The 130,706-nt window shown below is 69.1% G+C and overlaps 4 protein-coding genes across 10 annotated transcripts; 2 read left to right on the top strand and 2 right to left on the bottom strand.

The window, feature by feature from the left end:
* Positions 1-11,047: 11,047 nt before the first annotated feature.
* On the bottom strand, positions 11,048-16,419 carry CANT1 (calcium activated nucleotidase 1). 2 transcript variants are annotated; one of them, XM_075904146.1, is made up of 4 exons: positions 16,276-16,419; positions 13,167-13,809; positions 12,758-12,961; positions 11,048-11,900 (listed from the first exon to the last, which is right to left on the bottom strand). In XM_075904146.1, exons 2-4 carry the CDS (start codon positions 13,798-13,800, stop codon positions 11,530-11,532), a joined length of 1,209 nt encoding a protein of 402 aa, XP_075760261.1. In that variant the 5' UTR covers positions 13,801-13,809; positions 16,276-16,419; the 3' UTR covers positions 11,048-11,529. The 2 variants fall into 2 exon arrangements, with proteins under 2 accessions (XP_075760261.1, XP_075760262.1); XM_075904147.1 differs by lacking the exon at positions 16,276-16,419 and adding an exon at positions 15,112-15,332.
* Positions 16,420-18,229: 1,810 nt separating this feature from the next.
* C1QTNF1 (C1q and TNF related 1) lies at positions 18,230-30,462 on the top strand. Of its 4 annotated transcripts, none has more exons than XM_075904143.1 (5): positions 18,230-18,582; positions 19,282-19,368; positions 22,815-22,928; positions 24,596-24,741; positions 25,191-30,462. In XM_075904143.1, the coding sequence occupies exons 3-5, from the start codon at positions 22,819-22,821 to the stop codon at positions 25,739-25,741; spliced, it is 807 nt and encodes a 268-aa protein (XP_075760258.1). In that variant the 5' UTR covers positions 18,230-18,582; positions 19,282-19,368; positions 22,815-22,818; the 3' UTR covers positions 25,742-30,462. The 4 variants fall into 4 exon arrangements, with proteins under 4 accessions (XP_075760258.1, XP_075760259.1, XP_075760257.1 ...); XM_075904142.1 differs by having other exon boundaries at positions 18,231-18,582; positions 22,818-22,928; positions 25,191-30,461; XM_075904144.1 differs by lacking the exon at positions 19,282-19,368.
* A 185-nt stretch (positions 30,463-30,647) lies between these two features.
* Positions 30,648-39,948, top strand: ENGASE (endo-beta-N-acetylglucosaminidase). Of its 3 annotated transcripts, none has more exons than XM_075904139.1 (14): positions 30,648-30,800; positions 32,667-32,743; positions 32,841-33,042; positions 33,685-33,833; positions 34,626-34,783; positions 34,974-35,122; positions 35,502-35,667; positions 35,832-35,935; positions 36,893-37,001; positions 37,106-37,285; positions 38,876-39,011; positions 39,094-39,163; positions 39,250-39,355; positions 39,528-39,948. In XM_075904139.1, exons 1-14 carry the CDS (start codon positions 30,745-30,747, stop codon positions 39,909-39,911), a joined length of 2,046 nt encoding a protein of 681 aa, XP_075760254.1. In that variant the 5' UTR covers positions 30,648-30,744; the 3' UTR covers positions 39,912-39,948. The 3 variants fall into 3 exon arrangements, with proteins under 3 accessions (XP_075760254.1, XP_075760253.1, XP_075760252.1); XM_075904138.1 differs by having other exon boundaries at positions 30,649-30,800; positions 35,832-35,930; positions 36,888-37,001; positions 37,106-37,296; positions 38,860-39,011; XM_075904137.1 differs by having other exon boundaries at positions 30,649-30,800; positions 37,106-37,296; positions 38,860-39,011.
* Positions 39,949-41,068: 1,120 nt separating this feature from the next.
* On the bottom strand, positions 41,069-89,044 carry RBFOX3 (RNA binding fox-1 homolog 3). Its single transcript, XM_075904140.1, is given in 13 exon segments — positions 41,069-43,294; positions 46,470-46,548; positions 47,036-47,091; positions 47,836-47,875; positions 50,306-50,337; positions 50,339-50,439; positions 50,934-50,987; positions 51,288-51,348; positions 58,214-58,306; positions 62,306-62,359; positions 63,073-63,210; positions 64,813-65,064; positions 88,451-89,044. Coding segments are annotated over 13 exon segments (1,107 nt in total). The 5' UTR covers positions 88,553-89,044; the 3' UTR covers positions 41,069-43,249.
* Between the last annotated feature and the right edge of the window lie 41,662 nt (positions 89,045-130,706).

The raw sequence follows: 130,706 nt of genomic DNA, 5'->3' as shown, positions 1-130,706 counted from the left end.
TGCAGGGTCCCAGCCGCTGGCCCCAGCGCTAGGGGTGGGGCACAGAAGGGGTAGGGGGAGTACATGTCATAGAGTCCTAGCACTGGAAGGGACCTCGGGACGTCAAGTCCAGTCCCTGCCCTCATGGCAGGACCCAGCACCGGCTACAGCATCCCTGGCAGGCGTCTGTCCAACCTGCTCTGAGCTATCCCCACAGATGGAGACTCCACACCCCCCAGGCAACTTATTCCAGTGTTTGACCCCCCTGACAGGCAGGAACTTTTCCCTAATGTCCAACCTAAACCTCCCTCGCTGCAGTTTAAGCCCATTGCTGCTTGTTCTGTCCGCAGAGGCCAAGATGAACAAGTTTTCTCCCTCCTCCTCCTCCTTTTAGGTGCTTGAAAACTGCTCTCACATCCCCTCTCAGTCTCCTCTTTCCAAACTAAACAAGTCCAGTTCTTTCAATCTGCCTTCATAGCTCATGTTCTCTAGACCTTCTCCAGTTTCTCCACATCTTTTTCGAAATGTGCCCAGAACTGGACACAACACTCCAACCTAGGCCTAACAGGCGCAGAGTAGAGCGGCAGAACGGCTCCTCGTGCCTTGCTCACAGGACTCCTCTGAATGCGGCAGCCCAGAATCATGTTGGCTTGTTTTGCAACAGCATCACACTGTTGACTCATTTAGCTTGTGGTCCACGACGCCCCCTGGACCCCTTTCTGCGGGCTCCTTCCCAGACGGTCGCTGCCCATTGTGTGTGTGACACGGATTGTTCCTCCCTAAGTGGAGCACTTTGCATGTGTCCTTATTCAACTTCACCCTGTTCCCCTCAGCCCATTTCTCCAGTTTGTCCAGATCATTTTGAACTCTGACCCCGCCCTCCCAAGCCCTTGCAGCCCCTCCTAGCGGGGGATCAGCTGCAGACTTTAGAACCATGCTCTGGGGTCGTTATCTCCAAACACGGTTCTGAGCAGGCTGGTGCTGTGGCCGAGCAAGGGGTCAGCCACAGGGCGGTCACAGGGGCACGGGCCAGGGCTAGGACCCTGGGCAGCAGGTGCGTGGTGCTGGGGTGCCCAATAGCTGGGGGTGCTGCAGCACCCCTGCCCCGTACGTCCCTCGCTGTGTCTCCCACCGCAGAACAAACCTCTGGGTTTGCACCAGCCCTGTGAGTGCCCAGCCGTGGCCATGCTGAGCTGGGGCTGTGGGCCGGGGGGCACAGCCAAGAGCATTTTCCCTGCCATGGGGAGGCAGGGCCATCGAGAGAGCCCCCCCACCGCTGGCAGGAGCAACCTCACCCTGGCAGGGACAGGTGCCTCCCAGTGCCCCCGAGCACAGTCCCTCTCTGGGAGCCGAGGGCCGGGGCGCGCCGGCCTGGCGAGTGTTTTAGGCAGAGGATCCCACTGAGGGTTATTTTCCTCCCCGAAAGCTGAGCCCTGGGGCGGGAGCAAGGGGCTCACAGCTGCAACCTCAGCCACAGCCCCCAGCCTCGCGCAGAGCTGGCACCTGGCCTGTGCTGAGCAAAGCAGCACGATTAGGTCTGTGCCCAAGCATTTCCTGCTTTCTCCTGCTGGTCTCTTCCCATCTCTTTCCCCCTCCCTCCGGTTTCTCTTCCCATGGGCACCGCAGGCAGCTGCTCTCAGGGCTGGACCGAGCGCCGCTCGCACCCCGTCCCCTGCTGAGCATGCAGCCGTCCTGCCCAGACACTCAGCCGAGGCCTGGCTGCCCGTCGGCCTCCACTTCGGCCCTGGAGGAGACAGGCTTTGGGCGCAACTTGCCCCACCCTCCAGCTCTCCTGCAGTTCCTGGCTCTGCGTGGGGGGGGGGGGAGCTCATGTGGCTATGCCCTGCAGGGCTGTGGGGGCTCACAACCCGCTGGCCATAGGGACAGGCTGCTCCGAACATGAGCTCAGCAGCCTCGCCCCCGTGCCTCACCCAGTCCCCATCTCAACGTGCCCAGAAGAAAAGGTCACGTCCTCCTGGATGGCAGGAAACAACAGAGATGCGGCCCACGTATCAGCATGGGGCGAGTGCCTGCCTGGGGTGATCCTGTGGAATTGCCTCATTCAGCGCAGAGGAGTGTTAACTCTGAACCCTAACAACAGCACTTTCAACCCCAGCACCTTTTGTGATGGCGCGTCGGGGACCCCCACCCTGCAGCAGCAAGAACAGACTCCACCAGCCAGTGGAACAGAGGGTTTATTGTGCCTCTCCCAGATGCAGCCCAGCACAGACGTGACGTGTCTCCAGGAGTCTGGGCCAGGATGCCTTGGCCCCCTTGAGATGTCCCTGGGCCCCTGGATTCCAGCCCCTCCTTAGACTGGTTCCTTCCAGCCCCAGACTGCTCCTTCCCCCAACACCCACTTCCTAGTTCCCTCGCTGCCCTCACCCGGTTGGGTCTTAGGCAGCCCACCTGCTGGGCAGCGCTCTGGACACCGGCCGGTAGGGGTCACCCACAGCCCAAGCATAGCGACCAGCAAGGTGCTGACACTGCCACACACCTCTGATAGGCATGTGTTCTCTGGAGCCCCAGCAAGGTCAAACACCCTGGGTCTGTCTACACTCCCCCGCTAGTTCGCACTAGGAGGGCAATGTATGCATACCGCATTGCAAATGAAGCCCGGGATTTGAATTTCCCGGGCTTCATTTGCATAAGCGGGGCGCCGCCATTTTTAAATCCCCGCTGCTTCGAACCCCGTGCAGCGCGGCTACACGGGGCTCGAACTAGGTAGTTCGGACTAGGCTTCCTATTCCAAACGACCGGTGCCCCTCGTTTCCACCGGTACACCTCTGGCCAGGCCCAGAGAGCAGGCTGGGCTGGGGAGAGGTGCCCAGGCAAAGCTGGGGTTGGCCTGGTTGAGCCGGCGGGCCGCTCTGGGGCGCGGGGGCTGGGTTGGGGCTCCCCTGCGCTCAGGCTCTCGGGGCAGCAGGCCCTGCTGGGAATGTTCTGCCCAGGCGCTGGGTAAGTGAGTCACTGCCGCTGGGGATAAATGGAAACACATGTCAGCCCCAGCCTGGCTCACTGCGCTCCCGAGGCTCCGGGCCACTCGGTAAACACAGGCAGGGGGAGGGGCCGCCTGGTTCTGCCCTGGGGAGAGAGCCCCGGCCCGGCCCCCCAGCATCTCCCCTCACCCCAGCCCCCAGCCATGGCCCTCTCAGACAGAGCCTCCCCCGCCCCAGCTGGTGGCCCGGCTGGAGCAAGGGCAAGGCTGCTGGCAGGGCAGGGCAGGGGCCCTGGCTCCCGCAGCGCCAGTGGAGCAGGAGAGGGGCCGCCCCAGAGCAGACCGAGGGGTGTCCGGGTTCACCACGCCCGGCCCTGGCTCTCCCTAGGGCGGAGCTCCAGTGCCAGCCCCAGGACTGTCCCTCTCGAGGGGGGGTGCTCTGACCCCCCCGGGACTTCCCCCTGCAGGGCCAGAGCGGTGCCCAGCCACCCGGCTGCGACCAGCCCATCGCCTCCTGCCTGAGCTGCCCGCCCCTGGCGCTCGGCTGGTGCCCTGGCCTGCCAGCAGCTCAGCCTCGGCTGGAAATACCCCAGCTCAGGCTGCCGGCTGGAGAATGGAGCCCGCGGCTACAGGCCCGGCAAAGCGCCCCACCGGTGGCTGCTCCTAGCCCTGCCATCTGCCACCCTGCGCTCCCTGCAGCCAGGCCCCGTCCCTGGCAGGCTGCCGAGAGGGACAAGCGGGGCCTGGCCCAGGGACCACAGTGAAACCGGCCAGGGGTGCCTCTTGCCTGCTGGGATGCTCAGGGCAGCGGCAGAGGCAGGAGGACCTCGTGGGGGGCTCCGGGCTGCCCCGGACAGGAGAGCAGCGCGGCCCCCGCTCAGGCAGGGTGCAGCGGGAAGCGGGACCCGGGGGAGAGCTCACAGAGGGCTGGGCAGAACAGCCGGGGGCTCAGCGTGCTGGAGGGGCCTCTCCCCCTCGGAAAGGGGCCCCTGCTGCTCTGCCGAGTCCGAGAGCCTGACAGCGCTGGGCGAGCAGGGCCTGGGGGCAGCAGGGCGGACGCCGAGTCGCTGAGCTGAACCCCGACGGGCACGAGGAACTGGCCCGAGATGTGGGGCAGGCGGCGTTTGGGAGATGCCACGTTGCCCTCCCCACAGGAACCCCCCAACCCTGGGGGGGGAGCCCCAGGATCCCTCCGAACACGCAGGATCCTTGTTTGAGCATCTGCAGTGAGCAAAGCTCCAGGCAGCGGAGGCCGCGAGGGACAGGAGGCTGGGTGGGGCGGGGGCGGTCTTGGGGAGCCACCCAGACTGGTCTGTCAGAGCCGGGAGCACAGCAGAACAGGCCCCCGGCTGAGCCAGCCCACAAGTGCCCTCTCCATGCCCTGAGACAGGGGGTCGGGCACTAGCCTGGCCTGGCCCTTTAGCAAAGGGCTCTCCGGTGCCAGCGAAGGCTCAGGACCAGCAGGCAGGGCAGTCCCGGCACAAGCAGCCAGGGGCGAGAGCCCAGCACAGACAGACTGCGGGACGAGGGCAGAGCAGGGTGCCGGCCAGCAGCCGAGCCCTCAGCCAGCAGCGCTGGTCCCCTGGCTGCCCACAGCCTCCCCTGCCCAGCAGCCTGGAAGCTCCGGGGCCGGGGGAAAGGAAGCTGGAGAAGCAGCCTGATGGGGGTCCCGGGTGGAGGACAGAGAGAGGAGTGCAAGGCCGTGGGCCACAGCTCTCTGCTCCACATCCCAGCCCCCGACGGGCAGGACTGGTCCCAGCAAGGGGAGGGAGCATCTCCTGAGAGCTGGGCTCCATCGTGTCCCAGTAGCCCCACGGGGGTGCCCAGGGAGGGACCCGAATGCCCTTTGGGGCACAGGCCCATATTTCCGGGCAGCCCGGGAAGGGGGCCAGGCCTGCAGGAGACGGAGCCTTCTCCCAGCAAGCGGCAGCACACGCCCAGCAGCGCCCTAGCGCCTCGAGTCCAGCCTTCCCCGGAGTGGTGCCCTGAATTCCTGCGCGCAGGCACCCACCGCTGCCACGCAGCCAGCGCCCCGGAGCCCCGGCCCATCTTGCCGCCACGCGCCCCGAGGCAGAGGAGGAGACTCTGGGGGGCACGTTTGGGGAATACCTGGGGGAGGTGCTGCCCCGTGCTCAGCGGGAGGGAGCCCTGTCTGCCCCCAGGCGCCCTGCTCCGGGCTCTTTCCCTCTGCAGGCCACAAGCCACCCTCTACCCCGAGCGTGTCTGTTCTAGAAACCTGAGGGGCTCTGCAGCTGGCGCGCTCGGGGCAGAGACGGAGCAGCAGTGCAGGCCACGCTCGCTCGCCCATGGGGAGGTGGAGCCTGCCCCGAGCAATGGCCGTGGGACCCAGCGTGACTGCCACGCCTCTGCCCTGTGGGAACAGGACGTGCTGTCCAGCAGGGCCAGGCCGGCACGGAGCCTCCCGACCGGAGCGAGGGAGTGGAACGGACAGGGCGAGCGGCAGCCTGCGCTCGGGGGAACGGGGGGGCCTTCGCATCAAAGCACAGCCCGACCCCCGCTGAGCCCCGGCCTTGGAGACAGGTCGCGCGTCCCAGGCGGATGGGGAGTCCAGCGGGCAGCGCCCCACAGCTCTGGGGGGAAGGGCCCTGTGTCTAGGGAACGGCCAGGCCAGCGCCCCACAGCACAGCCAGCACAAAGCCCAGAGCACCCCCGTTCCCGCATCTGCCTCCCAGGACCGACCGCACGGCCAGTCACACCAGCTTGCGGGGCCCGGAGCGGTTGCCCCGATTGCCGAGAGCCCTTTGACCCCAGCCACGGAGCCCAGCCCTGGGTCCACCCGGGCAGCCCATGGCGGCAGCGGATGGCACCGGGGACAGCTGGTTCTGCTCCTGCCCCAGGCCTGCCTCTCTGGGGGGGGCCTCGGCCCAGCAGGCGGAAATGAGCCGGGCTGGGGGTAAGCAGCAATAACCCAACCCCAGGGCTTCCCCCCTCAGCCCCCCATGGCAAAAACCCACTCAGGCAGGGATGCAGGGGGCCAGGCCCCAAGCTGGGCCCGGCTACGCTCCCTCTGCCTGCCCCCAGCTCCCTGGACTGATCCCTTTGCACCCAGAGTCTGACTCCGCAGCGGCCCCCTCCCGGCCAGGCTCTGGGACACGGGGGACCCCAGCCCCCCCCCGCGGTCCGGGGGGCTGGTTTCACAGGCCGGCTGCTCCCGCCCCGCTGTCACTCGATTGCCGCTCTGCAGGCCCCAGTGGGGCTGGGGGCTGGCGCGGGCCCAGGCGAGCTGGGCTCTGTCCCCTGCCAGATGTTAGTCATTACCCAGCGCTCGTGTTTATGAGCATCGCTTTGTTTTCTCCTCCGCGAGCTGGGCTCTTAAAGGGGCCCAGCCCACGGGCCCGGAGCCGCCAGGGCCAGCGGCCCGGGCACGATGTGTCTGAGCCCCCGGCAGCGGGGACGGGACCCAGGAGCCCTGGTCAGGCCGGCTCAGTGCTGCCCTGGGCTGCTGGCCCCCCCGGAACGGGCGAGGGGTCGCTGAGCCGGAAGATCCAGCCCAGAGCGGCACCCACGGCAGGATGCAGTGGGGCCTGGGGGCGGGGGGCTGCAGCCGAGCTCTTAGCCCAGGCCACCTATTCCCCCACCAGCAGGACTTGGCATGGGAAGGCGGCTGTACCTAACCAGGCCTGGGCCCCCCGCTGGGTTGCCATGCCAGCCACGTGCCAGGCCTGCCTGGGCTGGTCACATGCGCCCCTGGAAGGTGGGAGCAGCGGCAGAGCCAGGCCTGGCAGGAGGGGACGTGCCAGGCTGCATCCGGGCGTTCGCTCTACACGTGCAAGCTGGTGCCGGCTGCAGAGAGACAGGGCTGGGGGGGCTCTGTGCCCTCCCCGCCAGGCGTCTGAGGCCTTTGCTGCCCTGGACCAGCAAGCCCAGGAGAAAGGCCTGGGAGCAAGTGGGCCATAGGCCAGAGCCCAAACCCAGCCAGGTCTCTGCTGCACTAACTCCCCAGCCCCTCCCTCCCATGTACACAGGGCAGGGGGAGGGGGTAAAGCTCACAGCTGACCTAGCACTCGCAGTCCCTGCGCCTCCACCCGGCCCTGTTCCCACTCTGGCACCTGGGGGCCGGGTGCACGGGCCAGGGCTCCAGTCCAGGGCCAGGAGGGCTGCTCCAGTCTGGGGGGGGGGGTAGGGGGCTGTCCCTAGTAAGTCCTTTCCTGCCAGGGCTCCTGCACCCCATCCCAGGCCGTCACTGCCTGCCCGTCCTGAGCAGCGCAGCCCAGGAGAGTGGCAAAGCCACCCCCGGGTGCACCTGATCGGCCCCACGCCACAGCCCTGGCCCGAGAGCAGGCTGTGCTGGTAGGGCAGGCGAGCCCCAGGCGCTGCCGGGCGGCCTGTGCTGGAGCCAAGCTTCTGCAGCCAGCGCGGCTCCCGCCTGCTGGGCCCTCCTCGAGATGCAACCTCTGATTTCCCAACGGCCCTGGCAGGCCCAGGGAACCGCAGCCAGAAGGCGCACGCAGCGGGATGCCGAGCAGACTCACCCCCAACTCGGCCAGTCCCAGGCTCCCCTCCTGGCACTGGTGGCTGTGTCCGCCCCCACACAACAGGCATGGGGGGCAGAGAAGACCCCCCAGGAACAGCCCCTGCGGGGGCCCTGTAGCCAGAAGGGTGGCGTGCTGGCTGTGCGCAGAGGAGTGCTGCCGCGACCAGGGCTGCGGGTGACCCCAGCACCAGCCCCCTCGCTGGGGCAAAGGGGGAGGGCCACATGCAGCGTGTGGCTCTGAGGGCCTGCTCAGAGCACCTGGGGCCAGAAGGCCCCACACTGAGAACCAGTGATCCCCTGTAACCTGGGGAACTCCCAGCCACTGGACAGCTAGCACCTTCCTCTGGAGCCACTGCTCTGAGATAGGCCTGCCGGGGCCCTAAGCAAGCTCTTCAGCCAGCGGGGCCCAGCCCACGCAGGGAGCTCCCACCACACGGGCGTGCTCTCTTGCCAAGCGTGCTCTGCCCGTGGGCTGCCGCTGTGCGCTGCGGGAGGCAGATTCCCACCGGGGCGCCAGGAGGAGAGAGGGGTCAGACCCGCAGCGCAGGCCGGGCAGGGGTCGGCTGTGGGAGAGGGGTGGGCGCTGGCTGCAGGGAGTCACGTGCCTTGCCCCGAGGGGCGTGCAGTGGGCACAGCGGTGAGGTGAACTGAACCACCGTGGCCAGGCTCACGTGGACGCGGATCCCCTTCGCCAGCACTCGCAGGGCCTCCCACCGAGCCTGTCCGCAAGTCCGCAGTGGGGTGGGGGACTGGACCCTGCGGGGTATTTGCTGGGGAAGGGGAGGGACGGGGCTGCTGGCTGGGGACGGAGGCGAGGGAACAGCCGCTGCTGTGCTCCCCGCCCTTGCATGCCAAGGCTGAGGCCGTTTCGCTCGCCTGGGGCACACGCCGTGGGTCTCAGCCCGCTCTCCCCGCCAGCGGGCCGGGATCAAACCGGGCCCTGCGCTGAACTGACGAGATCTGCCACTTTGCCTCCCCCACCGGGCACCTTCGGCAGCGGGGGCGGTGCTCAGAGACCGTGGGCCGGCTGCCAGGTCTCTCACCCAGCCCCTCTGCCAGCAGGGCTCCAGCTAGAGCAGGCCACGCCGCTCCTGGCCACGCCTGGCACCGGAGGCAGGGACCGGGGCTTTCTGCTCCCAAGAGCTGCCAACCAGCCAGGAATTCCACCCCAGCCTGCAGGGGCCGGTGATGCCCTGGGCTGCCTCACCCAGCAGCAGAGCCATTGGCCGCTCCACGGAGGCTGCTGCCCCGAGCTGGGGGACGCTAACTGGCCTGCGCATGGTGGGAGCCTCCAGCGGATCAGCTCCGGAGCGCGCCCAGCCCCTGCCGGCAGGGGCCAAGGGAACCGCAACGCGGCGGCTGCGGGCCCCAAGCCTCCAGAGCCTCGTCTGGGGCCCTGCCGCGTGGCCTGTTCTGGTGGCTGCTGAGCTCTCGGGATACTGTTGCTTGGACAGCACAGAGCCACCGCCACAGTACAGGCCCCACAGGCGCCGTCCTCCCGCAGGGACCTCCCTGCCAGGGAGTTTAGGCCTCGCAGGAAGCCACGGAGCCCGGAGGGTCACAGTTCTCCCCCGCCCCAGAGAACCCGCCGAGAGAAGGCCCGTAGCCCTCGCACTGGCTGCAGGGGATGGCCCAGGGGTCATGGACTGTCCCACAGCGTGCTCAGCTCAGTCTGGCCCACAAGCTTTACAGCCCGCGATGGGCCGCTCCTAGCAGGTCCCCCACGCCAGGTGCTCAGCGTTCGCCCTCCTTACCCAGCCCCAGCGCTGCTCCCCACCCCGTGCTGCAGCCAGGCAGAGCCACCGAGCTCCAGCAAGCCCCTGCCCGACATCGCTGGCAGCAGGAATGGGCTCAGTTCTGGGGAGGGCAGATCCAGGTCCAAGAAGAGCTGGTTCTCAGGGCAGCCTGGCCCCCCCAGAGCCCGTGCCCCTCCTGGCTGTTTGCTGCAGTCTGCAGAGGCTGGCGGTGCTGTGCTCCGGAGGGCGGACAGAGGCGGGCTGCCCGGTGGTGGCAGTGGGCCGGGCCCAGGCATTCGGGAGTACTTGGGGGCCTGGAATCCAGGGAGTCAGAGTAGGGATGGAAGTGACTGTCAACTATCCGATGAGCAAGCGACCTCCTCTATCAGAGAGAGGCAGCGGGGGGGGGGGGGGGGGGGGGAGCAGGAGCTGGTGGGAGGGGAGCCGGCGTAAGAGCCAGTCCCCCCCCCCCGTACGGTCTCTGGGGGGAGGGGCGCAGCAGGGAGCTGGTGGGTTTCCGCCCTAGAAATGTAGCAAGCAGGGCTCTTGCCGCATCTCAAAAGCAGAAGTGCAGGAGCAGGGGGCGAGCGGGGGCCCAGCAGCCCCCCCGGGCTCCCCACACAAATGGAGCAAGAACCGGCAGGGCTGTTGCTCCATTTCCCAGGCGACTGGCGGCTGCAGATTGCACTGACCGTTCCACCCGCTGGTCAGTCTGCGCTGGCCGCCCTTGGCAGACAAGGGGCTGGGAAGAGGGGGGCTGGGAACGCTCTTGGCCGGGAGACCAGAGCTCGCCAGCTGACCACAGCCCCCTCCCCGTGTGAAAACCAGCCCAGGCAGGCTCAGGCCCCGCCCCACCAGCAAGTGGACGCTGCCCCCTAGTGACACAAGTTGGTTTTGCAGCCCAAGCCCCAGGGCCAAGCCAGCGCCAGGCCGGACTCACGGGGCTGCCCCAGGCCTCAGCAGAGGAGAGGAGAGCGGGGCCCGGGGGAAAGGCAGGTCCCCCCACCCAGCAGCAGAGATCGGCTAACTGCCCCAGCCTCGCTGACTACCCCAGGGACCAGGCAGGCCAGCCCAGCCGGCCCCAGGAAAGGGAGCTGGTCCCCCACCCCGTGGGACCAGCCCAGGGGAACGCCCCCCACTGAGCCAGGGCCCTGGCGGGGGATAACAGGCAAGGGGCCAGTGGAGTGCTCCTGAACCGGACACCTAAGGGCTGAGACGCAAAGCCAGCAGGGACGTGTTCGGGAGCCAGGCCCTGCCGGCCAATACCGCCATGCCCGGGCCCTGCACAGCCAGGGCCGATCCCTGTGCCAGATGCGTCAGGCTGGCACACACCCCTGGCACGGCAGCCTCTCTGCGCTTCACTGTGCCCCTCCGCCGTTGGGACGGGCTGCTGGCGCTGCCCAGGCGCAACCAGAGGGCAAAGCGTCCCGCCCCCAGCACGGCCTGCTTTATTGGATGGATGCAGCCGGCAAGCAGCCCAGGTGGGGAGGGCTGGACAGTCACTAGCCGGGTGCACACACTGCACCTGTCAGGTGGCAGGGCAGGGGCCGCGCGGGGCCAGGGCAGAGGGAGGCCAGGCCTGCAGGCAGACCCAGGGACAGCGCTCTGCCCTTCGGCTGCCCTGCAAGGCTGGAGAGCAGGGCCTTCCCAGGGACACAGCGTGCTGGGCGCTCCCATCCCACGGGGAAGCCCGAGTCGGAGCCCTACACGGCCGAGCACAGCAACTGCTCCAGCCAGGCAAGCTGGGAGCAAGGCCCAGGCGGGGCAGGTGGGTTCAGAGGGACCTCTGGCCACTGGCTCTACACGAGGGACTTGGACTCCCCAGCAGGGAGCCCGGCTGCCGACTGGCCCCACCTGTCCTGCAGGAGGCGCCGTGGCACAGAGCAGAGACCCTCACCCTGCCTTTGGGTCATTTAATCTGTAGCGGCCTGGCCCCGACCCAGCCAGGCCCCGAGCGCTGCCTGCAGCCACGAGGCAGGAGTGCATTGGTGTGAGCGGCTCCAAGCTGCTGTGGGCCGCAGGAGATGCCGGGGTAATAGAGCCGCAGGGCCGGGCGCCACAGGGCCGGGCGCCACAGGGCCAGTCTCGGAGCAGCTCCTGGACATGGCCAAGTCCCCGAGAGCTCCCCGCTGGCACCCCGGGCGGTGCAGGGCTGGCAGCCATGCAAGGGACCACGGGGAAGCCTGCAGCGACGGCCTTTCACCACCAGGTGCCGGGGCGTGCCATTCAAGCTGCCCCCCTTTCACACGAGATGCCAAGACAGAACCCCGAGACTGTCCCGGGGATCCAGGCCGGCCGAGGCACTCCCCCTGCGGCGCCAAGCTCTGCGTGCCCCACAGGCCCGACCCCGGGACGTCCCCGCTCCGGTCTCTGCAGCTCCCTTAAATAAATTCAATCCCTTCGTATTTCGTGGCCCCGATGCGGGTCTCTGGCAGCAGGACACGCCCGTCCAGCGTGAAGGCCATGATGTAAGTGGCCACCTTGCCATCGTCCTCCTCGGACTTCAAGGCCACAATGACCTGGTCGTCTGTGTCCGGGACGAATTTGAAGGAGGAGAAGCCGTGGGTGGGGACGGCAGCCCCCACGTGGCTGACTGCGATGTTGCTGAAGTCCGGCGTGGCCCGCAGCAGCAGGTTGGTGCCCCGGTGCTCGTCGGCCTTCTCGTCGTAGCGCTCGTGGCTGGCCCGGCGTGGCAGGAAGAACCAGCGCTGCAGCCTCTCGCTCCAGGCGGCCGATTCGTGGATCAGGTACCCTGGGTGGGTGGGGCTGGGGTGAGAGTGACCCTGAGGAGCTGTGGCCTGGCCAGCAGTCAGTGCTGTCGGGACGTGCCCCTGGCCAGTCTCCTCTCCGTGCTCACCTGGGTACTGACCAGCCTTCCTTCCCACTACTTTATGTCCATGTGTGGAACGAATTTTGCTTTGTGCACCACCATGGAGCCATGCAACAAGTCACCTCCACACTGAGGTGCACAAACTTCATTCTGCACATGGCCGATTACGCGGGGGTGGAGCCGAGGGGCTGGGCGTGAGGTGTTGGGGGCAGGAGGGGTTCCAGGATGGGCTGGGATGTGGGCTCTCCCAGGGAGCGAGGGTGGCAGAGCGGGCTCAGGGAGGTGAAAGGAACGGCAGTGTGCAGAGCTGCCTCCCCCCAGGAATGGCCCAGAACATAGGGGCTTTCCAGACGGGGGTCCCAGGCTGCAGCCTCTAGAGCTCCTCCCTCAATCTGGCCTGCTGCCCTGGCTGGCGGAGAGAGGTGCCCTCTGGCCCCAGCAGGGAGCTGCCGTGGCTGGGGGAGGAGGCTGTGGCAGCTCCAAGCCCGGCGGCTTATAGGGACCCTGGGGTGGGGCTGAGGCTCCCTTTCCCAGGGCAGGTGAGCCGGGCCAGCACAGCCCCCGCCAGGATTCCAGCTACGCTGCGTGGACGGTACAGAGCCGGCAGCCAGCCAATCTGGACCAGGCGGGAGGCCAGCCAGGCCGGCGTCCCTGCCTGCAACTCCCCCCCCTCCCCCCGTGGGGGCAGGAGAGGTCCAACCCCCCAGCAGCTTTAGCACTTTCATTGCCCCCCCCCCAGCCTCGGGAGAACCAGGAATCCTTCCAGCCCCGCCTCGTACCTGGAGGCCTGATGCCAGCCGCTGTCCTCAGCGCGTTGTAGTTGGACACCCAGTTCTCATGGGCCACGTCCCCCTTGGACCCGACCACCTTCACCCACTCGGGGTTCTCGTTCATCACCTCCCCGGTGGTGGTGGTCCACTCCTTCCCCAGGCCGCCCACGAACAGCCGCTCGTCCTTCACCGCCAGCCACTCCGCTTTGAAGCCTGGCCAGCAAGACGCCGCGTTAGCTTGCCCTGGGCCCCATGCGGTCAGGGGAAGGGGCGGACGTTGACGCAGGGGGCCCCAAGCAGCAGCAGACCGGGGGGTCCCCTCAGCAGGCAGGGCTCTGGGAGGGGGAATCCTGTGGGTCTGACCCACGGGAGGGGCTGGGCTACTGACCAGGAACGACGAGGGAGAGGCAGAGCTCACCTTTGCCCACGGTACCATCCCCGTCCGACAGGATGACCCAGGGCACCACCTTGGTGCCCTCGATCAGGTACACCACCCCGGTCCGGTCGTCCACGGCGTACAGCCTCCCGTTGAACACGACCAGCTCCGAGAGCTCCATGCCCCGGCCCTTCTCGGCCAGGTGGGACTCCAGCACGCTGTCGGCCCGGTCCCACTCCACCGTCACGCGGTCCCCGCTGGCCGACAGGCTCAGGTAGCCCTTCCGCAGGTAGCTGAACCAGGTGTGCTCCTGCGGGCCCTTGGAGCCCGTGTCCAGGTCGGCGATGACGGCGATCCTGTAGCGCACCCCTTCGGCGCTGCGCTGGGGCGGGGACAGGGGGTAGGTGTCATTGTACCGGGCCCCCGGCGGCGGGCCAAGGCGCCAGGTGTGGGCATTGCCGGGGGCCGGCCTGCCGGTGGCCGAGCGATGAAAGCAGAGCAGGAGCAGCACCAAGGCCACGCTGAGCGAGGACACCAGGATGGCTTTCCAGCGCAGGCGGAAGCGGGGGTCGGTGGCCTTCGTCATGGACGCGAGGACGGGCAGGCCACCGACGCTGATCCGGAGGGGGGGCATAGACTCACTCCATTGCGGGCGCGGGCTGGGCGGGGCGGGCATCAGGGGCACCTGGCAGCAAGCGAGAGGCGACCGGGTGAGAGCTGGACTCTGGCAGCCGCCCTGCACTGGATCGCAGGGACAGGGCTGCGCTCCCATCCCACGAGAGCCAGACAGCCCCCGCCATCCCCCGCCCTCCACCCGCCCGCCAGATCCCCAGCTCCGCCAGACCCTGCTGCCGACGGTACATTCCAGGGAAGGAGGGGCGGGAAGGGGCCTCGGGAACCCACGGCTGTCTGCGCCAGGCAAGGGAAGCTTAAGGAGGCCTCACCGCCCCCCTCTGTACCCCCCGCACAGCCCAGGCACCAGTAGGCTGAGGAGCTCTCGGCCCCAGGCAATTCAGTGAAGCCCAGCAGGGAGGCAGAGGGGGCCGGGGCTCTGCCTTGGGCCCCAAAGGACCCGCTCCACTCCCAGCCCCTCTGTGGGCTCCTGGTGCCCAGGTGGAGGGGCCCAGGCCTCAGAGCGCGCCAGCCGCACACAGGAGTCCCTCCCTGCTGCCCCCAGGCACAGCTTGGCTGGGAAGGGCCCCACAGCCCCAAGTCACGGGCACGGGGGCAGAGTGGGAGACGCAGCTGCAGCACTGGCCAGCCCCAAGGGAGGCCCCACAGGAGGGAGCATGAGTGGGCGGCGGGACCCAGGTGCCCAGGCAGCAGCCCCTTCCAAAGCCAGCAGGACCAAGGCGCCCAGGCCCCTGCCCTGAGCCGGCAGGTTGCACAGGCCGCCGAGGAGGGAGGTCCTCCGGCAGCCCAGGGGCCCTGTCCCACAGCCAGCAGGAAGGGCCTTCGGGCACTTGCCTTGGTGGAGCTGGGGGGCTGGGCCACGCCTGAGGGTCCCTCCCGCAGGGCAAGCAGCCGGCGGGGCCCAGGCGGGGCCCAGGCAGGCCCGGCTCCCTGTCTGCCACGGGGCAACAGGTGGCAGAACAAGTTGCAGCTGCCTGTGCTCAGCCCCTCCCCGAGCAGGATCCAGGAAGCAGCAGCCAGCTCAGGGTCAAGCCCTACCAACCCCTTAAAGCCCCCGCGGCCCTTCGCTGCCCTCCCCGGCCTGGCCCCGCCCCGCCCCGCGGGCTCACAGGTGCCTGCACCACCCCTCGGCCATCCAGGACCCCCCTCCCGCCCCTTCCCCCGGGGCCCACAAGCTGCAGACCCGTGCAACCCGGGGAAGTCACTGCCTGCCAGCCTGGGGGGTGGGGACTCCCTAGTCAGCGACAGGGGCCGAGCCCCTCATGGCCAGGCCAGCCCCGGCTAGACAAGCCAGACCCGAACGGGCTCTGGGGCGCGGCGCCTTCGCCCCCTGGCCCGTTCCGACCTGCTTCACCTTTCCTGGCGGGGCCGCGGCTGTCCCAGGACTGCTGTGGGGCAGCCCTCTGCCTTCCCGCGCCAGCTCTGCCCCGCTGCTGCCCGCCGTGTCCTGCCAAGGTGGCCACGCCTGCAGCCGGGTCCAGAAACGCCGGTGGAACCAGCTCGGGTCACCCCGCGCCCACGCACAGGGAGACGCCTTCCTACCCACGCAGCAGACAGCCCCCCGCGAAGTCCCCACCGCCACGGCCAGCGCCCGGCTGAGACCCTGGCCAGCAATACCCCCGAAAGCTCCCTGGGGGGGGGCGGACGAGGGGGGGCTACCCCAGCTCCCCGGGGGGGGGGACGGGGGGGCTACCCCAGCTCCCCGGGGGGGGGCGGACGGGGGGGCTATCCCAGCTCCCCGGGGGGGGGGGGCGGACGGGGGGGCTATCCCAGCTCCCCGGGGGGGGGGGCGGACGGGGGGGGCTACCCCAGCTCCCCGGGGGGGGGGCGGACGGGGGGGGGCTACCCCAGCTCCCCGGGGGGGGGGGCGGACGGGGGGGGGCTACCCCAGCTCCCCGGGGGGGGGCGGACGGGGGGGGGGGCTACCCCAGCTCCCCGGGGGGGGGGCGGGCGGGGAGGGGGGCTACCCCAGCTCCCCCGGGGGGGGGGGCGGACGGGGAGGGGGGCTACCCCAGCTCCCCCGGGGGGGGGGGGCGGACGGGGAGGGGGGCTACCCCAGCTCCCCGGGGGGGGGGCGGACGGGGAGGGGGGCTACCCCAGCTCCCCGGGGGGGGGGCGGACGGGGAGGGGGGCTACCCCAGCTCCCCGGGGGGGGGGGCGGACGGGGGGGCTACCCCAGCTCCCCGGGGGGGGGGGCGGACGGGGAGGGGGGCTACCCCAGCTCCCCGGGGGGGGGCGGACGGGGAGGGGGGCTACCCCAGCTCCCCGGGCTGACAGCCCCTGGCCGAGCTGCGCTGAGCGGTCGGAGCCGGCGGGGGGGGGGGGGGGACCCGGCCCCCAAGGCGAGGGGAGAACCGGGGCAGCGGGACGGGGCTGGCGGGGGGGCTCGCGGGGGCCGGCAGTTGGGGGCGCCCCCGGCCAGGCAGCCCCCCAGCACCGGCCTCAATGGGGGCGGGGAGGGGGAGGGGTCAGACTCCTGCGGGGGGCGGGGCCAAGGGCCCCCCGGGCCCCCACTCACCCGGGCTCCTCTCGCGACGCTCCGGCCGGTGGGAAGGGGGGGGGGCAGAGCACGGCGCAGCCGCGGGCTCGGGGCCTGCAGCTCCCGGCAGGCCCCGCGCGGGGCACTACAGCTCCCGGCAGGCCCCGCGCCACTGGCGCCCCGGAGCCCGCTGGGGGATGTAGTCCGGACAGACCACGCCCACTGCCAGGCCCCGCCCCCAGGCCGGTGGGGGGGGCTCAGAGGGCTACTTTAGGGAGCGAGCGGGGGCGCTTGCAATGGTGACTGGTGCGGGCCCCCGGGGGGGCTCTTATGCCATGAGCTGGGGGGTAAAAGAAGGAGGGGGCAAGCTCCCTGGGGGGGGCTAGTTCCCTGGGCTGGGGGGGGGCCCAGGTCCCTAGGAGGGGCTAGTTCCCCGGGCTGGGGGCGGGGCCCAGGTCCCTAGGGGGGGCTAGTTCCCCGGTCTGGGGGCGGGGCCCAGGTCCCTAGGGGCGGGGCCTAGTTCCCCGGTCTGGGGGCGGGGCCCAGGTCCCTAGGGGCGGGGCCTAGTTCCCCGGGCTGGGGGCGGGGCCCAGGTCCCTAGGGGGGGCTAGTTCCCCGGTCTGGGGGCGGGGCCCAGGTCCCTAGGGGCGGGCCTAGTTCCCCGGGCTGGGGGCGGGGCCCAGGTCCCTAGGGGCGGGGCCTAGTTCCCCGGGCTGGGGGCGGGGCCCAGGTCCCTAGGGGCGGGGCCTAGTTCCCCGGGCTGGGGGCGGGGCCCAGGTCCCTAGGGGCGGGGCCTAGTTCCCCGGGCTGGGGGCGGGGCCCAGGTCCCTAGGGGGGGGCTAGTTCCCCGGGCTGGGGGAGGGCCCAGGTCCCTAGGGGCGGGGCCTAGTTCCCCGGGCTGGGGGCGGGGCCCAGGTCCCTAGGGGGGGGCTAGTTCCCCGAGCTGGGGGAGGGCCCAGGTCCCTAGGGGCGGGGCCTAGTTCCCCGGGTTGGGGGCCAAGCTGCTGCAGCTTGTGTTAAAGCCGCCCAGGCAATAGCTGCCAGGGATGGGCCTGCCCTAGGCTGCAAAGGGCTGAGGGTCGGGGCAGGAGCCTCCCTCCTCTTGGGGAGCCTGGGCCCCAGCAGGCGTGAACGGGGGCCTCCTGCCCAGGGAGCTGGACGCTGGCGGCTGCTCCCCAAAGTGCCAGACAGACAGGAGGGGGAGTCCTGCTGCCAAGCCCTGCTCTGTGCTCCCCGCCCCCACACGCCGCCGTCCATAGGCAAACCGGGACGGCCTCCTCACGCCCTGCTCTTTTGGGGGCCCAGGGATCGTGAGGCCTGGTGCGGCGGCAGCTCCCCTCCACTCACCACGTGGGCGGCAGGAGCTGGAGCGGCCCAGCCTCCCGCTGCTCCGCCATCCTCCCAGCCCCTTGCGCTCGACTTCTCAGCGGCGACGGGAAACTGAGTGCCCTGCCCCGAGGCGCCCCCTGCCTGCCCCCCGGAGAAGCGAGGCTCAGTGGGGTGGGAGGGCGGCACAGTGGAGAGGGGCGGGGGGACGTGAGCTCTGCTGCCATCGCCCCAGGCCTCAAATCCCCTGACGCATTAGGGGAAGGGGGCAGTGGGTGGAGCAGCATGTGGCCTGCGGTGGGGGGGGTGTCCTGGGCCCCATGCTTGGAGCCCTGGGGGGGTTGCCCCAGGCCCTGAGTGCAGCCATCCCAGCCTGCAGCCTCAGCATCCTCCCACAGCCCTAGCCAGGCCGCAGGCAGCAGCCAGCCCAGCACAGGCTCCGGTGCAGCACCTGTGAAAACAGCCTGCCCAGCTCCTGGCTGGCCAGCGCCGTTCCAGTCTCGGCTGTGCCCAGGGGGCTGGCTGGGAGCCTCGTGGCATTGCAGGCGTTGGGGCTGGTCTTTCCGCCTCGCTGAGCCACTGGGAGGCTGACAGCCCCCCTCCTTGGCTCCCGCCTCCCACATCTGGAGTTGAGTGCTGGCTCGGGCACCCTGCAATCATAGTCCCGGACGGCAGCGCTGGGCCTGGCAGGCCCCGGGCGCACAATGGTTAACACAGGCCCAGCTCACATCTGGCAGGGGAGGGCCGCTCTGCCGGGCTTGTCCCATTTCTTCCCTCTCCTCCCGTACGCTGGAGAGAGCGCGTTTCCGCCCGGGATGCAGGAGCAGCACAGGCGGCGATAGAGGGGCAGGGAGCGCAGCTGCCTCGGGCCAGGCCCCCCACTGCACCCCAGGGAGGGGCGGAAGTGGCAGCTTGATGGGGCGGCTCTAGGGAGACGAGGCCCCGAGACAGGAGAGAGAAACGGTTCCGGCCCAGCCAGCACCTTGGGCTCCAGCCGCCGAGGCACCAAACCTGCCACAAGTACGTGCAAGGGCGGGCGGGCCGCGGGGCACCGGGGCTGGGTTAGCAGCTTGCCAGCGGCCAGGGCTGCCCCTGTTCAAATAGCCAAAGAAGGGCAGCACCTGGGCTCACGGCACAGGGCTCCCCACAGCCTCCGCTCGCCAGCTGCATGGAGCACCTGCAGCCCTGGGCATGGGCGCTGCCTGCGGAGTCTGGCCGTGCTTCCCACCGCGCTGGCCCCTGCTGCCCGAGGCAGGGGTGCCAGCTAGCAGCACGCACCTCCACGCCCCCAACACTGCTCAGGGCAGCCCCTGGCAGTGTCTGGCCTGCACCCTTCCCCAGGGCAGGGCTGGCATCGCCAGCGAAGGTGCCCTGGCCCTGTCCAGCTCGTCCCCAGGGCAAAGCTCCAGCGGTGTGCCAGTGACCCGGCGGAGCCTGGCATGCCTGGAAGGGGTAGCGACTGGCTTCCTTGGGCCCGTGCCCAGCACTGTGTCACCCCAGCATTTGCTGGGTAAGAGATCTCATGGCCTGGGAGGGCCAGTGTCTGCCCTGTCCTCTGCCCCCCTCCCCCATCCTCTCCCCTCCCCACCCCACCACAGGGGGAGCACACAGACCCGCCTGCCCTGCTCCAGCTGCCTTCCCTCCCCCCCAAGGCCCCTCCTCCTCTGGCTCCATGGACTGCCGGTCCTGGAACTGATTGCAGGCTGTTTTGACTTGCAGGCTGGAGGCTTTCTCAGGCCGTGAATTTACATAACCCAGGCCCCTCCTGGCGCACGTCCAGCCTGGACAGGAAAAAACAAAGTTCCGGTAGCAAGCGGGCGCGCGTGTTGGGGGTGCCCGCGCCTTGCCTAGGCGGGCTTCTCCCTGGCCGTGGGGCCGAGCAAGAGGGCGCGGGGGAGCGCTGCCAGCGCGTGAGCCAGGAACGCCAGGCGCTTGCGTCCTAGTCCTGCCCCAGCATGGCCTGGGAACCAGACCCTTCCTCGCCTGGCTCAGGGGGCTCAGCTCAGTTGGCCAGAGCGCCGGGGAGACGGGTTTGCCCCCGACGGGGCCTGCTCTGGGCTCCTGCAGGAAACGCCCCACTTCACTGGCAGCCTCTTTGCCCAGAGAAAGAGAGGCTGCCGCAGGCTCGGGTCGTGCGCTTTGCACACGCATGGGCACCTTGCACACTCACCCATGTGCACGCACACTTCCACCAAACTGCTCAGGCCTGCGTGTGCACACGCTCACTCGGCACGCAGCCCACGGGCGGCAGAGGGGGGACGCCAGGCATTTGCTGCAGGCTCCCCTCTGGAATTCTGCGGCTGATCCGCTTTGTCTCTATTCCCCAGAGAGGGAAGGGGAGGAGGGGGGCGGGAGCATGGAAGGGAGCAGGGAGGAGCGCCGCCTCCCATGCCAGGGGACATCCTTGGGCGCCTGACGGGGAAGGGATGGGTGGGCACAGCCTCCCCGGCAGTCTCAGCCGCTGCGAGTGCTGGAGAGGGCACCGTGCCCTGCCGTGCCGCAGCCTCCCCATGCCGGCCTTCAGCAGGGCCCCGGGGAAATGTGGAGGGGACGGACCCGACCCTTTGCCAAGCAGGGACCTGGGCGGGGGTTTCCCTTCGGGGGCTCTTGGATTGCTCCCAGCCCATCCCTTCCCTGGGGTGCTCTGGCTGGGATTAGCGTGAGTCTGCCCTGGAGCTCCGGCCACAAACCAGAGCAGAGGCATTGGCAGATGCCCCGATGGGCATCCTATGCCCCCAGCCGCCCTATTGCCAGGGCTCTGGGGCCCTGTCCTGGGCACAAGCCCTGCCCCGACCCCCCCGCCTGCAGACTGCCCGCGGTCCGTCCCCAGCCTCCCCCAGGCCCCAGGAAGCCTGGAGCAAAGCCCCGGGGGGCTTGTTTCTGCCTGTCTGACCGGCTGGCCGGAGGATCAGACCCAAAGATGCTTAGTGAGTAACTGGGATTATGCCCCAAACGCCCTGGCCCCCCAGGCAAACTTCCCCCTCTAGACCAGTAGAGCTGCATTAAGGCAACCCAGTCCCCTCGGCACCCCCAGCCATCCCTCCTGTGGCCAGAAGGGCAGGGAGGGGCGTTGCCACGTGCCTGCCAGCGCCCGGGGCTGGAGGCGGCTGGCGGGGCCCTGGGAGCAGCAGAGCCCTTGGGGTGCCCAGCCCAATGCAGGCAGGCCTCGCTGCTGCCGTGCTTCCCCCTGCACGTGCCCAAGGCCCCCCCGCAGGCTGGGCCGGCCTTTCAATTCTGCCATAGCCAGCTGGCTCCGGGCCCGTCGTGCTCCTGCATCAACCTGGCTTCCAGAGGCACCAGGGCAAGAGGAGCTGTGGACTCACAGCCCCCATCTGGATCGGGCCCTGAGGGGAAAGGCTGCAGCCCCCTGGACGGGGCACCGCCTGGGTCGTGCCTGTGGCCACCTGCCCCCACTGCCCCAGGGCTGGCCGTGACGTGAGTGTGAGGCCGGCAGCTGCACAGTGCCCCCCCCCCCCCCCCCCCCCCCCCCGGCAGCTGCCTGGCTTCTCAGGCAGCCCCCGGAAAGCTGGGATCCTGCCACCCTCATCTGCCCCTGCCTTCCTGCAGAGGGGCCCCGTGCGGCCCAGCGCCCCTGGCGGCCAGGAGATGCCAAGGGGTCCTGCCCATCTCCTGGGCGTCGGCTGGGCCTTGCCGCGAGGGGCAGCGTCTGCCCAGCGCGGAGCTCGCTGCCGGGGGAAAGCAGCAACCGTCCTCGGCCCCTGGGGCTTGTTTCCAGCTGTGCAGTGTGCCCATCCATGGCCACGGCTCGCAGCCCAGGGGCCTTCTGCCGGCTCCGTGGAGCCGCCCCCTCCGGGCTCGGGCGACAGGCTGCGGCAGGACCGCCCGGGTCAGCGAGCGGCCGCTGGCTCCTCTTCAGCCTCTCACACCAGGCAGGCAGCTGGGGCAGCCCAAGGCCGGTTCGTGCCAGGCCCGCCCAGTGGCCGTGTCCTGGGCTCAGACACTCAGGCCAGCGCTGGGGAGGGGGCGGCAGAGCCGAGAGCTGCTGCCGGAAGGGCGACGCGGAGCTTTTGGGAGGGGCCAACAGGGACCCCCCTCCTACTGTCCTGGGCAGCTGCTCACGCGGGCGCCCGGCCTGGCCCTGACCTGCTGCAAGTCCGGAGGAACCAGAGGTGGGAAGAGACCTCCCAGCCCCCAGCCCCGGTGCCCTGGTGCGATGCCTCCCGAACGGAGCTTCCAGCGACTCCCCGCCGGGTGCCCGCTGCCGGTCACGCTGCCAGACCCCTGGGCGTACCCTGGGCCGGGCCCCTGCCAGCCCCCTGGGCCCCTGCCAGCCCCGGGCCCCTGCCAGCCCCCTGGGCCCCTGCCAGCCCCGGGCCCCTGCCAGCCCCCTGGGCCGGGCCCCTACCAGCCCCCCGGGCCCCTACCAGCCCCGGGCCCCTGCCAGCCCCCTGGGCCGGGCCCCTACCAGCCCCCTGGGCCCCTACCAGCCCCGGGCCCCTGCCAGCCCCCTGGGCCGGGCCCCTACCAGCCCCGGGCCCCTGCCAGCCCCCTGGGCCGGGCCCCTGCCAGCCCCGGGTCCCTGCCAGCCCCCTGGGCCGGGCCCCTACCAGCCCCCTGGGCCCCTGCCAGCCCCCCGGGCCCCTGCCAGCCCCCTGGGCCGGGCCCCTACCAGCCCCCTGGGCCCCTGCCAGCCCCCCGGGCCCCTGCCAGCCCCCTGGGCCGGGCCCCTGCCAGCCCCCTGGGCCCCTGCCAGCCCCGGGCCCCTGCCAGCCCCCTGGGCTGGGCCCGTGCTCCACATTGCAACTGGGAGGTGCCTTGAGGACGAAGCAGCAGCTTCCTCCCCACAGCCTGGCTCCGGCTCCGGGGCGTGGAGCCAGTCTGCAGCCCTGGCCCTGTTCCCGCGAACAGCCACTGCAGCCCGGCCCCCATGCGCCTGCCCCTTGCCCTGGGCTGGGCCTGGTGGGGCGTGCCTGCTCCGCAGGGCAGATCCAAGGGCCGTGGCCCAGAGGAGCTGCATGGAGGGGGGGCACTGAGGCCTCCCACGCTGGGCCTGCCTGGGGCGCCACAGACCTTGTGACCCAGTTCTCAGCGCGCCTCAGTACTGCGGGGGGGGGGGGGGCAAGGCAATCCAGGCCCCCTCCCCCACAGCTCTGCGGGCTGCCCCCCGCCAGCCCAGGGCTCCATCTCCATCTCTCCCGCCCAGGAAAGCTCCCGGACACCCCCTGCCGCCCCATGCTGGGGCCTGCCCAGGCGCCTGGCGGGGGCTTGTTCCTCACTGGCCTTTCCCCCAGCAGGATGGAGGGGCCGTGGGCACTGAGCCTGCTGCTGCTGGCCTGCCTGCTGAGCCAGCCCAGCCACCCCCGGGAGGAGCTGACATGGGCCCCGCCCCCCCGCCATGCCGCCAGGTGAGGGGCAGAGGGCACGGACTCTCGCATGGGGCTTCAGCTGGGCTGAAGGAGACCCTGCCCCAGCCCCCGGCGGGCCAAGAGGCATCGCCGGGCCCTGCAGCCGCAGGGGGACCAGACGGCGCATGCAGCTTGGCAACTCCTGCTGCTGGGGGAGGGGCAGGGCAGCGGGGTGCCCCCAGCTGGGGTGCATAGGGTGGGGCAGTGCGGTGTCCCTAGCTGGGGGAGGGGCAGGGCAGTGGGGTGCCCCCAGCTGGGGTGCATGGGGTCAGGCAGTGGGGTGTCCCTAGCTGGGGGAGGGGCGGGGCAGTGGGGTGCCCCCAGCTGGGGTGCATGGGGTGGGGCAGTGGGGTGTCCCTAGCTGGGGGAGGGGCGGGGCAGTGGGGTGCCCCCAGCTGGGGTGCATGGGGTGGGGCAGTGCGGTGTCCCTAGCTGGGGGAGGGGCAGGGCAGTGGGGTGCCCCCAGCTGGGGTGCATGGGGTCAGGCAGTGGGGTGTCCCTAGCTGGGGGAGGGGCGGGGCAGTGGGGTGCCCCCAGCTGGGGTGCATGGGGTGGGGCAGTGGGGTGTCCCTAGCTGGGGGAGGGGCGGGGCAGTGGGGTGCCCCCAGCTGGGGTGCATGGGGTGGGGCAGTGCAGTGTCCCTAGCTGGGGGAGGGGCAGGGCAGTGGGGTGCCCCCAGCTGGGGTGCATGGGGTCAGGCAGTGGGGTGTCCCTAGCTGGGGGAGGGGCGGGGCAGTGGGGTGCCCCCAGCTGGGGTGCATGGGGTGGGGTAGTGGGGTGTCCCTAGCTGGGGGAGGGGCGGGGCAGTGGGGTGCCCCCTGCTGGGGTGCATGGGGTCAGGCAGTGGGGTGTCCCAAGCTGGGGGAGGGGCGGGGCAGTGGGGTGCCCCCAGCTGGGGTGCATGGGGTGGGGCAGTGGGGTGCCCCCAGCTGGGGTGCATGGGGTGGGGTAGTGGGGTGTCCCTAGCTGGGGGAGGGGCGGGGCAGTGGGGTGCCCCCAGCTGGGGTGCATGGGGTCAGGCAGTGGGGTGTCCCAAGCTGGGGGAGGGGCGGGGCAGCGGGGTGCCCCCAGCTGGGGTGCATGGGGTGGGGCAGTGGGGTGTCCCTAGCTGGGGGAGGGGCGGGGCAGTGGGGTGCCCCCAGCTGGGGTGCATGGGGTGGGGCAGTGGGGTGTCCCTAGCTGGGGGAGGGGCGGGGCAGTGGGGTGCCCCCAGCTGGGGTGCATGGGGTGGGGTAGTGGGGTGTCCCTAGCTGGGGGAGGGGCGGGGCAGTGGGGTGCCCCCAGCTGGGGTGCATGGGGTGGGGTAGTGGGGTGTCCCTAGCTGGGGGAGGGGCGGGGCAGTGGGGTGTCCCTAGCTGGGGGAGGGGCGGGGCAGTGGGGTGCCCCCAGCTGGGGTGCATGGGGCGGGGCAGTGGGGTGTCCCTAGCTGGGGGAGGGGCGGGGCAGTGGGGTGCCCCCAGCTGGGGGAGGGGCGGGGCAGTGGGGTGTCCCTAGCTGGGGGAGGGGCGGGGCAGCGGCTCACCCCACCACCTCTCAGCGCAGCCCTGGTGTGCCGGTCTCTGGCTCCCCGGGCATGGCAGCACCAAGGGTCGGGGGCAGGCGCCCTCCCTGTAGAGCCGGCGCCCAGCTCCCCGGCCTCAGCGCTGCTCTCCCATTGCCACCCCCAGGGCCAAGCAGGACCCCGGGAAGCGTCATGGCAGCCTGGAGCAGCCTCCCCCCACCCAGTGCGTCCGCTGCTGCGACCCCCCCCAGCACGCCCCAGCTCACCCCCTCTACCAGCCTGTGCCCCAGATCAACATCACCATCCTGAAAGGTGAGAGCAGCCAGGCACCCCGCTGGCGGGGGCAGGGGAGAGGCCGGGCCTGCCTGGCTCGGGCTGGGAGAGGAGAGGCCCGGCTCCCCCAGCCACGTTCGGCCTGGAGGCTCCACGGGGGAATCGGCCCAGAACCGGAGCACAGGCGCCGGGATGGCTGCGGGGAAGTGGTGGGCCTGCAGGCAGCCGGAGCTGGTGCCTGGGGGGGAGGTGGCTGAGGAGGCCAGGGTGGGGGGCACTAGGGCTGGAACGCAGTCCAAGCAAGGGCCCGGCAGGCGGGCGGCTGCAGGGGAGAGAGCTGTCCCGTGGGGGGTGCTGCAGCGAGGGGGCCAGGCTCTGCTTGGGGCCCCACGGCTGTGAGCTTCACCCGGCCCCAGCCAACAGCTCCGAGTGGGCCAGGGTGGCGCTGGTCTCTCCGGAACAACCCGTGTCCCTCTTGCCTTGGCCAGGGGAGAAAGGGGACCCGGGCGAGCGAGGCCTGCAGGGCAAGTTCGGCAAAGCGGGCTCGGCAGGCAGCCGGGGCCACGCGGGGCCCAAGGGACAGAAGGGGAGCGTCGGGGCCCCCGGGGAGCCCTGCAAAAGCCACTACGCCGCCTTCTCGGTGGGCCGCAAGAAACCCCTGCACAGCAACGACTACTACCAGACCCTGCTCTTCGACACCGAGTTCGTCAACCTCTACGGCCACTTCAACATGTTCACCGGCAAGTTCTACTGCTACGTGCCCGGCATCTACTTCTTCGCGCTCAATGTGCACACCTGGAACCAGAAGGAGACCTACCTGCACATCGTGCGCAACGGGCTGGAGGCCGCCATCCTCTACGCCCAGCTGAGCGACCGCAGCATCATGCAGAGCCAGAGCCTCATGCTGGAGCTGCGGGAGCAGGACGAGGTCTGGGTGCGGCTCTTCAAGGGCGAGCGAGAGAACGCCGTCTTCAGCGACGAGTACGACACCTACGTCACCTTCACCGGCTACCTGGTCAAGTACGGCGGGGAGCCCTGAGCCGGATCCGGTGGGGTAGCCCTGAGCCGGATCCGGCGGGGAGCCCTGAGCCGGATCCGGTGGGGAGCCCTGAGCTGGATCCGGTGGGGGAGCCCTGAGCCGGATCCGGCGGGGAGCCCTGAGCCAGGACCAGGGGAGAGTCCTGAGCTGGATCCGGTAGGGGAGCCCTGAGCCGGATCCAGTGGGGGAGCCCTGAGCCGGATCCGGCGGGGAGCCCTGAGCTGGATCCGGCGGGGAGCCCTGAGCCGGATCCGGTGGGGGAGCCCTGAGCCGGATCCGGTGGGGGAGCCCTGAGCTGGATCCGGTGGGGGAGCCCTGAGCTGGACCCGGCTGGGGAGCCCTGAGCCAGGACCAGGGGAGAGCCCTGAGCCGGATCCGGCGGGGAGCCCTGAGCCGTATCCGGCGGGGAGCCCTGAGCCGGATCCGGCGGGGAGCCCTGAGCTGGATCTGGCAGGAGAGCCCTGAGCTAGGACCAGGGGAGAGCCCTGAGCCGGACCCGGCTGGGGAGCCCTGAGCCAGGACCAGGGGAGAGTCCTGAGCCAGGCCTTCCCCAAGGCCGAGCTCAGCTCTCCTGCCATAACCAACTCTCCTCTCCTCTTCCCGGAGCACACGCCTGAGCCTCCTGCCGCCCCCTCGCAGACTGCCAAGCCCCGTCACGCCTGCACCGGCTCCTCTCCCCTTCCTTACCTCCGTCCTCGCACAAGGATGCTCTAATACGATCAGCGCCCCCCCCGGCCCCCGGGCCTTGCTCAGATAAGTGGGATGAGATGTCCTGCGCCGGCCTCCCTGCTGGAGTGATTTCCCCAGGAGGGGAAACAGGTGTCACTGAGGAGTGGGGAGTCCCCGAGCCCTGCCCCCCATCCACAGCCGGACGGGCCTCCCCGGCGGCAGGTAAAGCAGAAGGGTTGTTGGTTCCCAGGGACACAGCGTAGCCCAGACTTGTTGTTCCAGGAGCTAGGAGCAGCCAGTGCAGCCTGTCTTGGGGAGGGGGCCCAGAGTCAGGGCCCCTCCCTGCATCTAACCCTGCCAAGATTCCCCCAGCAGGTTCAGCTTAAAGAGAGCCTGCGCCATTGTCTGTGCTGGGCTGGGCAGCCTCACCCAAAACTCCCAGCCGGGCACCCGTGCAGTGCCCAGGGAAACTGAGGCACACACCCAGTTACTAGAGAGCAGCACAGGACAGCAGAAATCCCATGCAACACAAGCGAACAGAGCCAATACAACCCCGCTTCGTCACAACAGGCCCTCCTGGGGCAGCCGGCGGCGCAGGCTGGTTTCACCAGGATGCCCAGAGTTCTGGCCCAGCGCCGGGGCGAGGAGCCTGCCACAGGGTGTGACGGTGCATTGGGGGTCCCCCGTCTCCTGCACCCCCATAATGGCACGAACAGACTCCACCAGCCAGTAGAACAGAGGTGGTTTATTGCTTCTCCAGGATACAGCCCAGCACAGATGGAATCTGGTTACAGGGCAGGCCTAGGATGCCTCAGCCCCCCTTGATATGGGGGGGGGTCTGGGCTCCTAAACCCCCCAGCCTTTGCTGAGGCTGCTTCCTCCATGATACCAGACAGAGACTAACCAACTCTCCTCCAGCCCTGCCCCCCAGCCCGGGGCGGCATCCCCCTTCCTTTGTTTCTCTCCCTGGGGGGTAGCTGGTCAGACAGGTTCTTAGCCCCCTTTGCATAATGACTCATCCCCTGCCCTGCTGGGCCGCGCTGCAGCCAGTGGGGGTCGCTCACAGCCCCAGCAAGGTACCAACACTACGTCACACAGGGCCATGCTTTGGACAGGTCTGCCTCGTGGCTAACGCACCGGAGCCTGGCGTGCCCGTCTGCCCGGGGCAGGTGGCCCTTTGTGGGCTAGCGAGGTGGGTGCAGACGTGGCCTCCCTGGCCGAGCGGTGCTTCCCGTGTCGCCCCCTTGGGGTGCAGCGCATCCCGCCCGACACCACGGTGACCGCGCGTCGGGTACCCCCCGGCCCTGCACCCCGTCTGCTGCAAGAGGAGACTCCGCCCGCCAGTGGAGTAGGGAGGGCTTAGTGCTTCTGTGAGGTACGGCACGGCCTGGGTTCTACGAGGGGCAGGCAGCCTCAGACCCCTTGGGGTGGGTCCACAGGCCCCCGAACCCCAGTACTCAGCTTAGTCCCTTCTCTTCATGTTTTCCCGCCAAGGCTGCCCCTTCCCCAAACCAGCCCCTTCCTTTGTCCAGACCCCTTCCCTGCTCAGGTGAGAACCGGCTGGGCCATGGACTTCATGGCAGGAGGGCCTCAGGGCCTGTCTCCTTGCCCCAGGGCAGAGCACCGGGCTCCCTGCTGGGGACGGGCAAGGGCAGCTCCCTGGAGGCACCTGCTCCATTCCCAGGGCCTGTCCCTCTGCGAGTCCCTGTGAGGGGCCTGGGGCCTGGCTGGCTGACCTGGGACTCCCCACAAGACGCCCTGCAGACGCCTGAGCCGGGCCACTGTCTACTGGCCTCAGCAAGCGGCAGCAGGGCTCTGGGCCCAGCCCTCTGCCAGGAGCACAGGGACCGCTCTGTGCTAGGCGCCTTTGTGCCGCCCCACGACATGTGGGCCGAGGTGCCTGTCCCTTGGCGTCCCTGGCGGGGCTGGGGGCAGGACCCAGTGCTAGGAGCTGGGCATGTAGCACATGCGCTTCCCTCCCCAGCTCGCTGGAGACAGCAAGAGCCCCCCTGCCCCAGGGGCTCTAGGCCTGCAGCCCCCCAAAGTGATGATCCCAGCAGGCTCTGGCCCATGCCCTGACTGCCACAGAGAGGAGGGGCAGGGTGACAGAGGGCAGCCCCTGGAGCAGCAGGCAGGTCGGGGAGCGAGGGCACTTCTGGGCTCAGCCAGCAGCAGTGCCACAGGGCTACAGCCATGTGGAGCAAGGCCACAGGATGCTGGGGGATTCCTGGCCGCATGCCATGGGGTGGGGCCCGGTGCACGCGGTGTCAGAGCAGGGGGCAGCGCGACGGAGAGGGGGTGTTGGCAGACACAGGATCCAGAGCAGCAGCTGAGCCCCGGGTGTTCTGCCTGGGCCCCGAGCGCCCGGTCGCTGTGGAACTCCAGGGGCCAGGGCCTGCGGCCATGCGAGCCCACATTGGCCTTGGCCGCTGAGCACAGCACAGGGCCTGTCCTGCCGTCTTGGGCTGGGCGGGCCCTTGGAATCGGGCCGGGCCAGCCAGCCGGCGGGGTGGCTTCCAAGAACACTGGGAGAGGCGTTCTGGGGTGGAGCTGGGATGAGGTCACCCATGCCAGAGTCTGTCTCGCAGGGCTGGGGGGACATTCCTGGTGCTTGGAGTCACGCTGAGCCTGGGGCTCCCCCCATGCAGGGTTCACCTGGGGTGCTGCTCCTCGGCCCTGGGGGGGCATTCCCGGGGCAGGGGAGAGAGGGGCTGCCTGAAGCGAGCAGGGTATGAAACGCAGGCGGCGGTGGCGGTGATCACACGGAGGTGGCCCTGGTGGGAGGGGCAATGCAGCTGCTCCGACACCCCCTGGCAACAGCCTGGCCAAGACCCCGCGACAGGCGCAGCCTGGTGCAGAGCCCAGCCCGCGTGCAGGCCCGGAGCCAGAAGAGAAACCTCCCAAAGTCAAACCCCAGGGATTGTCCCCGCCCAGGGCAGGGCTAGCAGGAACCGGGGCTGTCCCTCCACCCTCCCCGCCTCGTACTCTCGCCCTGCCCCGTCCGGCCTTCCCTTGCGCAGCTCAACTCCGGCCGGCCCCATCCTTCGTCCTTCGCTGCAGAAAGAAACGCCCTGCCTTTGGGAGCTGCGGGGCAGCAGAGCCCTTCAGGGCGGCCAATGAGAAATAAACACCTGTGGGGCAAAGCTGTGTCGTGGGGCGAGTTGTTCTAAAGCAAAGCCGCTCCCCGGCGGCAGGCCCAAGGGGCCAAGAGCATCGCCAGCTGCAGGGTGCCCGCTGCGCGAGCCGTGGCACCCTGGGGCCCGCTCTGCCAGACCCCCCAGGCCCCGGACCAGCCTCTGCCCTCTGGATGGGGGAGGGGAGACGTTAAATAGCGGGAGGGGCCAGAGGGATTTCTAGAAGAGCGCGCGTTCCCCAAGGTGCCCCCCGCCTGCAGCCAGCGAGGGCAGGAGGCACAAGCCTGAGAAACACTTGCCAGCCCTCCGGAAAGGGGCGCTCCTGGAGCCTGCCCGTGGGGAGCCTGGGGCAGGAGGGGGCGCGTTGCTCCCAGCCAGAGTCCATCAGTGTGGAGCGGGACAGGTCCCGCTGGCCCCGGGGCGGGGTGGCGCCCAGGCTCCTGCCCCAGGGTGACGAGGGGCACTGGGCCTGCCGGCAGGGGGAGGGGACCTTAAACTCAGTGCTTCTCCAGCGCCTTTTCTAGAGCGCCCCTTCCCCCAGCCCAGCCCAGCCCAGCGCCCGCGGGTTTTCCGCCACCGTCCCATCTGGGCACCCAGCCGGCGGCAGCGGGGCCGGAAAGTCCGGGTGTAAAGGGACAGAAAGAACAAAGCGCGGAAAACTCACAACGGGGCTTCAGCTCCCCCCGTGTCCCCCCCCCGAGAAACACTGGATCGCCCCGGAGCCTGTCTGCGCGGGGTGCAACCGAGCTCCCGGGGCCCCGCGTCCGTCTGTCTGCCCCGCCCGCCCGGGCCCCGCGTCCGTCTGTCTGCCCCGCCCGCCCGGGCCCCGCGTCCGTCTGTCTGCCCCGCCCGCCCGGGCCCCGCGTCCGTCTGTCTGCCCCGCCCGCCCGGGCCCCGCGTCCGTCTGTCTGCCCCGCCCGCCCGGGCCCCGCGTCCGTCTGTCTGCCCCGCCCGGGCCCCGCGTCCGTCTGTCTGTCCCGCCCGCCCGGGCCCCGCGTCCGTCTGTCTGCCCCGCCCGCCCGGGCCCCGCGTCCGTCTGTCTGCCCCGCCCTCGGGCGCCGCGTCCGTCTGTCTGCCCCGCCCGGGCCCCGCGTCCGTCTGTCTGCCCCGCCCTCGGGCGCCCCGCGTCCGTCTGTCCCTGCCCCCCGGCCCGCATTGGCTGCAGCCGCCCTGTGACGCGGGGCGGGCCGGCGGCCGGCGATGGAGGCGGCGGAGCGGAGCAAGCGGCCGCGGGGAGCGCGCGCCCCGGCGCGGGGGTAGGGAGCAGGGCTGCGGGCGCGGGGGGGCCGTGCCAGGGGCGCGCTCGCGCTACGAGTCTCTCTTCCGGGCCCTGCTGCTGTCTCTGGGCCCCCCCCGCGCGGGGCCGCCAGTGGCTCCAGCCCCCCCGGAGCGGGCAGCAGCCCCTGCCCTGGCTCCTTGACCCCTCGGCGCTGGAGCCCCCCTCGAAATGCAGAGCCCCCCCCGCCCCGGATCCGAGAGCAGCCCCCCCCGTCCTCCGCCCCGCTCAGGATCCGAGAGCAGCCCCCCCCCCCCCCGCCCCGCTCAGGATCCGAGAGCAGCCCCCCCCCGCTCCGGATCCGAGAGCCCCCCCCCCGCCCCGCTCAGGATCCGAGAGCAGCCCCCCCCCCCCGCCCCGCTCAGGATCCGAGAGCAGCCCCCCCCCGCCCCGGATCCGAGAGCAGCCCCCCCCCCCCCCGCCCCGCTCAGGATCCGAGAGCAGCCCCCCCCCGCCCCGGATCCGAGAGCCCCCCCCCGCCCCGCTCAGGATCCGAGAGCAGCCCCCCCCCGCCCCGGATCCGAGAGCAGCCCCCCCCCGCCCCGCTCAGGATCCGAGAGCAGCCCCCCCCCCCCCGCCCCGCTCAGGATCCGAGAGCAGCCCCCCCCCCGCCCCGGATCCGAGAGCCCCCCCCCGCCCCGCTCAGGATCCGAGAGCAGCCCCCCCCCCCCGCCCCGCTCAGGATCCGAGAGCAGCCCCCCCCCGCCCCGGATCCGAGAGCAGCCCCCCCCCGCCCCGCTCAGGATCCGAGAGCAGCCCCCCCCCCCCCGCCCCGCTCAGGATCCGAGAGCAGCCCCCCCCGCCCCGGATCCGAGAGCAGCCCCCCCCCCCCCCCCGCCCCGCTCAGGATCCGAGAGCAGCCCCCCCCCCGGGCTGCCACAAAAGCTGCGCAAGGGGGAGCCCCGCGTCCTGCCTCGCCGCCCCGGAGCAGGGTCACTCGCGAGCCGCCTGCCTTGCCGGGATCCTGCAGCGCCCCACCCCCAGCGCGGACAGGACTTCCCTGGCAAACCCACACACGTGCCAGCCCGGGGCACCGCTCCAGGCACCCGGCAAGGCCCGTGCTGGGTCTCCCTGCTGGGGTTTTGCTGGTGCAGCCTCCTCGGGGCCGATCCATCCTGGGTTCCCCTCGCAGACCCCCAGCCTGCCCTGCCCAGATGCCAGTCTCCAGCGCTGGCCCCCAGCAGCAGAGCACGTGCTTGCTGCCAGGACAGGCCTGGGAGCCAGGGACATTCAGGGGGCTGCTGGTCCCCAGCAGGGGGTGGGGTGCAGGGCTGGGGGTGCCTGCAGACTCCCAGACCCCCCAGCAGCTGCACCCCAATGCTGCATGACTGGCCAGGGCAGAGTCCAGCAGTACAAGGCATTAGCCCCACCCAGAACACACACAAGGCACCAGGCAGCTTCCCCTGCCCAGAACTGGCTTGTGCCCAGGCTGCCTGAGGAGGCTGCACAGCAGCAGGGGCAGGCACTGCCTCAGTTTCCCTTGCCTCCTGCCTCCCACTAACACACTGTCCTAGCTTTCCCAGGCTTGGCTCCATGGCCTCCAGCCTCCCCCTAGGAGCCCTCTGCACTGAGGGAAGGCTACTTATACCAGCCTGGTCATCTTCCCAGCATGCTTTGCGTTGCCTGCCCTTCCCAGGGTCCTGCTGGAACTAGCCCTCCCAGAATGCTTTTGGTTCTGAGAGCTGGGCGTGGCTCCCTCTTAAAGGGCCAGCTCACAGTGCCACGGGCTGTGGCTGCTGGTGCATGTGGGTGGGCTGGGTCCCCCGGAAATGCCTGGCGTGGGCGGCGAGGTCCTTGCCCCGTGCCCCCAAGTCTCTGCAGCGATGTCCGGGACTCTCTCGTTCAGTTCCCCACCTGCCGTGCAGAGCCACGGAGCCACTGTCCTCCACGAGACGGTCAGCTACGCCCCTCAGCCCCTGTCAGGTAAGAGCACGGCCGGGCCTGGGCCCGCTGCGGCGCCGCGGTGCCACCAGCGTGGGCGACCCTGGGCCCTGCAGCCTCCCGGCGTCTCTCCTCCCAGCGCGGCACTTCGACCCGGACACCGGGGAGCCCGTCAGCTTCTACCTGTCCAGCCTGGAGGAGTTGCTGGCGTGGAAACCCACCAGCGACGACGACTTCAATGTCGCCACGACGCCGCTGGCGGACCGGCAGCCCCCGCTCCGCAGCAAGAGGCCCTGGACGCTGGTGTGCCACGACATGAAGAACGGGTACCTGGGGGACAGGTAGGGGCTGGGCCCGGAGTGAGGTGGGGGGGCTCAGCGCAGAGCAGCGCCTGCTGGGGGGGATGTCTCTGCTGATGGGGCTTGCCCTGTGCCCCGGGCTCCTAGATCTCTGTGCAAACTTCAGTCCCTCCTTGCAGCCGCCCTGGGCGACGGGCCAGGAACACCCCCCCTCGCTGCTGCGCAGAGCGAGGAAAGGGCTGGCCTCAGCCAGCCCTCCGGCCAGAAACCGGAGCATAGGAGCGTCCATCTCTCCTGGCTGCTGCCAGGACGGGGCCTTTTCCCAGCCTGGCTGCCCCTACGGCCCAGGAGCTGCGCTGCAGAGAACCCTCCATCTCCCAGGCGGAAAGTCCGGCGGTTCCAGCCCCGTCCCTGGCGCTGCCGCCCAGTCAGAGTCGGGACCAGCCCCTCCCCTGCAAGAGGGGCGTGAACCTTTCTGTCCACGGCGCTGACCCGGCCACGCGCCTGCGCCCACTGGCAGGGCTCCAGCCAGCTCCTGCGGGAGGCGTGGCCCCCTGGCTCCTGGGAGTGGATGGGGGGCCCAGTCCACTCATACGCACTTCACAGGCGTTGCTCAGGCGCTGCCCAGAGCACTGGGCCATGCCAGCCTCGCTCAGGGCCCCCCGTCCTCTGCTCTGCCTGCAGGTTCATCCAGGGCTCGGCTTGGCGGGACCCCTACGTGTTCTACCACTGGCAGTACATCGACATCTTCGTGTACTTCAGCCACCACCCGGTGACCATCCCGCCCGTCGGCTGGACCAACGCTGCCCACCGCCACGGCGTGGCCATGCTGGGTGCGGGCGCTTCCACGACAAGGCCAGCGGTGCCCCCTGCAGGGCGGGGATGGGGTGCCCCTGCAGCGGCCACGCCTGCCCTGCTCCGGTGGCACCTGCCCTGGAACTGCAAAATGGGGGCGCTGGCCGTGGCCCGGCCCCAGCCCGCTCTGCCGGTCGTTGCAGCACACGTGGGGACAGGCCGGGCCTGGCCAAGGCTGATCGATGCCTCTTGCCCCCTCCCGTGCAGCCGGGGTCCCAAATTCACGGCCTGGGGCCCATCTGGAGGCCAAACAGCTCCGCAGTCCAGCCCACGCATGGTGCTGGCACAGGAGTCCCTGCAGCTCTGGAGGGGGTGTCTGTGCCCTTCCCCGTCCCCCAAGCCCAGCCCCTGCTCCGCCTTCGCACCCCTTCCCTCAAGCCCCCTCCACTGTGGGACGTGGCCTCGGGGACCACCTGGGGCTCTGGCAGGGGGCGGCACCGGGGGCCGCCCCCCCCCCCCCGCCCCCGGCAGCGGGAGCTCCGGGGAAACGGAGCAACACAGCCGCCTCTGCTCTGCCGCCATGTCCCAGGCCAGCCCGGTGTCTCCGCTTTCTGCCGGCGGTGGCTGCGTCGCTGCGTTTCCCCGGGGCTCCCACACGCCCTGGTGGGGCCGCGGGCCCGGCCCCACAGCTCACCCGGGTCTGGGGCCGAGAGCGGGGTGCCCGCTGGCCTGCTAGGGGGACTTGGGGCCAGGCACTGAGTCGAGCCCTGAGGGGGGGCATCCCCGTGGGGGGCGTGAGGGGCTGACGGGGTCTCTCTGCCCCGCTGTAGGGACCTTCATCACCGAGTGGGTCGACGGGGGCGAGCTGTGTGAGGCCTTCCTGGGCGGGGAGGAGGCCGCGTACTGCGCCGTGGCTGAGCAGCTGGGCCGCCTCGCCGGATTCTACGGCTTCGACGGCTGGCTGGTCAACATCGAGAACACCCTGAGCGTGAGCCGAGCCCCTCGCCCCCTCGCCAGGCCTGGGTGCCCCTCCCGCTCACCCCTTGTCTCCCCTCCCCCGCCCCTCGCCAGCTCCGGCTCACCCCCATTGTCTCCCGTCCCCCGTGGAGGCGGGTGGCGGTCCTGCCCCTCGGCCAGCCGCCGGGCCCGGCTGACGCCCGTTCTCCCGCCCGGCGCAGGAGGCGGCCGTGCGGAACCTGCCGCTCTTCCTGCGGGCGCTCCGGGAGCAGCTGCAGCGGGCCGTGCCCGGCGGGCTGGTGCTCTGGTACGACAGCGTCTTGCCGAGCGGGGAGCTGCAGTGGCAGAACGAGCTGAACGAGGCGAACAGGTGAGGGGCCCCCGTGCGCTGGCAGCCCGGCCCCCTGCCCTCCCCTCCTCGGCTCAGCCCGCTGCCAGGGACGCAGGACCGGCCGTGCAGCCTGGAGTCGCCTGGCTCAGCCCCCCACGTCACAAGCCACCCCTCCCCTCGGGCTCCTGGCCCCCTGCCCTCCCCTCCTCGGCTCAGCCCGCTGCCAGGGACGCAGGACCGGCCCTGCAGCCTGGAGTCGCCTGGCTCAGCCCCCCACGTCACAAGCCACCCCTCCCCTCGGGCCCCCGGCCCCGCTGCCCCGGCCTGGCCCGGCAGCTCTGTCCTGCCCCCAGCAGCTCCTGTGAGGAGGGCCCTGGGGCCGAGGCAGCGCCCACCCCACGGCTCCCCCTTTCCCTAGGGTGTTCTTTGACGTCTGCCACGGCTTGTTCACAAACTACAACTGGAAGGCGGAGCACCTGGAGCGCATGGGGGCGCATGCCGGGGAGCGCCAGGCCGACGTCTACGTCGGCATCGACGTCTTCGCCCGCGGGGAGGTTGTAGGCGGCGGCTTTGAGACGGACAAGGTGCCGGGGGGCAGGGCCTCGCCCATGGGGGGCTGGGCTCCGGGGGCATCCAAGGGCTGAGGGAGGCCTGGAGCTCTCCTCTGGGGCAGGGTGCCCCCGGGGTCCCTCCGCCCGGGGCGAGGGCTCTGAGCGGGGTGGGGCCTCCTCTCCTGGCCTTACCGTAGGCGCTGCGCCTGATCCGCCAGTACGGCTTCTCCGCGGCCATCTTCGCCCCCGGCTGGGTCTACGAACACCTGGGCACCAAGGATTTCCATCAGAACCAGCACAGGTGAGCTGGGCGGCCGGGGGCAGCGTGGGAGCACTGGAGGGGTGCCCAGGTGGGGAGGAGGTGAACCTGGGGGGGGTGGAACACAAGGAGGGGGGTGGCTGTGTGGGGGGCCGAAGGGATGGGACGCAGGGGGGAGGGGTGTGGCTGTGTGGGGGGATAGGGTGTGTGTGGGGGGGTGGCCTTTTTTGGGGGGGTGGGGCACGGGGGGGAAGGGGGTGGCTGTGTGGGGGGATAGGGTGTGTGGGGGGTGGCCGTTCTTGGCGGGGTGGGGTACAAGGGGAAGGGGGTGGCTGTGTGGGGGGGATAGGGTGTGGGGGGTGGCCGTTCTTGGGGGGTGGGTCACGGGGAAGGGGGTGGCTGTGTGGGGGGATAGGGTGTGGGGGGTGGCCGTTCTTGGGGGGGTGGGGCACAGGGGGAAGGGGGTGGCTGTGTGGGGGGATAGGGTGTGGGGGGTGGCCGTTCTTGGGGGGGTGGGGCACAGGGGGAAGGGGGTGGCTGTGTGGGGGGATGGAACACAAGGAGGGGGGTGCCCGTACTGAAGGGATGGGACACGGGGAGAAGGGGGTGGGTGTGTGGGGGGTATAGGGTGTGTGGGGGGTGGCCGTTCTTGGGGGGGTGGGGCACAGGGGGAAGGGGGTGGCTGTGTGGGGGGATAGGGTGTGGGGGGTGGCCGTTCTTGGGGGGGTGGGTCACAGGGGGAAGGGGGTGGCTGTGTGGGGGGATAGGGTGTGTGGAGGGGTGGGGCAGGGGGGCCCTGGTGCCACGCTCTGTAAAGGGCAGAGCCGTGGAGACCCTCGTGGGGAAGCTGAGCGCCCTGGCGGGGAGGTGCTGCTGCCCCTGTGCTGGGGCCATGCGGCTCGGGCGATGTCCTTGGCACCCAGGGGTGCGGAGGTGCCAGGGCCACGCTGTGCCAGGCCAGCGGGTCGCGGCTGTATCTGGCCTCTCCTCTGCCTGCAGGTTCTGGGGTTCGCTGGCGGAGCTGCTGCCCACACACAGCATCAGCACCCTGCCCTTCAGCACCAGCTTCTGCCTGGGCATGGGCACCAGGAGGTTCGTGGCTGGGCAGGTGCGTGCGCGGGTGGGGCAGGTCCCAGGCTGTGGGGAGACGGGCTCGGCCAGCGCCCGCCCCCTGCCCTGCCTCCGCTGCCCACGGGGCTGCTGTCTCCACAGGAAGAAGAACGTGGGCCCTGGTACAACCTGAGCGCCCAAGAGATCCAGCCCCTCTTCGCGGAGCAGCGGGCACGGGACGGGGCGGGCGGCTGGCTGCGCACGAGCTGCTGCCTGCAGGACGCTTGGAACGGTGGCAGCTGCCTTCTCATTGAGGGGGTGATCCCGCCGGATGCGGGCCAGGTGGCTGTCCGGTGAGCGCGGGCTGAGGCGGCACGTTGGGGCCAGCGTGGGCAGCCAGGGTGTGGCACTGCCCCCCGGGAATTCGGGAGCACTTGTGAGCGTGTGCCACGTGCCCCCTCTGCGGCGCACTGCTCCAGGAGCGTGCAGCCAGTCTGTGTGTGCCACGTGTGAGCACGTGGTGTGTGCGCACAGCCTAGGGGTGTATCCTGGGCCTGGCTTGGTGCGGGGTGAGCACACGGCGTGTGGACGCAGCCCACGGGCCGGGCGTGTGTCGTGGGCCTGGCTTGGTGCGGGGTGAGCACACGGCGTGTGGACGCGGCCCACGGGCCGGGCGTGTGTCGTGGGCCTGGCTTGGTGCGGGGTGAGCTCACGGCGTGTGGACGGAGCCCACGGCCCGGGCGTGTCCTGGGCCTGGCTTGGTGCGGGGTGAGCACGCGGCGTGTGGACGCAGCCCACGGGCCGGGTGTGTCCTGGGCCTGGCTTGGTGCGGGGTGAGCACACGGTGTGTGGACGGAGCCCACGGGCCGGGCGTGTCCTGGGCCTGGCTTGGTGCCCGGGCGAGCACACGGCGTGTGGACGGAGCCCACGGGCCGGGCGTGTCCTGGGACTGGCTTGGTGCAGGGTGAGCACATGGCGTGTGGACGCAGCCCACGGGCCGGGCGTGTCCTGGTCCTGGCTTGGTGTAGGGTGAGCACATGGCGTGTGGACGCAGCCCACGGGCCGGGCGTGTCCTGGGCCTGGCTTGGTGCCCGTGCGAGCACATGGCGTGTGGACGCAGCCCACGGGCCGGGCGTGTCCTGGGCCTGGCTTGGTGCCCGGGCGAGCACGCGGCGTGTGGACGGAGCCCACGGGCTGGGCGTGTCCTGGGCCTGGCTTGGTGCCCGGGCGAGCACGTGGCGTGTGGACGCAGCCCACGGGCTGGGCGTGTCCTGGGCCTGGCTTGGTGCCCGGGCGAGCACGTGGCGTGTGGACGCAGCCCACGGGCCGGGCGTGTCCTGGGCCTGGCTTGGTGCCCGGGCGAGCACATGGCGTGTGGACGGAGCCCACGGGCCGGGTGTGTCCTGGGCCTGGCGTGGTGCCCGGGCGAGCACATGGCGTGTGGACGGAGCCCACGGGCCGGGCGTGTGTCGTGGGCCTGGCTTGGTGCGGGGTGAGCACGCGGTGTGTGGACGGAGCCCACGGGCCGGGCGTGTCCTGGGCCTGGCTTGGTGCCCGGGCGAGCACGTGGCGTGTGGACGGAGCCCACGGGCCGGGCGTGTCCTGGGCCTGGCGTGGTGCCCGGGCGAGCACATGGCGTATGGACGCAGCCCACGGGCCGGGTGTGTGTCGTGGGCCTGGCTTGGTGCGGGGTGAGCACGCGGCGTGTGGACGGAGCCCACGGGCCGGGCGTGTCCTGGGCCTGGCTTGGTGCCCGTGCGAGCACATGGCCTGCGTATGCAGCCCCCGGACCGGCCTTGTGCCTCTCACGCAGCCTGTGACGCGCTTCCTGCCCCCTTTGCTCGTGTGTCCTGTACCCCTTGTAACCTCCCTCCCTTCTCTCCCCCCTTGTCTCTCTGGTGGACTGGGGTCACCAGCCTCTTCTCCTTCCAGACGCCGGCTCCCCGCAGGCTGTCCCTGGCCCTGCGGTACAAGCTGGAGGAGCAGTCGCCCGCGGTGGCAGTGGGGCTGGAACTTAGCACGTGGGACGCCGCCTCCTGCCACGGTGGCAGCATCACTGCCCTGCCGGGTGAGGAGCCGGGCCCTGCGGGGCGGGCAGGCTGGGAATCTGCCCCCAGCACCTGGCCTGACAGCTCCCTTCCCTCCTGCAGGGCCGGTCACCCGGCATCGGCCCCAGGCGCGGCTCCGCGCACACAGGGACACGGGCGGTTGGATGAGCCGGTGAGTGTCCCCAGCCAGGGAATGTCCTGCCCCGGGCCCGCGCCGCCCGGCCGCCCTGCCACTGCCCCCTCTCTGCCCTCACCCAGGTGCTACGAGCTGGAGCTGCGGGACTGCACCCTGCACGACCTGGCGCTGGTCCTCTCGTGCCCCCCGCCAGGAGGGCGTTTCGCCTGCCGCCTCGGGGAGATCCAGGTGAGGGGCCGTGTGGGCGGGGGCGCCCCTGCCTCCCTCGGAGCATCAGCTGCCTGGGCAGCCTGGGGAGGGAGCGGCGCTGGGGAGCCCACCCCTGCAGCGGGGCCTGGCCCCAGAGAGCCTGTCCCTGCCGGGGGCGCCGGGCTGGCTCTAAGCGCTGTCTTCTCTGCAGGTGCTGGATGCCGACAACCTGCCCTCGCCCCCGCCCCGGGCGCCCACCCTCACGGCCTCCCAGGTGCTGTGGCAGAAGGGGCCCGGTGCCGACCAGCTGTCCCTCAGCCTCACCTTGCGCTGGTCCTACCCGCCCGGCCAAGCCCGCTGCTTCCGGATCCACTGCCAGGGCGCCGCCCGCCCCCGCCTGCAGCGCCTGGGGCTGGCACACGCCCCCCTCTACCGCGTGGTGGGCTTGGCCGTGCCAGCAGCGCCCCCCGCAGGCTCTGGGCGCCTGAAGTTCTTGGTGGAGCCGGTTCCGAGCCAAGGGGGCCCCGTGCACCGGGCCAGCTGGGGGCGGCTGGTTCTGGTCTATTCTGAGCCAGCGGGCACCAGCACCAATTAAACGTGAGCCTTGGCGCAGTGCCAGGCTCTCTGCCGTCCAGCTGGGCATTCTTGAGGGGTCCAGGGGGGGCAGCAGAGCAGGGCAGCCCTGGCCGGGCCGGGCACGTGGCTTCTCTCCAACCTTGCTCCACTGGATGGGCTCCTGGCTGACACCCTCTGCCCCCCAGCCCTCGCCCCACCCAGCCTGGCATGGGGACTCAGGGCTGCGCTGCTGGAGTGAGCCACGGGCGGGCAGCAGAGACCCTCCCTGGCAGAGCAGTGGGTGCTGGGGGAGCGCACACCCTGCTGCCCTCCCCCCTCCCCCCACGGAGCTGCTGGGCAGGGCTTGTGCCCTGGGGCAGGCCTGGCTGGAGCCAGGCCCGGCCCCGCGCGGCTGCACTCACCCTCTGCTCCGGCACGGCTGCTCCGCTGCTGGGATCCCCCGTCGCCTGGCCCGGGGCTCTCGGTGCAGCATGGAGCCGGGGCCCTGCCCCCGCTGAGCTGGCAGCTGCCAGGGCTTGGCCCTGCCTGTAGCACGTGCCTGGCAGCCAGGGCAGAGCCGGGCTCCGTGCACCCTGGGCCAGGTGGCGCTTGGCAGCCAGTCCCAGAAGAGCCCAGAGCCAGCAGGGCTGCCGGCTGCACGGGCTGCTCCCAGCCACGGCCCTGGGCCGTCCTCCCCTCCCTGGAACAGAGGGGAGACCTGGGGGCTGCAGCCTCCAGCCGCTGGGGCTTTTGGGCCATTTCCTCAGGCTGGGAGCTTGCAGTTAGCAGGCAAGGGCAGCTCCAGCGCCCGCCGTCCTCAGCGCCCGCCGTCCTCAGCGCCTGTCCCCAGCTTCCATCCCCGGCGCCCGTCCCCAGTGCCCATCAGCGGTGCCGGCCATCCCCAGCATCCCTCCCCGGCACCTGCTGTTCCCAGCACCCATCCCCCGCACCTGGCACCCGCCATCCCCAGTGCCTGCCGTCCCTAGCGCCCCATCTCCAGCCCCCCATCCCCAGCGCCTGCCGTCCCTAGCGCCCACTGTTCCCAGTTCCAGTCCAGTGCTGGGCGGCCAGCGCCGTGAGAGCTTTGCAGAGCAGGCTGGGCTCCCCCTCGGCTGGAGGAGGCAGATGGCTGGGCCTTGCCCCCATCCCGCACTGCGCCCTGTCTCCGCCCCCCCCACAACACCGCAGGCGGCCTGCTTGAAGAAAGGAATCTTTATTAATAATCTCCATAATGCCTCCGGCGGCGCCTGCCGAGGGCGATGAGCACACCTCTGAAGCGCAGGGAACGGGGCGCCAGCCTGCGCTCTGGGGCGGGGCCCCGGGGGGGCAGCACAGCGGATGGGGGAGCTTTGTACAGGGGGCGGGGCTATGTACAACGGGAATAGAAAAGGGGTCTCATGGCTGGAGCCTCGGGAGAGGATGCTGAATATAAAGTGACGTTTCATGAGATGATGGAGCCATGTTGGGAGACGGGCTGGACCCACCCGGCCCCGGCAGACAGTGCCAGGGCCCTCGGGCCCGGCTGTGCCTGAGCCGCTCCAGGGAGCTGCCGGGGCCTCGGGACCCTGCTGTGCCCACCTGTTGCTGCTCCTGAGTGGGGCAAGGCCGGTCCCCTCCTCCCGTCACTGCCCGCTGCTTCCCACTCAGGGCCCCGCGGGACCACCGGGCCTCGGGCACTAGCCAGTGAGGGACGGGGCACGGCCTGCGGCCTGGCGACGGAGTGGCTGACGGCCACCGTGGGATGCCATGGCCCCCTCTGGCTACGTGCTGGCTGGGGCAGCCCCCGGCTCACAGTCCTGTGACCTAGAGCCTGCCCAAGCCCCCCTTCCCGGGGCAGCCACTCCCACCTGGCTTTAGCCCCCAGGAGCCCAGGCCGCGGGGGTGAAAGAAATGCAAGGGAGCCCCAAACTGCACGGAGCCTCCCGGAGAAACCCAGTGGCGCGTCCCCTCCTGCGCCCGGCTAATGCGGCTGCACCAGCCCCCCAGCTCCCGCCGGAGCCGAGCCTGCACCCGCAGCGCACCGCTGGCCAGCACATGCCCAAGCCTTGGGATTCCTACCGCCGGGGTCGCCTCCCCCAGCCTGCGGGGGCCCAGCTGCTCCGCCCCGGCCCTGGCGTGGGAGGGCGGCACGAACGCCGCAGGGCCTCCGCAGGCAGTGGGCTCACTCATGCCGCGGCGCGAGCAGGCTGGGCGGGGGACGGGGGACCCAAGTCTCCCAACATGGCTGCTGGCCGGGGCAGGGCTGGCCCGTGGCGCTGTCCGGTCGGTGCGTACTCGCGGTGACTCGGGCGGTGCAGCGCCTCCTGCTGGACTCGCTCGCTCGGTGCGTGTGTGGGGACACTATGGGGCTCGGTGGGTTGGTTGCCGCTTTGTTTGGATTTTGTTGCTTTGTTTTTAATTTGTTTTGCCCTTCCTGGTCCCAGAAGGAAACGGCTCTGGTTTCACTACAACAGAAACAGAAAGGCAGGACTTTCGCTGGAGCCGGCTGGGAGCCGAGAGCAGCGGCAGGGCGTCAGCCCCCCGCCCCGGGCCTCAGCCATGCCCAGGGCCTGTGTCCCACGGCACGAGAACACCTGGGCAGACAGGCTGGTGCTGGGGGCAGCTCAGCAAACACGGGCGGGGTGGGGTGGGGGGCTGACACATTCGCTCCTCCCAAAGTGGGGCCAGGATGTTGCAGCCGGCTCTGTTGCCCCCTTGAAATGCCGATTCACTAACTGCCCCCAGCTGCAGCACCCCCCTCCCCTGGTAGTGCCACAGGCGGGTGAGGGGGTGGGGCAGGGATGGAGCTAACCCCCGCTGGCCCATGGCACTAGGCCCCAAAACAGCCCCCCAGTCCCTCCGGCTGTGGTGCTGATCACGTGCACCTGAGTTAGCGGGGCGGCTGCTCCCCAGAGCCAGGTGCATTCGGGAGTGGGGGCGTGTCCAATTCCCAGTGCGAGTCCCCTCCCTGGCTACCCTGCGCCTGCCGCCTTGCCCCAGCCCATGTTGCCTGGTGCCATGGCCCTTCCCCTCGTGCAAGCAGCGCCAGGTGCCGGCACGAGGAGCAGGGGAAGCCGGGCAGGAAGGCCCCTCGGGAGCACTCAGGGCTGGCTGCGGTCTGGGCAGAGGACACCTGGTCTGTCCTGTGGGTTGCTGGTTGCGTGTCTGGGCAGAGCCGGCCCCGCAGCCGGGCAGTGGCAGCCCAGCCCGCCCCGCCCTGCCAGGGCAGGCCCGGAGCCACGGGGCAGAGCAGCTGGAGGTAGAAACCTATGGCTCTAGGTGGCGCGCGGAGCCCTGGCCCGGGCACCGTGTCCTTCCGGGCGGCTGGGCGTGGCTTAGTGTGGGCGGTGGGCGCCTAGTGAGCAGCCAGGGCTGGGAGTGGGAGGGGCGGGTGTCTTGCTAGTAGGGAGTGAAGCGGTTGTACCCTCCTCGATACAGACTAGCCTGCAACATCAAAGATGAAAGAAAAGCCAATCAGTATTCGGGAGGGCGGCCGGGCCCCTTTTCTTCCCTTTTTTAATGCCAGCGCCGCAGCGAGGCCCTGCAGGATGGGGGGGGGGGGGCGCCCAGGAGCTGCACATACTGGGCCCTGCAGGATGGGGGGGGGCGCCCAGGAGCTGCACATACTGGGCCCTGCAGGATGGGGGGGGGGGGCGCCCAGGAGCTGCACATACTGGGCCCTGCAGGACGGGGGGGGGGGCGCCCAGGAGCTGCACATACTGGGCCCTGCAGGACGGGGGGGCGCCCAGGAGCTGCACATACTGGGCCCTGCAGGACGGGGGGGGGGCGCCCAGGAGCTGCACATACTGGGCCCTGCAGGACGGGGGGGGGGGCGCCCAGGAGCTGCACATACTGGGCCCTGCAGGACGGGGGGGGGGCGCCCAGGAGCTGCACATACTGGGCCCTGCAGGACGGGGGGGGGGCGCCCAGGAGCTGCACATACTGGGCCCTGCAGGACGGGGGGGGGCGCCCAGGAGCTGCACATACTGGGCCCTGCAGGACGGGGGGGTGCGCCCAGGAGCTGCACATACTGGGCCCTGCAGGACGGGGGGGGCGCCCAGGAGCTGCACATACTGGGCCCTGCAGGATGGGGGGGGGGCGCCCAGGAGCTGCACATACTGGGCCCTGCAGGACGGGGGGGGCGCCCAGGAGCTGCACATACTGGGCCCTGCAGGACGGGGGGGGGGCGCCCAGGAGCTGCACATACTGGGCCCTGCAGGACGGGGGGGGGGCGCCCAGGAGCTGCACATACTGGGCCCTGCAGGATGGGGGGGGGGCGCCCAGGAGCTGCACATACTGGGCCCTGCAGGATGGGGGGGGGGCGCCCAGGAGCTGCACATACTGGGCCCTGCAGGACGGGGGGGGGGCGCCCAGGAGCTGCACATACTGGGCCCTGCAGGACGGGGGGGGGGCGCCCAGGAGCTGCACATACTGGGCCCTGCAGGACGGGGGGGGGGGCGCCCAGGAGCTGCACATACTGGGCCCTGCAGGACGGGGGGGGGGGGGCGCCCAGGAGCTGCACATACTGGGCCCTGCAGGACGGGGGGGCACCCAGGAGCTGCACATACTGGGCCCTGCAGGATGGGGGGGGGGCGCCCAGGAGCTGCACATACTGGGCCCTGCAGGATGGGGGGGGGCGCCCAGGAGCTGCACATACTGGGCCCTGCAGGATGGGGGGGGGGGGCGCCCAGGAGCTGCACATACTGGGCCCTGCAGGACGGGGGGGCACCCAGGAGCTGCACATACTGGGCCCTGCAGGACGGGGGGGGGGCACCCAGGAGCTGCACATACTGGGCCCTGCAGGATGGGGGGGGGCGCCCAGGAGCTGCACATACTGGGCCCTGCAGGATGGGGGGGGGCGCGCCCAGGAGCTGCACATACTGGGCCCTGCAGGACGGGGGGGGGGGCGCCCAGGAGCTGCACATACTGGGCCCTGCAGGACGGGGGGGGGGCACCCAGGAGCTGCACATACTGGGCCCTGCAGGACGGGGGGGGGCACCCAGGAGCTGCACATACTGGGCCCTGCAGGATGGGGGGGGGGCGCCCAGGAGCTGCACATACTGGGCCCTGCAGGACGGGGGGGGGGCGCCCAGGAGCTGCACATACTGGGCCCTGCAGGACGGGGGGGGGGCGCCCAGGAGCTGCACATACTGGGCCCTGCAGGACGGGGGGGGGGGGCGCCCAGGAGCTGCACATACTGGGCCCTGCAGGACGGGGGGGGGGCGCCCAGGAGCTGCACATACTGGGCCCTGCAGGACGGGGGGGGGGGGCGCCCAGGAGCTGCACATACTGGGCCCTGCAGGACGGGGGGGGGGCGCCCAGGAGCTGCACATACTGGGCCCTGCAGGACGGGGGGGGGGCGCCCAGGAGCTGCACATACTGGGCCCTGCAGGACGGGGGGGGCACCCAGGAGCTGCACATACTGGGCCCTGCAGGATGGGGGGGGGGGGCGCCCAGGAGCTGCACATACTGGGCCCTGCAGGACGGGGGGGGGGGGGGGGGTCACCCAGGAGCTGCACATACTGGGCCCTGCAGGATAGCGGGGGGGGGGGGGGGGCGCCTGGGGCCCAGGAGATGCGCATGCTGCTCCCAGCCCTGGACGCTCCCCCCGCAGCCCCATGGGGAACATGCGGGCTCCCGGTGGGCCGCGAAGGGCCAAGGGCGAGAGGGTCTGCAGGTTTCCTCTGAGTCCCCCGTGCTCCTGGAGCAGGCAGGCAGCCCCCCTCCCCTGAGCCCACAGCTGCCCCCTTCATTCAAGGGGCTGGTGCCAGGCCCTGGCTTCCTTCCCCTCTGCTCCATGGAGTGGGGGACCCGCCCCGCAGGCACCGGGGCCCCTCCCGCACCCCCTCCTGGGCCGAGACCCGCGGGAAGGAGAGCGCGTGGCCGGCAGCGGCACGGGCAGGACCGTGCTGAAGGGCCCCGGGGGTTAAAAAAAGGAAGAAAATGCCGGGCTGGCTCGGAGACCCTGCCCACAAAGGGACTTTTCATCTTTGATGCTGGCTGCCAAGCTCGCTAGCGCCCTGCCTGCGCGGCGTGAGGCTGTGGGGCGTGGAGCTGCGCCGGGCGCCATGGGCCAGAGCAGGGCCACGGACCTCCCCAGCCTGGGCAGCTCCCTGTGCCAGTGTAGGGGCCAGGGCTCCTGCAGGCTGGGGGGCGGTCTGTGTGTCGGGGTCCCTGGCGTGGGGGAGCGGCTGTGCGGGGCCCAGCTTGTCCTGGCCTTGCCCACTCATGAAACGCTCCCCAGCTGCTCTCTGGCTCCTCCGACCGTCAGAGCTCGCCAGGCACTGACTCGGCCCCCTGCTCCCCTGGGCCGGCAACTCACTCCAGGCCCCCTGCTCCCCTGGGCCGGCAACTCACTCCAGGCCCCCTGCCCCCCTGGGCCGGCAACTCACTCCAGGCCCCCTGCCCCCCTGGGCCGGCAACTCACTCCAGGCCCCCTGCCCCCCTGGGCCGGCAACTCACTCCAGGCCCCCTGCTCCCCTGGGCCGGCAACTCACTCCAGGCCCCCTGCCCCCCTGGGCCGGCAACTCACTCCAGGCCCCCTGCCCCCCTGGGCCGGCAACTCACTCCAGGCCCCCTGCCCAGTGGCAGCCAGCGGGCGGCCGGGCGTGGCGCTTACCATGGTGCCGATGCTGTAGGTGGCTGCGGGGCCGATGGTGTGGTGGTAGGGGTCTGCGGCCGCGTACACTCTGCCATAGCTAGGAGCAAGCAGAGGGGAGTTAGGAGTCCAGGTGGGGACCTCCCCTCCTCTGGGCCATGGGGGGGGTCTATCCCATGGGGGGGTCTCCGCCCCTGGGCCCAGTGCTGCATTTATCTGACGCTTCTGCTGGCCAGGCCGCGCCCCCTGCAGCCACCCGTCCGCGCCGCGGGGCAGCCTCTAGCACTGGGCAGGGCCGGGGGTCGCTCCCTGGCCGCCCCAGGACTGCTGGAGAGCCCCTTGGCTCTGGGTGGGGTTCTCGTCCCTCCCGGGGAGTCAGGCCAGACTCAGGCCGCTCTGCTCGCCACAGGCCAGGGTTCTGCCCCGCGAGGGAGGGAAATGGGAGGCCGGGAGCCGCTGGCGGGACGGGGCAGGCCCTGGCTGCAGCGAGTTCCCAGTTCTCAGCATGGCCCCGCCTTGCCAGGCGCCCACGAGGCCGACGCGTCTCCCGGGCTGACCCGAGCGGGGCGGGGAGAGCAGCACCTCACCTGTCGCTGTACGCCGCTGCCGCCGGCTGGGCGTACCTGTAGGCCGCGTAACCCCCCTGCGGGAGCAAGAGGAGACAAGATGGCAGACGGGCGGGGCAGGTCCCGGGGCTCCTCGCACGGGTGCAGCATTCCCGGGGCCTTGCACACGCGTGGCCGGACGCCAGTCCCCGCTGGCTTTACCGAGGCATCACGCCAGACAGACCCGCCAGCTGCCCGCACGGCCAGGCCAGCGGCTTCTCAGCAGGGAGGCGGGTGTGGGGCACCAGATCCTGCTCAGCACTGGCCTGCCAAGGGGCCTTGCTCGGGGCCCAGGGGTCGGCACTGTGCCCCCTTTGCCTCCCTGCTCCTCCCCCACAAGCACCTCGGCCTGCGCCCTTCCGCCCGCCTCCCTGCCTGCGCCCACACGCCCGGCCTCCATGCTGGCTCCTTTTAGCCCCCACAAACGTGGGTCTCCCGGCTGGGAATGGGCCACTGGCAGCCCCCGCTGGTTTGGCCCCCAGAGTACTGAGTTCTGGGCTTGCCCGGGGCCAGTCTGTCTCCTCCTGCCCAGCTTCCAACTCCTCGCCTTGTAACGGGGGCACAAAACCCACCCTCAGAGCCACCGCCCCGCTGGGTGCCCAGCTGGCGTACTCCCAGCTGCTGCCAGCAGGGGCGATGCAGGGCCGAGGGCCGGCCCCCCGATATCCCGGCATCTTCTCAGCCCCCACCCCGGTGCTGGGGCCGATTCAAGCCGCCTCGGCCTCGTGTGGCACGAGCAAGGGCCCGTGCCCCAGGGCCCAGCAGCAGCGGGCAGCACTTACGTAAATTTCGGCGCCATAGAATCCATCCTGGTACACGACCCTGCGGAGAGACGGGGCGCGTCAGCGGGCGAGCCGGGAGCCGGGGCCGCGCTGGGAGGGGAGCGGCAGGCTCTCTGAAGGGGGGTTACTGTTTCATTGTGGGCCTGGCCCGTCGCCCCACCCTGGCTTGCAGCTGGGTGTCAGAACAGGCTCTGGAGCACCCCAGCCAGGCTGAGATCAGGCTGCTGCAGGCTGGCCTGGGCGGACCTGCAAGTGCTCGTGTGGCAATGAAACTGCAGGCACTTTTCTCTGGGGGTTGCTCTGTGGCACGCGGGGGCTGGCCCCCAGCGACGGAGGGAGGGCACAGACCTGCCAGGAACAGGCTGCAGGCATGGGAAGTCAGTCTGTGTGCGTGTGGCTGGAATCGGCACATCCTTCTATTAATGCAGCACAGGCCTGAGCAAAATACGGCCCACGGGCTGCACCCAGCCCACCAAGCCACCAGATCCGGCCCGCGGACGCTGCGGGGAGCCCCAGGCAGGCTCCCCCTTGCCTTGCCCCGCCCGCCGCTCAGAAATGCGGCTGCCACGTCCCAGTTCTCTTTCAAGAGTGTGAGCCTGGGGGGTGGGGGTGGGAGGAAGGCTTCAGGCACTGCCCCACCCCCAGCAGAATCCCATTGGCTGGTTTCTGGCCAAAAACAGGCCAATGGGAGCTGCCTGTTTGAATAACGGGCAGTACACGAAGCACCACGATCCCCTCCTCTCAGGCTCATAGTTATTCAGGCACACAGGGCCCTGCAGCCTGGGTGAGGGTGGGGCAGGCTGCCTGCCTGAGAAACCTGCTGGGCTGCTGGCTGGGAGTCACCCAGGTAAGTCTCCTGGCCAGAGCCTGCCTCTGCCACCCAGCCCCTCATCCACCTTCCCAAACCCTCTGCCCCCTCCTGCATCCATATCCCCTCCCAATCCAGCACCCCAATCCCCTGCCCTGTCACAACCCCCTCCTTCCCAAACTCCTGTATGACATAGTGGGGGGCTGTCGGCTCTGCAACCCGGGGTCCCCCTGGGCTGTGATTCCCACTTACTCACCCACCTGTGCATGGCCCAGACACCCAGTCCCAGCCTGAGCCAATAACAAGGCTCTTCCCAGGGGGGAGACAAAGGGAGGGAGGGGGAGGCGGCCACCTGGCTGGGGGCAGGGCCTGGGAGCTGGGCAGTTTGGTCTGGAAAAACATGGAGAGAAGAGACTAAGCTGAGTACTGGGGTTGAGGGGTGCGGTGGACCCCTACACCGGGGGGTCTGAGGCTGCCTGGCCCTGACCCCGGTAACCACGTCCCGTCTGTGCTGGGCTGTATCTGGGAGAAGCAATAAACCCCCCTGTTCTATGGGCTGGCGGAGTCTCATCTTGCTGCTACAGGGGTGCAGCAAGGGCCGTCACACCCTGCGCCCCGGTTCCCTGCCCTAGGTCACTTCCCAAACCCCTGCACTCGTCCAGTGCTCCAGGTCACAACCACCTCCTTCACCCACCTCCCTCCTAGACCCCATTCTCCCTGCTGCACCCCAGTCTCTTCTCCCACGCTCCCTTCCGCACCCACCCTCCATCCCTGACCCCGCACCTCCTCCAGTCAAGTGTGCGGCTCTCGACCTCTTTCCAACAACACGCCGCAGCCCCCGTGGGCATGACTGCTCGCCGTGCTGGGGGGCCGAGTCTGATGCTGCAGCCAGATGCCAGCTCTCGCCCGAGCCGCAGGCATGGGCAACCAGCTGGCAGCCTCGTAGCTGGAGACCAGAGCGGGCGCCTGGGGGTGGCTTTGCTCCAAGTCGGTATCAGTCTTAGAGGTCAGACCCCGGCGGAGCTGGGCGTAGGGACCGGGCTCTTGCCAGGGACGATTTGGGGTGACCACTGATCACATGGCCCAGTTTGCTGGGGGGGGGGGACACCTCTGAGAGTCCAAATTTCTCAGTCTGGGTCTAGACGGAGAAACACGAATCCCAACCGCTGCCACGGTCCATGAGTCAGCAGAAAGATGGTGGGTCCTTTCACGGGACCCGGGTCCTTTCACGGGACCCTGGCCCTGGACGGCCCCTGGACTGGAGAGGCCAAGGCTCTGCCTGCGGCCAGCCAGGGGCTCACAGATCCCGACCTGCTGAACTCCGGTGGCTGGACACACCTCCGGCCCAGGCCGTGCCCTGGGGCTGCTGCAGCCAGTGCAGAGGAGCCCCCCCCCCCGCCATCGGGGGAGGGGTACTCGGAGGGAGAAACCCCCCCCCTCAGGAGACACCCAGAGATGGAAGCAGCCTTCAGAGAACCCTGCTCCACTGAGTCGCCCCCCCCGGCCGCACACGTGGGGGGCGGAGCCTTGCACAGAGACCCCGGTTCCCTGCGCGGGGGCTGGGCTTCTCCAGCCACACAGGCCGAGACAGGCAGCCCCTCCCCAGCAAAGCCCATCTCCCGGGGGGGGGGGGGGGGCATCGGAGCACCCTGGGATACTCACGTGCCGTAGGTGGGGATGGGCGGGGGCGGGGGGGGCGGCGCGGAACGTGTTGTAGACAGCCCGGCCCCGGCCCCGTAAGTGCGCCCCTCGGTAGGCAACGGCTGTGCCCGTGGCTGGGTAAGGGAAGCCTGTGACTGGAGGCGAGAGAGAGACGTGAGCACCCCGGGGCAGCTCTCCGGCGCGCGCCTGCCCATGCGGGGGCCACCCTGGCGGAGACATAAGGGCCCCGCCTACCTGGCGCGCGCCCGGCTCAGCAGCTGCTCCAAACACCACCCCCCAGTCACCGGCGCCAGCCCCGGGCGGCAGGAAGCCCCGGCATGCCCGCTCCGGCGCCCGCCCAGAGCCACGCGGCCACCCTGTGCCGAGGGAAGGTAGCGCAGGAGCCCAGGCAGAGCCGGGGAGGGTACCAGTTCTCAGCACTGGCCCTGGCACTGTGCCCATCGCCTTGGGGCGTTGCCATGGCAACCTCCTGACCCCCCCCATAGGGCACGTGGGCACTGCCCAGCACCAGGCTGATGCTCCCTGGGGTGGTGACCCCGGCCTGGCTTGCACCCCAGAGACAGGCTGCTGAGAGGCCCCAAGGGGACACCCTCCCCCCCAGCCACGGGGCAGCCTGACCCCGCCGTACCTGCATAGAATTCAGGACCATAGACAGCTCCCACCACCGGGTTCAGCTTCCAGCCTGCGGCACAAACAGCGAGACAGTGAGAGCCCCGGGCCCTGCACCGAGTTCTCAGCCCACCCGGCCAGCAGGGGCCTGGGCAGGCGGCCGGGGGCAGCGGGGGCCTGGGCTTTCCCTTGGCCCCGGGTGCGCTGGGGGGAGGTGCTGACGGGGCTGGGGGCTGGCTCTGGCTCACTGCCTGAGCTCCGGAGGGCCCAGCAGAGATCCCAGGCCAGCCTCAGGCCCTGGGGGCGGGAAGAAGAAAAGCCCCAATCCCCCCTGACCCGTGCGAGCTCGGGCTCCCGGCGCTGGGGCGCTTACCGTTGATGTAGGGATTGGCAGCCTTTTTGTTGGTCATGACGCGGGCGGTGGCGTTGTTCACCTGCGGGAGAGAGGGCCCAGCACAGCTCAGCATCGGCAGCCAGCGAGCCCAACGGAGCCCTTCCGGCCGGGGCCGGGGCGTCATCACCGGGGCCAGGCAAAGTGCTCTCCCGGAGCTCTGCCCTGCTGCCTGGAACCCCCGGCACCAGCCCAGAGCCTGCCCCCGGCTCCCGCTGCACCACGAGCCCACCCCACGACCTGCCCCCGGCTCCCGCTGCACCACGAGCCCACCCCACGACCTGCCCCGGCTCCCGCTGCACCACGAGCCCAGCTCACGACCTGCCCCGGCTCCCGCTGCACCACGAGCCCAGCCCACGACCTGCCCCGGCTCCCGCTGCCCCACGACCTGCCCCGGCTCCCGCTGCACCACGAGCCCACCCCACGACCTGCCCCGGCTCCCGCTGCACCACGAGCCCAGCCCACGACCTGCCCCGGCTCCCACTGCCCCACGACCTGCCCCGGCTCCCGCTGCACCACGAGCCCAGCCCACGACCTGCCCTGGCTCCCGCTGCACCAGGAGCCCAGCCCACGGCCTGGCCCCGGCTCCCGCTGCACCACGAGCCCAGCCCACGACCTGCCCTGGCTCCCGCTGCACCAGGAGCCCAGCCCACGGCCTGGCCCCAGCTCCATCGCCCCTGGCTCCTGCTGCATCACGAGCCCAGCCCACGGCCTGCCCTGGCTCCTGCTGCACCACGAGCCCAGCCCACGGCCTGCCCTGGCTCCCGCTGCACCACGAGCCCAGCCCACGACCTGCCCTGGCTCCCGCTGCACCACGAGCCCAGCCCACGACCTGCCCTGGCTCCCGCTGCACCAGGAGCCCAGCCCACGGCCTGGCCCCAGCTCCATCGCCCCTGGCTCCTGCTGCACCATGAGCCCAGCCCATGACCTGCCCTGGCTCCCGCTGCACCACGAGCCCAGCCCACGACCTGTCCTGGCTCCCGCTGCACCACGAGCCCAGCCCACGACCTGCCCTGGCTCCTGCTGCACCACGAGCCCAGCCCACGACCTGCCCCCGGCTCCCGCTGCACCACGAGCCCAGCGCACGACCTGCCCCCGGCTCCCGCTGCACCACGAGCCCAGCCCACGACCTGCCCCCGGCTCCCGCTGCACCACGAGCCCAGCCCACGACCTGCCCTGGCTCCCGCTGCACCAGGAGCCCAGCCCACGGCCTGGCCCCAGCTCCATCGCCCCTGGCTCCTGCTGCATCACGAGCCCAGCCCACGGCCTGCCCTGGCTCCTGCTGCACCACGAGCCCAGCCCACGGCCTGCCCTGGCTCCCGCTGCACCACGAGCCCAGCCCACGACCTGCCCTGGCTCCCGCTGCACCACGAGCCCAGCCCACGACCTGCCCTGGCTCCCGCTGCACCAGGAGCCCAGCCCACGGCCTGGCCCCAGCTCCATCGCCCCTGGCTCCTGCTGCACCATGAGCCCAGCCCATGACCTGCCCTGGCTCCCGCTGCACCACGAGCCCAGCCCACGACCTGTCCTGGCTCCCGCTGCACCACGAGCCCAGCCCACGACCTGCCCTGGCTCCTGCTGCACCACGAGCCCAGCCCACGACCTGCCCCCGGCTCCCGCTGCACCACGAGCCCAGCGCACGACCTGCCCCCGGCTCCCGCTGCACCACGAGCCCAGCCCACGACCTGTCCTGGCTCCCGCTGCACCACGAGCCCAGCCCACGACCTGCCCTGGCTCCCGCTGCACCACGAGCCCAGCCCACGACCTGCCCTGGCTCCCGCTGCACCACGAGCCCAGCCCACGACCTGCCCTGGCTCCCGCTGCACCACGAGCCCAGCCCACGACCTGCCCTGGCTCCCGCTGCACCACGAGCCCAGCCCACGACCTGCCCTGGCTCCCGCTGCACCACGAGCCCACCCCACGACCTGCCCCCGGCTCCCGCTGCACCACGAGCCCACCCCACGACCTGCCCCCGGCTCCCGCTGCACCACGAGCCCACCCCACGACCTGCCCCGGCTCCCGCTGCACCACGAGCCCAGCTCACGACCTGCCCCGGCTCCCGCTGCACCACGAGCCCAGCCCACGACCTGCCCCGGCTCCCGCTGCCCCACGACCTGCCCCGGCTCCCGCTGCACCACGAGCCCACCCCACGACCTGCCCCGGCTCCCGCTGCACCACGAGCCCAGCCCACGACCTGCCCCGGCTCCCGCTGCCCCACGACCTGCCCCGGCTCCCGCTGCACCACGAGCCCAGCCCACGACCTGCCCTGGCTCCCGCTGCACCAGGAGCCCAGCCCACGGCCTGGCCCCGGCTCCCGCTGCACCACGAGCCCAGCCCACGACCTGCCCTGGCTCCCGCTGCACCAGGAGCCCAGCCCACGGCCTGGCCCCAGCTCCATCGCCCCTGGCTCCTGCTGCATCACGAGCCCAGCCCACGGCCTGCCCTGGCTCCTGCTGCACCACGAGCCCAGCCCACGGCCTGCCCTGGCTCCCGCTGCACCACGAGCCCAGCCCACGACCTGCCCTGGCTCCCGCTGCACCACGAGCCCAGCCCACGACCTGCCCTGGCTCCCGCTGCACCAGGAGCCCAGCTCACGGCCTGGCCCCAGCTCCATCGCCCCTGGCTCCTGCTGCACCATGAGCCCAGCCCATGACCTGCCCTGGCTCCCGCTGCACCACGAGCCCAGCCCACGACCTGTCCTGGCTCCCGCTGCACCACGAGCCCAGCCCACGACCTGCCCTGGCTCCTGCTGCACCACGAGCCCAGCCCACGACCTGCCCCCGGCTCCCGCTGCACCACGAGCCCAGCGCACGACCTGCCCCCGGCTCCCGCTGCACCACGAGCCCAGCCCACGACCTGTCCTGGCTCCCGCTGCACCACGAGCCCAGCCCACGACCTGCCCTGGCTCCCGCTGCACCACGAGCCCAGCCCACGACCTGCCCTGGCTCCCGCTGCACCACGAGCCCAGCCCACGACCTGCCCTGGCTCCCGCTGCACCACGAGCCCAGCCCACGACCTGTCCTGGCTCCCGCTGCACCACGAGCCCAGCCCACGACCTGCCCCGGCTCCCGCTGCACCACGAGCCCAGCCCACGACCTGCCCTGGCTCCCGCTGCACCATGAGCCCAGCCCACGACCTGCCCTGGCTCCCGCTGCACCACGAGCCCAGCGCAGGGGCTTTGCTGACATGCACAAGGGGTTGTACCGCTACCGGCTCCTTATGGGGAAAATGTCACGGTAGCCTGGGAGCTGTATCGGGGGCGTGGCCATGAGGCAGCGAGAGAGAGGCCCGTGCGAGGCACGCCGCCCGTCCGGTGCGAGGCGCGGGCGTGCGAGGGGGAGGCGGGGCGGGCTGCAGGGGGGACGCCGTCCGGAGTGAGGCGCGGGCGTGCGAGCGGGAGGCGGGGCAGGCTGCGGGGGGGACGCCGTCCGGAGTGAGGCGCGGGCGTGCGAGCGGGAGGTGGGACGGGCTGCGGGGGGGACGCTGTCTGGTGTGAGGGGCGGGCGTGCGAGCGGGAGGCGGGGCGGGCTGCGGGGGGGACGCCGTCCGGTGCGAGGGGCGGGCGTGCGAGCGGGAGGCGGGGCGGGCTGCGGGGGGGACGCTGTCCGGTGCGAGGGGCGGGCGTGCGAGCGGGAGGTGGGGCGGGCTGCGGGGGGGACGCCGTCCGGTGCGAGGGGCGGGCGTGCGAGCGGGAGGCGGGGCGGGCTGCGGGGGGGACGCTGTCCGGTGCGAGGGGCGGGCGTGCGAGCGGGAGGCGGGGCGGGCTGCGGGGGGGACGCTGTCCGGTGCGAGGGGCGGGCGTGCGAGCGGGAGGCGGGGCGGGCTGCGGGGGGGACGCCGTCCGGTGCGAGGGGCGGGCGTGCGAGCGGGAGGCGGGGCGGGCTGCGGGGGGGACGCTGTCAGGTGCGAGGGGCGGGCGTGCGAGCGGGAGGCGGGGCGGGCTGCGGGGGGGACGCTGTCAGGTGCGAGGGGCGGGCGTGCGAGCGGGAGGCGGGGGGGCTGCGGGGGGGACGCTGTCTGGTGCGAGGGGCGGGCGTGCGAGCGGGAGGCGGGGGGGCTGCGGGGGGGACGCTGTCCGGAGTGAGGGGCGGGCGTGCGAGCGGGAGGCGGGGGGGCTGCGGGGGGGACGCTGTCCGGTGCGAGGGGCGGGCGTGCGAGCGGGAGGCGGGGGGGCTGCGGGGGGGACGCTGTCCGGTGCGAGGGGCGGGCGTGCGAGCGGGAGGCGGGGGGGCTGCGGGGGGGACGCTGTCCGGAGTGAGGCGCGGCGCCTGGCCAGACTGCGGAGCCTCCTGCTTTACACGGCCCAGAGGGGCGGAGGGGAGGGCCAGGCCGGCACTGGAGAGGCGCTGGGGTAATTCTGGAGCTGGTGAATGGGGAGGACCCAACACCCTTGTCAGAGCCAGGCAGAATGCAGGGGGAGACTGAGCACATTCACCACCCCCCTGCAGCGCCCCCCAGTGGGAGCAGCCGGTCCCTCACCCCAGCCCCCCCCGTTAGCGCCCCCTAGTGGGAGCAGCCGGTCCCTCACCCCAGCCCCCCCCCACTGTCAACGCCCCCTAGTGGGAGCAGCCAATCCCTCACCCCAGCCCTGGCTCCCCCACTGTCAGTGCCCCCTAGTGGGAGCATCCGGTCCCGCACCCCAGCCCTGGCTCCCCCACTGTCAGTGCCCCCTAGTGGGAGCAGCCAATCCCTCACCCCAGCCCTGGCTCCCCCACTGTCAGTGCCCCCTAGTGGGAGCATCCGGTCCCGCACCCCAGCCCTGGCTCCCCCACTGTCAGCGCCCCCTAGTGGGAGCAGCCAATCCCTCACCCCAGCCCCCCCCCCCACTGTCAGCGCCCCCTAGTGGGAGCAGCCAATCCCTCACCCCAGCCCCCCCCCCCCACTGTCAGCGCCCCCTAGTGGGAGCAGCCAGTCCCTCACCCCAGCCCTGGCTCCCCCACTGTCAGCGCCCCCTAGTGGGAGCAGCCGGTCCCGCACCCCAGCCCTGGCTCCCCCACTGTCAGCGCCCCCTAGTGGGAGCAGCCAGTCCCTCACCCCAGCCCTGGCTCCCCCACTGTCAGCGCCCCCTAGTGGGAGCAGCCAGTCCCTCACCCCAGCCCTGGCTCCCCCACTGTCAGCGCCCCCTAGTGGGAGCAGCCGGTCCCCACACCCCAGCCCTGGCTCCCCCAGCTTAGCTGATGTTCAATTTTCGCCTAGGCAGCTTCCTCACTGCTGACCTGCAGCCCCTGTGATCTCAGACCTGCCCCCGCCTGCCCAGCGCTGCCTGGGCACCTCTACCCTGCCTGTGGCTCACTGCCCCCCAGCAGGGAAGGGAGCCCGGCCCGCTGGTGCACGTCAATGACGCTGGAGCTGAGCTCTGCGGAGCTGAGGCCTGGCCCGCTGGTCTCCACCTCCTCCGGCCCCGGCCCGCCCCAGCCCCATTTGCACAAGCTCTCCCCCCAGCCCGTGCAATGCACCACTGCCAGGGACATGCACTGGCCTCAGCGCGCGTTCCCCTCCGCACCACGAGGAGGGGACCATGCATGACAGGGACCCGCTCTGGGCCACACGGGCATGGCCGGGGGCCAGGGAGGGCTGGGCTGAGCAGGCACAGAGGGGAGGGAGCCAGCCAAGTCTGCCTCTTGCGGACCCTCTCCATGGTTAGGGTTACCAGATAGCTTCAGAAAAATACTGGACACACTTGATCTCAGATGGGGGAAGGGGCTGGCTGGGAGGAGGTTGGGGGGAGTGGGGCTGGCCGGGGGGGAAGCAGCCGGTGGGGTGCGGGGCTGCCCGGGGGGGAAGTGGCCGGCGGGGCGCGGGGCTGGCCGGGGGGGGGGGGAAGCGGCCCCCAGGGCACGGGGCTGGCCGGGGGGGAAGTGGCAGGCGGGGCGCGGGGCTGGCCGGGGGGGGGGGAAGCGGCCGGCGGGGCGCGGGGCTGCCCGGGGGGGAAGCGGCCGGCGGGGCGCGGGGCTGGCCGGGGGGGGGGGAAGCGGCCCCCAGGGCACGGGGCTGGCTGGGGGAGGTGCGGGGCTGGCCGGGGGGGAAGTGGCAGGCGGGGCGCGGGGCTGGCCGGGGGGGGGAAGCGGCCGGCGGGGCGCGGGGCTGCCCGGGGGGGAAGCGGCCGGCGGGGCGCGGGGCTGGCCGGGGGGGGGGGGAAGCGGCCCGCAGGGCGCGGGGCTGGCCGGGGGAGGTGCGGGGCTGGCCGGGGGGGGGGGAAGTGGCCGGCGGGGCGCGGGGCTGGCCGGGGGGGGGGGGGGGAAGTGGCGGGCAGGGCACGGGGATGGCCGGGGGGGGGGGGAAGTGGCCGGCAGGGCGCGGGGCTGGCCGGGGGGGGGGGGAAGTGGCCGGCAGGGCACGGGGATGGCCGGGGGGGGGGGGAAGCGGCCGGCGGGGCGCGGGGATGGCCGGGGGGGGGGTGGGGGAAGTGGCCGGCAGGGCACGGGGATGGCCGGGGGAGGTGCGGGGCTGGCCGGGGGGGGGGGGGGGAAGCGGCCGGCAGGGCACGGGGGGAGGTGCGGGGCTGGCCTGGCTGCAAGCAGACCCCGGCTGGCGGGGCGTGTGGGTGAGTCTGGCCCCAGGGATTCCATCCCGCCCCCCCCCCCCCCCACTGCGTAGCTGCGTCCGGCCGGGTGCACGGGGCGGGAGCGTGTGGACCAGCCAGGCAGTGCACAACTACCCCCTGAGACTCAGGAAACACCGACATTTCTATGTTCAGAACCGGACACCTGGCAACCCTCGGCATGGTCCTTGGGCCGGACCTGGACGTGCCCTCCCCCCGCTGGCTCCGGGGAGCAGGGCAGGTGGGGGGCGAGCGCACGAGCATGCCACACGACTGGCCCCGCGGCCCGGCAGGGCGTGTGCAGGGAGGCCCAGGCACTGCACGGACGACACGGAGCAGGCAAGGCCAGTCACACTTATCTGAGCACCTCAATTTTCCGTCCCTCTACGATTGTGCCATTCAGCTTCTCCCGCGCCCGGTCGGCATCTGTGCTAGTTTCAAAAGTTACAAACCCAAAACCCTGTGAGCAGAGGAGAAAGGGGGGGGGGCGAGCGAGAGAGAAGGGAGCGGGGACAGAGAGAGCAGGTGAATCAGGACAGCTGGCACAGGAGGTTCCGGCGCCGGGCGTCAGGGCCAGACTCGGCGTGGGGAGAGCGAGAGGGGCCGGGCTGGGGCCACCCCCGGGCCTCCCAGGAACCGGGCAGAAGGGAACAGAGTCAGGGAAGAGCCAAGAGACAGAGCCACACTCAGGGGCAAGGGCTGCCCTGTACTCGTGTGGGACGGAGGGACCGACCGACCCCTCGGTGTGGGACCAGGGACCGACCGACCGACCCCCTTAGTGTGGGACCAGGGACCGACCGACCGACCCCCTCGGTGTGGGACCAGGGACCGACCGACCGACCCCTCGGTGTGGGACAGAGGTACCAACCAACCGACCCCTCGGTGTGGGACCAGGGACCGACCGACCGACCGACCCCTCGGTGTGGGACCAGGGACCGACCGACCGACCCCTCGGTGTGGGACCAGGGACCGACCGACCGACCCCCTCGGTGTGGGACCAGGGACCGACCGACCGACCCCCTCGGTGTGGGACCAGGGACCGACCGACCAACCCCTCAGTGTGGGACCAGGGACCGACCAACCGACCCCTCGGTGTGGGACAGAGGGACCGACCGACCGACCCCTCGGTGTGGGACCAGGGACCGACCGACCAACCCCTCGGTGTGGGACCAGGGACCGACCGACCGACCCCCTCGGTGTGGGACCAGGGACCGACCAACCGACCCCTCGGTGTGGGACAGAGGGACCGACCGACCGACCCCTCGGTGTGGGACCAGGGACCGACCGACCAACCCCTCGGTGTGGGACCAGGGACCGACCGACCGACCCCTCGGTGTGGGACCAGGGACCGACCGACCGACCCCTCGGTGTGGGACCAGGGACCGACCGACCGACCCCTCGGTGTGGGACCAGGGACCGACCGACCGACCCCTCGGTGTGGGACCAGGGACCGACCAACCGACCCCTCGGTGTGGGACCAGGGACCGACCGACCGACCCCTCGGTGTGGGACCAGGGACCGACCGACCGACCCCTCGGTGTGGGACCAGGGACTGACCGACCGACCCCCTCGGTGTGGGACCAGGGACTGACCGACCGACCCCCTCGGTGTGGGACCAGGGACCGACCGACCGACCCCTCGGTGTGGGACCAGGGACCGACCGACCGACCCCTCGGTGTGGGACCAGGGACCGACCGACCGACCCCTCGGTGTGGGACCAGGGACCGACCGACCGACCCCTCGGTGTGGGACAGAGGGACCAACCGACCGACTGACCCCCTCGGTGTGGGACCAGGGACCGACCGACCGACCCCTCGGTGTGGGACCAGGGACTGACCGACCGACCCCCTCGGTGTGGGACCAGGGACTGACCGACCGACCCCCTCGGTGTGGGACCAGGGACTGACCGACCAACCCCTCGGTGTGGGACCAGGGACCGACCGACCGACCCCTCGGTGTGGGACCAGGGACCGACCGACCGACCCCCTCGGTGTGGGACCAGGGACCGACCGACCGACCGACCCCTCGGTGTGGGACCAGGGACCGACCGACCGACCCCTCGGTGTGGGACCAGGGACCGACCGACCGACCCCCTCGGTGTGGGACCAGGGACCGACCGACCGACCCCCTCGGTGTGGGACCAGGGACCGACCGACCAACCCCTCAGTGTGGGACCAGGGACCGACCAACCGACCCCTCGGTGTGGGACAGAGGGACCGACCGACCGACCCCCTCGGTGTGGGACCAGGGACCGACCGACCGACCCCTCGGTGTGGGACCAGGGACCGACCGACCGACCCCCTCGGTGTGGGACCAGGGACCGACCGACCGACCCCCTCGGTGTGGGACCAGGGACCGACCGACCGACCCCTCGGTGTGGGACCAGGGACCGACCGACCGACCCCTCGGTGTGGGACCAGGGACCGACCGACCGACCCCCTCGGTGTGGGACCAGGGACCGACCGACCGACCCCTCGGTGTGGGACCAGGGACCGACCGACCGACCCCTCGGTGTGGGACAGAGGGACCGACCGACCGACCCCTCGGTGTGGGACCAGGGACCGACCGACCGACCCCTCGGTGTGGGACCAGGGACCGACCGACCGACCCCTCGGTGTGGGACCAGGGACCGACCGACCGACCCCTCGGTGTGGGACCAGGGACTGACCGACCGACCCCCTCGGTGTGGGACCAGGGACCGACCGACCGACCCCTCGGTGTGGGACCAGGGACCGACCGACCGACCCCTCGGTGTGGGACCAGGGACTGACCGACCGACCCCCTCGGTGTGGGACCAGGGACTGACCGACCGACCCCCTCGGTGTGGGACCAGGGACCGACCGACCGACCCCTCGGTGTGGGACCAGGGACCGACCGACCCCTCGGTGTGGGACCAGGGACCGACCGACCGACCCCTCGGTGTGGGACCAGGGACCGACCGACCGACCCCTCGGTGTGGGACAGAGGGACCAACCGACCGACTGACCCCCTCGGTGTGGGACCAGGGACCGACCGACCGACCCCTCGGTGTGGGACCAGGGACCGACCGACCGACCCCCTCGGTGTGGGACCAGGGACCGACCGACCGACCCCCTCGGTGTGGGACCAGGGACCGACCGACTGACCCCTCGGTGTGGGACCAGGGACCGACCGACCGACCCCCTCGGTGTGGGACCAGGGACCGACCGACCGACCCCTCGGTGTGGGACCAGGGACCGACCGACCGACCCCTCGGTGTGGGACCAGGGACCGACCGACCGACCCCCTCGGTGTGGGACCAGGGACCGACCGACCGACCCCTCGGTGTGGGACCAGGGACCGACCGACCGACCCCTCGGTGTGGGACCAGGGACCGACCGACCGACCCCTCGGTGTGGGACAGAGGGACCGACCGACCGACCCCCTCGGTGTGGGACCAGGGACCGACCGACCGACCCCTCGGTGTGGGACAGAGGGACCGACCGACCGACCCCCTCGGTGTGGGACCAGGGACCGACCGACCCCCTCGGTGTGGGACAGAGGGACCGACCGACCGACCCCCTCGGTGTGGGACCAGGGACCGACCGACCAACCCCTTCGGTGTGGGACCAGGGACCGACCGACCGACCCCCTCGGTGTGGGACCAGGGACCTACCGACCGACCCCTCGGTGTGGGACCAGGGACCGACCGACCAACCCCCTCGGTGTGGGACCAGGGACCGACCGACCAACCCCCTCGGTGTGGGACCAGGGACCGACCGACCGACCCCCTCGGTGTGGGACCAGGGACCGACCGACCGACCCCCTCGGTGTGGGACCAGGGACCGACCGACCCCTCGGTGTGGGACCAGGGACCGACCGACCAACCCCCTCGGTGTGGGACCAGGGACCGACCGACCGACCCCCTCGGTGTGGGACCAGGGACCGACCGACCGACCCCCCTCGGTGTGGGACCAGGGACCGACCGACCCCCTCGGTGTGGGACCAGGGACCGACCAACCCCTCGGTGTGGGACCAGGGACCGACCGACCCCTCGGTGTGGGACCAGGGACCGACCGACCCCTCAGTGTGGGACCAGGGACCGACCGACCGACCCCTCGGTGTGGGACCAGGGACCGACCGACCGACCCCTCGGTGTGGGACCAGGGACCGACCGACCCCTCGGTGTGGGACCAGGGACCGACCGACCCCTCGGTGTGGGACCAGGGACCGACCGACCCCCTGGTGAAATCTCTGGGCAGGGGAGGCTGCAGGGGCCTGCTCCCCTCCGGTCGGGGCGGGTGGCGGAGCGGGGCAGCCGGGGCGGGAGGAGGGAGCGAGAGGAGCAGCAGCACAGACAGGAGTGAGTGAGAAGAGCAGGGTTGTCGAGCCCCCGGGCCCTGGTGAGCGGAGCCTTCGCCAGGAGAAACGCACGTGTCACAGGTCAGCCTGGCCCGCTCCCGGGGCTGCGGTAAGGACGCCGGCCTCGGGCAGCACCCACCTTGGAGCCCCGCTCATTGAAAATTATCTCCACGTCGAGGATCTTCCCGAATTGCTGCAATCAGAGCGAGGGGTGAGAACAGCGCCCGGCCCAGCCCGCGCCCGCGGGGTGAACCGAGCCCACAGCCCACAGTCCTCGCCCCGGGGCCCCGTTCGCTTGCCGGCCAGGCCTGAAATCCAGCGCCCTGGGGCCCCCAGTAACCTGCCGGCCGGGCCTGAAATCCAGCGCCCTGGGGCCCCCAGTAACCTGCCGGCCGGGCCCGAAATCCAGCACCCTGGGGCCCCTGTTCACCTGCCGGCCAGGCCTGAAATCCAGCGCCCTGGGGCCCCCAGTAACCTGCCGGCCGGGCCCGAAATCCAGCACCCTGGGGCCCCTGTTCACCTGCCGGCCAGGCCTGAAATCCAGCGCCCTGGGGCCCCCAGTAACCTGCCGGCTGGGCCCGAAATCCAGCACCCTGGGGCCCCTGTTCACCTGCCGGCCAGGCCTGAAATCCAGCGCCCTGGGGCCCCCAGTAACCTGCCGGCCGGGCCCGAAATCCAGCACCCTGGGGCCCCTGTTCACCTGCCGGCCAGGCCTGAAATCCAGCGCCCTGGGGCCCCCAGTAACCTGCCGGCTGGGCCCGTGCCCTGGGGCCCAAGGTGAGCTGTGGGGCGGGGTGAGGTCTGCAACAGGAGGCTCCAGGGGGCCGGGAGGGGCCGGGAGGGGCCGGGGAAAGGGGAAGGGGCAGACACCAGGCTCTGTCTGCGGCGGGCGCCGGCTATACGCACCCCGAACATTTGCCGCAGGTCCGGGTCTCGGAACCGGAAGGGGATGTTGGAGACGTGTAACCGCTTGGGCTGCTGCTTGTCTGTGTTCTCGGGCGGGTGGAGCTGCTGTCTGTCTGTCTGGGCCGCGTCGTCTGTCGGCTGGAAAACAGGGTCCCACCCCCTCAGCCTGCGGGCACCAGGGGCCCCGCCAACAGCCCCTGCCCCGTGGGCCCCACACCGCAGGCCTAGCCCGCTGCTCCTGCCCCCGGCCTCTCCCCTGGGCTCCCAGCTGGGAGAAGGTTTGCACAGGCCTGTCTCCCCGCCTTAGAGGCGGTTTGGGGGAGGCAGGCAGCCCCGGAGACGCCGCCAGGCCACAGCACATGTGGATGAGCACGTGTGTGCAATGTGCATGTGGACAAGCATGCATGTGGAGGAATGCATAGCGTGCAGCATGTGTATGGATGAGCGTGTAGGCATGCAGCATGTGTGAGGATGAATGCATGTGTGCAGCGTGTGTGGACGAGTGTGCAGGCATGAAGCGCACATGCAGACGAACGTGCAGGTGTGCAGTGCGCATGCAGACGAGCGTGTAGCCATGTGGACAAGTGTGTAGGTATGCAGCATGGGTGCAGACAAGCACGTAGGTATGCGGACAAGTGTGTAGGTGTGTGGCATGTGTGCGGACGAGCGTACAGGCGTGCAGCGTACTTGTGGACGAGCGTGTAGCCATGCGGACAAGTGTGCAGGTGTGGAGCGTGCGAGTGTGCAGGCGTGCAGCGCATGTGCGGACAAGCATGGAGGCATGCAGCACACATGCGGATGAGCGTGCAGGTGTGTGGACAAGCGTGCAGGGTGCGTGCAGACGAGTGTGCAGGGTGCGTGCAGACGAGCGTGCAGGGCTCGGGCAGACGAGCGTGCAGGGGTGCGGGTGGGCGAGCGTGCGGGTGGGCGAGCATGCAGACGAGCGTGCAGGCGTGCAGGTGGGCGAGCGTGTGGGCGTGCAGGCGTGCGGGCGGGCGAGCGTGCAGGCGTGCGGGTGGGCGAGCATGCAGACGAGCGTGCAGGCGTGCAGGTGGGCGAGCGTGTGGGCGTGCAGGGTGCGTGCGGACGAGCGTGCAGGCGTGCAGGTGGGCGAGCGTGTGGGCGTGCAGGCGTGCGGGCGGGCGAGCGTGCGGGCCGCGCGGGCGGAGGAGAGGGAGCGTGCCGGGAGGCGAGGCGTGCGAGGGAGCAGGCCCACGTGCGCTGCGGTGCGGGCGCAGGCTGGCATTCCCTCCCGGGGCCGGCGCTGAAGCGCTAGCTCAGCATTTCCAAGCCCCTAATGGAAGCGCCGGGCCTGGCGCGCGGCCCAGCGGGGAGATGACAAGTGATCAGAAGCGAGAGGGGAGCCCGGAGTCGGGAGCGGAACTGGAGCTGCGGCTCGGCCCGGGGCTCTTCCTCTGCAGCCCTGGGGCCAGGCTCTCCCGGGCGGTGAACACGGGCGACCAGGCTGCAGCAGGGGGGCCAGGCTATTGCAGCCTCGGTCTCTCTCCCCCGCCCCCTGCGGACACTCTGCCCTGCCCCTGCAGCGGGGGGGGGGGGGGCTCCCACTTTCATAGGCCCCTTGTCGGGGCGGGTGCCTCCCTCCCCCGAGCTGGTGCACTGCTGGAGCCAATGATCGCAGAGACGCTGCACAGCCCCCCCCCCCCCCCGCCTGGGTCCAGCCCCCGGCCTCCCCCTGCCCCTCCCCTCCCCCGGAAGGCCCTGCTGCCCGGGGGCTCTTACCGATCCCGTCTGTGTCCCCGCGCCGGGCTGCGTGCTGGCCTCGGCGCCCGGCGGCTCGGCGTGGCTCTGTGCTGGCGTGTAGAGGGTCAGGGCGTGCTCCGGTACCGTGCTCTGCCCCGCGTAGTCCTGTGTGGGGTGGGGGGGCGGGGGGGCGTACTCGGTAGGAATTCCGTTCTGGGGGGGCGGAGGGTACTGGGCTGGGGGGTAGGGCTGAGCCATCGCTTCAGGAGGAGCCGTGGCGTCCTGGTTACCCTGCGGAGATACAGGAAAGGCGGCTGACCTCGGAGCTCGCGAGGGGGCCCCGGGGGACCGGTGGGCTGGGGGCCGGGCCATCCAGTCTAGCGCCCCCCCGGGGACAGGTAGCTGCAGGGGGCTCGTAGCTCTGCTGATGGCCATGGTGAGGGGCAGCGGGGCTCAGACCTGGGCCCCCCGAGGCCAGTGTTTTGGGGTGGGCTCCCCCCAGGAAGTGGCTGGCTCCTGCCCTTCCTTCCGCTCCAGGGAACGCAGGCTGGGGAGCTGCTGGAGCGGCCAAGGCGCTGCCCCCTCCGGCTCAGCCTGCCCCACGCCTGGGCCGCCCCCCATCCAACCCAAGCAGGGGAACTGCGGCTGCTTGAGGCACGAGTGGAAAGGCAAAGGAGGGGGCTTTGCAGTGGCTGGTGGACCTGGCACGGCATCCAGGGAAGGTCGTTCTGCGGAGCCCTGACCTGCGGCTCCCTCACTCGTCAGCCTCTGGGCCCTGCTCTCCTGAGCCTGCCACGGGGCCGCACCGGGAACTGGGCTCAGACTCCCCAGGGGCCACTGAGGGGGGGAGTGGTGACCCAGGATCCTCTGGTGAGCAGGGGCCCTGTGAGCATCCGGGCGGCCAGACTGGGCCAGGCCAACGGCCCGTCCAGCCCAGGGTCCTGTCTGTGCCCTGGGGCCAGCGCCGGGTGCCCCAGAGGGAGGGAACAGAGCCGGGGACCATCCCGTGACCCCACCCGTCGCCCATTCCCAGCCCGACACACAGAGGCCAGGGACACCGCCCTGCCCAGCCCGGCCAACAGCCACGGAGCGACCCAACCAGCTCTGGTGTGAAGCGTGTGACAGTCCTGCTCTTCACAGCACCCTCTGGCAGGACTGTGCACTGCAAGAAGAAATACTGGCTGTGGTTTGACCACGCGGGGCAGAGCAGGGGCTGTGCTGTGGGCAGTGGGGGCTGGGGAGGAGGGAGCAGTGCGGTGCAGTGGCGGTGCAGTGGGCTGTGCTGCGGGCAGTGGGGGCTGGGGAGGAGGGAGCAGTGCGGTGCAGTGGCGGTGCAGTGGGCTGTGCTGCGGGCAGTGGGGGCTGGGGAGGAGGGAGCAGTGCGGTGCAGTGGCGGTGCAGTGGGCTGTGCTGCGGGCAGTGGGGGCTGGGGAGGAGGGAGCAGTGCGGTGCAGTGGTGGAGCAGGCGCTGTGCTGTGGGCAGTGGGGGCTGGGGAGGAGGGAGCAGTGTGGAGCAGGGGCTGTGCTGTGGGCAGTGGGGGCTGGGGAGGAGGGAGCAGTGTGGAGCAGGGGCTGTTCTGCGGGCAGTGGGGGTTGGGGAGGAGGGAGCAGTGCGGTGCAGTGGGCTGTGCTGTGGGCAGTGGAGGCTGGGGAGGAGGGAGCAGTGTGGAGCAGGGGCTGTGCTGTGGGCAGTGGGGGCTGGGGAGGAGGGAGCAGTGCGGTGCAGTGGGCTGTGCTGCGGGCAGTGGGGGCTGGGGAGGAGGGAGCAGTGCGGTGCAGTGGGCAGTGGGGGCTGGGGAGGAGGGAGCAGTGTGGAGCAGGGGCTGTTCTGCGGGCAGTGGGGGTTGGGGAGGAGGGAGCAGTGCGGTGCAGTGGCGGTGCAGTGCGCTGTGCTGTGGGCAGTGGGGGCTGGGGAGGAGGGAGCAGTGCGGTGCAGTGGCGGAGCAGGGGCTGTGCTGTGGGCAGTGGGGGCTGGGGAGGAGGGAGCAGTGCGGTGCAGTGGAGGTGCAGTGCACTGTGCTGTGGGCAGTGGGGGCTGGGGAGGAGGGAGCAGTGGCAGAGCAGTGGCGGAGTAGGGGCTGTTCTGCGGGCAGTGGGGGCTGGGGAGGAGGGAGCAGTGCAGTGCAGTGGCGGTGCAGTGGCGGTGCAGTGGGCTGTGCTGTGGGCAGTGGGGGCTGGGGAGGAGGGAACAGTGCAGTGCAGTGGCGGTGCAGTGGGCTGTGCTGTGGGCAGTTGGGGCTGGGGAGGAGGGAGCAGTGCGGTGCAGTGGCGGTGCAGTGGGCTGTGCTGTGGGCAGTGGGGGATGGGGAGGAGGGAGCAGTGCGGTGCAGTGGAGGTGCAGTGCGCTGTGCTGTGGGCAGTGGGGGCTGGGGAGGAGGGAGCAGTGCGGTGCAGTGCACTGTGCTGTGGGCAGTGGGGGCTGGGGAGGAGGGAGCAGTGCGGTGCAGTGGCGGAGCAGGGGCTGTGCTGTGGGCAGTGGGGGCTGGGGAGGAGGGCCCCCCCCACTTGCCTGGGTGGCCCAGGCCTGCCCCACTGTAAACTCTGGTGGAAAGCAAAGGGTCCGGAGCCTGCCTGGAGCAGAGTGGGGGAGAGGGTCGGGTGGGGGTGCGTGTGTCAGGATGTGCGGGGAGGGGTTCAGGCACTAGTGGGGGGCGCTGCACTGCAGGCACTGGGGCGGGTGGGGGAGAGCTGGGGGTCCGGAGGGGGGAGGGGTGTGCTGTGAGGGGCACTGAGCGGGCGTGACAGCCCTGGGACTGGTCTGGCTTACGGACTGTCCCTGCCCACGCAGGGAGATGCTGCTGCAGGAAGCTCCCTCCCGCCAAGGCGCCCCGCCCCGGGCCCAGCTGAGGAGGCTGCCGATCCGGCCTGGGCGGCCAGAGAGCAGGAAGCGCACAAGGCACGAGGGCGAAGGGGGGGACAGCAGCTCCCACACAGCCCCAGCCCTGCCCGTTCACACACAGCGGGCAGCGCGGAGCCGGGCCCCTGGCACCACGGGGTGCTGGGCCTTGTCTCTAAGCGGCTTGGGCTGCTCCCAGCGTGCCCCTTCCCGGCGTGACGCAGGGGAGCTCGCGGCTTGGACGGTGATTTTCTGCATTTCCATTACAAGACACTCTGCTTATTAATGGCCCATGGCCCCCATTTCATAAAGGAGACAGGAGACGGAGCACAGCGCCCGAGCCAGAGAGCAGGGGGAGGAAGCCAATCTGGAAAATTGAACAGCGACCCAGCTGGAACGGAGAGCCAAGCCTATCAATCCGCCTTGCTGCGCAGCAGAGCCGGGCTCCCAGAGGGGCGGGGCCGCGGTCCCTGTTAGTGGGAGCTTGGGCAGCCACGCAGAGCCGATTCCAGCACCGCCCAGCTGATTAGCAGCGCGCCCGCAGCTAGGTTCGTGTTTCCACAGGTGGTGCACAGCCGCACAGGCCTGTGAGCGCAGAACATTATTCCACACATGGATGGAAAAGATTAGAGGAAACACTGGCCGGGGGTCATGCCAGGGGCAGGGTGACTGTCCAGGCCACACCAGCTCGGGGGCAGCCCACAGTGCCACTGGAGGGGGCCTTGCTCCCTTGCCCTTCCCCTGCTCTCCTTGCAGCTGGGGGATCTGGCACGGCCCCTCCGCACTCGGCCAGGTGAGCCCAGCTATCCGCAGGGCCCTGGGCTGGGGGCACATGGCCAGCTGGCACCTGGGCCCCGTTCCAGCTGCCCCGGGGGAGGAGCAGGCCACGGAGCGGGTGGGGCAGCTGGCGCAGGGGGAAGCTTGGGCCACGTGGTGGCTTAATCTCTGCGCTCTCCCCCACCCCAGACAGGCAGAACAGCGAGTCTGCCCCACACCTGGCCTCGCGCCAGCCCCCTCCCGGCCAGCTCCTCCCCACCTCCTGGGGCTCCCCCTCCAGGGACTATGACCCAGCTTCTGGGGGGCCTGTGGGGAGGGAAGGGGAGGGCCCTGCTGGCTGCCATGACCCAGGGGGTGCCTCTGTGAGTGAGGCACCCCAGCCTGGCAGCACATTGGGTCCCCGCTCTGGGGCTCCGGGGGGTGGGGGAGGCAGCTCCAAGGCAGAGGGCGGGGGGAGGGGCCGCGGACGTGCCTCTTGGCCAAGCAGAGTCCCCCAGCGGATCCCGCTCTCCTGGCTGGCGACCGCGGCCCCGCCCTAGTGCAGCCGCTTTCTTAGCGCTCACGGGAGAGCAGAGGCTCGGTGGCACGAGGAGGCGGCCTGTGGCTGTCGCTGAGCGTCATCCAGGGCAGAAGTCCCCTGGGGACGGGTCGAAAAGCTTCGCCTCCGATCCCAGGGGGGACGTTGCGCCGCCTTTCCCGTCCTTCAGAGCACAGCTCCCGAGCCCTGAGGGCGGAGGGGCAAGCGCACGCCCCTGCCTCACTCTGCTGCTCAGACCCACCAGCCGGACAGCTGAGTTCTGCGCCTGCTCTGCCCCAGCGACCTCGCCCTTGTGCGCAATAGCAGGAGGCGGGCCACGGAGCCACGTCGGCCACTGGCCCGGGGCTAAGCACCTGGAACCTGCGTGTGCCGAAGGGCTAATCTAGCTTTCCACAGCAGTAGCCTCTTTAGCGGGAGCCGAGGGAATATTTCCTCCATTTCCGCGTATTCAACTAGATCAGTGCAACCGTCGTCCATTCAGAGTTAGGAAACCAGCTGGGAGCGGAAAGAGCAGGAAGGTTTGGTTCCCTCATCCGAGCTGGGGATGGAAGTTAGGGGTGAGAGGATGAGCTCTGTTAGCTCTACGGTGAGTGGGGCCAGTCCGTGCAGCGCACTCACCGCAGAGGCTTCTGCTCAATAGCTCAGCTCGCTTTAGGTGCGATCGGGGTCTAAACACACGTTTTTCCTTATGCATCCGGCACGTGGAAGGTAGTTTCACTTCATACAGGAAACACTGGGTTGGTCCCGTATCTTCCTCCAGCGCAGTTACGCTAGAGCATTGCTCAGGCGTGCGCATGCTCTGCACCTCTGGCTCGCACCGAGCATCACACGAGCGCAAAGGCCACGTGATTAGCTGCAAACCAACACGTCTGAGCAGGTGCAACGCCAGCGCGCCCTGGCCCTCCGGGCAGAGAGCTGGAGGCCCGAGCCCTGCCGCCGGGGCAGGTTGTGCGCGCAGCAAAGATGCCCAAGAGTTTCAGCCCCCGCAAGTCTAGCACCAGCCCTTGCCGGCCCATTAGAACGGGCCACGCAGGGGAGCACCTGGAAAGCACCGATGCCAAGTAGGGTTCAAGGGGATCACTTCGACCCAGGGTTCCTGCTCGACGCCCGCCCCAACTCAGGGTCTGTCCACACTAGCCCCCAGTTTGAACTACGCTGGTTAATGTAGGCAACCGGGGTTGCAAATGAAGCCTGGGATTTAAATATCCTGGGCTTCATTTGCATCTTGCCAGGCGCCGCCATTTTTAAAGCCCCGGTAGTTCGGACTCCGTGCCCGCGGCTACACGCGGCTACACGCAGCTACACGCGGCTACACGCGGCTACACGCGGCACGGAGTAGGCAGTTCGGATTAGGCTTTCTAATTCAAACTACCGTTACTCCTCGTGGAAGGCCCGGCAGCTCCCCCGGCGCCTCGCAGGACACAGCCACAGCCAATCAGCGCGTGCGGCAGGTGGTGACGCGTCCATTGAACACCCCGTGACGGTGAGTCAGGGAGCCCCCCACCCCTGCACCCCCATCCGCAGCCGGATGCGACTCCGCCCGCCCAGAGAGTGCACCTCGGCTTATTGCCCCTCCGAGCTGCGGCCCAGCGTAGGCTCCATGTAGGCACAGGACAGGCCAACAGCCCTAGCGCCCTTGGGGGGAGGGGTTCACTGGGCCCCCGTCCTGGTTTCAATCTGCTTCCTCCAGGCTTCCCCACACTCAGACCCCCGGCCGCCACCCTCCCCCCTTTGTTCAAACCCCTCCCCAGGCCACGTGAGAAGTGGCCAGGCCAAGGCCAACGTGCCTCCCCCAGGCCCCCCCGGGCAGGGCACAGACACGCACAGTCTGCAGACAGCACAACCCAGCAACCAGACAGGATCCCGGGCCACAGGCGTGGGCAGCCCCCCACTGCGGCACACCCCTCCTGCCCCAGCCCGGCGTGGGAGGGGGGCGGGCGGCACAGGGAAGAGGCGCCCCGTGGCACATCACCTGTAATTGAGCGTGGGCTGCGAGCCGCTGCCCCTGCGCACCCGGGGGTGGGGCCACCCATGTGCCGCGCACCCGGGGCCGGCACAGACCTCGCTCACGTGCCGCACAGAAATGGCCCGGCGGGCGCCCGCAGGCACCGCATTGGGGACCACCGGTCTCGGCAGAGGTGAGGCCTGGGGATGTGCACCCAGCAAGGGGGATGCCCCGTCTTCCCTCAGCACAGGGCCTCTCCCTGGCCGGGGGGTCCTGCCAGGCAGTGTTCCCTAGTAAGCCTGCTGCACTGGGCAGGCCTGGGGCTCCGAGCAGGGAGGCTCCGGCGGGAGCACTGCAAGGGTCGGCCTTGCTCGGGCAGGGCTGCCCCCCTCCCTGCACTGACTTCACCCACCCCCGAGTCCCGCCCCCCTTGGCAGCCCTCCTCCTGCTCAGTGCGGCCTCGGCTCCTCCGATCCCGCCTGGGGCCCCCTGCTTGGCGCAGGCCCCGCGGGCCACGGACGCTCACACGGGGCTGCCCTTCCGCCCCTGCCGGCTGAGGAGACGCGCATCAAGGCTGCTACATTCCCCACGGGCCCAGCCCCGGAGCCCCGCACTCCTGACCCGGGGCCCATTGTGTCTGGCACCACGCACACACTGCCGCAGCTTGGCAGCACCCCCCGCACCCCTGGCCTGGCCAAGAGTCCCCGAGGGGCCATTTACCCCACAGGCTCCTGCAGGCCCCCCCGATTCCCTCTGTCCCCCGAGACCCCTGCACTGCCTGCAACGCCATGCCCCCCCGACAGCCTGCCATGGCTCACGGCCCCCCCAAGAGCTGGCAATCTGACGAGAGGCAGCCCCAAGTGGGGGGAAGGGTGGGACACAGCCCCAAGTGGGGGAAGGGTGGGTCACCGCCCCAAGTGGGGGGAAGGGTGGGACACAGCCCCAAGTGGGGGGGAAGGGTGGGACACCGCCCCAAGTGGGGGACGGGTGGGTCACAGCCCCAAGTGGGGGACGGGGAGAGCAGACGGGAGACCAGGCGTTCACTCTCTCAACCACACACACGAGCCCCAACTGGCCGACTCCCGGGCAGGCGGCTCCTGCGCTCACAGAGCTCTGCCCGACCCCCCCGTGGCCCCCACTGCCCCGGCGTCACTCGGCCCTGAGCAGGACTCGCTGCACCGCCCGGGTCCCGCAGGAACAGGCCCAGCAAGGGACGCCAGCGGGTTGCTCCTGACCTGCGGTGCGCAGAGCCGAGGCGGGGTCCCCGTTTTACCGGCAGGCTGGCCTCGCCTCTAACCGACACACACCGGGCTCCTCCCTGCACAGCGACTCCGCCGAGACACGTTGGACGACGCGCTCCTTACGGCGCCTGTGACGGGTGAGTCGGCTGCGCCGCAGCTTCGGTTCACGGCTCACGCGCAGCAGCACCGGGCCAGGGAGGGAGCCCGGCCTGTTTCGTGCGGCCAACCCTCGCTTTGGTGCGTGCGCTGGCAGGGGGCCAGCCCGGTGCTTTGGCCCCTTGTGGTCCCCGGTGCCCAGGCCCTGCCTCGCCCTGGCGTGGGTTTCCCACCTTCGCGCGTCACGCTGGGGCTCCCCATTCTCGGAGAGAGGGAAGCGGCTCCTCCCTGCCTCCAGCGCCATCACTGGGAGTTTTGTCTCTGACTTCCCTGGGGCCAGGCCGAGGGAGGGAGGGAGGGACGGGCGCGTGGAATAAACCAGCTGCTACGTGTCGCCACAGGATGGCGACTACAAAGGAAAAGCAAATCCCCAAAGGTTGCTGGCCTGCCCCAGGGGCGCTGAGCGGGGAGGTGGAGCGGCGGGGACCCCCGGACCCTGCACCCCCGTAGCAGCAAGATGAGACTCCGCCAGCCGTAGAACAGGGGGGTTATTGCTGCTCCGGGACACAGCCCAGCACAGACGTGGGGTGGCCGTAAGGAGTCGGGCTGGCAGCCCCAGGCCCCTTGGGGCGGGGTACATAGCCCCCCCGAACTCCCAGCACAGACGTGGGGTGGCCGTAAGGAGTCGGGCTGGCAGCCCCAGGCCCCTTGGGGCGGGGTACATAGCCCCCCCGAACTCCCAGCACAGACGTGGGGTGGCCGTAAGGAGTCGGGATGGCAGCCCCAGGCCCCTTGGGGCGGGGTACATAGCCCCCCCGAACTCCCAGCACAGACGTGGGGTGGCCGTAAGGAGTCGGCTGGCAGCCCCAGGCCCCTTGGGGCGGGGTACATAGCCCCCCCGAACTCCCAGCACAGACATGGGGTGGCCGTAAGGAGTCAGGGGCTGGCAGCCCCAGGCCCCTTGGGGCGGGGTACATAGCCCCCCCGAACTCCCAGCACAGACGTGGGGTGGCCGTAAGGAGTCAGGCTGGCAGCCTGAGGCCCCTTGGGGCGGGGTACATAGCCCCCCCGAACTCCCAGCACAGACGTGGGGTGGCCGTAAGGAGTCAGGGGCTGGCAGCCCCAGGCCCCTTGGGGCGGGGTACATAGCCCCCCTGAACTCCCAGCACAGACGTGGGGTGGCCGTAAGGAGTCGGGCTGGCAGCCCCAGGCCCCTTGGGGCGGGGTACATAGCCCCCCCGAACTCCCAGCACAGACGTGGGGTGGCCGTAAGGAGTCGGGCTGTCAGCCCCAGGCCCCTTGGGGCGGGGTACATAGCCCCCCCGAACTCCCAGCACAGACGTGGGGTGGCCGTAAGGAGTCGGGCTGGCAGCCCCAGGCCCCTTGGGGCGGGGTACATAGCCCCCCCGAACTCCCAGCACAGACGTGGGGTGGCCGTAAGGAGTCGGGCTGGCAGCCCCAGGCCCCTTGGGGCGGGGTACATAGCCCCCCCGAACTCCCAGCACAGACGTGGGGTGGCCGTAAGGAGTCGGGCTGGCAGCCCCAGGCCCCTTGGGGCGGGGTACATAGCCCCCCCGAACTCCCAGCACAGACGTGGGGTGGCCGTAAGGAGTCGGGCTGGCAGCCCCAGGCCCCGTGGGGCGGGGTACATAGCCCCCCCGAACTCCCAGCACAGACGTGGGGTGGCCGTAAGGAGTCGGGCTGGCAGCCCTAGGCCCCGTGGGGCGGGGTACATAGCCCCCCCGAACTCCCAGCACAGACGTGGGGTGGCCGTAAGGAGTCGGGCTGGCAGCCCTAGGCCCCTTGGGGCGGGGTACATAGCCCCCCCGAACTCCCAGCGCTCTGCTTCGTCTCTTCTCCATGTCATCCAGCCAAAAACTGCCCAGCGCCCAGCCCTGCCCCCAGCCAGGTGGCCGCTTCCACCTCCCTCCCTTTGTCTCTCCCCCGGGAAGAGCCTTGTTACCGGCCAGGCTGGGCCGAGGTGTCTGGGCCATGCACACGTGGGGGAGTCCGCGGGAATCACAGCCCAGCGCAGGGGGACCCGGGTCACAGAGCAGACGCCCCCCCACTACGGCACAGCAGGTGACAGCCAGAGGGGCCAAATTCTGCTTCCAGTGGCCGTGCTGGTCCTCGGAGGAGCCCTGGGGACCCCCGGTGCAAGGGAGAGCAGAGCGGGAGGCAGCGTTTGCACCCACACTGGCACTCGCGCAAAGGGAAAGGCCAACGTGGCTGCTCATCGTCCCTTCTCACCTCTGCGCCCGTTTGGCAGCAGCTGGCGTCACCTCCGGGGCCACGTGCAAAGGGGGCCGGGAGCAGAGGCCACAACTCCCAGTTTCGGGTCTGCGTGCTGAAGTGGTTTCCACGGAAGGTGCACGGGAAAGCCCTCAGCCACTCTCACGTGCGCGCCCATGCCCCTGCGTGCACGCTCACAGCTTCCCCGGCCCGTCTGGAAACACGCACCGACACGCTCGCGCACACGCTACCCTAATAGGCAGTCAGGGGCATAATTTTTCCTCTAATTACGTATTCAGCACTTCTGAGAAAATGAGATTTGGGTAATTCAATTGGCCTGAGCAGCCGAGCTATAATAAAATGAAATTTGCAACAATCGCGCAGTTAAACGAGTTAAATGGAGAGGAAGGAGCTGTGGAAAATTGACCCCTTGATCTCCTAAAGACTAATCAGACATCTGAAGTGAGCAGCGCTAACAAACCCTGGGGCTGGTGCAGAGACAGCGGGAGCCACAGGGACAAGGGGTGGGGCTGGGGGCCGGGGAGCCCAGTGCAGGGTGGAGAGGGGGTCCCCGGCCTTCAGGCACCGCTTCATCCAGCCCCCTGGGCAGGCGCCCTCTGCCCGGGCCGGGAGCACTGCCTGCCCATGGGGAGTGGCTGCCGGCTGAGAAGGGTGTAAACGGGGGTGGGGCGGGGGCCGCGGGGCCACAGACAAATCAGTGGGGGGCCGCACACCAGTGAGGACCAAAAAGAACCAACCCCCCCCCCCCGAGGTGGCTCGGGCTGGAGACAGACCCGCCCTGGGTTTCCCACGCACACCAGGGCCGGGGGCCAGGCTAGCAGGCTCTGCGGAGCGTCCCTTCCCAGCCCAAGGGCTTCTGGGCCCTGTGACGGCGCGTCGGGGACCCCCCGATCCTGCACCCCCGTAGCAGCCAGAACAGACTCTGCCAGCCCGTAGAACGGGGGGGGGGGAGGGGTTACTGCTTCTCCTGGATACGGCCCAGCACAGACGTGACGCGGCTACAGGAGTCAGGGCCAGGCTGCCTCAGCGCCTTGGGCTAGGGGGTCCAGCGCCCCCCCCACCCTCAGCGCCTTGGGGCAGGGTCCAGCGCCCCCCCCCCCAGCGCCCAGCTTCATCTGTTCCCTTCAGGATTTCTAGCCAGACACTGCCCAGCTCCCAGCCCCCTCCGTGTTTCCTCTGGGAAGAACCTTGTTACCGGCCAGGCTGGGCCTGGGTGTCTGGCCCCACACGTGGGGGAGTCGGTGGGAATTGCAGCGCAGCGGGGGGGGGCCCGGGTCACAGAGCAGACGCCCCCCCCCATCACAGCGCCCCTCCTTCAATAACTTGCGGGACACCAGGAGGAGCGTGTGTGGCCGGCTCAGCGGGGGGGGGGGGGGCTGTGCGCTGCCACTGCCACCTGCCCCCCCCCCCCCCCCCGCTGGGAAGGAGCAGGGCAGGACAGCGTTGCCCTGCAGGCTTTTCCCCGGGGTGGTGGGCGCCCCCCTAGCTCTCCGGAGGGGCCACCCTGCTCCCCGAGTCCCAGGCGGCAGCCAGCAGCCGTCCCCCTGTGGGAAGGAGGCTCTGGGAGCCAGCCCACGGGGCAGGGTAACAGACACGTCAACACAAGCCGGGCCTTCCCTTGAGCCCCACGCCTGCCCGGCCCCGGCCCGCTTCCTGCCCAGGCGCCGCAGGGAGGGGCGGTGCCGGCTCCGACTCCTCGCCCTCCAGGGCCGGGCAGCTGGGAGGTGTCCGCACGAGGGAGCCCGGGGCAGCTCTCCGGGGGGAGCCGGCCCATCCCCTCCAGTAGCGGGACTGGACCGCGGCCGCCAGGCAGGCCCCTCCCTGGGCCTTGCTGCCGGGTGGTGCCACAACGGGCCCTCGGCGCTGGCACGCCCAGACGGAGCCAACGGCCCTCAGGCAGGCCAGGGAGGCGTGTGGGCGGCCGCACGCCTGCAGCTAGCACCCCCGCTGCCCCTCCAGCTCCGGGGCTGTGCGTGGCCCGGGGCTCCCGGCAAAGGGGAGACCCGCCCGTCAGCTGCTGCACAGGCCTCTCCCGGCCGCCCGTAACGGGGGGTGGAGCGGAAGAGACTGGTTCACGTTTCAACCGACCGACGCGGCCCCGCAAGCAGACAACCCCGCCAGCAGCCGCCGCACCGAGCACGAGGCCAGCCGCAGTCGGACACAGCCGCAGGCGCATGGCGGCTGACAGTCCTGCCCCGGCCGTGGGGCAGAGAGAGCCAGGAGCGGGAGAGCCCGTCTGGCAGGCAGGGACCCGCCGACGGCGCGTGCAGGCCCTGGCAGGGGGTCAGGGACAAATTAATTAGTTTAAATATTTGTCTTGCTCTTTCTTTAAAAAAAGGAAGAAAAAGGCGAGCGTCTCATTTGCAAGTTAATTAACCTAATTAGCTTTAATTAAGAGCTCCCCATACAACGCAGCTCACAGATGAACGTCCCCATCACCTGCTCCTTCCCAGTTTTGGTTTGGGACAGCGCAGCAAAAGGGGGATCCCCACTGCGAGTGGCGGCCCTCGGAGCCCTGTCTGCAGCCCCAGGCTGGCTGGGACCCAGGCCAGCCCACCCCCCACACAGCCAGACGCCAGGGTCCCCCCCACGGACTGACTGGGAGAGACGCTGGTTTGGACCCCTGCAAGCCCCCACCTGCAACCCCGCCCAGCTCCTCCAGCCTTTGAGGGGTTTGCCGGTGTGACTGCACGTTGGGGGTCCCCCGTCTCCTGCACCCCCGTAGTGGCACGGACAGACTCCCCCAGCCAGTAGAACAGAGGGAGTTTATTGCTTCCCCAGGATACAGCACAGCACAGATGTCATCTGGTTACAGGAACGGGGGCTAGGAGGCCTCAGTGCCCCCCTTGAGTTGGGGGGTGGCTGGGCCCTACAATCCCAACCCCTCTCCCTCGCTCCTTCTCCCCTGCTTCCCAGACAGAAACTTAACTCCCTCACTTCCAGCCCTGCCCCCAGCCAGGGCTCTACTCCCCTTCTTCCCATTGTTCCCTGGGAGATAACTGGTCAGACAGGTTCGGAGCCCCCTTGCATAATGACTCATCCCCTGCCCTGCTGGGCCGTGCTGCAGCCAGCAGCCAGTGGGGGTCACTCACAACCCACTGCCCAGCATAGCAACCAGCAAGGTACCCCCCACTACGTCACAGCTGGCATTCGGGGAGGCACCTCGCCAGCCTGCAGCAGGACCCAGGCGAGCCCTGGCCGCACACTGAGCCAGGCAGGGGCTCGCCCAACACCGACCCCAGGTGCTCAGGTCCAGGGGAGGCGTGAACGAGAGCCGGGTGTTGGGGGGGGAGGGCAGAGCCACGGGCACATTGGCAGCCTGTGAATCCCCCCCCAGACTGTGGCCAACGCCCGCCCACCACAAACCCCCCAGCACGGAGACGGCTCCCCCAGGCGATGCAGACGATGGTGTCTCCCTGCACCCGGGGGGCTTCTTGCCTCGCATTCTGAGCCACCTCCTGCCAGCCAGCCGGCTCCTCTGGGAGCCATGCCAGGGCCCGGCCAGCAGCCCGTTCTCCGCACCCGCCTGACAGCCCTGCAGCCAGGCGAGAGAGCAGCCGGCAAGGCCAGGATTGATGGGCGCCCGGCAGCGGCTGAGCCGATGCCGATAGATTTAGAGGGACCCAAACTGCCAAAGCCTCTTCGGCCCCTCCTGGGAATTACCGCCAGCCAGGGCAATTCCTGGGGTGCCAAGCAGCCAGGGCAATTCCTGGGGTGCCAAGCAGCCAGGGCAATTCCTGGGGCGCCGCTCACAGCTGGGTGGCAGCAGCGGGAGCCAAGGGGCCAGGACCTGGCTCCCGTGCCCTAGGGAGCCAGCCAGCAAAGGCCTGACTCTGGTTTCTCTCCTCCCTGCCAGGGGGCCAGGGCGCAGGTGGCTGAGGGGCGGGGGGGGGGGAACTGCCACATATGGGTGACAGCAAGTCAGGGACCCCCCCCCACCCTGCACCTGCACCCCCATCCGCAGCAAGAAGTGACCCTGTCGGCCAGTGCAATGGGGGGGGGGCGTTATTGCTTCTCAGACACAGCAGGGCCCAGGTTCGACGTGGACAGCGGAGCGAGGGGGCCGGCAGCCTCAGACCCCCTGGGGAGGAGTCCACAGGGGTCCATGGCCCCAGCACTCGATTTAGTCTGTTCTCTTCACGATTGCCCAGCCAAAACTGCCCAGGCCCCAGCCCTGCCCCCAGCCAGGCGGCGTCTCCCCCCCATCCCACTGTCTCCCTGGGGAAGAGCCTTGTTACTGGCCAGGCTGGGGGAGTCGGTGGGAATCACAGCCCAGCGCAGCCAGGGGAGACACCGGGCTACAGAGCAGACACCCCCCACGACGTCACAGTGGGTCACCCCACGCAGCAATTAGGGGGCAGTGTCTCTCCATGGCTGGGGGAGGGGAGCCTGCTAGGGGTACCCTACAGCTGCCAGGCCTTTGCCGGAGGCGTGGGGTGACTGTCTTCCATGGGGCGGGGGGAGGGGAGTCGGAGAGCCCAGCAGCCGGCTCTCCCCAGGCTGAGGGGGCTAGCTCCAGGCCCTGCTCCCGGCTCAGGGCTTGGCATTCGCCAGAGCCGCTCGCCTGGGCTCCGGTCCCATCCCTTCCCTCCTGAGGCCAGGAAGGCTCCCGGGGGGCGCCTGGAGGCAGCTCTGGGGGGCCAGGAGGACACCCCGCCTCAGGTCCAACTGCAAAGAGGCTGCACCCGCCAGCCCTGCTCCTGCGCGCCGCCGGCTCCACAGGCAGCCGCTCTTGCAGCCCCAGCCGGGCGCGGGGGGGCAGGGAACGGCTCTAGGCGGCCTCCGTGCACCCACCCCCCCCCCGCGGCCGGCTCGCCTGCCAGCCTCGCCTCACTCTAGTTAATAAGCTGCCGGTGCCAGGCAGCGCATTTGGGCCGCGCTGCTCCCACAAGAGCCTGGCGCCAATCCTGCTGAGTCGGTGCAAAGCCCATCTGGAAGGCGTGAGCCGCGCTGACAGGGCCAGCGGCCCGCCAGGCCTGGCGTGGAGCGGGAAGGGGATCTCCAGAGCTGGCTCACCCAGGAGCCAGAAGCTCCCCGAGGGGCACAGAGCCTGCCCGGCAGGGTGAGAGGCAGGCTGGGGGGGGGGGCGCCAGGCCTCCCAGCCCCCGTGGGCAGCCTCCGAAATAGCCCCCCCGCGCCCTGCTGCAGCGCTGCTCGGAGCGAGGCCGGGGAGCCGCTAGCGGCTCTTCGGGCATCTCCCTGCACCGTGCAGCTTCCCTAGGGACCAGCCGGTACTAGGAGCCAGCCAGGGCGCATTTACCGGGTCAATCAAACCGTAACCCTTGGCCAGCGTGGTCAGACCAGAGACCCGCCCAGCCCCACGTCCTGCCTGTCGGCAGGGCCAGTGCCAGGCGCCCCACAGGGAGGGAACCACCAAGGCTACGTCTAGACTGCAAGCCTCTCTCGACGATAACCCGTACTTCCGACACGGAGCCGCGTCTTCGAAAGAGCGTCTCGACGACAACCCGTACTTCCGACACGGAGCCGTGTCTTCGAAAGAGCGTCTCGACGATAACCCGTACTTCCGACACAGAGCCGCGTCTTCAAAAGAGCATCTCGACGACAACCCGTACTTCCGACACAGAGCCGCGTCTTCGAAAGAGCGTCTCGACGACAACCCGTACTTCCGACACGGAGCCGTGTCTTCGAAAGAGCGCGCCCGGGCAGGCCGGATGCTCTTTCGGAAAAGCAGTTTGCATTACATAACGCCTTCTTGTGAAAGAGCACTTCCGAAAAACGGCGTTCTTCCTCGTAAGTCGAGGTTTTCCGCTGTCGAAAAAACTGCCGCGTTTTCGATTTGCTTTCGGAAGAACTCGGCTGCAGTGTAGACATAGGGGAAGTTTTTTTGAAAAAACCCTGTAGTCTAGACACACCCCAAGTGATCTCCCCCCTTTTCTGAGAGACTAGTGTGTGTGTGTGTGCGCGCGCGAGAGAGAGAGCGTGTGTGTGTGTGCACGCACGTGCGAGAGAGCGTGTGTGTGTGTGCGCGCACGTGCGAGAGAGCGTGTGTGTGTGTGCGCGCGCGTGCGAGAGAGTGTGTGTGCGTGTGCGCGCGCGTGCGAGAGAGCGTGTGTGCGCACGGGCGTGTCTGTGTAAGCCAGTTACGCCGTCACACTGCTCCGGAGGAATAGCACAGCTGGAAGATCTCCCTGGCCGTGTTGGGGTCCTTAACTCCGGTCACTTTTTTGTTTTTCTTCACTGAACTCGTTGCTCTGGGGAGGAGGGTGCAGGTGCAGGCTGCCCCGGGGGCAACAGGGCACCCCCAGCCCTCCCTCCCCGCAGCAGCCTGGGGCCAGGTGAGAGGCGCCTCTCCAGGGCTGCTGCAGCTCCAGCAGGCACAGCTGGGGGAGGGGGCATGTTCCCCAGCTGGGGCAGGTCCAGGTTCATCTGCCCCCTGCACTCCCCAGCCAGAGTGAGGAATGGAGCAAACTGGGCACTTTCCCTTCACTCCCTGGCCAAGGGGAACAGGCAGCGACATCCCTGCAACAATTGGGGTGGGTGGGGGTTCAGCCGCCCCTCTTCTCCCTAAAGGGGAGCGGGAGCGGGTGGGAGGCACAGGGCTGGGGCAGTCCCCCCAGCCCCTCACGCTGCCAGCCAGGCCATCTGGAGGCTGCACACCAGATGTGGGTCTGAGGGCGCGTCGGGGTCCCCCCGCTCCTGCACCCCGTAGCAGCAGGAACAGGCTCCACCAGCCAGAGAACGGGGGGGTTATTGCTGCTCCAGGACACAGCCCAGCACAGACGTGACGGGGCTACAGGGGCCAGGGCCAGGCTGCCTCAGCCCCCTGGAGATGGGTGCCTGGGCCCCTAGACTCCCAGCTCCCCCAGTCTGTTTCCTTCATGGTTCCAGCCCCACACTCCCTTCCCTTAACCGGTAGGACTGGTTCGGTCACTGTCCTGGGGCCCTCCAGGTGCCCCCCGCTGGGCCGTGCTCACAGACAGCCGCCAGGAGGGGTCGCGCACAGCCCAAGCTCAGCCACCAGCACGGTGCTGACACCGCGCCCCAGCTCCTCTCGAACAGGAAGACTTCCTGAACCCACGGCCGGCTGGCCCGGCTCCCCGACACACAGGAGGGACGTCGCCCTCGCCGCCTGTGGCTCTGCTGCCTGATTTGGCCCCTGCACCTTTACGGCGCGAGTCTCCCTGCTCCCCCACCCTCCCGGGGCGTGTGCCCGGATTGCGCCCGAGCGCTGCCCCACACAAACGCCCTCCCGCGAGGTCTCCGGGCGCCAGGTCCCGGGGCCGCCAAGGCAATCACGCCAAGCTCGCGCCTGTTAGCATCACAGGCCCATCGCCCCGCACTCGGCCGCCGCCAGCCTGCCCACACCACCGGCCCCCCCATTGCACGCCGTCCTACGCACACGTACCCCGCTGCGTGCCTGGACAGGGCCACCCCGGTGCACCCCCCTTGCACCTCTACCCACACAGCTCACCCGGTCCCATGGAACGCATGCCCGGCCAGCCGGGGGCCCGCTCGCCTCGCCCCGCAGCCAGCGCCACGCCCGGCCGAGGGAAGGGGAGCAGCCCCAGAGCGGCAGAGGCAGTGGAACCGGCACACCGGGCCATCTTCTCCACAGGCCTCCGAAGACTGGCTGAAGCTCCAGCTCTACTCTCCCTTTCGGAGACGTTCACTGGTGTGACGGCGCATTGGGGTTTTCCAGTCTCCTGCACCCCTGTAGTGGCACGGACAGACTCCCCCAGCCAGTAGAACAGAGGGAGTTTATTGCTTCTCCAGGATACAGCACAGCACAGATGTCATCTGGTTCCAGGGCAGGCCTAGGATGCCTCAGCCCCTCTTGAGATGGGGGAGACTGGGCCCCTAAATCCCAGCCCCTTTCCCTAGGCTGTCTCCTCCATGCTCCCAGCCAGACACTAACTCACTTCCAGCCCTGCTCCCAGCCAGGGCTCCACTCCCCTTCTTCCCATTGTTCCACTCCCTGGGAGATAACTGGTCGGACAGGTTCGGAGCCCCCTTGCATAATGACTCATCCCCTGCCCTGCTGGGCCGTGCTGCAGCCAGTGGGGGTCACTCACAACCCAAGCCTAGCAACCAGCAAGGTACCAACACGACGTCACAGCCAGTCTAGCCGCACGTGTTCTGGGTGTCCGTCCTGCCGTCCAATCCCACGTCGAAGTGGGCTAAGGGGTGGGCTCAACGACACCCAGTGGCAGTGAGTTCCACAGCCCAGCTCTGTGACGAGGGAGAAGTCTTTCCTTCCATTGGGTGCGACTAAGCCCCCTTCCCCATCGCTGAAAGCCCTCTTTGCCGTGGGCCAGGCGCTGGGGAGAGCAGCAGCTCCAGATCTCCCCTCTCCTGGACCCCTGCATCATGTCCCTCCGCTTTCGTCGCCTTCTCCAGGAACCAGCCCCGATCTCGTCTCTCGCGCCTGCCGTCAGGCTCCCCAGGCACACGCGTATTCTCACCCCCCTTCGCGGAGCCGTGCCCGCTCCAGGCAGGGCTGGCCAGCGCTGCATGGCATCCAGAGGAGGCTGCCCGGCTGATTTCGGAAGGGTATTTGGCGGTTTCTCCGACTGCTCTGTCCCGTTCCTTGTTTGCCTTTGGCTGCAGCTGCACGCTGAGCGGGTCCCCACTGAGCTGTGCGCAGCGCAACATGGCCCCGATCCCGGCCCTGGACCGACAGCTGCTCTGGGCCCCGACGACCTCCTGGCACTAGAGGCACCTCTGAGCCTTCCCCTTCCAGCTGCCGTCACCTGCTGGCCCTGCAGACAGAGCAGTGCTGGCGGCCTGGCCTGGCCAGGGAGCGGCTATTGGTCTGGCCAAAGGTCCTTACAGTCCAATAAGCCACCAGTGCTAAGTCACCGGCATCCCCGACAGCTTCAGCAGGATTCACAGACCCCTCCGTGGAGAATTAACCGGGAAGCTCCCGTGTCCCTGTGGCTTTGGGAAATCCCGGAGGAGACAGAGGGGCTGCGTTTGCGTCCTCCCAACCCCACAGGCTACGTGCTGGGTGAGCCCCCAGCCCTCTGCACCCCGGAACCAACGCTGCAAGCGCCTGGCAGCCAGCACCGGCGAAAAGCAATGGGAGAAACCGTCCCTACGCTGCGCCTCCAGCGTCAGTGTGCAGCCCGAGGGAGGGGCGGCCCATGGGTACCTGGCGGGTGGCACGCCCAGCCTGCGATCCCAGGCCCCCTCCTGCGTGGGCAGAGCACAGCCCCCACCTCCCCGCCGGGACACCCGGCAGAGCTCTGGAGCGACCCCGTCCGGCCTGGCCGCCCAGCCCCAGTGTGACACGCCCCCGTCCGACAGGCGTACCGCCCGGCCAAACTCCCCTCCCAGGGGGACACCGGTTCCACGCCCCCTGCAACGGGGGCCCTGTACCAAAACAAACCCCTCTTCTTTGGCGGGCGCTTTCCCGGCCCTGCAGCATCCGGCGACGCTCGGCCCGGAAAGAGACACACGGAGCCTGCCGTGGGTTTGCACCCCTCAGCCAGAGGGGCGCAGCAGAGAAATGGCCCCAGGACGAGAGGCCAGGCAGGTGGCCCAGGCCCAGCGAGTGGCAAGACGCCGCTAGCAGCAATGGGACCGCAGCCTCGGCACACGAGCAGTTTAACCTGCCGGCCACGCTCCCCAGCCTCCGCCGGCCCTTCGGAGCTGGCGCCCCAGGGGAGAGCGCACTGCGACCCACGGGGCCCTGCCGCCTGACAGCCTGGGGGCGCTCCGCAGAGAGCTCCCGCTGAGGTCTCCCCCAGCCCAGAGCGTTCTCATGGTGCTAGCAGGCCAGGCCGGCCAGGAGCCTGGTCCCCTCCACAGCTGGGAGCTGCCGACTCCTCTGGGCCACTCGGCAGAACGGTCGGAGTCTCTCCCGACAGCGCTCAACCCCCCCCCAGCAAGCGGGCAAATGCTGCTGCCAGCCGCTCTGGGACTCCGGCTCCCGCCCCCCCCCACGCCGCCGGCCCCGCTGCGCCGCATCCAGCCAGGTTGGTCCCTGCGCAAGGGCCCCGGCACGGCCCCTGCCAGCCCCTCTTCCCCCAGCTTGCTGAGGAACACCCCCCCCGCTGGCCCACAGTGGGCCGCCTGCCTGAGGCTTGTGCCCCGGCCGGGGTCCGTTCCTGGCAGCGCGTCGGATGGCTCTGCACCATGCAACAAGCCGCCAGTGCTGGGAGCCAGGAAGGGCGGCCCACGGCGCCGGAGGAGCTGACCCGAGCCAGCCACAGGACGCTCGCAGCTCTCTCGGATGAGCCCAAACGGCAGCTGGATTCCCCTGGCCCGTGGGTCACCAAACGTTGCGCAGACCCCTTGGGCTGGCGCCTGTCCCGTGAAACGGGCGCTTGGAAACATGGGGGGACCCACAAGCCAGAGAGCTTCTTCATCCCAAATAACCCAAGTTTCTGGGATGAGAGGGGCCGGTCCCACTCCTGTGGGTTTAAACCAGGGACCACAGGGCTAGTTAAAGTGACAGACGGGGCTACTGTCCCTGCACCTCTGCCTGGGAGTAGGTATCACCCCCTTCATGAGCCGGGCGCCTCACCGACTGTCTGTAGAACAGCCAGAGCCCCATGCACAGTCACCCCCTTCATGAGCTGGGCGCCTCACCGACTGTCTGTAGAACAGCCAGAGCCTCATGCACAGTCACCCCCTTCATGAGCCGGGCGCCTCACCGACTGCCTGTAGAACAGCCAGAGCCCCATGCACAGTCACCCCCTTCATGAGCCGGGCGCCTCACCGACTGTCTGTAGAACAGCCAGAGCCCCATGCACAGTCACCCCCTTCATGAGCCGGGCGCCTCACCGACTGTCTGTAGAACAGCCAGAGCCTCATGCACAGTCACCCCCTTCATGAGCCGGGCGCCTCACCGACTGTCTGTAGAACAGCCAGAGCCCCATGCACAGTCACCCCCTTCATGAGCCGGGCGCCTCACCGACTGTCTGTAGAACAGCCAGAGCCTCATGCACAGTCACCCCCTTCATGAGCCGGGCGCCTCACCGACTGTCTGTAGAACAGCCAGAGCCTCATGCACAGTCACCCCCTTCATGAGCCAGGCGCCTCACCGACTGTGTGTAGAACAGCCAGAGCCACATGCACAGTCACCCCCTTCATGAGCCGGGCGCCTCACCGACTGTGTGTAGAACAGCCAGAGCCACATGCACAGTGTTTCCAGAACCAGGGAGCATCTTCAAAAATCAAATAAATCCCAAAGAAAACACACGCACACGCACACGCACACGCACACGCACACGCATTTTCACTTTCCACGTCCAGCCGTGATGCAAAGCTACACTGAAAAAAGAAAAAGGCGTCTGAGCCAACTTAGTGCCACTGGGTTTACGTTCTGCCCCATCTGCACCATGATGCGCAGTCCCATGGCACGTGCCTGGGCAGACGGGACTATTATGGGATGCGTGCTATGTTCCCAGGGCTACTGCTGGAACTCACATGTAAAATCCGGAATGAATTTCAGGAACCCATCGGCCAGCGATGCACGGACGCCCTGCTCTGCGCTAGGAGTTATTCCAAAACAAGCAGAGCGCCCACGCTACCAAGCGCGTGATTTCGAAACGGTAACTCCTGCTCCCCACGAGGCAAAATGCTCCTTGCGAAGTAGCAGAGGGGTGGCCGTGTTAGTCTGGATCTGCAAAAGCGACGAGGAGTCCTGTGGCACCCTATAGACTAACAGATGTATTGGAGCATGAGCTTTGGTGGGCAAAGACCCACTTGCATCTGACGACGTGGGGCTTTGCCCACGAATGCTTGTGCTCCAATACATCTGTTAGTCTCGAAGGTGCCACCGGACTCCTTGTCGCTCATTGCGAAATTGCTATTTGGAAACAGCAGGAGTGTGGCTGCCCCAAGGCCGCTATTTCAAACGAACGACTCCCCAGTGCTTCCCAGGGCTCTGTTCAGAGCCGGCTTTGGACTCATTTTGAGGCTTCCCTGTAGCGTGGGCCTGCGAGTTGGACGTTATTTGGGGAGTTTTCGAAGGCAGTTCCTAGGGTAGATGAGCCCTAAACGAACTAGACTCCGGCCAATAACCCCGCCGCGCCATTCACTGGAGATCCATGACTAGGCACCGAGTTCAGCCCCGCTGCGTGCTATGAACCGTACCGAGGGGACCTCTGGCTCACCGGCCCCTGTTCACCTGCGGAGTCCCCCCTGCGTGCCCACCCCAGGCCTGACTGCTGAACCTAAGCGCCAGCTGAGCACAAGAGGACGGAGCTCTGGGCCTCTGCTCCGCAGCCGGGTCAAATACCGGCTCCAGCGCCCTTTCCGACCAACGTTTCCAAGTGCTGCCAGAGAGCAAGAGGCTTGTGGGCGAGCAGAGCGCCCGAGCCCTGGGTCGAACCAACTGGGTGAGGGAAGGAGCAACGCGCGAGTCCCTGCGCTGTGCTCTCCCGCCGCCTGCCCACGCGAGGGACGGTGAGAGCCCCCGTCTCCGGGCAGCTCGGCCCAGCTTGGAGCTGTACAGCCGACGCTGCATGACAGCAGGAGCCAAGGCAGCAGCGCCTTTCCCGGCAGGGAGAGAGGAACCGGGAATCCCAGCCAGCGAGGAAACGGCCACGGCTCGGCGCTGGCAGGACGGCCCCTGGCCTGCGCTGGCTGCAGGCTCCGAGCCAGAGAGCCCCCGACTCGCCTCAGACCAGCGCCCGTTGGCTGGATGCCAAAGGCCCAAGCTTTCCCGTCCCGCGGCAGAGCGGAGCAGGGAGGCCCCGGCAAAGCCCCTCCAGGGTTCCCTAAACCCCTCTTCTCAGGAGGGTGCTGTCGGGTCCAGCTCCCGGCCCAGGGCCCCTCCGCCCATCCAGCCCTGCTCAGCCCCAGCTCCGAAGCCCACAGGCCTGTTTAAACAGCAAGCACCCCTGGGTGCCGCCCCCCCTTGTGGCGTTGCAGGCCAGGCTCCAGGGCGGCTCCGCTCTGGCCGGGGCACGTCCAGGTTCGGAGCCAGCTCAGGCCCAGAGTTGGAAAGACTTGACCATTTCGTACAGTGCAATGCACGCAGCCCCCCCCCCCCCCGCCAAGGGCTCAAGCCCAGCACACGGCGCCCCGCCCCCCCGCCAAGGGCTCAAGCCCAGCGCAGGCCCCCCCCCCCCGCCAAGGGCTCAAGCCCAGCGCACGGCGCCCCCCCGGCCCCCGCCAAGGGCTCAAGCCCAGCGCACGGCGCCCCCCCGGCCCCCGCCAAGGGCTCAAGCCCAGCGCACGGCGCCCCCCCGGCCCCCGCCAAGGGCTCAAGCCCAGCGCACGGCGCCCCCCCGGCCCCCGCCAAGGGCTCAAGCCCAGCGCACGGCGCCCCCCCGGCCCCCGCCAAGGGCTCAAGCCCAGCGCACGGCGCCCCCCCGGCCCCCGCCAAGGGCTCAAGCCCAGCGCACGGCGCCCCGCCCCCCGCCAAGGGCTCAAGCCCAGCGCACGGCGCCCCGGCCCCCCGCCAAGGGCTCAAGCCCAGCGCACGGCGCCCCGGCCCCCGAGAGGCGCTGGCGGGTTTGGGAGACCGGGCTGTGGAAGAAAACGCTTCCTCCGGAGCAGCCTCTCCCCGGGAATCGGCAGGGGGACCCGCGGCTCCGACCAACAGGCCGAGAGCAGAGCCGAGGCCCCGGGAATCCCAGGGACTCTCAGGAGCTGGACTCCTGCGGCAGGGAATTCGCCAGCGCTGAGACGGCACCGGAGCTGCCCAAATTCCTGGGGCTCCCTGAAGGAACCGGACCTCTGCGTGCGTGGGGATGAGCATTAGAAACGCCCTGAGCGACGGCTTGCTCCCACGTGCGTAGCCCTCCCCCTGCTCCCCGCAGGCCAGCACCCCTGGAGCTATGCCTCGCCAAGAGTTGCATGGGAGGATTTCTCCTCCGTGTGGACTCCGTGCAGAAGCTGCGGACGGGACTCTGCATTTCACCCTGTGCGGCGCTTCAGCCCCTGGGCGGGCACAGAGCAGAAACCTCAGCAGGCTAGAGAAGCACCCCCCCCCCCCCCCCCCCGGCCAGCGAACAGAGCGGGGACTCCCTGGGGCCAGTGCCGAGACGACGGCCACCCCCGAAGGGGGCACTTACCTGCTGGAGGTAGAGGAAGGCGGGCGGGCAGGGCAGAGCGGGGGGGAGCATGCCTGAGTTGGAGAGCAGGAGGCAGCCGGAGTTAGCCATGGAGCACAGCATGTGTGGACAGGTCGCCGCTGGCAGGCACTTTCCTCCTCTTCCAGACACGCGGCTTCTCCTCTTCCTTCCTTTCTCTCGCCCACTGTGGGCGCCGCCGCCCCTCCCCTCCCCTCCCCGGCGCTGCGCTGCAAGAGGCTACATGGGAGGCCGTGCCCCCTGCTCTGCCCAGGGCGAACAATGCCGGCTCCTCACTGGGGTGCCATTAGACACGGGCGCTGCACGGGCGTGCTGCGAAGGAGGGGAGCCGGCGGGGCGGGCAGGGGAGGGGCGAGGGAGCGCGCGGAGAGGGGCGGGAGGCGGAGCAGGAGGGGGAGTCCCCTGTGCAATCAGACATCAGCCCGAGCAGGGATAAAACCAAGAGAATCCATAACGCCATGAGAACAGCTGACCCTGCACTTCGCTGCTCCGGCGCCGCAGATCCCTCCCACCTCCCCCGCCGCCAGCGCTGCGGGGCGGCTCCGGGCTCGGCTGGGGAAGCGGGGGCGGGAGGGGGAGCTGGCCTCCTTTCCCGAGACCGACTCCGGGATCTTACCGGGAGCCGGGGTGATGTCATCCAGGCACATACGCCATGGGGAGGCTGCTGCTGGGAAACCGAGCGCAGCCAGCCCCCGGAAGAGAAACCTCCCTCACCCGCCGCACAGCCCGGCGTGGGGAGAGGAACCCCCAGCACCGCCCTGTGCCGAGAAAACACGTGCAACCCAGAGCCCTCGCACCCGCTTTGTGCGCCCGGAAATCCCCCCCACCCCATGAGAGACCCCCTTGGGCACACACGCGGAGCCCCCGCCACAGCTCTGCCTCGCCCCCACTCGTGCGCGTGCACACACACACACACGCGCGCGCGCACACACACGCGCGCGCACACACACACGCGCGCGCACACACACACGCGCGCGCACACACACACGCACACACACACACACACGCGCGCGCACACAGACACGCGCGCGCACACAGACACGCGCGCGCACACAGACACGCGCGCGCACACAGACACACGCACACACACACGCGCGCGCACACACACACGCGCGCGCACACACACACGCGCGCGCACACACACACGCGCGCGCACACACGCGCGCGCACACACACACACACACACGCACACACACACACGCGCGCGCACACACACACGCACACACACACACACACGCGCGCGCACACACACACACGCACGCACACACGCGCGCGCACACACACGCACACACGCGCACACACGCGCACACACGCGCACACACGCGCACACACACGCGCACACACACACGCGCCGCACGCCCACACACAGGGAAGCCGGCCAGCCCTTCTGGACAGGAGCGCCGTTTGGCAGGGGCTGCGGTGACCGCATTACGCTCCAGTGCGGGATGGCGCGGCCCAGAGGGGTGTAAATAAATCTCCGGCCCCAGACGGGGCCAGGTCCCTGCAGCTTTGATGTCATGGGCCCTGGCACAGGACCCGCCTCCCGCAGGGCTGGCCCAAGTCCTGGTGCAAGGTGCACCGGGAGCCTCACCTTGAACCGTCTTCTCCGTCCCGGGGCTCTCCCAGCCAGGAGCCTGCCAAGGGGGGCTGTTTGTCCCCACAGTAGGCTGTGCGAGGAGCCCAGGAGCCGTGTCGGCCAGCAGGGGTCGCTGCGGCTGCAGCGGAAGCTCCTGCTATTCCTAGGACAAGGCGCCAGTGCCCCATCCCGGCCGGAATCCTCACAGACTCGAATCGGGCGCCGGTGCCCAGGTGGTGCGCGGCGCCCATGTGCAGGGGCATCACTCCCAGGAGTGCAGGGGCAGGCGGCCCCAGTGAGCGGGCCCAGACTTGTGGCTCTGACACACAAAGGACTTTGGTCCTTCCTGCCCCACAGACCCGCGACCCTCCCGGTGTGTTTGTCCTCCCCCCCCAGCTCCGCTGCCATCCCTTCCCTCCACGGCCCAGCCCGGACCACCCTTCCGAAGTGCTGCGGAGGGGCCGCGCCAGCGGGAGCTGTGCCCGGGCGCAGGGCGGGTCAGTGCCCTGGTGCTGTCCGGCCACGTTTCCGCCCCACGGGGCCGAGCGCCGCTCACAGCCAGTGGCAGAGCCGCCGGGGCGGGTTTGGGACCCGGGGCCAGGGCTGGCGTCCATTCCCACCCCAGCTGCGCGGACGCCCGCGGGTTTGGGTCTGTCCGCGGCCGCCGACGCCGGGCCCCCTGGCACTCCCCGCACGCGGGCAGCTCCGTGCCAAGGCTGGGATTTGCCATGCCCCTCCCCCTGGCTGCAGCATCCCAGGGCACGTGCGGCGGCTCCGCTTTGTGCTGCAGGGCCTGGAGGCGAGGCCCGATCCGCAGCCCTCCCCAGGCTCTCCCGGGCGGAGACGGTACTCAGCAGCACCGACACGCCAGGGCCGGGGAGGAATGCAGAGCCACGAGGCCGGGGACCGGGGCAGGCTGCTTCGGAGAATGGCTAAGGCCGGCCCCGCCCTGCCCGCCTCAGAGGGGGGTCCCCTGGGGCAGCACTCGCTGGAGGTGCCTCTGTCCCTGGTGCTGACACGGCCCTGGCTGCAGGAAACCCAGTCCCCAGGCTGGACAGCTGCTACCCCCACCCCCGTACCCAGACTTGGGGGGAACCCACCCCAGCAGCCTCGCCCCTCTGCCTGCTCCCCTGCCCCCGGCTCCACCTCCCTGCAGGTGCTCTGCCAGCTAAGGGCACCAGGGTTCCAGAGGCAGCCTGGCGGGGCCGGCGGCCTGAGACGCTAGCGCAGCCTCCCACACCCTCCCTGCCTTGGGCTGGGCTGAAGGCCCCTGTCCCAGGGCCTGGGAGGGAGGGAGTGACGACGGGACCCTAAGGCCCACCTGTGGCCGGGAGGTGTGAGCCGGGTGTCCCCCTGGAGCCCTGGAGCCGGAGCCTTGCTCACCCCAGACACAGGGCTGGAGGCGCAGTGGGACCTGCCTCCCAGGCTGGCCGTTCTGGGGCATCCACCCCCCTGCTCGCCCTGCCTCTGCGGGTCAGGAACTCGGCCCGTCTTCAGTCCACGGGGGCAAGGCCTGGTGCTCCCCGCCTGGGGGCTGGAGGAGCAGCACGCGGCAGGCTAGGCCAGAGAGACGGGGCCAGATGGCTCAGGGCAGAGCCCTTCCCCTCTGCACGGCCGGCTTGCCTGCTGCCCAGGCTGGCAGGGACTCAGAGATGTTCTCATCCGGCGGCGAGTGGGAGGGAGCGAAGGGGACTCCTGCCAAGCAAAGGCACCATGACCAGCTGGCAAGTCAGGAAGACAGAGCGGCCCGGGAGGGTCAAGGCCTGGATTACCTGACTCCAGGAGGCTAGGAGCCGCCGGCCCCAGGGCCCTCTGCCCACCCCGGCCAGGTGAGCAGGGCTCAGTCTCAGGGTGCTCGAGTCCCCCCCTCCCAGCTGCACACGTGGGACCTCCCTGGTCCGGCACCCTCAGGACCGCTCCCCGGCGTTGGCTGGACCAGAGGGCCGGGCTCCCCTCCCGGCCCTGCTGCCTCGCTGCCCCCAGCCCTGCCCGGGCTGCACTCCTGTGGGGGACCGGGCTGTGCTCCCCACCTTGCTGGGGTACCAGGCACTGCTGCCTCGCTGCCCCCAGCCCTGCCCGGGCTGCACTCCTGTGGGGGACGGGGCAGTGCTCCCCACCTTGCTGGGGTACCAGGCACTGCTGCCTCCAGCATGGCAGGGCCGTGCCCCTCTGCCAGCCCAGCCCATGAGCCGGGTCTGGAGCTCAGCGAGGCGGCGCGTCGGGGACCCCCCGGCCCTGCACCCGTAGCAGCAAGGTGGGACTCCGCCCGCCGTAGAACAGGGAGGGTTTAGCTTCTGCGAGGCCTGGCCTGGGTTCCACGTGCGGGGCCAGGCAGCCGGACGGGCCTCCCCGGCGGCAGGTAAAGCAGAAGGGTTGTTGGTTCCCAGGGACACAGCGTAGCCCAGACTTGTTCCAGGAGCAGCCAGTGCAGCCTGTCTTTGGGGGGGGGGGGCCCAGAGCCAGGGCCCCTCCCTGCATCTAACCCTGCCAAGATTCCCCCACGCAGGTTCAGCTTAAAGAGAGCCTGCGCCATTGTCTGTGCTGGGCTGGGCAGCCTCACCCAAAACTCCCAGCCGGGCACCCGTGCAGTGCCCAGGGAAACTGAGGCACACACCCAGGGTATGTCTACACTACAAAGTTAATTCGAACTAACAGCCGTTAGCAAAGTTAATTCGAACTAGGCGCTACACATACAAACCGCTAGTTGGAACTTAACAGAACTAGCAGAGCGCTTAATTCGAACTAGGTAAACCTCATTCTACGAGGACTAACGCCTAGTTCGAATTAACTAGTTTGAATTAAGGGCTGTGTAGCCCCTTAATTCGAACTAGTGGGAGGCTAGCCCTCCCCAGCTTGCCCTGGTGGCCACTCTGGGCACCACCAGGGAAACTCGTCTGCCCCCCTCCCGGCCCCGGCCCCCTTAAAGGGGCACGGTCTGGCTACGGTCCCCGTGCCAGGTGCAAGCCTGCCAGCACCCAGCCAGCAGACCCTGCACCTGGCATAGCACGAACCAGCCACCTGCTGCCACCCAGCCCTCCCCCTCTTCCCAGGACCAGGCTGGCGGCTCCCGGGAGCCTGCCCAGGTCCGCAAGAGGCGGGCGCCCACCTGGTCTAGTGCAGACATCGTGGACCTCATCCACGACCTCCGCACTAGGCACAGGAAAGTGGCCGTCTAGGGCAGGAGAGCTGCCAGCCTGGCCACCCAGGAGCAGGTTTGCATGAAAATCAGGGTGGTCCAGTGAGACCCCTGACCCTGAGCCCTGAGCTTAGAATGGCCGTACTGGGTCAGACCAAAGGTCCATCTAGCCCAGTAGCCTGTCTGCCGACAGTGGCCAACACTAGGGACCCTGGAGGGGATGGACCGAAGACAATGACCAAGCCATTTGTCTCATGCCATCCATCTCCAGCCTTCCACAGAGGCCAGGGACACCATTCCTACCCCCGGCTAATACCACTCCATGGACCCAACCTCCATGAATTGATCTCACTTCTCTTTAAACTCTGTTCTAGTTCTAGCCTTCACAGCCTCCTGCAGCAAGGAGTTCCACAGGTTGACTATTTGCTTTGTGAAGAAGAACTTTGTTATTAGTTTGAAGCCTGCTACCCATTCCTTCCCTTTGGTGTCCTCTAGTCCTTCTATTATGGGAACTAATGAAGAACTGTTCTTTATGCACCCTCTCCACCCCACTCGTGCTTTTATAGACCTCTATCATATCCCCCCTCGGTCTCCTCTTCTCTAAGCTGAGAAGTCCCAGTCTCTTTAGCCTCTCTTCATATGGGACCTGCTCCAAACCCCTCATCATTTTAGTTGCCCTCCCCTCTCCCAGCCTCTCTCTTCCCCTCTCCCACCTCCTTTTCCCAGTCTCCCCCAGTTTTGTTCAATAAAGAGAGTTTCTATTTTTGAACACACGTGTCCTTTATTTTGTACATCAGGAAGGGGGGCTAGGGAGGGGTAAGTGGAAGGAGGTGAGGGAGGAATGGGGTACGAGCCCCCGATGGGGAGGACTGGGCTGGCTCTGCGGGCTTCTTGGGGTGGAAGCTCTCCTGCAGCCCCCCGATGGCAGCCTGCGGCAAGTGCAGCCGGGCTGATGGCCGAGTGCTGTGATGTGCCCAGTGTGGGCACTCAGGGCACTCCGAGCCAGGACTGCTTTGCAAGTGGGGAACCCTGAGAACTGTCTGTCCGGGGTGGGGGTCGGGTCCCTTTAAGCACAGCCCTCGGCTAGCCTGAGACAGTAGCTCCACGCTCTAAGTCCTCATCTGATGCCCTGCCGGCACTGCTTCCGGCCAGCCTTAACCCCGGTTCAGGGTCCACTCAGTGTGGACATGCTAGTTCGAATTGGCAAAATGCTAATTCCAACTAGTTTTTAGGTCTAGACGCGTTAGTTTGAATTAGCTTAGTTCGAATTAGTGCTGTAGTGTAGACATACCCCCAGTTACTAGAGAGCACAGGACAGCAGAAATCCCATGCAACACGCGAACGGAGCCAATACAACCCCCCCTTCGGCACAACAGGCCCTCCTGGGGCAGCCGGTGGCGCAGGCTGGTTTCACCGGGATGCCCAGAGTCCTGGCCCAGCGCCGGGGCGAGAAGCCTGCCACAGGGCCATGCTTTGGACAGGTCTGCCTCGTGGCTAACGCACCGGAGCCTGGCGCGCCCGTCTGCCCCGGGGCAGGTGGCCCTTTGTGGGCTAGCGAGGTGGGTGCAGACGTGGCCTCCCTGGCCGAGCGGTGCTTCCCGTGTCGCCCCCTTGGGGTGCAGCACATCCCGCCCGACACCACTGTGACCGCGCGTCGGGTACCCCCCGGCCCTGCACCCCGTCTGCTGCAAGATGAGACTCCGCCCGCCAGTGGAGTAGGGAGGGCTTAGTGCTTCTGTGTGACGACGCGTTGGGGTTCCCCCAACTCCTGCACCCCCGTAGTGGCACGGACGGACTCCCCCAGCCAGTAGAACAGAGGGAGTTTATTGCTTCTCCAGGATACAGCCCAGCACAGATGGAATCTGGTTCCAGGGCAGGCCTAGGATGCCTCAGCCCCCCTTGAGATGGGGGATACTGGGACCCTAAATTCCAGCCCCCTTCCCTAGGCTGTCTCCTCCATAATCCCCCGACAGGAACTAACTCTCTTCCAGCCCTGACCCACAGCCCGGGGCGGCATCCCCCTTCCTTTGTTCCTCTCCCTGGGGGGTAGCTGGTCAGACAGGTTCTTAGCCCCCTTTGCATAATGACTCATCCCCTGCCCTGCTGGGTCTTGCTACAGACAGCAGAGGTCACCACAGCCCCAGCAAGTTACCCCCACTACGTCACATTCTGCGAGGTACGGCACGGCCCGGAGTCTACGAGGGGGAGGCAGCCTCAGACCCCTTGGGGTGGGTCCAGAGGCCCCCGAATCCCCAGTACTCAGCTCAGTCTCTTCTCTTCATGTTTTCCCGCCAAGACTGCCCCTTCCCCAAACCACTGAACACACATCCCCCTGGTAGCCCCCCCCTTTGTACAGACCCCTTCCCTCGCCAGGTGAGAACTGGCTGGGCCATGGTCTACCTGACAGGAGGGCCCTAGGGCGCCCCCCGCTGGGCTGTGCTACAGACGCAGGCCATAGGGTCACCCCCAGCCCACCCACGGACCAGTGACTGCCCCACAGGGTAGTGAACACCCTCCCACTAGTCACACTCAATTCCCCCAGACCAGGGACGTTCAGGACCAGTGTCCCGGCTGTGAGAGGTAACCCCGTGTCTGGCTCTCGGAGGTAGCTCCCCCCAGCTCTGGGCTATTCGGAGGCAGCTGGGCGGGGGTCACGCCCCCCCCGCAGTGTATAGTGCTCCCTGCTCCCCCCCCCACGGCTGCACTAGCAGCTCGCAGCACAGCAGCCGCAGGGCCTGGGTGGGGAAGGCAGACCCCTGGGCCGAGCCGCACGCGCACACCTGGGACACGCCAGCGGGACACCACGTACTCAGGCCCCGGCTGCCCCGCTGCTGCGCCTATGCCCCGTACATGGCCCCACCCGGCGCCGTGTCGCTGTGACGGTGCATTGGGTTCCCCAGTCTCCTGCACCCCCAAAATGGCACAGAGTCCACCAGCCAGTAGACTAGAGGTGGTTTATTGCCTCCCAGGATACAGCCCAGCTGTCACCAGGTTCCAGGGCAGGCCTAGGATGCCTCAGCCCCCCTTGAGATGGGGGAGGGGGTCTCGGCTTCTAAACCCCCCAGCCTGTTGCTGAGGCTGCTTCCTCCATGCTCCCAGACAGAAACTAACTAACTCTCCTCCAGCCCTGCCCCCCAGCCAGGGCAGCATCCACCTTCCTTTGTTCCTCTCCATGGGGGGTGGCTGGTCAGACAGGTTGAGAGACCCTCTTTGGATAATGTCTCACTCCCTGTCCTTCTGGGCTGTGGTACCGGCAGCAGCCAGTGGTGTTACCACAGAGCCAGCATAGAAACCAGCCAGGTACCCCCCCTACGTCACAGTTCTCCCCCCTCCGAGAGCGAACTGAGCAGGGTCACTCCGCTCGTGACCTAGGGAAGTTCGGGTCCTCTGCGTGGGAACCCGCCCTGGGGACATGGGTGCTCCCCTTGACTCGGGCCGGCCGCGGCGAGGCCCCACATGAGCTGGCTTCCCTCTGTCCACTCGCCGCCCCGCTCCAGGGCAACTGGCGCAGGCCTGTCCTCGGGGGTCACACCCACCCTTCCGCTGGCCTTGATCTCTGGCCGGGGTCTCTCGGGCCGGGGCCATGAGCCCAGTGAGCCTTCTCTGGACAGCCAGGGCGGCTTCCACCCCCGATGCTCCATCCAGGGAGGACTTCCCCTCCCATAACTCTCTCAGCAAGCCCAGAGGCTCCTCCATACGGAGTAGGGACCCCCAAGCCGCTTTCCTCCTGTCTTGGGCCTTCCCGCCCCTCTGGCAGGAGTCACAGGACCGGCAGTACCGCTGCACGGCTGCAAATATCCCCAGCCACTAGAAGTGTTGGAGCAGCCTCAGCCGGGTGCTCCGGATCCCCCGGTGGCCCCCAACAGGGACGTCGTGGGCCAAATACAGCAGCTTGAGGCGATACTTTCGGGGGACGACCAGCTGCCGCTGGACCCCCCATGCCCTCGCCTTCCTGGGGGGAAGCCATTCCCGGAACAGAGACCCCTGCTCCCACAGGAATCTCTCCTGGCCACCTCTCCCCCGGGGCTGAGCTGCACGGAGGCCAGCCTGGTCCCTCAGCCTCTGCAAGGAGGGGTCTGCCTGCACCTCAGCCTGGAATTCAGCCGCTGAAACAGGGATCGGGACCCGCTCCCCACCTTTGCCTAGGTCCGGAGTCCCAGCCTGGCTGGACCCCGTGTCCACCGTGATGGTACCTCGAGGACCCTGTCAGGAGGCCTCCCCTAGATCCAGGATGCCAGCCCCTCATTGGCTCTGGCTCCGGGTGGTGACTAGAGCCCGCTGGGATTCATGGGGCCACTCCTCTAGGTCATTCCCCATCAGCACCTCGGTGGGCAAGTGCGGGTGCACCCCCACTTCCTTGGCCCCCCATTTCAGATGCACCCTGGCTACAGGCACCTTAAACGGGGACCTGTCTATGCCCTTCAGGGTCAGCTGCGTGTGGGGTAGTATCCGCTCCGGGGCCACTATATCGGATCGGGCCAGAGTCACCTCCGCCCCCGTGTCCCAGAAGCCCGTCACCTTCCTACCATCCACCTCCAGGGGTATGAGGCACTCGCTCCGCAGGGGCCGTCCTGCCCCCACCCAGTACACGGAGAAATCCGCCTCCTGAGAATCAGACCTCCCAGGGGAGGTGCACTTAGCATCCTTCCCCTCTCTCTGAGCTGAGGTTTGCCTGCCAGCCCCTGCCTCTGGGGCAGCCTGCCCTTCCTCCCGCCCCAGCCAGTTAACCCTGGAAAGTCCCCGGTCCTGGGACCTGGTGCACTGAGCCCTCTTGTGGCCTTTTTGCCCACAGCGCTGGCAAGTTAGGCTTTGGGCTGTCTCTGTCCCGGCCCTGGTTGGTTCTCTGGGGCATAGACGACCTGTTCCTTGGGCTTGCCTCATAGCTGACTCCCTCCGTCGCTCAGCCGAGATCCGGTCTCTGCGCGATTCCCTTTCTCTCCGGGACTCCTGTTCACACCCCGACCGGCTCTCCATGAACTCATCCGCCAGCCTCCCGGCCTCCTAGGGGGTTCTCTGGTCTCCGGTCCTTGAGCCACAGCCTCAGTTTGGGTGGGAGCAGTTCAATGAAGCAAGCCATCATGACCAGCTTGAGCAGCTCCTCTGCGGTCTGGGCTCCGACTCCAGACACCCACTTGCGGCAGCGTTGCGCCTGGCAGGAGGCCAGGTCCACATAGGTCTCCCGTGGCTCCTTCTGCACCCCCCCAGAACTTCTTCCTGTACATCTCGGGGGTCAGCCCGAACTTGTACAGCAGGGCCTCCTTGACTCGGTTGTAATCCCCTGGCTGTAGGTCCACCAGCTGACTGAGCACTCCGGCTGCTTCCTGGCTCAGTCCGGGGACGAGCTCCTGCAGCCAGTCAGCTGGGGGGACCCGTTGCAGTTCACAGGCCCTCTCAAAGGAGCTGAGGAACCCGTCTATGTCGCCCATGTCCTTCAATTGGGCCACCACGAGCCTCTCCAAGCATCTGGCAGTCCCGGGACCCTGGGGCCCATCCGCACTCGGTGCAGCCGGGGCTCTGCCAGTTCTCTGCTCTGCCATGGTCAACTCATGCTGTCGCTGCTTCTCTCAGTCCTCTACTTCCAATTCCTTCATCCGCAGCTGGACCTCCAGCTGCCGCAGCTCTGCTGGCCTGGCTCCTGCCCTAGATGGGCTACGGCTTGCAGGCCTCCTGGGGGAAGCTGTTCCAACTCTCCAGCAGGCTCCAGTGCTCTGCCTCCTCTCTGAGCCTGACATACTCTCAGGGGGGGGGAGGTCTGGCTGCTTCCCCTGGGGACAAGATCCTGGCCCTGTGGCTGGTCATTCTCTTCCAGCTGGGCAATCAGCTGGGCCTTGGTTGCTTTCCGCACAGGCAAGCCCCTCTCCCTGCACAGCCCCACCAGCTCTGCCTTCAAGAGTCGGGCGTAGGCCATCTGCCCGCTGGGCCCCTCGGTGCAGACTCACCAGTCTAGTGCTGCAGCGCCCCACGATTCCCAGGAACCGCTTCGCTCTGTCTCCAGCACGCCTGGCTCCAGGGATCCTGCTTCTACTGCACCTTGTCGCTCGCCGCTGGAAGCTCCATCCACGGGGTGCAGTGCATCCCACTCCTGACACCAGTGTGACGGCGCGTTGGGGGTCCCCCGCCTCCTGCACCCCCGAAATAGCACAGACTCCACCAGCCCAGACAGAAACTAACTCTCTTCCAGCCCTGCCCCCCAGCCCGGGCGGCATCCACCTTCCTTTGTTTCTCTCCTTGGGGGGTAGCTGGTCGGACAGGTTGAGGGGGCCTCTTTGGATAATGTCTCACTCCCTGTCCTTCTGGGCTGTGGTACCGGCGGCAGCCAGTGGGGTTACCACAGAGCCAGCATAGAAAGCAGCCCAATACCCCCACTACGGCACAACCTATCCTCCAAAGCAACCTCTCGTAGCTTGGTTGCAACCCCTTGTAGCTTGGTATCATCTGCAAACTTAATAAGTGTTCTCTTCCTGCCAATATCTAACTAGCGGATGAAGATATTGAACAGACCTGGAACCCCACTTGTTCTGCCCTTCCAGCAGGATTGTGAACCATTAACACCTCTCTGAGAACAGTTCTCCAGCCAGTTCTGCACACCCCCCCAGGCTGTTGGGGGGTACAGTAGCCCTAGCTAGGTTGTTTTTGCCTAGTTTATTGATGAGGGTCATGCGAGAGCACATCAACTGCCTTGCTAAAGTCTAGGTGCCCACGTTCACCACTGCTCCCAGCCCACCAGGCTCGTGACTCTCTCAGAGCTCTCCGGTGGGGTTCTGACAAACCCACGCTGCCCGGGTGGGGAATGGAGCTAGGACCCCCTCCTGCATCCCCGTGGGAGCAGGCTCCATGAGGCCTGGGGGAAGCCTGGTCCGGGCTCCCCTCCAGCAGGCAGGGTGCATGCTCTGCATGGACGGCCACACACTGAGTTCCACGCTCCCGGAGGCGGCGCTCGGCCGGCTGGAGGTTGAGCGAGGCTGGTGGGGGGAGTGTTGCCTGCCCGGGTCTAGGCAGAAGCCTGCGGGGAGGCCACAGACACACATGGCACCGTGGATGGGAAACCAGCTGTGTGTGCATTAAGCGCTGCGGCCCCGGCTCTTTCCACCAGCCACGGCACTGGCAGGGCTGCTTGGCGGGGGTGGCGGGTCCGGCCGACCCAAGCTGCTTTTGCCATGTCAGCAGCATCTTCTGGGGGCTTGCGTTCTGTGGAAACGCTGGAGGGAGCGGGGCCTGTTCCCGCCGAGCTACCCACCTGCTGCAGCGCCGCCCCGAGGTGTCCGGGGGCCATCACCGAGCCGGGCCAGTGGGAGGCCCGGGAGCTGCAGAGGGGATGGCGCTTGCACCCGCAGCGGGCAGCTGGGGGAGGGGGCGGGAGGCTCTCTGGTCCCCTCCCTGCCCCCCATTCCAAGATGCCCCGAGGACCCACGGGGCCTGTCAAAGCCGCTGGGTGGGGCAGAGCGGGATTCTGTGTCCCTGTTGCGCACGATGCCCCTGGGCGGGCAGAGATGTCAGGAGCCACCGAGTCCAGCCCCCTGCCCGAAGCAGGACCAGCCCAGCTCTAGCAGCCCGGCCAGGGCTGTGTCCAGCCGGGACTGGAACACCTCTAGGGCTGGAGATTCCACCCCCGCCCTCGGGACCCCTCCCAGGGCTCCCCCCGGGAAGAGAGTTTTTCCTAATGTCCAGCCTAGACCTCCCCCTGCAACTTGAGCCCATTGCTCCTGGTTCTGCCACCTGCCCCCCTGAGAACAGCCTCCCCCCACCCCTTTGGAAGCCCCCTCAGGTAGAACCCTAGAACTGGCAGGGACCTCGCGAGGTCATCGAGTCCAGCCCCCTACCCCCATGGCAGGGCCAGCCAGTAACTGCTCTCAACCCCCCCCCACTCTGCTCTTCTGCAGACTGAACAAGCCCCAATCCCTCAGCCGCTCCCCGTGGGTCGTGTGCTCCAGCCCCCGAATCGTTTCGGTCGCCCCCCCGCTGGCCCCTCCCATGCGCCCCCACCCTTCCTGTGGGGGGCCCAGAACTGAACACTCCAGCTGTGGCCTCAGAGCCGAATAAAGGGGAACAATCGCTCCCCTCGATCTGCTGGCAACGCTCCCAACGCAGCCCCATGGGCCGTTCGCCAGCTTGGCTACCAGGGAGCCCTGTGGACTCGTTTCCAGCGTCCCATCTGCTGCCATCCCCGGGTCCCTCTGCCCAACGGCTGCTTAGCCAGTCGGCCGGGGCTCTTCCGCCCCAAGGCCGGGACTCGGCGCTTGTCCCTGTGGAGCCCTTCGGCCCAGGTCGCTCTGGCCCCCATCCAGCATCTCTGCCTCTCCCGGCTCAGTGTCACCCTACCACGGCGAGCCAGCCTCCACCCCCCGCCCCCAATGCCTCCCAGGGGACGCAGCGAGCCGCTGCCCTGCTCCAGACAGCTCTGGAAGTACCCGGTGCAGCGCAGTGGGGGGGTGTCTGCTCTGTGACCCGGGTCCCCCTGCGCTGTGATTCCCACCGACTCCCCCACGTGTGCATGGCCCAGACACCCAGGCCCAGCCTGGCCGGTAACAAGGCTCTTCCCCAGGGAGAGAAAGGGAGGGAGGGGGAGACAAACACCAGGTTTCAGGGGAGGGGCATTTGCTGGCTGGGAACCATGAAGGAAACAGCCTAGGGTGAAGGCTGAGGGTCTGGGGGGGAAGGGTGGGAATGGACCTCCTAACCCAAGGGGTCTGAGGCATCCTGGCCCAGACTCCTGTAACCACATCGTGTCTGTGCTGGGCTGTGTCCCGGAGAAGTAATACCCCCCCCCCCCTTCTACTGGCTGGCAGAGTCTGTTCTCACTGCTAAGGGGGTGCAGGGTCGGGGGATCCCCGACTCAGCACCACAAGGGGGATCCCCGACTCAGCACCACAAGGGGGATCCCCGACTCAGCACCACACCCAGAAACTTTCTCTGACCCCCGCAGACACATTCCTGCCTCCGTCCTACCCACTCCTGCCGGCCCAGGTACCAGCCTCCGGTTGCTGCGTCCTTTGCAGCTGGCCCCTCCCTCCTCAGCCTGCCTGAGCGAGGTCTCAGCCCAGGGTCCGTGCCCCCCACCCGTGGCAGGAGCAGAGACGTGCGCGAGCTCGTGGACTGAGTTGAGAGCAGGCGCCTGCAAAGCTCCGGGGCCAAGGCAGCAGCTGCAGCAGGAGGGGGCAGGCAGGAGGGGAAGCCCATGACGGCGTAGTGGGAAGCAGTGAAAATGGCAGCCCATTTCCAGCGAAGGGTTTGCAGAGACTTTCCTTGGCTGCGCTGGCTCGGGCCGGGGGGACCCTCTGACAGGAGCCAGACACAGGCGCCTACAGAGATGCTACGGAGCAGCCGGGTCTCTGCCACAGGCTGAAAGACGTGGAGTGGGAACCGCATGATGGCGCAAGACGGGGTTTTACGCAGCACCCCTTTTCCACAGAAGTTAAGAAGTGATGGACCCCAGTTTTCAGACAATTTTTTTCTACCATTGCGACACATTTGTTTAAACAACTTAACAGTAGCCAGGTGGGTGATGAAATTTTGGGGTGTAAAAAATACAAAAATAAAAAAAGTGCCATAAAAAGAAAATCCGTTTTCTCCACACGTCAGCTGTGCGGACGTTCCCCCAGACTCCGAGTACTCCGGAGGGGACTCGCCCCACTGGCTGAGACACCGGCTCAGACCCACGCAAGGTGGAGCCCGGAGATATTTGGCTTTGCACCTGCCCCTGCCAAAGGAGCTCTCAGAGAAGCCCTCGGAGTCTGTCTGCACAGGGAAGCGAATCCACAAGAAGGGTGTCTGTCCCCTGCCAGAACCGTGGCCTCTCTGGAAGTGGCTCTGGTGGACAGCACACCGCACCACTAAGCGGGCGGGGGCCACACTCCCCGAGCTGAGACAGCGGCGCCCCGGAGATGCCCCAGTCGAAATCCCGGGGGAGCCCCCCCCCCCCCCGGTAACGGCGACAGGTGGAATCGAACCAGGGCCTCTCCCACAACGTTCCCACTAACATTTTCCATCCAGGTGCGTGTAAGCTGGCTGCCCGCGGGGACGGGGGGCTCCCCCTTGGGGCCAGCGGGCGGCCACTCGGCCCCACCGTATTACGCTGGCAGCTGGGGACATGAGCACTGGCGGAGGGCCCGTGCGTGGGGCCTCTCCCCGGGCGAGCTGCAACCAGTGTCCAGAGCCCAGCCATCGCCTAGGGCGGCAGCAACGAGACGATTCAACGGCCCGGCCTCAGCTCCGGGGGGGGGGGGGGGGCCGCCAATAAACCATTACAGGCCTGGCTGCGGCTCTCGGGGGGGGTGGGGGGGGACACACCAATAAACCGTTACAGGCCTGGCCGCGGCTCTCGGGGGGGGTGGGGGGGACACCAATAAACCGTTACAGGCCCGGCCGCGGCTCTGGGGGGGGTGGGGGGGGACACACCAATAAACCGTTACAGGCCCGGCCGCGGCTCTGGGGGGGGGTGGGGGGGACACACACCAATAAACCGTTACAGGCCCAGCCGCGGCTCTGGGGGGGGGTGGGGGGGACACACACCAATAAACCGTTACAGGCCCGGCCGCGGCTCTGGGGGGGGGTGGGGGGGACACACACCAATAAACCGTTACAGGCCCGGCCGCGGCTCTGGGGGGGGTGGGGGGGGACACACCAATAAACCGTTACAGGCCCGGCCGCGGCTCTGGGGGGGGTGGGGGGGGACACACCAATAAACCGTTACAGGCCCGGCCGCGGCTCTGGGGGGGGGTGGGGGGGTGCCAATAAACCATTCGGAGCTGAACCCTGGCTCCGGGTACGGCCGCAGGCAAACCACCAGCAGTCTAAAGCCAGGCCCCTGTTCAGGGCATGGCCGCGATGGGGGGCGGCTGCAGTTCAGGCACAGCTAAGGGGGGAGTCTACGCAGGCCCACCCACCCCACTGCATCCCAGCCTGCTGCTGGGTCAGCGGGGATCCGCTCCGCAACGCCGCCCAGCTCGGCTTTCCCCGGCCCCCGAGGCTGTACCTGGCTCCGGGCGGGCCCAGGGCTCCAGTGGGTCAGCAGCGCAGCCCATCTGGGAGCAGCAGGCCAGCGCGCGGCCTTGGCGGTGTCTTGCTCCTCCAGCAAGGGCAGAGTGGAGGCTTCTGGCTCCTCCTGCAGCCAGGGCCTGGCTGGCCCCCTTGGCAGGCCTTTTGTCTCCCTGGCCCCGCCTCCTGATTGATGGCCAGGTGCATCGTTAGGGCCAGCTGTTGCCCACCAACGCTCAGGAAGGGGCAGCCCCCCCTTGTGGTCAGTGGGCCACCACTCTGACCCACAACCGTGCAGAATAAAGTGTGTTCAGTGCACCAAGGCGTGTGCAGATGTGCACCACCAGCAGACACACCTGCTGCCAGCTGTGGGCGCTCTGCTGATCAGCTGGGCGGAGCCTGAATCTCCTGGGCGGCTGCCCAAGTGCTCAGCTTCCAGGGAACTCGGCTTGCGGGGAACACTGCCTCTGCCGCTGAGCGCGAGTCTCTGCCGCTGAGCGCGGGAGCCTCTGCCGCTGAGCGCGGGAACCACTGCCGCTGAGCGCGGGAGCCTCTGCCGCTGAGCGCGGGAGCCTCTGCCGCTGAGCGCGGGAACCACTGCCGCTGAGCGCGGGAGCCTCTGTTGCTGAGCGTGGGAGCCTCTGCCGCTGAGCACGGGAACCACTGCCGCTGAGCGCGGGAGCCTCTGTTGCTGAGTGCGGGAGCCTCTGCCGCTGAGCGCGGGAACCACTGCCGCTGAGCGCGGGAGCCTCTGTTGCTGAGTGCGGGAGCCTCTGCCGCTGAGCGCGGGAACCACTGCCGCTGAGCGCGGGAGCCTCTGTTGCTGAATGCGGGAGCCTCTGCCACTGAGCGCGGGAGCTTCTGCCGCAGGAGCTCAAGGCCGACGGGCGCCCGGCTAAGGCTGCGGGGCAGACCCTGGGTCTCTGTGCCGGTGCTACTAGCAGGACAGCCCTGCCCCAGCCGGCGCGTGGCTTACACACCCACGCGTGGGGTTGCTCGGAAACAGCAAGTGACGAGGTGCTCCGTGGAGCGCAGCCCCCACTGCGGAGAGCGGGGGCGGCAGGGGCACGGGGAACCGCAGGGCTTCATTTCTGGCCCACGGGGGGCTGGTTTCTACGGAGCATGCGCCTGCCAAGTCTGCGCCCTGCCACCGATGCCAGATGGCGCCGGAGCCCCTGGGCGGCCTGGCTCCCAGCTGGGGCAGCCGCCTGCCAGCAGCCAACGGACCGGCGCAGCCACCGCTCCCAGCACTCACTCCGCACCCTCTGTCGGGGGCCAGGCCCAGCCCCCCGCTCGGCCCTGGGGCTGGGGACGGTGACGAGCGAGCGGCGCCGCTGGCCAAGCCCAATGGCAGCCGGGCAAGGTTCTTCTCTCAGGCCCTGGCCCTGCGAGGCCCGGCCTGCCCCTTCCCCACAGGCTTTCGCTTCGGGGAGCCGGATCCAAGCCAGGATCGTGCCACTTTGGGTTTCTTTTACACAAGCCTCTCGATCCCTCCCCGGGAGCCCCAGGCAGCCGAAGCAGAGAACCCCCCTGTGACGGCGCGTTGGGGTTTTCCCATCTCCTGCTCCCCCGTAGCGGCATGAACAGACTCCGCCAGCCAGTAGAACAGAGGGAGTTTATTGCTCCTCCAGGATACAGCACAGCACAGATGGAATCTGGTTCCAGGAACTGGGGCTAGGAGGCCTCAGTGCCCCCCCTTGAGATGGGGGGTGGCTGGGCCCTACAATCCCAGCCCCCTCCCTAGCTCCTTCTCCCCTGCTTCTCAGACAGAGACTAACAAACTCTTTTCCAGCCCTGCCCCCCAGCCAGGGGTAGCATTCCCCTTCCTTTGTTTCTCTCCCTGGGGGGTAGCTGGTCAGACAGGTTGAGAGACCCTCTTTGCATAATGACTCACCCCCTGCCCTGCTGGGCCGTGCTGCAGACAGGGGAGGTCACTCACAACCCACTGCCCAACATAGCAACCAGCAAGGTACCCCCCACTACGTCACCCCCCCAATAAATCGGTTAGTCTCCCGGGCTCACCGGGCTCCCTGCTGCCTTGGCAGATTCAGACGCGCATGTGACGGCGAGTTGGGGGTCCCCCAAATCGTGCAGCCCTGTAGCAGCAAGAACAGACTCCGCCAGTCGTAGAACAGGGGGGTTTATCGCTCCTTCAGGGTACAGCCCAGCACAGACGTGATGTGGCTACAGGGGCCAGGGCCAGGCTGCCTCCGACCCTAGGCCCCCAGCTTAGCCTCTTCTCTCCATGCTTCCCAGACAGCCACTGCCTCCCTCCAAGGCCCTGCCCCCCAGCCAGATGCGGGTCTCCGCCTTCCTCCCTGTGTCTCTCCCTGGGAGGCTGAGCCTGGGGGTGTGTCTAGACTACGGGTTTTTGTCGACAAAGCTATCCCTGCGTCTGTTGACATAACGTGGAGAGAACTCGGCCGTTTGGGTAACCCTCACTGTCCGAGGAATAACGCCCTTCGTCGACAGCGCGGTGGCCGGAAGGCGTTATCGCAGCCACGCCGTCCTTTGCGTCCACACTCCCATGTCGACAAAGCCGCTTGCTCTGTCACAGGACTGGCTGGAGTCTAGACGTAGCCTGGGTGTCTGGGCCAGTGGGTGGGTCAGTGGGAATCTCCCATCACAGCGCGGGGGGACCCTGGGTCACAGAGCAGACGCCCCCCAGCACGTCTCGCGTGTCTCTCGTGCTGCCCCGGAGCCAGCGAGGAGGCAGTGCAGACGCTCTGCCCGTCCCTGGGAGCCCCACGTCTCAAAGCATCGACAGCTTCCTGGGCCAGCTCCCCATGACCCAGGGCCAATGCTCACGCCCCAGTGAGTCTTACGCCCGTCCACAGCCCAAGGGCCCCGCCACCCTGTGGGTCCAAATGCAGAGTCACAACAGGGGCAAGCGGGGTCCCCACGGGCCCAGCGCCTGAACCGCTCTGCCCTGGCAATCCACACGTGCGCCAGCGTAGACACTTCCCGGCACCTGCATTGCCCTGGCAAGTGACACCTGCTCCCACTCAGCCCCAGCACCGGGGGCTGAACGATCCGGGACACAGCCCCCGCCCCCGCGATGCTAGGGCTACGGGGCATGGGGAGAGGGAGAGGGAGGGGATGGGGGCTGCCTCGGCTCGGGGAGCCGTCTCTGTGAATTTCCCCTCCGCGCTTGGTACCTGACCTCGGGATGTTAAATATCGGTTAACCGAAGAGTCGATGAACTGCCCGAATTCTTAGCTTGAGTCCCCAGGGGTGGGGCCGGCAGCCAGTGCGCTCCGGCCCGCATCGTACTGTGGGGTCTGCGTCAGGGCAGCAGTGCGGGGCAGGCCCGTGAGAGAAACCGGTTTAAAACCCAGCTCCCCTCGCCCCCCGCTGCCTCTGATCCGGACGACAGTGCGGGGCGGCAGCAGCCCCTGTCCGGGGGTCTGAGCGCCCGGACCCGGCGCGACACAAGCAGCAAGGTCACAGCAGAGACTGGCTCCCTCCTTCGCAGGCGCCCCCGCCAGCAGTGCCCTGCCCAGAGAACGCATCCCTCCGCCATCCCTGCTCCTGCAGCCGGAGCCCAGCGGGGTCTGGCGACAGGGGCATGCCTGTCTCCACTGCCCTGGTGCCCAAACGGCCGCACGGGGGCATCCCTGCCAGGACCCGCCTGCAGAGCTGGGCTGGGGAGGGGCCAGCCGCCGCTCCGGACCCTGCGACGCGGTGACGAGGACGTGGCTCTCCCAAGCGCAGCGTGTCTGAGGGCGGGACGGGGGCGCCCCCGGCGCGGCGCCCAGAAGCGAGGCAGGAACCTGGGCCTCGGGAGGGAAGCTGGCCTGCCGAAGGCTCCGGAGGCAGCAGAACAAGCAAGTCTCTTCCCAGCCTACGAAGTGTGTGTGGGGGGTGTCAAACGGCCTCCATGCCTGGGAGCAGGCCAGGACCTACGGGGAGTCCCCCCCTCCCCTTCTCGCCGCAGGACAGTCCTCAGGCGCGGGAGAGGAGGGATGTGGCAGGTGAAGCACAGGGGCCAAACACAGGCAGCAAGTGTCACGTTACTGAATTGGAGGGAAGCAGCCAGATCGCTGCTGCACCCATAGGTGGGGGTGCTGCCCCAGAAATGGTATAGAAGGGGCCATGCGGGGAGTTGAATAGAAGCTACTGTCTGCTGATCCTGTGTACGCTGGTCATGTGTTTGTAGAATGTCTGTGTAGGTAGGAATCTGTAAGTCAGAAAGACCTGTGAACCCATCCTGATCCTAGGATGCGCAACAAGGACTTTTAAACCAGCAGCTGTAACATCTCTGCTAGAGCCTGCATCGAGAACTGGGAGATTCGCTGCATGTAACGTACTATCCTTTAACAACCTCACTCTCATGCTTTTCTTTCTTGTGGTAATAAACCTTTAGATGTTAGATGCTAAAGGATTGGCCCAGCATGATTTGTGGGTAAGGTCCAGAGGGTAAATTGACCAGGGATCTCTGGCTGGTTTCTTGGAACCGGACAGAACTTGTTCGGGGTAGGTGGGTTTGGGTACTAGGACCCTGTGATGGCGCGTTGGGGTCCCCCGCCTCCTGCACCCCCGAAATGGCACGAACAGACTCCCCCAGCCAGTAGAACAGAGGTGGTTTATTGCTTCTTCAGGATACAGCACAGCACAGATGTCACCAGGTTACAGGGCAGGCCTAGGATGCCTCAGCCCCCCTTGATATGGGGGGGGTCTCGGCTTCTAAACCCCCCAGCCTTTGCTGAGGCTGCTTCCTCCATGCTCCCAGACAGAAACTAACTCCCTCTCCTCCAGCCCTGCCCCCCAGCCAGGGCAGCATCCACCTTCCTTTGTTCCTCTCCATGGGGGGTAGCTGGTCGGACCGGTTGAGAGGGCCTCTTTGCATAATGACCCATCCCTGTCCTTCTGGGCTGTGGTACCGGCGGCAGCCAGTGGGGTTACCACAGACCCATAGAAACCAGCAAGTTCCCCCCCACTACGTCACAGGACGGGCCCAGCCGGTGCGGGGGTCGGACTCGGGCAGTGCGGAGGGGCCCAGCCGGTGCGGGGGTCGAACTCGGGCAGTGGGGACGGGCCCAGCTGGTGCCGGGGTCAGACTCGGGCAGTGGGGACGGGCCCAGCCAGTGCCAGGGTCGGACTCGGGCAGTGGGGACGGGCCCAGCCAGTGCCAGGGTCGGACTCGGGCAGTGGGGACGGGCCCAGCCGGTGCCAGGGTCAGACTCGGGCAGTGGGGACGGGCCCAGCCAGTGCCAGGGTCGGACTCGGGCAGTGCGGACGGGCCCAGCCGGTGCCGGGGTCAGACTCAGGCAGTGGGGACGGGCCCAGCCGGTGCCAGGGTCAGACTCGGGCAGTGGGGACGGGCCCAGCCGGTGCCGGGGTCGGACTCGGGCAGTGGGGACGGGCCCAGCCAGTGCCAGGGTCGGACTCGGGCAGTGTGGACGGGCCCAGCCGGTGCGGGGGGGGGGGGCAGTGAGCGCGGGGAACGCCATGCGGGAGGTGCTGCCAGAGGCAACTCGAAATCCTCACGCCAAAGCTTGTTAACGCCCAGGCAGGACGGCGGGCGCGGGAGAGCTCTCGGACGCCAGGGTGAACTTCCGAAACCATAATATCAATGCCCCCCCCCCCGCAAGCCCTGCTCCCGCACAGCCCTCGCGCTTTGGCATCAGCCTCCGGTGGTGTCAGCTTCCGAGCCGCCCGCCGGTCGCTGCCGCTGCAGAATTTCCCTGCAGCGCTGCCAGCAGTGACCACAACGCCAGCCGCAGGAGGAAACCCAAGCCCTGCGCTTCCCCCACAGCCGAGACCCAGCCGCTCCTGCTGGGCAGGCCAGGCTCCCGCGGATACTGGAGCTCTTACCGGATTGCCCCTGGGAGCCGAGGCCTGGCTGGGCCCCTCCGCACTGCCCGAGTCCGACCCCGGCACCGGCTGGGCCCGTCCCCACTGCCCGAGTCCGACCCCAGCACCGGCTGGGCCCGTCCGCACTGCCCGAGTCCGACCCCTGCACCGGCTGGGCCCGTCCCCACTGCCCGAGTCCGACCCCAGCACCGGCTGGGCCCGTCCGCACTGCCCGAGTCCGACCCCTGCACCGGCTGGGCCCGTCCGCACTGCCCGAGTCCGACCCCTGCACCGGCTGGGCCCATCCCCACTGCCCGAGTCCGACCCCCGCACCGGCTGGGCCCGTCCCCACTGCCCGAGTCCGACCCCTGCACCGGCTGGGCCCATCCCCACTGCCCGAGTCCGACCCCCGCACCGGCTGGGCCCCTCCGCACTGCCCGAGTCCGACCCCGGCACCGGCTGGGCCCGTCCCCACTGCCCGAGTCCGACCCCTGCACCGGCTGGGCCCGTCCGCACTGCCCGAGTCCGACCCCCGCACCGGCTGGGCCCCTCCGCACTGCCCGAGTCCGACCCCTGCACCGGCTGGGCCCCTCCGCACTGCCCGAGTCCGACCCCTGCACCGGCTGGGCCCGTCCCCACTGCCCGAGTCCGACCCCGGCACCGGCTGGGCCCGTCCCCACTGCCCGAGTCCGATCCCGGCACCGGCTGGGCCCGTCTCCACTGCCCGAGTCCGACCCCCGCACCGGCTGGGCCCGTCCGCACTGCATGAGTCCGACCCCGGCACCGGCTGGGCCCGTCTCCACTGCCCGAGTCCGATCCCGGCACCGGCTGGGCCCGTCTCCACTGCCCGAGTCCGACCCCCGCACCGGCTGGGCCCATCCGCACTGCCCGAGTCCGATCCCGGCACCAGCTGGGCCCATCCCCACTGCCCGAGTCCGACCCCTGCACCGGCTGGGCCCCTCCGCACTGCCCGAGTCCGACCCCGGCACCGGCTGGGCCCCTCCGCACTGCCCGAGTCCGACCCCCGCACCGGATGGGCCCCTCCGCACTGCCCGAGTCCGACCCCGGCACCGGCTGGGCCCGTCCCCACTGCCCGAGTCTGACCCCGGTGTGACGTAGTGGGGGTACCTGGCTGGTTTCTATGCTGCTGGCTCTGGGGGAACCCCCACTGGCTGCCGTGGGAACCACGACCCAGCAAAACAGGATGAGTCACTATGCAAACCAGTGGCCAGACACCCCCCATGGAGAGGAACAAAGGAAGGTGGATGCTGCCCTGACTGGGGGGCAGGGCTGGAAGTTAGTTAGTTGGTTGCTGGCTGTCGGAGAGCATGGAGGAGACAGCCTAGGGGAAGGGGCTGGAGTTTAGGGGCCCAGTCTCCCCCATCTCAAGGGGGCCTGAGGCATCCTAGCCCAGCTCTGGGACCAGATTACATCTGTGCTGTGCTGTATCCTGGAGAGGCAATAAACTTCCTCTATTCCACCGGCTGGTGCAGTCCGTTTGTGCCATTTCGGGGTGCAGGAGACGGGGGACCCCCAACGCGCCGTCACACCCGGTACCGGCTGGGCCCGTCCCCACTGCCCGAGTCCGACCCCGGCACCGGCTGGGCCCGTCCCCACTGCCCGAGTCCGACCCCCGCACCGGCTGGGCCCGTCCGCACTGCCCGAGTCCGACCCCCGCACCGGCTGGGCCCGTCCGCACTGCCCGAGTCCGACCCCCGCACCGGCTGGGCCCGTCCCCACTGCCCGAGTCCGACCCCGGTACCGGCTGGGCCCGTCCCCACTGCCCGAGTCCGACCCCTGCACCGGCTGGGCCCGTCCGCACTGCCCGAGTCCGACCACGGCACCGGCTGGGCCCGTCCCCACTGCCCGAGTCCGACCCCGGCACCGGCTGGGCCCGTCCCCACTGCCCGAGTCTGACCCCCGCACCGGCTGGGCCCGTCCCCACTGCCCGAGTCCGACCCCCGCACCGGCTGGGCCCCTCCGCACTGCCCGAGTCCGACCCCGGCACCGGCTGGGCCCGTCCCCACTGCCCGAGTCCGACCCCGGTACCGGCTGGGCCCGTCCACACTGCCCGAGTCCGACCCCCGCACCGGCTGGGCCCGTCCCCACTGCCCGAGTCCGACCCCCGCACCGGCTGGGCCCGTCCCCACTGCCCGAGTCCGACCCCGGTACCGGCTGGGCCCGTCCGCACTGCCCGAGTCCGACCCCCGCACTGGCTGGGCCCGTCCCCACTGCCCGAGTCCGACCACGGCACCGGCTGGGCCCGTCCCCACTGCCCGAGTCCGACCCCAGTACCGGCTGGGCCCGTCCCCACTGCCCGAGTCCGACCCCCGCACTGGCTGGGCCCGTCCCCACTGCCCGAGTCCGACCCCGGCACCGGCTCACTGCACAAGGTGTACCGGTAGTTTGGAATAGGAATCCTAGTCCGAACTACCTAGTTCGAGCCCCGTGTAGCCGCGCTGCACGGGGTTCGAACCAGCAGGGTTTTAAAAATGGCGGCTCCCCGCTTATGCAAATGAAGCCCGGGAAATTCAAATCCCAGGCTTCATTTGCAAGTGCGGTTTGCCTACATTACCCCGCTAGTTCGAACTAGGAGGGTAGTGTAGACAGACCCTGGGGCTCCACACGGGCTCTGCATAACTCGGCCTTGGGCCTGCTGCCTGGAGCCCGCCGCAGCCCTGGTCTTCATCCCCGTGGGTTGCTCCCCTGTCTCATCCCCGCCCAGGCCCCTCTCCCCCAGCCCAGAGCTTCCCCCTCAGAAACACATGCCCCCGATCCCGCCTTGGGCAGCTGCCCTTGGGGTCCTCCTGGCCCCGCCGGGGCCCCCTGGCCTTGAGCCAGCGTCAGGCACGTGGAGGGGAGCGCAGGGAAGCAAGCTGGAGGCAGAATTTCCATCCCAGCGCCCGAAGGAGCTGCCCACGCCCCCGACAGCACAAGAACGTGGGAACGGGCAGACGGGCTCAGACCCGAGGGCCACCCAGCCCCGCATCCTGTCGGCCGACAGGGGCCAGTGCCGGGTGCCCCGGAGGGAGCTGGGGCGGCGCGTCGGGGACCCCCCGGCCCTGCACCCCGTAGCAGCAAGATGAGACTCCGCCAGCCCGTAGAACAGGGAGGGTTTAGCTTCTGCAAGGTACGGCCCAGCCCGGGTTCCACGTGGGCATCCAAGTGAGGGCCAGGCAGCCTCAGGCCCCTTGGGGTGGGTCCACAGGCCCCGAACCCCCAGTCCTCAGCTTAGTCTCCTCTCTTCATTTCATCCCAGCCAAAAACTGCCCAGCTCCCAGCCCTGCCCCCAGCCAGGTGCCCGTCTCCCCCTCCCTCCCTCCCTCTGTCTTCCTGGGGAAGAGCCTTGTTACCAGCCAGGCTGGGCCTGGGTGTCTGGACCCACACACGTGGGGGCATCGGTGGGAATCACAGCCCAGCACAGCCAGGCGGGGACACCGGGTCACAGAGCAGACACCTCCCCCCACGTCACAGGAGTGATCAGCACAGGGCAGTTATCAAGTGATCCCTCCTGTGGCTCATTCCCAGCTTCTGCAAACAAAGGCCAGGGACACCCTCCCCGCCCAGCCTGGCTGATTAGTAACAGCCACTGATGGATCCAACCTCCATGAATCTATCTGGCTCTTTTTTGAACCCTGTTAAAGTCCTGCTCTTCACCACATCCTCTGGCGAGGAGTTCCACAGATTGACTGTGTGCTGAGTAAAGAAACACTTCCTTTGGTTTGTTTGAAACCTGCTGCCTGTTCATTGCATTGGGTGACCCCTAGTTCTTACATTTTGTGGGAATAAGTAAATACTTTTTCCTTATTCACTTTTCCCAAACCAGCCAGGATTTGATAGACCTCTATCCTATCTCCCGAGTCTCCGCTTTTCCAGGCTGACAAGTCCCAGCCTCTTTAACCTCTCTTCACACGGGGCCCGTTCCAAACCCCTCGTCGTTTCTGTGAGTTTGTGGCAAAGCAGCTATAGACCAAAGCTGCTGCCGAGAGCAGCTCAATTCACTTCAGCCCCCTCGCTCCCCCTCCACCCCTCAGCCCCTCCAGAGCCCGGGGAGCCTTTTGGCAGGGGTCTGTCCCTCAGCGGCACCGTGAGGCCCCCCGGCACGACGAGGCCTGGCTGTCTTTGGCAGGGCCCCGGAGCTGGGTCTGATCTCCTGACAGCGCAGAGGGCAAAACCCATGGGTGTCGCCTCGGCCGCCAGGAGCAGGCCTGGGGCCGCTTTCCATGCAGCAAACGGCAGACTGACCTGCCGCCCCCACGGAGGGAGCCTTCCCTGCATCGCCGGCCTTGCCTGGGCTGAGCCCAGCTCGCCCTCCGTCAGGCCTGGCCTGGTAGACCCCGGACGCGTGTGCGGCTCGGCTCCCCCAGTGCTGCAGGAAAGGGGGAGACATGCGGCGAGCTGGGTTTGCACCGCATCCCGCCAGGCTGCAGCCGGACGTCACTAGCCCCCGGCTCCTGTAGGAGTCTCTGGGGCTGCTGGTTCCAGCTGGGGGTCAGGGCAGCCAAAGCGCCGCTCCCCTCCCTGGCCTGCTCCCTGGCTCTGCAAAACTCGGCCCGGGGCTGCTGCCTGGAGCCCACCCCAGCCCTGCCCCGTAGCCATGCGGTTCGCTCCCCTAGCTGCACCCCCAAACACAGGCCCCCTTCCCCCGACCCAGCTGGCCCAGACGGTCCCCTTCAGACACAGCCTTGGGGCTCCGGGCTGCCTTCAAAAGAAAGGAGTCGCCGCTCTGGAGCAGCTCCATCATCCCCGGCTCGGAGCCGCTCCAGCCCACGGTGCGGCGCTAAGAACCCAGCCCGGGGAGCCGACGGGATCCCGCCAGTGTGGGCGACGCAAGGAGACCCGATGGCCAGGCATGGCGAGCGAGGAGCAGGGGAAACCGGCCACAGATGCCCCGGCATCCCCTACTGCCACGCGCAGGCCAAGGATGGGCACGCGCCAGCCACACCAGGCCACCAGCATCCTCTGCATTATTCCGCTCGCGAGGAGACGGCTCAGTCCCAGCCCGGCTGCCCCGAAGATGCCCCTCCCTGGGGGTACGGTGACACACGGGAGGGGGGGGGGCGACCCTTGGCCATGGCCCTCTGGGGGAAGAAGCCCTACGCTCAGCGGCTCGTACCCGGGGCTGTACGCGGCCGGCTGGGCCCAGAGAGCCGCGAAGCCTCGGCCTCCGCCCCGGCAGGCCCACTGCGTGGGACAGGCAGGCTCAGGGCAGCCGGGTGGCTGGGGATGCGCGATGCCGGCGGGAGAGCCCTCCCCTGCTGCCATCATGGCCCCCCCTGGTGGGAAGTGGAAGCTGCCTTGGCAGGCGGGTGTGTCCTGCCGAGAGGACGACGGGGCGGGCAGCTCCTGGCTCGGGCGGCTGGGCCTCGCCGGGGCGGGGCTCTGGCTGTAAATCCAGGCGCCCGCCTCCCCACGAGCTCCCCAGGGAAAGGCGCGGCCCTGACAGAGAAGGAGGCCTGGGCGCCCACACGAACGCTCCGTCTCTCGCCCATTTGCTTCTTTGGCTTGTGGCTGCTTCCCGCCTCGCTCCGCCCAAGCGGCCCTGGATTTAGCCTCTGGCCCTGCCCTCCTGCTCCGGGCACCCCCCGCTCGCTCCGGCACTCCCAGTCTCTAGTCGAAGCCCCGCGGCTCCCGCCCGGGCGAGGCCTCGTCCCAGCAGGACATGCCACCAGCTACGCTGAGCCGCTGGGAAGCAGCGCGGGGAAGGCAGGCGTGGCGGGCCCAGGCACGAAAGTGGAATTCCCAGGCCCAACGGGTCTCCAGGAGGCTCCGGCGTGGGCCACGTCCCTTATCGCCCCCATGCTCCCCAGCATTTCATCCTGGCACCAGCCCTGGCTGAGCAAACCCAAGCAAAGCACAAAGCAACTTCTCTAGAGCAGCTGCCTGCGCCCCGCGCCTCTGGCAGGGAGTGAGGCGAGCGGGGACGGGCGGATCAGGTGCAGAAACATTCCCGCGGGCGGGCCTGGCCCTGCGAGCTGGGGGTCTGCTGAGAGCTCTGGAGAGACCGGTGCGGAGGCTACGAGCCACCAGGGCCCTCTAGGGAGACGCAGGAAGAGCCAAAACTTTGGGCCAGCCGTGTGCCGGAAGCTCTCCTGGCAGGGACTGGTCCCCCCGCCTTCCGCTTGCCAAACGCGCAGCCAGAAGCCCCGCTCAAGTCCCCTTTCGGGGGGGGGCTCCTCCCGCCAGCCCCCACCCAGCCCCTCGGGCGCGGGGAAGCCAGGAAGCAGGGGAGGGCTGCTGGCAGAGGCTTGTCCCTGGAAGCAGGATCGCTGTGAAACAAACCGGCCCCCAGCCGAGAACGGGGGATGCCGCGCGTGGCACCTACCCAGAAATACATCATCATGTCGGCAGCCGCGCGGAGCACTCGGCAGCGGGAGGCGCGGGGTCCCCTCTGCTCCCCGCCCGGCCTGGCCTGGCTCGGTGCTGGGCGGGCTTGGCAGCAGCCGCCCCGGGCTCGGGTCCCTCGGCCCAGGCCGCCAGGCAGGTCAGAGCTGGCCGTCGGTGCCCATCCTGCCGGCGCTCAGCTGCTGCCGGGTGGCAGGCGGGAAGGAGGCATCCCCGGATCCCAGGCAGAGTGGGGGGGGCGAGCTGATTCGCTATTCACGGAGGAGGGACCAGGGAGGAATCCTCCCGGGCACTCGTCGGAGGGAGGCGCGGCTGGACCGTCCCCGTGCGCTGGACTCGCTGGGAGCGCCGGGCCAATCAGCGGCGAGGAGCCGGGCGGCAGGACCGGGGCCAAGGTGCCAGGTTTGGGGCGGGGGAGCGAGCGTGTGCATGGCAGGCAGCGGGGGGGGGCTCCCGCACCGACACCGGGCGGCGATTGTCCTGCCTCAGCATTTTCCACGCTGCCCTGTCAATAAGGCAATCGGCTGCTCTCGCAATTAACCTGCGAGGTGCCAGCCGGCCGGGGGCTGTCGGCCGAGGCTGGGCCCGGCTGAGCGAGGGCTCCCCTGGCAGCCTGCGGGACGGACCCCGGGCCACGGCGCAGCCCCCAGGAGAGAGGCCGTGGCAGCCCCCCCATCTCACGGCTAGAGACTGAGCAGCCGCCCCCCCCCGCTCTGAGCCGCGGCGTCGGCAGGGCGCCCCTCCGGCGGGGCAGCGGGCGAGGCTCCGTCCCGCCAGCCAGACCGAGCCCAGGCCGGGGGGAGGCAGAAGCAGCCCGGGTGGCGCCGAGCCCTGGGAATGGGACACGGGAGCCCAAGGCAGGGAAGGGGCAGGCCTAGAACAAGGCCTAAGCTGAGACCTCAAACAGCCACTGCCCCCCCGGGGCACCACCCGCCCACAGAGGGGCTGAGTTCACGGGGCTGCCCCTGGAAACCCACAGAGGATGCGTGTGCTGCGGCCAGCCCAGGTTGGCCCCCCCCGGGCCTGTCTCTGCCCCCCCCTTGGGCCTGCCTCTGCCCCCCCCTTGGGCCTGTCCGTGCCCCCCGATTCAGCCTGTCTCTGCCCCCCTTGGGCCTATCTCTGCCCCCCCCCACCTTGGGCCTGTCTCTGTGCCCCCCTTGGGCCTATCTCTGCCCTCCCCCACCTTGGGCCTGTCTCTGTCCCCCACTGGGCCTGTCCGTGCCCCCCAATTGGGCTTGTCTCTGCCCCCCCCACCTTGGGCCTGTATCTGCCCCCCCGGGCCCGTCTCTGCGCCCCTCTTGGGCCTGTCTCTGCCCCCCTTGGGCCCGTCTCTGCCCCCCCCTTGGGCCTATCTCTGCCCCCCCCACCTTGGGCCTGTATCTGCCCCCCCGGGCCCGTCTCTGCCCCCCCTTGGGCCCATCTCTGCGCCCCCCTTGGGCCTATCTCTGTCCCCCCCACCTTGGCTCTGTCTCTGCCCCCCCCACCTTGGGCCCGTCTCTGCCCCCCCCTTGGGTCTGTCTCTGTGTCCTGCTAGAGCCCACCTCTGCATCCCACCCGGACCCGTCTCTGTGCCCCCCTCGGACCCATGTCTGTGCCCCACCCCCACCCGGATCCATCTGTCTGAGACCCTTACAAGTTACCCCAGTGGCGTGACCACAGAACCCCGGCGCGGGCCTGTCTGCCTCGCGGTGCCAAGCTTGGTTTGGCCCTGCCTGGCCCGGGCTCCCCTGCGGCTGCCCCCGCTGCCTGAGGCAAGGCACTACGCAGTCACCCCAGCCCCGCACCTCGCGCCGGGGGCCCGACGCGTCTCGGCAGGTCTGGGCGGAGCCGTGCTCGGAGGCCGGGTCCCGGTCACTCAGTGGCTGGGGCTTGTCACGCGTGAGCCAGGCTCCAAGCGGCAGACACCGGTGTCGGCTGACACCGACCCGCCTGGCGCTTGCTAGGAGCCCCGTCTTCTGCTACGGAGACCCGCCGGTGCAGGCCTGCCTGCGGGACTCGCCGGCAGACACCGCCAGGCCGCTGCGAACCCCTGGGGAGCAGCTAAACACCCGAGTGGTGCGCGCAGGCCCATGGCCTTGCTGCTCCGTGCGGCTCTTCGGAAGGCTGCCTCTGCAAATCCCCCGGCCACGCTGGCGAGCGCAGCGACTCCCACGCCCCAAGCAACACCCTGCCCCCAAGCCTCCTGCAGCCGTTCTTGCCGGAGTGCAAGCGACAGACACAGCCCCGCATGGGACGGGAGGGGGTGGGACGCTCACACACAAGGTGGGTGGCTTTAGCCCCCCCAGTCTACCCTGCTAGTTCGAACTACCTAGTTCGTGCCGCGTGTAGCCGCGCTGCACGGGGTTCGAACCAGCGGGGATTTAAAAATGGCGGTGCCCCGCTTATGCAAATGAAGCCCGGGAAATTCAAATCCCAGGCTTCATTTGCAAGTGCGGTATGCCTACATTACCCTCCTAGTGCGAACTAGCGGGGTAGTGTAGACAGACCCTAAGAGGCCTGCCAGCTGGTTCTCAAGCAGGAGCTTTGAGACCTGCGCTTGGCCCCCCATCTCACCTGCCCTTCGTCCCTCCTCCCCCCATCGGCTCTCGGTTCTGTTCATCTCTCCTCTGGCCGACGCTGGTCCAGACCCTGACTCCTTGCCCTTGCCCTTGCCCGAACTGTTTCAGTTCCAGAACAAAAGACAGGACGATGCAGCACTTTAAAGACTAACAAGATGGTTTATTAGGTGATGAGCTTTCATAGGGCTGGCCCACGAAAGCTTCCTCAGTCTGGCCCACGAAAGCTCATCACCTAATAAACCGTCTTGTTAGTCTAAAGTGCTGCATCGTCCTGTCTCTTGTTTCAGACCAGACTAACAGGGCTGCATCTCCAGTTCTACCACCCCTTTTGTGAGCTGGGGGCCCCAGCCCTGCCCGCAGGGTGCAGATCGCAGGCGCCCGTGGCTGGATGGAGAGACAACAGGGTATCCTGCCCTCGTCCCTCTCCCTGCTCTACCGACGCCCCACACTGGTAGCTTCTTGGACAGCGGCTGCACAAGGGCGTGGGTCTCCAGAGAGCGCGCCACAAGGAGCCCACGCTCTCTTGAGCGGGAACGGGCCGGTTAGTCCCCGTTAGTTCTGTGCACGCGCTGGATCCCCCATCTCTGTATGTACGACCACGACCACCACACGCCCTCTGCCATGCTGCTCCCAGGCACGAAGGGATCGCATGCAACTGGGCAACTCCTGGCAGCCTAGGGGGACCAGATGTCCCAACTTTATTGGGACAAGCCTGTATCTGGGGCGTTGATTAACGAGGCCCCTGTTACCGCCCACCCCGCCTTTGCTGTCTGGTCACCACCCTGCAGCCTGCTTTGGGCCTCGCTCTCTGGAGTAATTTCGTTTCTCCTGCAAACGTTGCCACCGCCCTGTTTTTCCCGATGATTTATGAATATGCTGAATAGCACCGGGCCCACGGCAGACTCTCGGAGGCCAGCACTAGCTACATCTCTCCATCTGGACAATGGACCGTTCCAGCCTCCCTTTATTTCCTGTCGTGTTACCACTTACAGAGCCATGAGATTCCCTCTTCTCCCAGGGCAGCTTCCTTTTCGTAAGAGCCCTTGGGGAGAGGCCTTGTCAAAGGCTTTCGGACAGTCCAAGGCCCCTGTATCCGCCGGATCCCCCTGTCCACATGTTTGGTGACAGCCCAAAGAACGCCGGTAGATCGACGGGGCGAGACTGCCATGTTGGCTCTTCCCCAATAATTGTGTTTCTCTCTGCATCTGGCAAGTCTGTTCTTTGCTACAGTTTCAACTAGTTTGCCCTAGTATTGAAGTTAGCTTCCTGGCCCGTGTGATGGCAACTCCTGCCCCCCCGTGATGGCACGGACAGACTCCACCAGCCAGTAATAAACCAGGAGTCTATTGCTTCTCCAGGGTACAGCCCAGCACAGATGGAATCTGGTTCCAGGGCCGGCCTAGGATGCCTCAGCCCCCCTTGAGATGGGAGAGACTGGGCCCCTAAATCCCAGCCTGTTGCCTAGGCTGCTTCCTCCCTGATACGGGACAGAAACTGACTCTCCTCCAGCCCTGCCCCCCAGCCAGGGGCTGGTCTCCGCCTTCTTCTCTCTCCCTGGGAGGCGACTTGTCGGACAGGTTGGGAGCCCCTTGCCTAGTGACTCATCCGCTGTCCTGTTGGGCCGCGCTACAAACAGCCGCCGATGGAGTCACCCACTGCCCAAGCCCAGCAACGCCCCCCCAAACCACACTGGGTTATAGAGCAGACAGCCCCCCCCACTACGTCACAGCCAGTAACCGCCAGGATTGCCTCAGGAGCCGTTTGGAAGGGTTAGCATCGCACCAGCTATTGGCCCTCATCTAGCCGGAGGGGGAACCGAACCTGGGACCTCAGGCTCTCCACGCTTGCAAAGTTGGCTGGCTGCCAGCCGGGGCTGTAGAGCAGACTCGCTGTTCTCTCTGTGCTGCTGGCTGGGACGCCGCGTAGGTTACGCCAGCGCAGAAGCCGACTGCAGGGCAGGTTACATCCCACAGGCAGCAGCTCTGCCGTTTCAATACGGCCCTGCAGAGCCGGGTGGGCCACACGGGCCTGAGTGGAGATACGCACTAGCCCCGTGTCCGCAGCTCTCACAACACACCCCTGAGCTGCTCATTCCTGAGAGCCGTACACAGCAACTCCCGGCACAACCCCCCAGAGACCCGGCCCCGCGGAGCCCCGCTCCAGAAAGTCCCTGTGGAGCCGGGGGGTGGTGCCAGGGAGGCAGAGACGCGGCAGCTGGTACCAGCCTGGCACAGCTGGCCTGGCGATCCCAGCGCCCGGGCATGCCGCACAGACGGAGAGGCGCAAATGGGGAACCCCGGTTGCAGCCGCCCGAGACACAAAGCACACTTGGATCTGCTCAGAAAAGGAAAGCGCCTTCGTACCTTTGGTCGGGCCAAGTCTCCCCCGCGGCGCTCGCCCCGGGCTCTCTGAGGAAAGACAGGAAGAGGAAGAAGCATTAAAATCAATGCTCATTATCGCTCACTTGCTCACAGCCCATGCCGCTGGCTCCCTGGCTGCCAGCCGTTTGGAAAAGGAAGTATTATCTCCCTCGGCGTTCCGGGAAACCGGCCCTGGGTAAAAGCCGGCTGCGGGCGAAGGTGGAGGCCTGGACGGCGTGTCCCAGAGCAGCCACAGGGCCGGAGAAAGGCTCCCGGCTCCCGGGGCAGCGACTCCCTTCCTGTCAGAGCTGGGTCCCCTGGCCGGCGGGTGACGCATGCGGGCCCAGGGTGGAAACGCTGCGCTTGCCCGTGCTGGGGCCGCTCCAGGGCTGTGGCCCCTAGTGCCCCCGAGGCCCGAGCAGGCGGGGGCTCCTCCCTTGCGCTGGAGTGGGAGCGATTCCCAGGCCCTCCGGTCGGCAAACGGGGCCCTCAGCGCCCAGCGGGCGAGCCCGTTACGGTCACTGCGGCTGCGGGAAATCCGATTCCTGGAGGGACACAGCGCCTTGGGCAAGGGCTGGTGCCCACGAGCCTCTCCGGACAGCTCTCGCCCACCCCCGCCTGGCCCGCCTGCCACAGGACCCGCCCCACGGGGACAAGACACCCCCGCTCGCCCTCCCAAGCGCCTGTCCCTGAGATCTCAACGCTCCCACGGGCCAGGCCCCAAACTCCTGCCTGGACCCGGAGCTCGGACACCTGCCCGGGCGGGCCCAGTGCCACCAGGGAGCCGGTCCCCAGGGAGAAAGGCAGCGGGCGGAGGGAGCGAAACGTCCAGGCCGGGCTGCCTCCCGAGAGCTGGGGCCTGGAGTCGCTGGGCACCCAGAGCCGGGAGGGGCACAAGCCCATTCCCCAAGCAAGAGCCCCCCGGACAGCCTGTCCCCTCTGGCTCCCCTGAGAGCAGCCGGCGAGGGGAGGTGCCAGGCGGCAGCAGAGAGGCCGGGCAGACGCCAGCCCCTGTCCCCTGCCGAGAGGCCTGTCTGTCACCCAGGCAGGCGCTGGGGAGCCGAGTGCGGGGGCCAACGGGCTCTCGCAAGCCCCAAGGGGGTTTGTGCGGCCGAGGAGGGAGACAGGGAGCGAGCGCCAGGGCTCTGCCCTGCCAGCTCGGGCGGCCTGGGCTTGCTCGGCCTTTCCCTGGACCCGGAGGTCGGCTGCTCGCCACGAACGCAGGGTCCGTCGGGGACACAGCGCAGCGTAGGGTGGATGTCAGCGCAGGAGCCAGGGCAGGCAGCCTGATTCCTCTTGGGGGAAGGGCTGACGGCCCTGAACCCCCCTTTCCTGCTCCCAGTCTGCCCTCCTCATCCTACCCTCCGCCACAGCCCCTGCTCACTCGCCCCAGGCAGCCCCGCCTCCTCCCAGGCCCCAGTGCAATGTGCTGTCCCCTGGGCCTCAGGAGGTGAGAGGCTGCCGGTACTGCCCCAGTGAGTCCCACCCAGCCTCCCCCTCCTCGTGCAGCTAGTGCTGCCATGCCTGGGGAAACTGAGGCACACACACTACAGAGCAGCACAGGACAGTCGGATCACATAGATCCCCACAAGGCAAACGGTGAAGGCAACACCAGAGCGAACACGGGATCACGAGCGTAGACAGCCCCCCACTGCGGCACATCTGGTTACAACAGCTCCCCCGGGAGAGCCCTGGGCCACCCGGCCCCGGCCCCACGCGGCGGGGGAGGCAGCCAGGAGCCCTTGAGGCATTGCCCTCAGTTGGCCCCACACGGAGGGGGCTGGCTCAGGGAGCCCTGACCCAGCCACGGCTCCGCCCGGGCCCATGGCCACAGCTGCAGGCCACGGAGCGTAGGCTGAGGCCAAAGTCTCCCCCGGAGCCACACAGAGCAGAGCTGCAGATCTCACTCCACTGCCCCCCTCTCCCCAGCATTGCCTGCCCCATTCAACCTCCCTCCGCAGCCAGCAGCAGCCAAGCCAGCCCCACAGGCCGCCCCATGCCCACGGGAGGGAGCCTCCCTTCTGGTGGCCGGCACAGGCTCCGGGCTAGTAACCCTTGGCTGCCACGTGCGCAGCTCTGGAGCCGCCCGACCCCGCAGGCTCCTCGCTGGGGCAGGCTGCCACTCAGCCAGGCTGGGAACCTTCCCTGCAGCCTGTTCAGGGACGTTTTCCAGCCACCCCCCAAAATCCCTGAATTCATTTGGCTTTTAATTAAATTCATTAGCCAAGATTATCGGGCTCCGGGAAAATAATCACTTGACCCTCCCCCAGCAGCACTGTCTATTTATATCCCCTCTCGCCACGAGCCGCGGCGAATATTTCTTTATGGGCCATTAAAGTTGGGCTGTTTAATTTATAGCCGCGTTCTCTGGTGGGCAGGGCGGCCAGGCACAATGTCAACACTTAATTAAATGAGCAGGGCTTTTGTTAAACAAAGAAAGAGAAAAAAGCCGCGTTCCCAGCAGCGGCTCAAGGTGCCGGCGCAGGCAGGCCTTTGCTTCCGCGGCACGGGCAGCCCGACAGCGCCCAGGGCGGGCGAGGCAGCGGAAGGCAGCCAGGGAGAGAGCTCGCCCGTTTCCTTCTCCTGCTTCTGACCGGGCAGGCTCGGCCCGGTCTAGGGGCCTGGCAGGATGTGCCAGGTCTGCACCCGGACGCCTTGGGAGCCTGCCCTAGAAAGCCCGTCCCCCCAGGATCCCGCTGGAGAGGCCTCCCCGGCCCCGGCCTGCAGGTGTGCAGAGCTCCTTGGGCCTGCGCGGGAAGCAGCTGTGCACTGGTCCCCGGAGCACCCCAGAGCGCAGAGTAAGCAAGGCCTGGCAGGCCCCATCTGCATGGGATGCCCCTAAGAAATTCCAGGGGGGCAGGAAACGGTGATTCAGCGGACGGTGCTTTTCCTTCCTGACTGGGGATGTCACAGAGCAGTCGCTCAGCCGGTTAGCAAAGGCTTCTCGGTTAACGCTGCAGACTACACGCACCCCCCCGCCAGGACATGTTTGCGCAGGCTGGCCAGCTCCCCAGCTCAGTCCTGGCTCGCGCCGGGCCCAGGACCCGCCCCCTGCGGCTCCGCATGGACAGTGTGTAAGGAGCCGGGGGGCAGGAGTCCGGCTCAGTTCCAGCTCGCGCCGGGCCCAGGAGCTCAGACCCCCCCGGACAGGGGCTGCTGTTGCCCCTCGCTGTGGTCTCTGTGTCCGAGGCAGCGACAGGCAGCCGGTCCGGGAGGGGGCTGCTTTGTAAACTGGTTCCCCTCATGGACCAGCTCCCACCTGGCACCCTGTGTGACGGCGCGTCAGGGACCCCCCCGACCCTGCACCCCGTAGCAGCAAGATGAGACTCTGCCAGCCAGCGGAACAGGGGGGTTATTGCTGCTCCGGGACACAGCCCAGCACAGACGTGGGGTGGCCGTAAGGAGTCGGGCTGGCAGCCCTAGGCCCCTTGGGGCGGGGTACATAGCCCCCCCGAACTCCCAGCACAGACGTGGGGTGGCCGTAAGGAGTCAGGGGCTGGCAGCCCTAGGCCCCTTGGGGCGGGGTACATAGCCCCCCCGAACTCCCAGCACAGACGTGGGGTGGCCGTAAGGAGTCAGGGGCTGGCAGCCCCAGGCCCCTTGGGGCGGGGTACATAGCCCCCCCGAACTCCCAGCACAGACGTGGGGTGGCCGTAAGGAGTCGGGCTGGCAGCCTGAGGCCCCTTGGGGCGGGGTACATAGCCCCCCCGAACTCCCAGCACAGACGTGGGGTGGCCGTAAGGAGTCAGGGGCTGGCAGCCCTAGGCCCCTTGGGGCGGGGTACATAGCCCCCCCGAACTCCCAGATCTCTGCTTTGTCTCTTCTCTTCATGGTTTCCAGCCAAAAACTGCCCAGCTCCCAGCCCTGCCCCCAGCCAGGTGCCCGTCTCCCCCTCCCTCCCTTTGTCTCTCCCCCGGGGAAGAGCCTTGTTACCGGCCAGGCTGGGCGAGGTGTCTGGGCCATGCACACGTGGGGGAGTCGGTGGGAATCACAGCCCAGCGGGGGGACCCGGGTCACAGAGCAGACCCCCCCCGTGCCACACCCTGAGCCGACACAGATGCAGCAGCGCCGAGCGGCGGGGCTCCTCGGGCCTGGGGCCAGCCCCACCCGCTGGGACGATGGAACAGTCGAGCAACCGGCAGGAATTCGTGAGGCGAACCCGACATTTCACATCCCCAGTACTGACGCAGCCCCGAGGTGCCCCCCTCGGACCAGCGGTAAAGCCAGTGGCACCCCCGTGGCAATGCTGGCAAGAGTCTGGATGTGGAACCCGCTCGGTGCCGCTGCGCTCCCTGCTCCCGCCCCCCTGCCACTGGGGCCGTAGCCGTCACGTCCGGCCCTGCGGCGTGGGGCCTTCGCGCGGATGCTGCCCGGCTCCTCAAGGGGCTGCGAGGCCCTGCCGAAGGCGCAGGCCGTCAGGCGGGCGAGGGACGCGACGCGGGCGCCGTTTGCACAGCCGGGCCCAGGACGGAGCGAGGACGAGGGGGGTGCAGACCCTCCCCTGGCGTTCGGACGTGGGGCCCGCGCCGGGCTCTTCCGCCCTTGCAGCTGGGCTGTGTCCCGAGCTCGAAACTGCCGGAGAACCGCAAAGCCCGCCCTGCCCCCGGCCTCTTCCCAGAGGGGTCCCCTCCGCCGGGCTAGGCGAGGGGGTGCCCTGGGGGTGTCTCCCCTGGCAGAGGCTGAGCAGAGACCAGCGAGCTGCGGGGGAGGGGGAGTCACCCCAAACTGTCGGCCGGGTCACCCGGGGCAGCACCACACCTGCCCGTGGCCGTGCCGCTCCCTCAGAGCTGGCAGCGGGATGGTGCCCCCGCCCTGCCCAGACGGGGTACCTGGCCACACGTCGTCCACTGGACGGTCCAGCCAGTGGGACTGGGGGGGGTCCAGAGGCCTGTGGCCGGCAGCGACCTCGCGGCCTCCTCTCCCACCCCACCAGGCACAGCGGTGACTCAGGCCCGCCTTGGGAACACGTCCGTGACGGGCAGCCGCTGGCGCTCCAGGAATCGGCTGGCAGGAGGTTCCATCCCGTCCCCGGCCTGCCTGCCCCCGCTGCTCAGCCCAGTGGCCCCCATCTGGCAGCGCCACGCTCTCCCCGCAGCCGGTCACCCCTCAGCCAGCAGCGCCGCTCAGCCCTGCCTTGGTGTCCAGCGCCACGACGCCCGCGGGCCTGCCCGCCCTGCCATGGGGCTCCCGTCGCTGCCACGGCTCCGCCTGCGCGGCAACCCCCCGCCCAAGCAGGGAACGTGTCACCAAAACGCAAAAAGCCCCTACGAAGCAAGTTCCCTGCAGCCGGCGAGCCAGGGGAGAGCGGGGATGGCACCGTGCCGCTCGCTAAAAGCATGAGTGTCACTAAATCAATAATTCATTTACTTTAATGAGATAAGTACTTTGAAAACTAATTGCAAAGCTGCTCCATTTACTCCAGCCCGCGCTAGCCCATCACGGAAACGGCAGCCGAGCTGCTGGAGAGAGGGGAGAGGTGGAAGCGAGCGTGTCATCCGTCTCCCTTCGAAGAAAGAGAAATCGCGAGAACAAAGGGGGCCGAGGGACCAGCAGAGCCAGTGGAGCCGGGAGCCGCCCCGCAGGTACAGCCCTGCCCCGCCCCGCCGCGCAGACAGCAGGCGCACCAGCGGGCGGCCAACGGGGCAGGAACGCACCCCGGGGAGGTGCCCCCCAGCGAGGCCCCGGGCGCCTGAGAGCGCAGGACCTTGCCGAAGGAAGGCAGGGCCACGGGCTTTCTCTGCCAAGCTGTGTCAGCATAGTCGGAGCAATGACCCCATGACAGGCGCATCCCGCAGAGCCCAACCCGCAAGCAGGGCGTGTCCCGCGCGGGCTCTGCCCCAGGGGCCTGCAGCTGTCCCAGGTCTGCCCTGGGCCAAGGCCTGAGGGCCAGGAGGTGGACTCGGCCCCCGAGAAGACTGGCCCCAGGTCCCGCCAGGCGCCGTGGGGCGCGCTGCTGGAGGGAGCTGGGCCGGGGCCAGGCCTGGCGCCGTGTGACTGGCGGAGCGGACGGGCCACCGGGCAGGGATCCAGGGAAGGAGAACCCGGCCGGTAACCTAAGCTGCAACATGGGACTTCTCCAGCCGCCCTGGGCTGCTGCGTCCAACAGCTCCCCGGCCTCTTCGGCCTGTGGCTAGACCGGGGTGGGCAAGCATTTTTGCCCGGGGGCCACTTCAGAAATGTTTGAAGTAGCCCTGGACCTCCCTGGAAGGGGTGGGACCTAAATTGGAAGGGGTGGGGCCTAAATCGGAAGAGGCGGGGCTACCCTACCCCCGATGATGATGGGGATGGAGCCCCTTTGCCCCCCCTTCCCACTAGGCACCCATGCCCTGGAAGAGGCTTGGCCAATCAGGGCCTGGGGGCGGGGGAGCGCGGGAGCCTCCTCCCGCCCTGCGAGGATCCCGTGGCACGTCGATGTGCCGTGGACTCCTCGCGGGGCCGGACGAAGGAAACGTCACGCCTGATTGGCCGGGGGCGGGGGAGCAGCAGGGCCTTCACGGGCCGGATCCCTTGGGCCCACCCCTGGGCTAGCCGGACCCCACCAAGCCGGGCCAGTGGTCTCCTTCGCAGCATCGCCCGGCGGCCGGGTTCCCAAGCAAGAGGCTGCCCGCCGGGACCACGGGCTGGCCACTGGACGCGGCTGCCTCTCGCGTGGGGGATGCAGCAGCCGGCAGGCAGGCCCCTAGCGCCGTGCAAGAGCGACTGGCGCTGGGACGTGGCGGCCGGACTGTGCTCTGGCCCGGGCCGGCTCCTTGGCAGAATTTTTAGCGGCTCCTTCAGGTTTGATTTCGAGGTCAACACCAAGTGGGAGGGAGATGGGCCCATCCCCGGCACCGTGCCCCCAAGCTCCAGGCTTCTCTGCCGCCCCGGGCCCTGTGCGGGTAGGGACGCTGGGTAACAAACAACTTCCCAGGCGGGACCGGGGCATGGGGGGGGGGTTTGGCTGTCCCCAGGAAAGAGCGACCAACTCCCAGCAGCCACCCTGCCCGGCGCCCCACGTCTGCTGCCGTCCCACTGGGACCCACCGGCGGCTCCAAGTGCGCCAGGCCCAGCCCCATCTGCTCAGCACTTCGGCTCCCGCCCCCTTCCCCGGCAAAGGGCTGACCTGTCACGCCTCTCAGCCAGCCTGCCCCCCCGGTCGCCCCCTGGCCGGCAGGGCCCCAGAGCCCTCAGGCCGGGGATTAGCCCCTTCGGAGGCCGTGACGGACCTCCCTGCCTGCTGCCCTGGCGCGGCCGGACACGCGGCCCAGTCCTCAGCCCCACGAGGAAGCCGCGGTCCCCAGAAGAGCTGCAGGGAGGGCGGGGTGACTTCCTGGTTCCATTCGCTGCCGGGCCAGGCAGCCGCAGGCAAGCCGCGAGCCCGGGGAGACCGTCTGCACCGGGCCTGTTACGCCCAGCGCAAGACGACCGGCCACGCGGCTCCAGCGGGCCAGGAAGAGGGGAAAAGCTCCTGCCGGGTTGGCAATGGGATCACACCGGGCCGTGCTCTCCCACGCTGCACGGAGCCGCAGGGGCCATGGGCGGCTCCTGAGCCTCGCGGAGGGCACTGCCCTGGGGTTTGCCAGGCCCGGTCCCCTAGCCTGGGGAGAGGGGGCACAACCGGGGGGACGTCAGGGCACCACACCAGAGCATGTGCCAGTCTCTCCCGGGCGAAGGGCTGCTGGTGGCCCTCATGGTGGCCTCAGGGCCGCAGAGGGGCCGGTCCTCCCTCGGGCGCAGGATCCAGCCTCCGCCTCTCCCAGCGCCTGGCCACGCTGGGGAGCTCTGGATATCCCACCGTGGCCGCTCCTGCCCAGCGGCAAATCAATGAACCATGCCCGGGGCACGTTGATTGGGGTCCCACGTAAGGTCAGCGTGGCTGCCTGCCTGCAGGGCGAGGCCCCTTCATTGTGTCACGGCAGCGGCTGCCGACCCGCAGGCTGGCGCTGGCAGCGCCCAGGGACGTTTGCTTTTACTCGTTAGCCCTTGGAATCGCCAGAGCCAGCGGCACGAAAGCTCCTTCCGCTCCAAAGCCACCAGGTCCTGCCAGAGAGAAACCGCTCGCGCTGCGGCCCGCGACTGTGAGGCCTGGCTTGGATCCGGGGCCCCGATTCAGGGGAGGGTGACACCCCTCGGTGCCAAGGGTGGGCCGCTGCCCCGGGGACAGGCCGCTCCGTCTCCAGCCCTTGCTGACAGCTGCCTGGCCCAGTGCCTGCGAGCGCATCCGCCCTGTCCCCACTGGCACTGCATGCCGAAATATCGCACGTGAGCACCAGGGCGTCGAGGGCTGAGAAACGCAGCCACGGGACCGGCCTCCCCTCCTCTGGCACCGGCCTCCCCTCCTCCGGCACTGGCCCCCCGGCCTCCCCTCCTCTGGCACTGGCCCCCCGGCCTCCCCTCCTCCGGCACCGGCCTCCCCTCCTCTGGCACCGGTCTCCCCTCCTCCGGCACTGGCCCCCCGGCCTCCCCTCCTCCGGCACTGGCCCCCCGGCCTCCCCTCCTCCGGCACTGGCCCCCCGGCCTCTCCTCCTCCGGCACTGGCCCCCCGGCCTCCCCTCCTCCGGCACTGGCCCCCCGGCCTCTCCTCCTCTGGCACTGGCCCCCCTGCCTCCGGCAGTACTTGCCACGAGCCCAGCTGCACCCCCCGGCCGAACCACGTGCCTCTCGCACGGCCCCTGGGCTGCACTAGTGCATTGCACGGGGGCTTGTCCGGCCCAGCCGTGCGGTGTCGCTATCGCAAAGAGCGCCCCCTCGGGGCCTGCTCTAGGGTTGGGTGCGGGTCCTGGCTCGGCTGGGACCACGGGGAGGCTTTTCAAAGCACCGCCAAGCCCCCGGGCACTGCCTGGCAGCACGTCGGCTCAGCCGGGTCCTGGGCCTGGTGCCTCTCCCTCTGCCGGCCCCAGAGCACAGGGCTGTGGAAACGTGCGGCCTCCCTGCGCCGTGTCACCCACGCACTGCGCCCCGGGGCAGCCCCCACCCCGCGTGGCCTTGGCCCCCGCCTGGGTAGGCCCCGGCTTTCCCAGGCGAGCTCCGCCCGGACAACGGGCCTGGGAGCCAGCAGAGGCGCTAGCCCGGGCGGTCCAGCTGGCGGGCCAGGGCCAGGGGAGGGGCCCGCTCTGTCAGGGAGCTTGGCTCCGGGGGCTGCCCGGGCGGGTCTCTGTAACAGACTCCCAGTGCCCGCTTCCGAGGGGCTTCCTGCTGCCGCGGCTCGGGCGCTAACGGAGTCCTCCCCCTGCCTCACGGTGAGCAGCCGGGACCTACCGCGGGGAGGGGCGGCAAGAGCCGGCCTGATCCCCTCCCCCGCCCGGCCACACTGGGAGGGGAGGGGGTTGCCCCAGCCGGGCCAGGGTCTCCTTGCCAGCCCCTCCCCCGCCACCGTTAGACCGGCCCCCCGCCGAGGGGTGTGACCCCCCCTCCCCCCCCGGCAGTACCACGGCGCGGCTGCTCAGGCGCTCGCTCCGGGGACCCCCGACCCCGCCCCCCGTCCGCAGCAAGACGGGACTCGGTTTAGTGCTGC

This window comes from Pelodiscus sinensis, chromosome 20 (genome assembly GCF_049634645.1).
Source record: "Pelodiscus sinensis isolate JC-2024 chromosome 20, ASM4963464v1, whole genome shotgun sequence".
Taxonomy (NCBI): Eukaryota; Metazoa; Chordata; order Testudines; family Trionychidae; genus Pelodiscus; species Pelodiscus sinensis.
The sequence above is the reverse complement of the archived record's forward strand: the minus strand, read 5'-3'. Positions and strand labels throughout refer to the sequence as shown.

Excerpts from the sequence above, each read along its gene's own strand:
- CANT1 (XM_075904146.1), bottom strand. The coding sequence starts at position 13,800 with ATGCCCGCCCCGCCCAGCCCGCGCCCGCAATGGAGTGAGTCTATGCCC. Across the intron at positions 12,962-13,166 it reads GGATGGTACCGTGGGCAAAG|GCTTCAAAGCGGAGTGGCTG; the intron begins GTGAGCTCTGCC and ends CTTGCTGGCCAG. Across the intron at positions 11,901-12,757 it reads GGCTGGCATCAGGCCTCCAG|GGTACCTGATCCACGAATCG; the intron begins GTACGAGGCGGG and ends CCACCCACCCAG.
- C1QTNF1 (XM_075904144.1), top strand. The coding sequence starts at position 22,819 with ATGGAGGGGCCGTGGGCACTGAGCCTGCTGCTGCTGGCCTGCCTGCTG. Across the intron at positions 22,929-24,595 it reads CCCCCCCGCCATGCCGCCAG|GGCCAAGCAGGACCCCGGGA; the intron begins GTGAGGGGCAGA and ends TGCCACCCCCAG. Across the intron at positions 24,742-25,190 it reads CAACATCACCATCCTGAAAG|GGGAGAAAGGGGACCCGGGC; the intron begins GTGAGAGCAGCC and ends TGCCTTGGCCAG.
- ENGASE (XM_075904138.1), top strand. The coding sequence starts at position 30,745 with ATGGAGGCGGCGGAGCGGAGCAAGCGGCCGCGGGGAGCGCGCGCCCCG. Across the intron at positions 35,668-35,831 it reads GCGGCTTTGAGACGGACAAG|GCGCTGCGCCTGATCCGCCA; the intron begins GTGCCGGGGGGC and ends GCCTTACCGTAG. Across the intron at positions 39,356-39,527 it reads GCCGCCTCGGGGAGATCCAG|GTGCTGGATGCCGACAACCT; the intron begins GTGAGGGGCCGT and ends TCTTCTCTGCAG.